A 136,396-nucleotide genomic window follows, 5' to 3' on the forward strand; every position below is an offset into this window, starting at 1 on the left:
GTAATGCTCCTTCAACAACTATATGTAGTCAAACACATAGGACATTTCACCTTGTATTTGCCCCACATCTAGCCTATGCATCGGCCGAATTTGTAATTAGAAAATAAGGTATAGTCGGAGTATCACGGTAACTGTGTAATAAAGGAATTCTAAGAACTTTAATGTTTTGGATCCATTTGGAATTACATTCCAGGCCCTTTAAATTCACACTCAAATTATAATAGCAATCTGGAAGCAAAACCAATCAATAAAAGTACAATATAATAGCAATCTGGAAGCAATACAGCATGCTGTAGCAATGCAACCCAAATTATGCAAATTTAAAAGAATTCCCATTCAACATAACACGAAACCCACCACAAATAAAAGTAAAGTTTACATGACCTGCCAAAGCAACACAAATCATATTGTCTAAGATACATTGCGCAATGGAATATTGTTTTTACAGGTACTTTTATTGTGGCCTGCGGAACCGCACCTTGAGCACTTTCTCCAAATGGTGCCCGCTCCTTGCGAGGGAATTCTTACTGGTAAGTTATAGTCTTTTCACTCCATTGTTTACATGACGATTAAATATTGGCTTTTCGCGCAATAACTTACCGGTAAGTTATTGGCTTTTCGCTCAATCATTTACCTGACGATTAAATATTGGCTTTTCACGCTATAACTTACCGGTAAGTTATAGGCTTTTCACTCCATCACTTACATGATGGTTAAATATTGGCTTTGCATGCTATAACTTACCGGTAAGTTATTGGAGTTTTGCTCTATCACTTACATATTGAGTGTAAAATTATCACACATGCATACGCACTGATTTGATTGAAGTTGCCATTGTTTTCGTTCAATTTTAACATGCAAATATTAGTCATAACTCTAGGGGTTATTTTTTGTTACTTCAATCCCCAGTATGGATATGAATATATTGCATTAACAAAGACATAACTATTTTCGGTAGAAAGGTTAAAGAGCGTGTTGTTGAAATTGCCAAGGCCATAGATGACGAAGATGGGTTGATAGGAGCATTGAATGCCTTTCATAGGCACTTTCCTCACAGTAAATCTGAGGATAAACCCGAGTCATTGCCTGCTAGAAGTGGCTTATTTTCCATCAGTAGGTGTTTTGGCTATTCCCATTTGAGTACACATCCCACGGCCTCTCCTCCACATTTGTAAGTTGGAGCAGTTTCTCTCTGTAATGAGGCTGACTTCAGTACCCTATAACAGTAAGAAAAGAAAAGAATACCCACAGATTCTCTTGTAATGACTGCAAAAAGATTCAGTCTCTAAGCCCCAAGTTGTTAGTGTGTCAACTAGCTGAAAATGCAGTTTTGTTTTAGTACACAAAATTGTTTTTACAGGATCCTTTTGCTCTACCATCCCCAACCAACAAACCACCAGTGATAGTGACATGTACAATTATCTTCAAGTTCTCAATCTTGTTGTTGCTATAACAATAATTGTAATAGACGAAGAATTTGCTAAACAGTTCTTAGTTTGCTAGACCACAGTTTGTCAGAAAGCTGTGCCAAAAAAAAAAAAAAAAAGACTAAGACAAATATAATAAAAGAACAACTAAGGCAGCTTTGACGAGAAAAAAAAAAAAAAATAACCAAAGACTAAGGGCATTTGACTAAAACAACTAAAGGCATTCGAAGGTTGGAAAAATCTAAAAGGAGACAAGTCATTGGAAGAGAGGGACATCACATCTTCAACCACCGTCGGTATTTCATTGCTTAGAGCTCATCGATACGAGTTCATAGACATGTAGTGGGCCCAAATCGGAGTTTTAACGAAGAAGTTACGGTCAACGGATGCGCAGTGGCACAAGTAAAAAATATTTCAATGTGAGAATTTTAAAACCCAGGTCAGATTTTTTTTTTCTCTCTCTCTCTCTCTCTCCATCGCACTCTCTCTCTCTCTCTCTCTCTCCCCGTCACACAACAACATTTTCCGACGCTGAATCCGACGTCGTCCGGCCACCGTTTTCGACGAAACAACTTGCAAACTTTTCCTCTCCTCCTCTACTTGACCCACCCAATTTAAAGAACCCGGGTCTCACCCAGGTGCAACCGCAAGATAAAATATATTTTTGGACTTTAATATGGTCATTGGGATCGAATCCTATTTATTAGATTTGTTAAGTTCGGTTTTGAATTTGTCGATAGCCTGAAGGGATGTGGTTATAATGTGTTTGTGATTGTGTCAGGGCTGAAACCTATTTTAGATTGATGAATGATTGTGGATTGAGTCCTTACAACTACTTATAAATATGCCTGGAGGGTAGACTGTGCATGCTGAAGTGTGGAAATTTTAAACTGTGTTTTTGGCAGGTTGAAATATTTGGTTAAGTCCGTTTTTCAAGGGAGACTCTGCCGAAATTTCAGTAGAAGTCTCGGCCCTCTTTTCCTTTGTTTTAGGGGAAGAGGACATTTGAAATCAGTAAGTCGGCCCGATATCGGTTGGATGTCGAAAATAACACAGGATCCGTCATGGATTTCGAAGGAATTCAGGTCGAGTCTTGTCATTTTATTTGTATTGTTATAGCTCAGTTTTTTCAAGCTTTATCTTTTTATTATTATTTCAAGTTTGAAATCCTAGTTGGGATGCATATGCCAGAGTTTCTTCGATACTGCGTGCTCGTTAGTGGAGGCGCATCAGATTGTCTTAATTTTGATGTTTGGTAAAGTATTGGCTTTTCACTAGATAACGTACTGGTAAGTTATAGTCTTTTCACCATCATTTACATGACGATTAAATATTGGATTTTCGCGCTATAACTTACCGGTAAGTTATAGGCTTTTCGCTCAATCATTTTCCTGACGATTAAATACTGGCTTTTCGCGCAATAACTTACCGGTAAGTTATAGGCTTTTCGCTCAATCATTTTCCTGACGATTAAATATTGGCTTTTCACGCCCTAACTTACCGGTAAGTTATTGGCTTTTTGCTCTATCCCTTACATATTGAGTGTAAAATTATCACACATGCATACGCACTGATTTGATTGAAGTTGCCATTATTTTTCGATCAATTTTAACATGCAAATACTAGTCATAACTCTGGGGGTTATTTTTTGTTATTTCAATCCCTAGTATGGATATGAATATATTACATTAACAAAGACATAACTATTTTCGGTAGAAAGGTTAAATTGCGTGCTGTTGAAATTGCCAAGGCCATAGATGACGAAGATGGGTTGATAGGAGCATTGAATGCCTTTCATAGGCACTTTCCTCACAGTAAATCTGAGGATAAACCCGAGTGATTGCCTGCTAGAAGTGGCTTATTTTGCATCAGTAGGTGTTTTGGCTATTCCCATTTGAGTACACATCCCACGGCCTCTCCTCCACATTTGTAAGTTGGAGCAGTTTCTCTCTGTAATGAGGCTGACTTGAGTACCCTATAACAGTAAGAAAAGAAAAGAATACCCACAGATTCTCTTGTAATGACTGCAAAAAGATTCAGTCTCTAAGCCCCAAGTTGTTAGTGTGTCAACTAGCTGAAAATGCAGTTCTGTTTTAGTACACAAAATTGTATTTACAGGCTCCTTTTGCTCTACCATCCCCAACCAACAAACCACCAGTGATAGTGACATGTACAATTATCTTCAAGTTCTCAATCTTGTTGTTGCTATAACAATAATTGTAATAGACGAAGAATTTGCTCAACAGTTCTGTCTTAGTGTGCTAGACCACAGTTTGTCATAAAACTGTGCCAAAAAAAATATAATAAAAGAACAAGTAAGGCAGCTTTGACAGGAAAAAAAGAAGAAAGGGAAATAGCTTAAAATGCCACCCATTTCATAATTTTAACTAAAAATACCACCCGTTCCTAATTTTTTTACAACTAACACATATAAATACATCTTTATTGTGGACTGATTGCACCCATATCAATTTTTCAGAAATTGGTTTCTCTCTCAACTCTCTTGGCTCTATCTCTTCGGCCCGTCTCTCTCCCTCGTGTACCTCTCTCTCTGTGACGCAATTGTCTTTCTCCCTCATCGGTGGCTGTTCATCCAAGCGTAACTCCACCGTTGACATCCACGAGGTACTGTTCATATACGTTTTCTTTGAAATTTGGGGTTTTTGTGAATTTGGTTTATGGTGTATGGATTTGTAAGAAATTGGTTTAGGGCTTTAGTGTTTAGGGGTTGCTCAAAAATTGGGTTTTGGGTTTATAGGTTTCTATGAACTGGGTAATAACTCATACCCACTCTCACTCGCTCGCAGGCACTGTTCACAGAAATCAAACTCTTCATTTTGTCACAGAACGTTTGGGCTTCGTTCACCTTTGTCTGGGTAAGTCCCAACTATCTATATTGTTTGATGAGATTTTAAGCTCTGGGCTCTGTGATTTCTACAATAATTAAATCCACAATATTATGATTTTACTTGTTCAAATCAAAGCAAAGGAAGGGACGTTGTTTATGGATGGGTAATTGTCAAAAACGACTTCTGGAATCTACATGCTTATAATCAAATTTTGCAGATTGTCAATGGTCCACAGTCCACATTTGAGACCGAGAACGCCTCAGTCACCACTGCCATCACTCTCCATCATTCATTAGCTTGTTTCTTCAGAAGACAAATCATTCTCTCAAGCTCTTTTCAGAATTCGATCATTTGGTCAGTTGATTAAGTTCTCTTATTAAAATTTATTTGAAGTCTTATACATAATTTTTGCTCTAATTTTTCGTTTTGAATTATTCGTTAAAGTTTATTTATTTATTCATTTATAATTTTAGAATTGATGAGATATCTGGTTTGGACTTCAGATTACCCTAATTTATTGTTCTTTATTGTGATTGGGATTTTAGATAAGGATTGGGTGATGTGTTTTTGTTTTGGGTCATTTGATATGGTTTTGAGATTGGTTTCATATCTATGATTTTGGTTAGTGTTAAAGTAAATAAATGGGTATTTCACTCCTGCGGTTTTTCTGGAGGTACACCATTGTATCATGCTTATTTTCTCTTCTGATGATATGGTTCTATAATGTATTTGTTTGGTCAGGCTGGTTTGATGAGTGCATGAGCTGTGCTGAAAAGTGGCAAAAAAAACTTAAAATGCCACAATTTTGCAGATCAAAATGTGTTTTTAGATATAAAAAATGCTCGTTTGAATACAATAGTGGGGTAAAATACTGGGAGACCAAGAGAGTACCACCTCGAAGGTTTTTCGTTTGCACTTCAGGTGAGCAAATTTCCATTCATGTTTAAGTTAAATTTCATTTGTTTACAGTGACTGACGTTTTCTTCCTCAAACCAGATTTGGGCTTATGAGGTATTTCCAGCGTTGGCTGCACTAGATTTGGTGGTGCACAAAGATAATGCTTACATCCCTCGTATGCTACATTGGAGGAGCAATTCTTCGCCTTGTTTTTATGAGCTAATGAGCCAAGTATTCGAGAACCGTGAGGTTAGTTAAGTTTCTAATGATAATGTTAGGCATATGAAAATATAATATAATAAGTTTACTGATATGTATATTGTCTGTGTAAATTGCAGGTTGATGTGCAACTTCTCCGGCCATCTGTAATTGGCAAGCAGCAGCTGTATTGGACTTGGGGTGACAGTGTTGACGACACTGAAGAACTTGTTGAGTTGTTTGGTGATTACGCTGAAAAAAAAACCAGCACTTCTGCCTCTGTAGAAGAAAAAGATGAGGACATTGACGAAACTGCTAGCCTTCCGTCATCTTCTAAGGCAAGCATTACCTTTTTTCCACTGAGTTATGCACTTACATTATAACTGCTGTATTTGGGATATAATCTGGAAATATTGTAACACTTGCATTATAACTAAAAGCAGGGTAAACTCGCGTCCACTGAGTTACGCACTTTGAAGCATGACTTTCAAAGGACAAAGGATGATTTGGCCAAAGTAGCCAGTTCTAATCGAGCACTTCGCAACAGAGTGCGTGAGTTGGAAGAAATAGTACAGAAGGAGTAATTGAAACGTGAAAGAGAGTTTGCAAAAAATAATAAGTGGGTGCAGGATTTCGGCAACACCCTCGCTTCCATGGAACACTATTTTAAGCTGGAGATAGAGCAGCTGAAAAAATGAAATGGTGGGTTGAATGAAGGTGGGGAAGGACATGAGGACCACTGTAGTCCTCATATGAATAAAGGAGGCGACAATGACTTGTCGCCATTACATGACTATGTTAGTCCGCCTACAGAATCGGTAGCAATGGAAACACAAGTCCCCGATGATGGAGTCGAACCCTCTGCAGCCATGGTAGTCGAAGAGGCAGAAATGGCTGCTTCAGTTCCTCACTTACAAGTGCATGAAGCAGCTGAGCAGGCACAATCCGAGAAGCTGCCTACCGCGGAAGATGTGGCCGGGTGTGACGAAATCTGCCAAAGACTGTTGTTTTTGTTAGAAGATTGGAAAATAACTGAGAGTATGCCATCGGGAGGTCCGATGAATCCTCCAAGTATGCCCAAAGTTAGTATGGCTGGTGATGAAGAAGGTAGTTTGAGTGTTGAAAAAAAACGAGTGGAAGGTAAAGGGTGCAGACAGAAGCCCCCGACCCAGACATTGTTGAGTCCATTCACTGATCCTTTGAGGAAGAAGAGGACGATGAGTGTGTCGGATGCGACTGCAACCCCGCCATGTTTTGATCCATCAAAACCCCTGCCCATTGAAGATGTGAAGGCAGTACTAGAGTTTTGCATTGCCTGCAAAAACGATATCAGGTTAGGATTTCTTACCTTCGAAATCCAATCTTCATCCTATTCTAGTATGTAGTCATATAGTAATGAGAAAATGTAGAGTTTGCTTTAATATACATGTGCATATTTGTCATCAACAAACTCAGAATTATGAGAGGAGTACAAAAGTAACCGTTGCAAGTTTGCCTTTTGTAGTGCGGAGGTGTAGGTGGAATCATTTTCAGTGGGCGCTGATTTTTTCTACAAACTGATCGATGAAACGGAATGGATCAGCTCAAGGGTAAGAATACACAAATATCTACTTTATTACGATCATTCAATTGTTTTCTCACCTTTTTTAAGTGTACAGTTGTATGAAATTTTGCTGATATTATATACGTCAACTTTCAGCACCTGGACATGGCAACCTTTCTCATCCGGAAAAGGCAACTCTCTCATCCATTGGTATTTGGAACTCACTGGACAACGTCAGCTTATTGCTTGCAGGTAAACATGTTACCATGTTACATTCACTGCTTCATTTGCTTTCGTTGTCATTCTGTAATATGCCTTCATTTCAATGTGTGGAGCAATTTCTAGAGCCGTTCAAAGCGACTGCCAAGAAACGTGGATCGAAGAAGGCAGCTGCTTCAAACACCATTGACCCTCCGCCCAGCAAGCTGAACAATATACATCACTATGTGCGCGGTACGTGGCAACACGAGTATGGCCAAGCTTGGACAAAAGAGTTCAAATTAGAGATTGAGGAATCGAATAGACATAAAAGATCTGCCAAAACATGAATCAAAAAATTGAACCGATTCAACAACACCCGTCTGTACCGTGAGCTAAGGTGGGCTACATAAAAGGATAGGAGTGTCCAATTTGATTGGAAAAAGTATGAGAGTAAAAATTAGAGATTCAGGATTCGAATGGACACAAAAGATCTGCCAAAACATGAATCAAAAAAACTGAACAAATTCAACAATACCCGTCTGTACCATGAGCTAAAGTTGGCTACATAGAAGGCTAGAAGTGGCCAATTTGATTGGAAAAAGTATGAGAATTAAAATTAGAGATTGAGGATTGGAATGGACACAAAAGATCCGCCAAAACATGAATAAAAAAAATTGAACATATTCAACAACACTCATCTGTATCGTGAGCTAGGGTTGGCTACATAAAAGGATAGTAGTGTCCAATTTGATTGGAAAAAGTATGAGAATTCAAATTAGAGATTCAGGATTCGAATGGACACAAAAGATCTGCCAAAACATGAATAAAAAAAATTGAACAGATTCAACAATACCCGTCTGTATATAATCTTCAAGGGTCCCACTGGGTTGCAATCGAAATTGATTTCGTCAGACATACTGCAACTGTGTATGACTCCTACGTTGGTTTTACCATAACTTCGAAGCTGGTTACACTTCTGCACCCTATTAGCGATACGCTGGCACGAGTGATGTACAATATGCACTTTTATGAAGATTCTGAGGTTGAAGAGGTTAAACAAAAGGGGCTGCAGATGTCGAGGTTTACGCCATTCTCAGTTTGCAGCATTGCAGATGTGCCACAACAACGAGATGGGTAAGTTTTGTGAATTCAGTGCAATTTATCCAAATTTTACATAACTGCAGTTCTAATTTCCCAACTTATAGGCCTCACAGTACGGCTTGCAGAATCATGACCGTAAAATTCATCGAGCATCTCAGTGCTGGGATTTCGTTGGATAAAGTTGACCCTCCGAAGAGCAAATATTACCGACTGAAGCTTGCAATAGAGGGTTTAACGGGGGAGGCATATTTATGAGGTAAACATCTTAATGTCTGTCAATTGAGCTCAGTCTGGACTTATGACTTGGGAATTCACTGTGCTAATTAATTATGTCAGGAACTCCTTTATATGAAGATGCAGACGTAGATGCTTTGCTGGGGGTACTTTATATGGTCATCCTGCCTTTTTGCTAGAGCTAGTTGGTTTAGTTATTATTGTGAGGTGTAATATTGTACAGTCTAGAAGCAGTGGCTAATTGCCTTACATGGCACACACATTGTTTCGATTTTGAAGGTTACCTATTTTGTACACCTCCATATATAAATATAGTTGCTCTTTATGGATGCTTTTGTAGCCATTGTTCACATTTTGTCTCTGTGGTTTTGTTTGCAATTTATGTGATATAGGTATATTTCATTTCCTGCACTGGGAATCTGTTAGTGGACTTACTGAAGCATACAGCTTTCTTAAGATTTCTCAATTTAGTTTTGACTTAGCTCGTTTTAAATAATTTCGGCAGCAATTCTACTTTTCTGCTTAGCATTATGTTGTTATTGGAATTTGGAACCTCATACTGTGTTTGCTGATCTTACCTGGAGCAGGTACCAATCACTCGTCTTTCATCTTGCATACTGGATTAGTTTCCTTGTGTATTTAGCTGTATTCGATCTGAGTGATTGTTCTCTCTGTACAGGGTATACTAGCACCATCCTGCTTAAGAATGGTAAATTATCTGACTTGATCGGTGAACTTCAGGTACTATTTTCATAATTTTTACTCTGCTTTGCTAGTGGAACTCGTAGCAAATTTTTATTTGGTGTTATTTTTGTATGAGTTTTTAATTTTGTAATGCATTTGGTAAACTAAGGTTTTGATCAGTTAGATAGTTTATTTATGTAGGAGCTTGTGTCTTGTTGTTGAAAAAATTGATGGATTTGTGTTTATTTATGTTTTGTTTGCAGTCTTTGTTGAATGGAACCGGAGAACAATCAGAAGGTGACTTTGATGCGATCGCATCACAGGTATTGGAAAAACTGCTATAAATTTTGTGTCGAAGGATGCTTTATCGTGTTGAATTTTTGTTTTTTTCTAAAGGATATCAATTTTCCTGTGTTACTTTCTTTTAGGTGAGCCGATTGGCAGCTGAGGTCCGGCAACTTGGTTGGTCACGACAGATAACCGTCCTGAATGGGAATGACAGCCAAATTGGTATCTTACTTTCTCTTATGTGTTCAAATGAATTCTTAGCATGCTTTCTGCTTTTTCCTCTTGCTTATAACCACTAAATTAATGCATGGTCCTGCCCTTACTTTTTGGTTAAGTTCTAAAACTTCTATTCCTTACACGTATGTATTTCATAATGCAATAGAAACATTTTATAATTGGTTATCTGTTTTCATTGATTTTTTTAATAGGTTTGACATCACTAATAATGCCAGCAGCTACCTTGGGGGCATTGGGTTATGGTTACATGTGGTGGAAGGTATCCAGATGATATATGTATGTTTATATTATTTCATCCATTGGTTCTGTGAGTTGTTGTCTTCTTTAAGCAAATCTAATATTTCCTCTTCACAAATGGTTAGGGTCTAAAATTCTCAGATCTTATGTATGTGACAAAGCGTAGTATGACTGCTGCTATTTTAAACTTGCATACACATCTGGAGAGCGTGACAGAGGCTATTGCTGTAAGTTTCTTTTCGGCTGTCTATGCCAAAAAAAAAATATATATATATATATATATCCTGTTTTGTTTGAGTTTCTGTTTATGGGACCATGTTTGTTCCCAACATCAAATAGATTTACAGCACTCATCAATATTACTTATAGAATTTGTTTAAACAATTGAAATGACCGTATTAAACATTCTTATGCTGGACAGAACACAAAGAAGCACCTGACAAAGAGAGTCCAGAATTTGGACGATAAATTGCTGGAGCAGAAAGAGATCTCAAAGTCGATTCTGGAGAATGTATGTCATTTTCTGCATATTATGAGCTTTTAGTTCTTCATTCATAAATTCAAATTAAAAAACTTCTAGTTTGATGAGGCTTAAGCAAAAACTTCTGACATTATCAATATGGAACTAATAGGATGAATGTCACAGCTGGTTAGGTATCCACTATCCATATGTGATGTGCCATGCCTTTAAATGTATGCAATTTAGTATTTTAAAATCCTGCATTCCAATTGAATGTAAATGGAGTCTTGTAGCATACGAAATATATTTTCGGCATCATCTCTAAATTTTGTTACAAATTGTGAAACAGGTTGGTGATACGAAAGGAAGTATTGAGGAACTTTACGTTACCGTGACTGAGTTGCAAAGTGCGCTTACTGGTTTGGTGAGTTCTGCTTCAACATGTATTGGTGTAGGCCAAATTTGGTATTTTTGGGAATTCCTAGAGTTTTACATTACATGCGCTCTCTCAGTTTTTTACTTTCCCCTTATGTACTAATTTTCCTTTACATCACTCTCTCTGAGACAAATTTTTCTTTGAATTTGTAGCAACTTATCTTACTTTTCCCTTTTGCAAGATTACAAGCTAGGTTCCATTTCAGAAAAGCAGGTAAAACAGCTTTATTTTTGTTCGAATAGAGAAGCCATAATTAATTGATGAGAAAGTGTAGTATTTATTAGAAGCCATAATTAATGTGCATATAACTCTGTTCTTTCACCAGTCTGTAACACTTTTGTAAGTAAAGATATGTCTTTGCTTTGGAGTACTTGCAGTGGCTGTTGCATTTATTTCGATACACACATCACTTTATTTATCTGCTTAAGGTTGTACAGATGGAAATGCCTCGTGCAGGATGTTTCAAATCTTGGTGTTTTCTACCTCGTCAACTTTGTTGAGGGAAAACAAGTTGAAATGCCTCAGCAGGTTTGTACCTGTCAGTGTATGGATTTAAATGTGTTATTGACTCTTCAACTTTCATAATATTTTTATATTGTGAAAAATGAAAAGATTATGTTCATTGTATCAAAGTTACCTGTAAGTAATAAGTGCTAACATATGCAGAACATTATCATGCATATAGATTTAATCAAAACATGTAATGAAACTCAATGAACATGCAGAGAGCTTTAGAATAGGAGGAGATCAGATTTCTGTGTGTGAGAGAGAGAGAGCTTGGAGAAGAATGCTAGCTGTGTATCAGCTCAGCACCAAAAACATGCATATAGTCTCTTGCTGACCAAAACCGTTACAAAGAATATATTCCCTATAACAACACACAATCTAACCAATCAATCATAACCCTATAAGATAATGACAAGTGGCAGAATGCTATTACATTCCTGCTGTACAATTGGACTATGATCCAGGGCAGCCTTTCTAACATAGAACCTTCCTATTCTAATTCCATCACAGCAGCTACACCTATACACCAACACTCCCTTCTAGGTGTTGTGCTGAAATAACACCTAGAGCCTTCCTCAAATACTCAAATCTGTCTCTTGCTAAAGGCTTGGTGAAAATGTCAGCAAGCTGCACTTCTGTTTTGCAATATAGCAAATCAATCTCACCATTTTGTAGAGCATCTCTTATGAAGTGAAACCTGCGGTTGATGTGTCTGGTTTTGTGATGATGAACAGGATTCTTAGATATAGCAATAGCTGAAGTGTTGTCACACAACAACTGAGTTGGTTCTACCTGTTCCTCTCCAAAATCAGATAACACAAACCTCAGCCACATAGCATGTGCAGTAGCTTCTGCTGCACTCATGTACTCAGCCTCTGCTGTTGACAGAGCAACACTACTTTGCTTGATTGAAGCCCAAGAAAATGCACCTGACCCCAAGTTGAAAGCATAGCCTGATGTGCTCCTCATGTCATCTTCACTTCCACTCCAATCACTATCACAATAGCCAATTAACACAGCTCCTTTTCCCTTATCATAGGCAATTCCATAGTTTATGGTGCCTTGAACATATCTTAGCACTCTCTTTGCTGTTCCCATGTGCTTCTTGGTTGGATTATGCATGAATCTAGCCAAGAGGCTTGCTGCAAACATGATGTCTGGTCTGGTTGCAGTCAGATAGAGCAAGCTCCCCACCATTTGCCTATACAATGTCTCATCTGCTAGTTCACTTCCATCCACTTTTGACAACTTTTCATTCACTGCCAGTGGTGTTGCAACAGACTTGCAATCCTTGAGTCCAAATTTGTCAAGTAAGGTCTTTGCATACTTCTTTTGGTGGAGGAAGATGCAAGAATCAGTTTGTAGGACCCCAAGACCAAGGAAATGATGCAACAGCCCTAGGTCAGTCATCTCATATTGTCTCATCATATCATCTTTGAATGCAGCCATCATTTCTTTTGAGCTTCCTGTGTAGATAATATCATCTACATATAGAGACACAATGAGAATACCACTTGTAGACATCTTAGTGTACAAAGTAGCTTCACTTGGACTTCTATAAAAACCAGTCTTGATGAAATAAGAATTTATCTCATCATACCAAGCTCTTGGAGCTTGTTTCAAACCATATAAAGCCTTTTTCAGCTTATACACTTTATCTTCACTTCCTTGCATCACAAAACCAGATGGTTGATCTACATAAACTTCTTCATTTAGCACTCCATTAAGAAATGCAGACTTTACATCCAGTTGAAACAAATTCCAGTTTCTCTGTGCAGCCACAGCCACCAAAGTTCTCACAGTATCAAGGCGAGCCACTGGTGCAAAGGTCTCATTGAAGTCAATTCCAGGCTTTTGAGAATATCCCTTTGCCACCAGCCGAGCCTTATTCTTCTGCACATATCCATCTAGGTTCAGTTTAGTCTTATAGATCCACTTGACTCCAATGATTGGTTTATCAAATGGTCTATTCACAAGCTCCCATGTATTGTTCTTCTCAATCATGGTGATTTCAGCTTCCATTGCTTTCTTCCAAGAGTCATCCTTTGCTGCCTCTTCAAAACTTTCTGGTTCTATAATGCACATGTTGCACTTTTCATAAATTTCTGCAATGCTCTTGTACTTGAGAGGAGTATGATCAACATCCTGTGATACTGCTTCCCTTTCTTGGTCACTGGTTTCAGTGTTTAAGCTAGGCATCTCATTCACTTCCAATTGTTCTTCAAATTCATAAGAACTCCCTTCTGCTCCTTGTTCTTCTTCTCTGATTTCAGTGAGCTGAATGTTCACACTAGTCTCCTTCTTTGTATTCCAATCCCAACACTCATTCTCACTAAATATCACATCTCTTGAAATGATAACCTTTTCAGTTTCAATATTGTACAGCCTGTATCCCTTTTCACAGCTGCCATACCCTAAGAAAATACATCTTTTGCTTGCCAAATCTAGCTTCTGTCTTTGCTGTTTTGGTACATGAGCATAACACAATGAACCAAACACCTTCAGATGCTTAATTCCTGGTTTCCTCCCACCATAAGCCTCAAATGGTGTCCTTTTGCTCAAGGCTTTAGTTGGACATCTATTCAAAATGTACACAGATGTGTTGACTGCCTTTGCCCAGAAATCAAATGGAATTTTCTTTTCCAACATCAAACATTTGGCCATTTCTACTATAGTTCTATTCTTCCTCTCTGCCACACCATTTTGCTGTGGTGTGTATGGGGTTGTGAGCTGCCTTTCAATGCCTGCATTGTCACAGAACCTCTCAAACTCCATTGAAGTGTACTCTCCTCCTCTGTCACTTCTTAATTGTTTGAGTTTGTATCCACTTTACAATTCCACAGTTGCTTTGAACTTCTTAAAAACACAAAGAGCTTCTGACTTGTGCCTTAAGAAATAGACCCAACACATCCTTGTGCAATCATCTATGAAAGTGAGAAAGAACCTATTTCCAGTTTTGGTAACTGTCTGCATAGGACCACAGATGTCACTGTGAATAAGTTCTAGTGGGGTTGATGCTCTAGAGGTTGCTTCTCTTGGGAATGCTTCTCTACTCTGCTTGCCTAGAACACACCCCTCACATACCTGTCTATCTTCTTTAATTTCTGGCAGTCCTACTACCATATCTTGCTCTTTCAATAGTTTTAGACTACTCATATTGAGATGTCCAAACCTTCTATGCCAGAGATCAGTGGAATGGTCTACACTTGCTCTATAAGCAAAGTGCATTTCAGCCTGCAGCTTCAAAGGAAAGCTTCTGTTTCCTTTCATCTGAACCTTTGCCACCAGATTTGTATGAGAGCCGTCATTGTAGATTTCCACCTTGTGATCACCAAATACCAAATAATAGCCATGTTCTATCATCTGTCTTACACTGAGTAAGTTCTCTTTCAGTCCAGGTACAAGCATTATTTCTTTGATATGTCTCTTGCCTGCTTTGGTTTCAACCACAATAGTGCCTTTTCCAGTTACTTCTACAAGCTGTCCAATTCCCATTTCAACCTTGGCAGTCACCTTTCTGTCAATATCCACCAACAAATCTTCTTTTCCTGTCATGTGGTTGCTACACCCACTGTCCAAATACCAGATCTCTTCATCCCTTGTTACACCAGCACCACTTACATTGCTAGCATAGAACATTGTTGGTGCAGCTTCCACTTGAGTAGCATAGTTGACCTGCTGTGGTGTGTTCTTGCTATAGCAGTCTTTTGCAATGTGGCCAAGCTTATCACAGTTATAACACTTTGGCTTGCCCTTGAATCGACATTCACCAAAATGTAGCTTACCACAATGCTTGCAGGGAGTTTTAGTGCCTTCACTTGCCTTGTTATCCCACTTCTTGCCTTTGGATTTCCAATTTTTATTCTGCTTGCTGTTCTGTTCTCCAGTCTTGGTCTGTTTGGCATCTACACTAAGGCTAGCAAATGCCTTCTCTGTTCTGTTTTCAGAGTGCCTATCTAAACGCAACTCAAAGCTCTTTAGTGAGGCAACAACCTCCTGCACCTCAATCTCATTCAGATCTCTAGAATGTTCAATAACTGAACAGATAGAGTCATAGGTAGATGGCAGACTGATAAGCAGTTTTTGAACAATTCTCTCCCTAGGCAATTCCTCCCCATAACTTCTCATTTGATTAATTAAATCAAATAGTTTAGTAACATAGACAGTTAGAGATTCATCATCCTTCATTCTTGTATATTCAAATTCTCTTCTAAGGCCTTGCAATTTAACACTCCTTACCTGCTTATCTCCATGGAATTCTTGCTGCAGAATACTCCATGCACCTTTTGATGTCTCTTCATGAGATATTCGTGGGAATATCTCCTCTGAAACTGCTCCTTGAATCAATCCAAGGGCCTTGGCATCCTTCATGAGTACCTCAGCAACCATGCCTTTCCCACTTGATTCTTCTCTCTCCTTTTTCTGATCATCAGATTCATCTGACTTCTTCATATCCATACCATCAAGTCCTTTGATCACAAAATCCCACAGTCCATGAGATTTGAAGATGGTCTTCATCCTAATGCTCCAGAAATCGTAGTTCTCACCATTGAAGATTGGTGCTCTCAACTCACCACCACTTGATCCAGCCATGTTAGACTTAGATCTGCAGAACTCAAGCTCAGCTGCAGCTTCAATAGCTTAGCACAGAAAACGCCCAGTATTACAAGATCAAACCTGGCTCTGAGGCCATGTTAGCATATGCAGAACATTATCATGCATATAGATTCATTCAAAGCATGTAATCAATCTTAATGAAAATGCAGAGAGCTTTAGAGTAGAGAAAGGTCAGATTTGTGTGTGAGAGAGAGAGCTTGAAGAAGAATGCTAGCTGTCTCAGCTCAGCACCAAAAACATGCATATATTCTCTTGCTGACCAAAACCGTTACAAAGAATATATTCCCTATAACAACACACAATCTAACCAATCAATCATAACCCTATAAGATAATGACAAGTGGCAAATGCTGTTACATTCTCTGCTGTACACTTGGACTATGATCCAAGGCAGCCTTTCTAACAAGAATAGAACCTTCCTATTCTAATTCCATCACAGCAGCTACACCTATACACCAACAGGTACAACCATTCGGGATAAGGTAATAACCAGTGTGATTCGCAGTTTTCCTCGTCTTCTTTTCAAGATTTGGCACTTGAGTTTTTTTGTGAGGTCTATGATTTGCATATTAACCACATACAAAAGCCTTTTATCTGCTCTGGAAACATCTGGGTTCTTTGATCGAGTAAAACAAAGTGATTCTAATTCGATATATATGCCGATGTTGAGATGCATGCCTTTACTTTTTGTTTGTTTGTAAACGTTGTAATATCACTTTGGTACTAAATTTTGCATCTATGATTGTTGTAGGGGGCTCCTCGTAATCGCGAGGAATACGAGGCATCCATCCCTGAGAATCCTGACGACTGGACACAAGGGGTGAGTAAATAATAACCATGTATTTGATAAACGTTATTAGCTTGTTTGTAAATATTGTTGCAATCACCTTCTTTGGGTTCTTGATTGTTGTTCGACGCTTGCGTTGTTTTCGCTGGCAGGGCTCCTTATTAATCATATTATTAGACACACACAACACAATGCAGTCTAGGTCTTGCTCTGGAAATATCAGCTTATGTTGGTCATCTTTAAGAATGTTATTCTAATGTGATATGTGGAGGGATTGTTTATAGTTTGTACTGAAACAGTTTTGTACTGGATTTTTGCAGATGTGGGAGTATATGTACCAAAAGGAACAGGAGGATATGAGGAATTTCGCAGAGCAGGTGAGGAAGTAAAATTTGGTCAGATGTATTTCCCAAAGTGATTCATGTTTGATATATATATATATATATATATATATATATATATAGGTGGATTGATTGTTCCAAGAGTCAGATGAATATGGTGATCTATCTATATATGTAAAATCGAGTTGATATGTCAATGTTTGGGTTGGGATGCAGGCTACAATAGCTTCTTTGGAAATGTTGTAATTCACTTTTCATCTTTGATTGTTGTTGTATGACAGTTGGCTTTGCAGAAGCAGAAGCAGAAGCAGGAGCGGGAGCGATTGGACAGAAAATTTCGAAGAAGACGGAAAATTGCGAAGAAGAGGAGTAAAAGAGAGAGAGAGAGAGCTCAAGTGGCTTGGCTTGAATATGTCTAGTTTTTTTTTATGTTCTAAATTAATTAATTAATGCTTACTCGGATAAAGGAATTGGTTTGTCCTTGTTTTTGCATTTGTGGGTAATATTTGATAATAACCCCGTTTTTCAACACAACAATTTTTAGATGAGATTATCTTCTTGCATGTTCCTACTTTTATGGATTCAACTTTTCTCTCAAGTACTGTACAGGACTGGGGAATCTAAATAACAAAGTTGAAGATGCTTTGAGCATAAGGAATCTGTTGTTAACTAAGATGCGTACTCAAGATATTGTTTTAGAATTTGAACTCTAAAGTTCTACTGGTTGAAAGATGCATCCATTTCGAATGTTTGATTGGTATTTATTTAAAGGCAATTTGTTGTGTATTCCCGAGGGATCAGTACGGGAACAAATTATCAAGGAGCTTCACTATAATAGATTAGGGTTCGGAAGTGTCAAATTTGTCAGTTTGGCAAAGAAAGTCCAAGAAATTAAATCAAATCCTAGTTAAGATAGGAAAATAATTAATTGAATAATTTAGTATAGCTAAAACTTAGCCCTTCTGGCAAGGATGGATGCTCCTGCATCACAAGTGCATCCTGCCTTTTTCAATACACAACATAAAACGATTCATTCATAATTTGTGATGCTAAACTAAATACAATTAAAACCTTAAACATTTGTCCTCCATATTATTCACTACCCAACAAATCATCACTACCCTTTGATTTTTCAATTAGCGAAGGAGACCTCGCATTGTGTTAAGTTTTGGAATGATTTGTTGATGTATAATAACCCAAAATATACATTGGACCAAAAAAATCCTCACCCACGTAGTTTGGCCTCTATTCTTCCAATTTTTGACGTGTCTTCATGTACGATGTGATATTTCCGCTCTTTCCCATTGTGCAGGTATCCCGATTATTTTCTTGGTTTAAGTCGTAACATCTTTGAGAGGTCAGTGAAGAGACATTGCGACACGGACGAGGAACGCCATAGGACTATGAAGTCCATCTCCAGATTTTGTGCACTTGTTGAATCGGTAACTAAGACTTGTCACTTGTCTCTTTAACAAGTCGTGCACTTGTTTAGGTGTTGATTCCCAGTTTTCCTCGTCTTCTTTTCAAGATTTGCCATCTAATAAATCACTTAATATTAATGAAAGTAGATTAAGGTTTATTATTTGCATATTAAGCACATACAAAAGTTTTTTCTCTGCTCCAGAAAAATCTACATCTGGGTTCGTGGTCATCTATGTAATCAAGTAGATGAGCCGGTGTTGAGATGCATGCCTTTACTTCTTGTTTGTTTGTAAACGTTGTAATATCACTTTGGAATTAAATTTTGCATCTATGATTGTTGTAGGAAGCTGCTCGTGATCTTGAGGAATTCGAGGCATCCATCCCTGAGAATCCTCAAGAATGGACACAAGAGGTGAGGAAATAATAACCATGTATTTGGTATACTTTATTAGCTTCTTCTTTGTAAATATTGTTGCAATCACCTTCTTTGGGTTCTTGATTGATGTTGGTTGACTATGATTCTGAGATGGTAACATATTCCCCATTTTGTCTGGTCTTGGTGTGTATATTTAGCACCTTAATTGCATTTCAGAGGTCTATCATTCGTATATTTGTTTGATGAACCGTGTCATGGAAACGTACATGTGGTTTCCCTTGTCATCCAGTAAATATATGTGCTGCCAATGTTAAGAGGCATTAATTCAATATCTTGTTTGCAAATGTAATAAGCAGACTGGAGCTTGCACTATCTGATTGTTGTAGGAGAGCTTTCGACCATTGCATGGGGTCCTTGTTATTCATATTATTAGACAGACCACAAATGATGTGTTAGGCACACACAACACAATGTTGTCTAGGTCTTGCTCTGGAAATATCAAGGCTCTGCTGGTCATCTTTAAGAATGCTATTCTAATGTGATATGTGGAGGATTGTTAATGGAGTCAAAAAATTTGCTGTAGTTTTTGTACTGAAACAGTTTTGTACTGGATTGTTGCAGATGTGGGAGTATATGTACCAAAAGGAACAGAGGAGAGTATGAGGAATTTCACAGAGCAGCAGGTGAGGAAGTAAAATTTGGTAAAATGTATTATCCAAAGTGATTCATGTTTGATATATATATATATATATATATGTGGATTGATTGTTTCCAAGAGTCAATGAATATGGTGATCTATCTCTATATATGTAAAATGAAGTTGATATGTCAATGTTTGGGTTGGGATGCATGCCACAATAGCTTCTTTGGAAATGTTGTAATTCACTTTTCATCTTTGATTGTTGTTGTATGACAGTTGGCTTTGCAGAAGCAGAAGCGGATACAGAAGCGATTGGACAAAAAATTTCAAAGAAGACGGAAAATTGCTAAGAAGACAAGTAAAAGAGAGAGAGAGAGCTCAAGTTCTGAATAAGTAGTAATTAATGCCGACTCGGAGAAAAGAATTGGTTTCCCATTCCATCTATTCTAGATATGTTTTTTGGTTTACTTTAATTGGTAAGGGTTGGTGTGTGTGAAAAGAGGAAAACCCTCTCAACTCCTTTATATGTATCAAGAGAGGAAAACCCTCCCTATTATTCTCTTCTCTCATCTTGCATAAAATCCAACACCACAAAACCAAAGTCAGCATTGGAATTGGCATAAGAATTTTACAAAAAGAGAAACATAAGAGAAAATACTCAAACCTCAGTTTCACATGGATTGACACAAACAGTCGCACTTTGCCTCTAAGCCTTCATTATTTCTTCTCCCGTGGAACTGCAAGGCCGTTCAAAGGATGTGTTTTTGCTCAGAATTGCTCTTCTTTTTTTATTCGTGGGTAATCATTTGTTTATCAATGATTCTTTTGGATGTTATTTGTTTGTTTATCTTAAAATAAAACAAATCAAGACAGGTTTAAATTGTGTTTTTACAATCACTTCAGTTTTAATTCCAAATTCAAATTTTCAATTGAGATTGTTTACAATAAATCTCATAAAAGACCGAAATAATTCTTTCTTACCAGAAAATATCTATATCTATATATATAGAACAAAAGGCAGGAAATGGTGAAACATTCAAAATACTATAAAATACCCTTAGTTAATTCAAACATTAAGAATTGAAATTATTAATTAAATGAGAGAATAATATGGTAAATTCACATTTTTATATATTAAAAAAATTAAAATTAAAAACAAAAATCAGATAATAGGTCTTATTTTTATGGAACATAACTATCCATATTATCTTTTCTGAATTCTAAAAATAAAATAAAAAATATAAAAAATACCAAATGGCACATAAATATGACTAAAGAGTCGCTGCGAGTCTTTATAAAGGCACAGACACAGGCATCAAACCCTGAAAAAGATTTGTCTTCTCTTCTCTCAACCCATCGCTCCCTCGTCCGTTCCAAGGAAGAAACAATGAGTAAAGAGAGCCTCCGAGTCGTTTTAGAGATAATTGAGACTGTGATGAAAAAAAGCGATGCTCTGTCTGGCGCAACTGATACTGTATGCATGCGTTTCTCTCTCTCTCTTTCCTTTTTTCAGTAAGCTTAAAAGTATGATTGTTGTTGGTCTTTTTAATAATAAAAATTCTATCCAATTTGCCATTCAGTTACCTCCCCTTATGTCAAATCTCAAGATAGAGAAGAAAACAGACGACCCTTCTGGACGGCAGCAGGAGGAGATGGAGGAAGAGCAGGATTCGAGCGAGTAAAAATCCTCACTCATTTAGTTTGGCCTCTATTCTTGTAAGTCTTAACGTGTCCTCATGTATGATATGATTTTCCCCTCTTTCCCATTCTGCAGGTACGCCGAGTCTCTTCTTGGTTTTCTCCATGAACCTACTGTAGATTTTGTGAACAAAGCATGCGACACGGAGGAGGAGCGTCATAGGGCTATGAAGTCCATCTGCAGATTGGTTGCAAGTCTTGAATCGGTAAGATCCTGACCTAACTAAACTTGTCACATGTCTCTATACAAGTTGGATATGTCTTTTCCTTTTTTCTGCTCTTTTTATTTATTTATTTATTATGCATCTAGTGTAGATGTTGGTACAACCATTCCTGATAAGGTGATAACCAGTATGATTCCCAGTTTTCATCGTCTTCGTTTCAAGATTTGGCACTTCAGTTGTTTTTGTGAGGTCTATTATTTGCATATTAAGCACATACAAAAGCTTTTTCTCTGCTCTGGAAACATCTGGGTTCGTTGATCGAGTAAAACAAAGTGATTCTAATTCGATGTATAGGGGATTTTTAATTCCAGGAGTCAAAGAATGATGTGGTGGTCATCTATGTAATCAAGTAGATAAGCCGATGTTGAGATGCATGCCTTTACTTCTTGTTTGTTTGTAAACGTTGTAATATCACTTTGGAATTAAATTTTGCATCTCTGATTGTTGTAGGAAGCTGCTCGTGATCTTGAGGAATTCGAGGCATCCATCCCTGAGAATCCTCAAGAATGGACACAAGAGGTGAGGAAATAATAACCATGTATTTGGTATACTTTATTAGCTTCTTCTTTGTAAATATTGTTGCAATCACCTTCTTTGGGTTCTTGATTGATGTTGGTTGACTATGATTCTGAGATGGTAACATATTCCCCATTTTGTCTGGTCTTGGTGTGTATATTTAGCACCTTAATTGCTTTTCAGATGTCTATTATTCGTATATCTGTTTGATGAGCCGTGTCATGGAAACATACATCTAGTTTCACTGGTCATCAATGTCATCCAGTAAATATGCTGCCAACGCTAAGAGGCATTAATTCAATATTTTGTTTGCAAATGTTATAATCAGACCGGAGTTTGAATGTCTGATTGTTGTAGGACAGCTTTCGACGCTTGCATTGTTTTCTCTCGCAGGGCTCCTTATTATTCATATTATTAGACACACACAACACAAGGTCGTCTAGGTCTTGCTCTGGAGATATCAGCTTCTGTTGGTCATCTTTAAGAATGTTATTCTAATGTGGTATGCGGAGGGATTGTTTATGGAGTCAAAAAATTGCTATAGTTTGTACTGAAACAGTTTTGTACTGGATTTTTGCAGATGTGGGAGTACATGTATGAAAAGGAAAAGGAGGAGGTGAGGAATTTCGAAGAGCAGCAGGTGAGAAACTAAAATTTGGTCAAATGTATTATCCAAAGTGATTCATGTTTGATATATATATCAAGTTGATATGTCAATGTTTGGGTTGGGATGCATGCCACAATAGCTTCTTTGGAAATGTTGTAACTCACTTTTCATCTTTGACAGTTGGCTTTGGAGAAGAAGAAGCGGATACAAAAGCGATTGGATAAAACATATCGAAGAAGACGGAAAATTGCGAAGAAGACAAGTAAAAGAGAGAGAGAGTGCTCAAGTGGCTTGGCTTGAATATGTCTACTGTTTTTCATGTTCTTAATTAATTAATTAATGCTGACTCAGAGAAAGGAATTGGTTTCCCATTTCATCTATTCTATGTTTTTTGGTTGCATTTTTAATTAATAATACTCGGTCGTTGTTTTTGCATTTGTGGGTAATTATTTTATTATAGCTCCCTTTTTCAATACAGCAATTTTGAGATGAGATAGCTCACTGTCTTCTAGCATTTGTTTATCAATGATTCTTTTGGATGTTATTTGTTTGTTTATGTTAAAGTGAGTTGTTGTGACGAAAAAAACAGAGAGAAAAAACGCGGAGTGTGAAGAATTGCTATTGCCAGAAGTGTAATTGAGGAGCTGAATGAGTTTGGTGTTGTGCGATACAGTGTGTCAGTGGTATTTTTGGTTAGGAAAAAACTTACTTACAAAGCATGACAAGAGCTTTGTTTTTTGGGTCAATAACTTGACAAGAGCTTATAATAATTCACTATTTTGCTTTTAGTAACGAATAATATCCACTGCCAAATCACCCTTACTAGTGTGGTATCACTCACCTTTGCCTATAACATTACCTTTATATATTTGTAACATTAGTTTTATAATAACCACTACGGTTTATACTGCGCTAATGCATTTTCTGACTTACAACATCACAAAAATCAACAGTGATGATGCTACTTCTAGTTATAGGCATCTGTTGTCCTATGAGCGATGTTGTTTTAACTTTTGAACTTTAGTTGTTTGTGCAAAATTAAGGTTGTTATGAACAATATCATGATGTGTTACCCATTGCACATCAAAAAAACATATATAAATTTAAATATATCTAGCATTACAATTTTTCCAACCCCACATATGGCAACAATTTTTGTAATTTACATATAACAACATATTGCTTCATTTAGCAACCTTGAAATTTGAGTACTAAAGAGAAATATAGTCTAATAAACCAAAGAAATATAAATTAAAATAAGTAACCCTTTATTAAAATTATCATAATAAATTCCAACGAAGTACAAGAGGGTCTGAAAATATTTGGGAGCATGGAAAATATATTTTGGGAATTAGGACTGCAGTAAAGAAACCAGATAGGAATATGAATAATCATTTCATATTGGATAGGTATTGCTATTTTATGACATGAAAAATTGTGAAAGCATGTTGAATTTGTATCATGTGGACACCTGAGAAGCTTTTTGGGAGCTGAAGCTCTTGCCTACCTAGTGCTAGTGCTTACGTTACATACGGTTTTTTTTTTTTTTTTTTGGTTGGAAATTTTTTGGGTAGGTAATTGCCTACCTTGCTCTTGGCGTAGGACTGTCATTGAATAAGGTGTATTTAGTTAATTTTATAATTTGATTTAAATATTATGATATACTTTTTTTTGTCAAAGAAATGTTATGTTGTATTTAGATCATAGAGTGTGTACTCAGTTAATTTTAGAATTCGTTTAATAATACCCTTTTATGTGATATGCAAAAAAGTGCCTTCATTTTAAATCCAATAATAGCCTCTTCGCACGCGCTTCCGCGCTTACGAGAGACTTTTTTCAGAAATTTTTTTCTTTTAATTCCCAAAATAAACCTTGAAATTGGTTGGGGACTCTTCTCCGAAAAATAGTTGGCAATAAAAATAAGATTATTGTAGATTGAATGAAAATAATTGGTTGGGGACTCTTCTTCGAGCATGTGCTCAAAGCACTTCTTTTAAACTACCCGGGCCTCCCATGGATTTGGACCTGCCTTTCCTACAAAATGTGGGAGTCTGAATTCATGAAAACGGGAAACATGTTTTGGGTATCTTGTTCCTCAATAAAAAACGTGGAGCCGTGGGGAATGTCTTTCTAATTATGTCATTAAGGGAAACAAGTTTTAGGTATCTCTATAAAGCCAGAGGCATTTAAGAGAAAAAAACCCAAAGTCCTTCTTCTCGAACCCTAAAAAAAATAGTGTTGCTAAATGAACTCTAAAATTAACTGAGTACATCCTACTACAAAAATATATATTGAATTACTGATTTACCCTAATATAAAATGACCAAAAAAGATATATGAAATTGTGAAACAAATATAATTTTAATAAGTACACCCTACTAACCATAATTTTATTAAGTACACCCTACTAACCATATCCATTTATTTATGCTTGTTGAGAACGTTGCCAACCTTTTGCAATCGTCTGTGCTGTTTCTTTCTTCCTGTTCTTTGTGTTTATGCTCCAACAATCTTTTATCATCCTAATTACCCAATCAACAATAAGAAAAGAAACCGAATCAAAGTCAAAGTCAAAGTTTGTTTATGAATATGAAAATCAATCTGACTTACTTGGACCCTCTTTGAACAACCAAAAGCACGTTTTTTTTTCCTTGGAGCCATGGATAAATCTCCATGCGTTTTGTCTCAACTTCATGCATGGGTAATTATGATGGTTTTTTGCTCATTTGGCTTCTTCCAACACAAAAAATGTTATGAGATAATTTGTGTTTAATTTCCCATTTGTCCTATTGTGTTTTTAACGAAAGAGGTGGTGATTGCAAGGATTTGGAATTGCTAAAAAAGTGTCAACAGTCTTAGTAGAAGCATAAATCCATATGAAAAGTCAAAGGTTTATAAACACTATCAAAAAAATCAAGCTGAAAATCAACTATAAAATAATGCTACAAGTATTAGGGTGTACTAGGGGTATTTTTAGTAGTTCTATAGGGTGTACTTAGTTAATTTTATATTTTAATTAAAATATTAAGATGTACTTGGATCATAGGGTGTAGTCAGTTAATTTTAGGCTTCGTTTAGCAGCACTCAAAAAATATTGTCTTCTCTTCTCACCACCATCGCTCGCGTATCCCTGTTTCTCATTCACCTGCGAACAACTGAGGGACAAGAAACAATGATGAAAAACACGTTCGAACTCTGTTCAGAGGTATTCAAAAGAAATCAATAATTTCAAGCTGGCTATTATAAATTGATTGTTATTTATTTATTTATTTATAATTCTATCCAATTTTCCATTCAGTTACCTCCCCTTATGTCAAATCTCGAGATAGAGAAGAAAACGGAAGAAGCTCCTCGACGGCAGCAGGAGGGAGAGCATGATCCGATCAAGTAAAAATCCTCACTCATTTAGTTTGGCCTCTATTCTTGTAGTTTTTAACGTGTCCTCATGTATGATGTTCATTCTGCAGGCATGCCAATTCTATTCTTGCTTTTTTTCATGATGCTATTGAAGACTTAGTGAAGTTCCATTCTCACACGGGCTTCGATCGTGATCACCTTAATAGACTCGTCTCCCAATCGTTTGCCGATCCTCGATTTGCTGACCTAATGAAAGTTTTCAACGTATGTCTTTTACTTTTTTCCTTTTTCTTCTCCTGCTCTTGTTATTTATTAATAGGTTTTTGTTTTTGTTTTTTTAGTGTCGCAGGACGATGCTGCAAGTTCAGATGTTGGTGTAAACACGAATTTCTTGCGACAAATGAGACAAGAACACGTGTACAAAATAATATTGTATTTATGAAATTTAGAGTTACAATCTCTGTATTGAATCCTCTGATTCGATCTCCAAAGTGTTTAAAGAAAATTTGTGTTTGATACAAGGGTCGTAGAGACTTGATCTTGATCAAACGGGTAGCACGAAGCTTGTTTGGTGTTTGGGATTTTTATGGTGAAGGAACCGGCACGTATTTGTTGTGCTTGGTGGCTCTTCCAAGGTAGGGTGAAGAATGCAGAGAGTTTTCTGTTTCTTCTGAGTGCTAGGTTTTTTTCTCGACCCCTTCTTTCGTCTTGAGGCCTCCTATTTATAGGCTTTTGTCGGATGCTTGACCTAAATAACTTTCCTTGATTTGTGGGATTTGATTTGATTTAAATCAATTCCCATAATCTGGCAATTTAACCAGATTATCTTCAATTGATTAACCTGATTAATATTTGATTTAAATCAAAGTCAATCACAGAAGATTCTTTCCTTTAATTTTGTCTTCATCTTGAACCGTTTGATGCACTCCGTCGGATGTCGCCATTTGTCATTTTTGACAATTAATCCAATTTTGATGAGTCACACGCCACATGGGTGAATTACGGGGCCCACGATTTAATCCACCGAACCCTAAATATTTTCTTGTCAATAGAATTTATTACACCAAAATTTATGTGTCTACAGTTGGTACAACCATTCCTGATAAGGTAAATAACCAGTGTGATTCCCAGTTTTCGTTTCTTTTCAAGATTTGGCACCTTAGTTGTTTTTGTTAGGTATATTATTTGCATATTAAGCACATCTGGGTTTGTTCTAATTCTATATAGTGGGGGGATTAATATTATTCCAGGAGTCAAAAAGCATTACGCAATCAAGTAGATAAGCCGATGTTGAGATGCATGCCTTTACTTGTTTGTTCGTAAATGTCGTAATATCACTTTGGAATTTAATTTTGCATCTATGATTGTTGTAGGTTGCTAGTCGTGAAGATTTCGAGGCATTGATCCCGTGAGGATCCCGACGACTGGACAGAAGAGGTGAGGAAATAATAACCATGTATTTGGTAAACTTTATTAGCTTGTCTTGATTGTTGTTGGTTGACTATGAACCTGATATACGGTAAATAGTAAGTAAATTTCTCGTTTTGACTGGTCTTGCTGTGTATATTTCGCTCCTTAACACAATGTCGTCTAGGTCTTGATCTGGAAATATCAGGTTCTTCTGGTCATCTTTAAGAATGTTATTCTAATGTGATAGGGAGAGGGATGGTTAATGGACTCAAAAAATTGCTATAGTTTTTGTACTGAAACAGTTTTGTTCTGAATTTTTGCAGATGTGGGACTACTGTTACCAACAGGAACAGGAGGAATTTCGCAGAGCAGCAGGTGAGGGAGTAAATTTTGGTAAAGTGTATAATCCAAAGTGATTCTTGTTTGATATATATATATATATATGCAAAAGAGAGAGAGAGAGAGAGAGAGAGAGAGAGAGAGAGTGGTTGGCTTGTCTTGAATATGTCTAATATTTTTCATGTCCTGAATGAATAAATTAATGCTGACTCGGATCGGAAAAGGAATTGGTTTCCCATTCCATCTATTCTAGATATGTTTTATTTTTTATGAAAATAAAGAAAGCAAAGAGCAACATTTTGCCCTTTACACAATGCTTGGATACCCTTCCTTCCTCGTTCTCATACGTAAAGAGTCTTGGTTCACGCTGCAATGGTTTTTTTAAATCATGCTCATGCATGCATGACATATCAGAAGTTATTAATTCATAAATCTTCAGCACACCCACCCACCTGACTGGTTTGCATTGCAATTTGCATACACGTCCTAGTCATCTCATCTGCAGCAAATTTTAGACCACGTGAATCATGTTGATGAAGGCCAGGCCTTCCTTCCTCAGACGCCTTGCTGATATTTCAAAATCAAATCTCAATACAGTTTGTTCTGTTGAGGAAAGGAGTATGCTTCATCATTTGGCTGGGTGTTGGGTAAGAGATTCCGAGGGGTTTGGAACAACTTTTGCCACATAAGCATTTAACATATCTACTAATGGATAGTTCATGTCTGAATTTGAAAACGGATAGTTCATGTATGAATTTGAAAATATGTCTAGTTCAGAACTTTTTAGTTGATTGGTAATTAACAAATCAGAAAACTATATTCTAACCGAAAAATAATTAACTTAAGACGGGGTCACACATGTTTTCGTATTTTGTTGGCTCGAGCATGCGTGAAAAATCTCATAAGCATGACGTAAACTGAATTTGATCAATTGGTTTCTAAGCTACAACAAACAGAAAATAAAATAAAAAGAAATACAGAGTGAACAAATTGTATTTTTGCTGTCATTATTTAATACAGTGAATGGCACATGTATACAGTGAATGAATTTGAGCGTCTTCTGTACAGTATTTTGGTAGAATGACAACAAAGAAGAAGAAGAAAATTACATTACAGCGTTAGTGGTAAATGAATTGATATTTACTCTGGAGTTTTTCTTTATCTTTCAAGACAGAAAAACTTACAGGACGCTCAGTGAGAATTAGTGGCTTCAAAATCAGTGCCTTTCTTCAGGCCTTAGAGCATGAGTTTGCTTTTCAATCAAACCTCAAAGCTCCAGCCTAAATAGCCAACGAAAAAAATACAGGCGCAAAAGGCAGCATCTGTTAAGGACCCATGGGTAGAACTTGCCCCTACTTTCGGCTTCAAATTCAAAATACAATTGGGAACAAGCTCCTAGTCCATCTGACGGATTGGCAAGGTCAGAGAGAGTCGTCCCGGTGTTGAGATACTTCTAACTGGGGAGGCAAGAGGTTCAAAAAGCTCCCTTGCACAGGATGACTGCTTCCGCTGTCAGATATCTCTGATGTCTCCGATGTCTCTGACTCTTCATCTGCTTCAATTGAACACAAAAAGGTGAGAAAAGTAAAAGACATTTGCTCTCAATTTAAATGGATAAAGGTATAAGTTTACCAAATAGTGTTTTTACAGACGGTCTCTTTGGTTTGGTGCTTTTCTTCTTCAACGAGGCTTACGTAGAGACAAGAGACCGAATCAGTTTACAAAGAAAGAAAATGCCACACTAAGAGTACTTGTAATATAAACACTGCAGTATAACCAGCTAAAATAATGTTCTTCCAAAGCCAACATCAGGATGAATGGGTGGCCTTAACCAGACAGGATACTATATATAATCGAAATCCAGCAAGTTAGTACATGCTTCCTCTGTTTCCCAGTTATTTGGGTCACTTGACTGTCATTGATCAATAATTTAACAATAATTTGTGTACGGCATCTCCCATTCGAACAACCATTAACATTATCTAGATTAACCCATGCATTACATGAACCATCAAAATCTATATATCTACACAAACAAATATAACACAAACTGTTAACTTAACCAAAATGTAACAAAAGATAAAGTGTTAAGGCAAGTTTATGGGAGAGCAAGAGATATATATACCCATCCCAGGCACTTGATAATCGTTAACGATTTCGAAGTTTTTATATGTGTAGCCCACAAAATTAATGTCCTTAGAGGAGAGCATCTGCAAAATGGAGAGAAAATAATGGAAAGATTTGGTGGTAGCAAATTGTATATACAAATTAGTGACAAAAGCTAAGAAGAGACAAAACTCAAAAGCTAACCTTTCTCCAGGGACCAGTTTTGGATGAACTCTGAGTTTGGGAGTCAGACTGCAGACCAAAAATTAGTATAAATCAAATTATCAGAAATATGATGTGCTCAAAACAGGTAGCTTCACAACTCCACAAAAATTGAGGCATATCTATACCTCTTCGAACTTTTCAAAATTTTGAGTATCCAAATCATCATTGACCTCAGGAATAAATGCAGCATCCATTTGATAAAGCTTATCCCATTCAGTACCATCGAACCAAGGATGAACCTGAAAAAGGAATCAGCAGCAACGTAATTCCCATTATATGCAACAAGTTCATGAACAAATTGAAGAAATTTAGAACAGGACACACCATACAACACCTTTATTTCATCTGCCCCATTTGTTCCCAACCTTTGGTTAACATTACACAAGAGTTTACTGATAAGATCTTTTGCCTCTGGAGATAGCTTTGCTTCTTCTGGAAACTTCAAATGAGTTCTCCAGTTTACAATCTGCAAGAGACGGGCAAGACAGAAAACATTATTACGCAAATAGTCGGTTGCGGACAAATGTGTTTCGCTACAGTTAAAACACAAGTGGCATCATCAACAGCGTGTCATGTCGAGTCAGGGGAGTCTACAAATGTCCCAAGTCATATAATTAGTTATCAAAAAGAACCATAGTTTATCAACTTCTACCACAGAGGAAGCCATGGAGGTGAGCAGGGCTTATGATATGAATCATTTAAGCTCCAAAATTATGAAAACAATAATTAAAAAGGGAGAAGAGCACGTCAAAGTTTCATTAATGCAACACCAAATGAGAGCAATTAACTACACTTCACCAAAGTGCACAAACAATCCAGGAACCAGTTCGTTATTAAAATCAAACACATGCATTGGAATCTACAAATTGAAGGATGCAGATTGATTAACTAAATTTTCAGAAACACGTAAGCTCTGTAAATGATGAAAAGAGATGTCACAAGCCAAAGAGGCATGCCCTTTGAAATTACGCTTGAGGCTTTTAAAAAGAGATATATTAAAATAAAATGTTCAATATTTCTAAAATTTACCTTCCTGCATGTTGACATCGGATCATCAGAATAGAAGGGTGGGTAACCCACAAGCATTTCATACATAATGGCACCAAGTGACCACCTGCTCATCGACGAAAATCATAACTTTGTCAATCCAGGCATCCAAAAACAAAGTAGCTCTTCAGTTCGTTGTCCATAATAGTGCCATGGTAAGTACCAATTTCCAAAATGGTCCCATTACAATATGAATGGTAGTAAAAATGGTGAATGCTAGGTCGTTGAAAAAAATAACCAATTGCTAAAATGCATAATACTCACCAATCGCATTCCATCCCATAACCTTTTTTCAAAAGAACTTCTGGAGCAATATAGTCAGGTGTACCAACAGTGGAATAAGCCTGCAGTGGCCATATATAAAAAATTAAAGGAATGATACCTTCGCAATGTTCAACCAAAAGGTCATGTATCGCAATGTTATACATCCAAAAAGAAACAGTTCCTCTTTTATCTACGCCACAGTCATTGCACTAGAAAGTGAGGAGGCAGTGGGGAGGTAGGGAGAGATAACAGTTCCTCTTTTATCTACACCACAGTCATTGCACTAGAAAGAGAGGAGGCAGTGGGGGGAGAGGGAGAGATAATGTAATTGCATAATGGTGTATAACTTACAAGCATTCTCCTATTCTTCTGCCAATGTTGCAGTTGCTCTTGTTGTGTTCGTTTTGGAGCTGCAGGGCGTTCATCATTCTGTGGACCACCATTAACATTTGGTGCTATTGAAAAGTCTTCTCGGATTGTACTGCAGTCTAAAGGTTTACACAACCCAAAATCTGACAGTCTTAAGTGTCCATATCTATCAAGTAGTAAATTGTCAGGCTTGATATCCCTGCAATATGCAAAACAGCCTATGTTAACATCCATTTTTGCAGTTCAATAAATTGTATTATTTAATCTGTCAAAAGAGTCAGTGTTGATATTGTACCACAAACCTGTGAATGTAATTGTGTTTATGGATAGACTCAATAGCCAAAACTGTTTCGGCAACATAAAATCTAGCTTCATCTTCAGTCAAAATATCCTTTCTCATAAGCAAAGTCATCATATCTCCTCCAGGTAAGTATTCCATTATAAGATAAAGAAACTCATCATCTTGAAAAGAACAGTACAGCTTCACAATGCAATTGCTGTCCACCTCAGCAAGCAAATTCCTTTCAGCTTTGACATGCTCAACCTAAAAAGAATGTAATATAAGTCAACTGACAGTAAATACAGTTTAAATCACCTCGGTAATTCAAATGGAAGAACAGTTGACTAGATACCTGGCCTCTACGAAGCATCTCTGATTTCTTGAGCTTTTTCATGGCATAAACAGAACCTGTTGTCTTTTCCCTGCAGACACGAACCTGCACCATAAAAGCAACATTTTACTGGTTAAAATCTCATATCAAACTCATGAGACGAAATTCCCACCCTGTGGCTGCTGGGAGGCTGAAAGTGAAAACGAAGATCTGATAAGAAGATATATACCTCACCAAATGCACCCTTGCCAATCATAGTCAACAACTCAAAATCATCAACACCCATTTTATGCCTCTGAAGGCGCATGTATTCAGTTTCTTTCTTCTCCAAGAACTTAAGAAGGTTGTTTTGATCTTCCTCAGAGACATCAGCATCAGCCAACTTTTTTTCTAACATATTTCGCCTGCCCCAGAAAGTGTAATTACCAATTAGAAATCATAAAACCACTAAAACTGGTTAAAATTTTGTTTGCCTATATCACAATAGCCTTATAAGAAAGGATCACAATCTGCATTGTAATTACCAATTAGCAATCATCAAACTTGCAAATCCAGCTCCCAATACTTTTTGGGCGTTACTAATTCTGAAAAATAAATAAAACCAAAAGAAAGAAAAAGGGCAAAGTATCAAATTATTATCTACCTTTCCTTCCTCTCCTGGAGGTTCTTCATCTGCTCCTTGTAATGGTTCTCAATATACTGCTTGGCCGCAGCAGCCTTCTGCTTGGTGACATTGGAAAGCGCTTCTTCATCCGTATTCGAATCCTCCTCGCCTCCACTGCAAGGCTCCTTCTTCCTAGTCGAGCTCCTCAGCTTATCGCGCGGTTGAAGCTTCTGAAGCCAACTTCGTGCCGAATCCATCTCCCTCCTCACAATGCAGAGCCCAATGTGACCAGATAGCACCACACCATGCCAAAAGCCGCAATGTATTTCTTCAATTGCAAGCCATCTGTATTTTAGCTAGCGATTATCACAATTCACAATGAACGCAATACATTGCCTGTAAATCAAGCATTGCAGGAATGAAACATTGGAAGCAAAAAATTTCAAAATCGATCACAATTGACAATGAAAATGGCGAGCGAAAGAAAATGAAGAATGTGGAAAGATTCTTGGAACAAGACAGATGGGGCTGAGAATTCGGGTTACCGCGTAAAATTAGCGACAGGCAGAAAAAGAAAAGAGAAAGTGATCCGCGAAACCCTAAAGATAGTCCGCCATTTTCGCTGAAGCTTTAAATTGCGCTTGGGCATTCGGGTCCGGAGCTTCAGAGAAACTCCGACGACTCTCTTTGCTTTGTTTTGTTATCCACGTAACTCTCTCTCTCTCTCTCTCTCTCTCTCTGTTGTGCACAGCACAGAGAGAGACACCTTCCCTCCATTTTTATATTGATAGATATAGCTTTTCTGTTTTCCTTCGAATTTTGCATTTCCATTTTTAATCAAATAAAATTTTAATATTCGAATTTTTTTTTTTTAATTTTTTTTTTTAAAGGGTGTTAGTTTCAGATTCGTTGGATCTCACGAGAAATTGATCCGCGAAGATTCGCTTGGGCGGCGCTCTTCCACGTTCTATGTATGTACAAGCCTTGCGCGGGATGCGCATCCCCTCTTCTCAAGCCCAATTAGTTTGTCGCCAAAGTTATTTATTTATTTATTTTATTTTATTTTTAATTTTACAAGGCGTATTTGTATCCGTCAATAGGCAACCACAACTAGATAGGCATCCGTATTAGTTAAACCTCACTCTTCTAGAATCAAACCATTAAACCAAATACTAGTTGATATATCTCAATTTAAACTAATTTATAACTCGTGAAAATGTGATACACCAAACACATCAAGTTTTCTATTGTCTTTTTAATTTATGAAAGATGAAAACCAAGTTCTCATAATGCATGTTGTGGAATGTTTGTGGAAATTATATTAGTTGAAAGTGGAGCAACATGAATTACCATACCCATAATCTTAACCATGGAAAATTGATAAAAATAAAATATAAACACACACACACAAAAAAAAAAACCATGTTGAAAAATATCCCCTTTTTTTGTCCAGATAAACCCAACATTCGAAAAGGGCAAGTTGCAGACTTGTAGTCCCTTTAGCAGAAGGTTTCTTGCATTATGGGCCACATGCATGGGACCATCCCCAGTCCCTTTGAGAATAATACATCAACCAGAAAGAAGAGCAGAGTGTAAATTAAGCTCACACAACCAACCACTACAAGTCCAAATCACTTACAAATGTTACTACCATTTACTGGAGAAGCATTGCCCTCAGAAAGTGACTGTAACAAGCAATTGGGCAAAGCAAAAAGCTTCCATGAGTTTCTCCAAACTATTATACTTTGTATTCTTGCACTTAAAAATTGTGTGCCTTAAAAGGCTAACAAGTGTATAATCCTCAATCACCAACATCAAATCAAACTCAAGAAGCTAAAGGGTCTAACCGAGTGGAAAAAAGGCCTTAATTTACAAACAGTAGTCTCATGTTTGAACCCATATTACTTTGATAATATGTGTGTACGAGAAACCCTCCCTCCATTTGTAATATAGACTATTGCTTGTATTATGAAAAAAAATAAAACAAAATAAAACAAAAGCTGTGTAAATCACATGATAGCAACCTTCCCATCAACAAATGACCCTAGCTTATTATGAATCTTATTAGTTCAGATGGCATGGAGATGCGTGAGGTGGTTCAAATATCTTTGTAGAAAAGATCAACCTTGAGCTTTTCAGTTTAGGCATGAAGAGTACATAGCTAATCGCATGAATTTCAACAGTAAACCTTTTCTGCTCATTTTTATGCCAAAGGCAGAAATGATCTTTGAGAACAGATCAAATTGAGACTAACTAAAAGTTGAAGCTGTATATCATTTGAAATATATCTCTATTATAAATATGCCATTGTACATCATGTGTTGAAACACGAGTTTTTCCATCTGTTCACCTTTTGAGACATGCTAAGACCAACAGACTCAATTATTGAAAGTCAACGGTTTCACATACACTAAAAGAATGCTTCATACAATATCCTCAACCAAATCTAATATAGCCCCATCTGGATTCAATAATGTTGATGCTCCTATTATACAGCCCCTCTCATCAGGATTCAGAAGAGACTTCTTTTTCCATTACCGTAAAAAGGCAACGCCACCCCAGGAAATAGATTGCAGACTGATCTTGTAACAACTTTCTTAAATAACCAATGGAGTACAACATATTTGCCAAAGTCAGGCCATTGGGGCTTCACCATGTAGCAACAAACCCAAAAGCTAGAACTGGGGATTCATCTTACTGCCACCCTTATTTCTACAATCTAAAAGGGGAAATCCTCCATAACAGGGTCAACTGAGGAAGTATTAAAAAATTGCTGATGAATGAAATTGCTTTACTCACTTGCATATCTGACTTTGAATTTGGATGTTTATCTAACAGCTTAACTGAAATCAGCGGTAATATGCCATGTGTCTTGAAGACATAAATGGAGAAGTAGCAAAAGGAGAGGTCTTTTGAGTTTGGGCAGGAGGATTTGTGGATCTCTTTTTCTCATGCTTGGTTTCAGCACGAAGCCAGGACTCAACAACAGAGAGCAGATTGGCCGAACTCTTCAACTCATTGACCTCCGATAACTTCTCAGCCCTCTTTAGCTCACCATCTTGGATGTAAGCCAGATGGGTTGCCCATGTCTCCAACCCATCAAAAATATGGGTTGCATAAACAATTGTCGCTCCTCTCTGCAGTCAACACAAAAAGATGAATAAAACTATACCAGAGTAAGCAGGTTTAATAATGCGAGTATAAAAATATTTAAACTACTTAACCAAACAATTAAAAATGGCCTCACCATGATATATGCAGCATGCAAAGGGATGAAAAAATATGCATCATATAATTTGTCCAGATGAAATGATAGATGCAGTTTTTCCCATTTAAAGATCTTCCACATATCAGAACTGGAGTCTGTACATGCAAGTGAATATTATAACAGTAAATAAAGCAAGTCCGTACCTGATCACATTCTTCCTTGAAGAAATCTAATAAGTCCAGTCTCGCAACAACATCCAAGTCGACCGTTACCTCATCAAGCAAGAGAACCTGGGATTTAACAGAATGATTCTAGTTAGAAATAGTTTCAAATGTCAACATCATCTACTAGATTTTTAATCACAGACGGACTTGGAATACGAAATGATACAGCAATTAGGTGGAGATTCCAATGTGCAGGCAATGGTATGAAATATGAAGCACCCTAGAACACAATACAAATACAAAATTGACCATTACGAAACGCTTCAGGGGTAAATTGAATGCAAACTAAGGATCCTCATAAACGTGCACTGAAACAGCCATTTCATTTTGTTGGTACAAACTCATATTCAAGATTTCAAGATACCTTGAAAGGATGAAGAAGCCCCATGCAGATTTGGACTCGACGTCGTTGCCCATCAGATACTTTATGCATTCGCCACTGGAGGTTTATATCAAGCAGCTCAATCAACTTGTCTCTCCTAACTGGATCAGTCCCTTCAACTGCCAAAAATTGGGGGCAAACACAATTTAATTTCAATCGATTGAATTTCACCCTTATATGCGATGAAGAATGATCTACAAGCTCATGAATAGAGAAAATGGAACTAATAAAATTTGACAACGTTAAAAATAATAGATAGACAAAGAACCATTAGGTATCAAACAAGTTACATAACATTATCCAAGAGCTTCACGAAGTTGCATAATAGAAATCATTCACTACACTATGTTTTTTGCTTGACCCTTCTACATTAAGATTATTTTAAAATTTTATATGAAAAGGAGAAAAATGTAGCATGCCAGTCAAAATTACCCACCTCCAAATATCATATGTTCAGCTGAGAAATCTCCCTGCAATGGAAGTTCTCCCTAAAAATTTCCAAAGACAAATTTATTTTCAGTTTCAGTCAAGGAAATGAAAACAAATTGGCTAAAAAGCCTAAAACGCATGGCCATGATACCCAAATAAGCGAAATGCAAGTGCTTTTCAGCCTAAATAAACCATTCAATGATGGCAGAGTATGTATAATAACTCACAGCAGAGCCAACAGATTTACTCCACGAGCCTCCCAAGTAAGCTAAATCGCCGCTGCAAACCAAATGAGTGTCATGAAAAGCCGAACAATTTAAAACCCGCACCACATCTCTCCCTCCCACCATCTGCTTCCCTGCTAGAATCTTCAGCAAAGTGGTCTTGCCTGCAAAACTACCCAATTAGCTTCGAAATACAAATTTAACTGCTTTCCAGGAAACTGAGTTTCCGTGCAACCAAAGAGACCTAAGAAAATGAAAAACCGGTGAAACAAAGTCTGGTTTTCAATTACCAGATCCGTTGGCGCCGACGAGAAGGCATCGCGATCCGGGGGCTATGTTAAGGTTGAAATCGCAGAAAAGCGGGGGTTGTGCATCGTACGAGAATTGCATGCCATGGACTCTAATACCGCTCGACGTCTCTCCTTCTCCTTCCGCTCTCGGATTGGAGGTTTCACTGACCCTGCCCGCCATGGTTGCTCGGCAAATCCGGTAGCACGGAGCTGATTGTGTTTTCTGTGGTGATTTTATGAATACGAGTTGGCCGATACTAATAGGGTGCCGATGGTGGATGTTGGTCCCACTGCTTGTGTACACGTGGCGGATAAATAGATGGCCACGTAACATGCTCTTGGGGAAAGGATAAAATCTGGTGTATAAACGGCCACGAGTTTAGAAGTAATGGGCCAACCAGAGTTGGTCAAGAGCTTGTTGGAAGTTCCCACCCACTTCACTTTTTTCAGACGTGGCCACAAGCTATTGGCTCAACCGAAAATTAAAGTCGTTATTCAGTGTATAGATCTGGATTTGTTTGACAAAACGCTGGGTTTTTATTTTCTTTAAATAAAATAAGAAAGTGGAATTTTAGACTTGTGACCAAGAGTTTAATAGACTCTTTCAATTTTAAAATGAGAAAGAATATAGCCGCGCGGCTATATTCTTGGCCCAGTATGGCCTCGGCTACTCTTTGTATATATTATAATTAAAAAGTATAGCCGCGCGGCTATACGACCCGCCTAGCCTCTGGGCAGCCGTTTATTATTTTTTATTTTTTAAGAGTATAGCCGCGCGGCTATACTTGTAAAATATATTAATATTTAAAGAGGATTAAACCGACATGTCGTATTGTTTATTTTGCATGAAGCGACATGTTTGAGGAAAAACCCGCGGAACCCCATGGCCAAAAAAAAAAAAAACCTGCGGACCCGAGGTCACCTATCCGTCGCTACAACTTGTAGCCTACGAGTGATAAGTCGTGGAAGACACTTTCCTTCTCGGAGACGGAGAAAGGGTGCGCGGGTTAACTAATCGTGTGCCCCTCGCGCGCCATAGAAACAACCTCTTCGCTAAAACATCCCTAGTCTCGTTAGGACTGTCGCTGAAGCAACAGCAACCAATTAAAGCTGCAAAACCCTCACACGGGAGAGAGAGAGGGGTTTCGGTTCTGCGAATCTAGGTTTAAGAAAATTCCGAATAAGTTAATCCGAAACTCCGAGATGTGAATTTGATTCATTTTGACCACTGTAATATCTAAATTCGGTACGTAAGCAATTGAATTTCGGTAATTGTTCGGTCGCAATCCTTGATCGAATTCGGTTTCAGGTTTTGTGTTTGATTTTTATGAATTCAATGCGAATGAATGCCTACTTGCTCTGTCAGATAAAATTGCCCTAATTTACACATATACAATTGCATGGAGGAAGACGAAGACAGGATTTTGTTGGACAGTTTGGGCGTAACGTCGGCAAACCCTGAAGATATCGAGAGAGACATTTTATCAGGGGTATGTAAATGCTAGGTTTCATCTTTTTCATCTTCATTGTTAATTGCATTGTGCCCAGATAATCAAAACCATGTTTTTTGAGCTGCGAAAGTATACCGAGAGTGATTGAATAGTTAATCAAATGCTAGAATTTGACAGTAGGCAGTGTTTGAAGTGCAGGCGCAGAACAATGGCAATGCCAGTGAAGTTGGAGGGAGTACTGAGGAGGAGCCTCTTGAGAGATCAGAAAGTATTGATCCATTGGCGGCCAGCCAGGCCAAACTCTATAACAAATTGAGGGCAGTTGAGTTTGAAATTGATGCCGTTGCCTCCACTGTTGAACCTGAACAAGCGGGGAATGAAGGCGCTGCTTGTGATGGTGATGATGATGGCGTGGAACCTGGGGATAAGGAGGACCTTGATCAGGCTTCTGCTACTGGGTTGAACCTTCAGCATGCCTTAGCTACTGATCGACTGAGAAGTCTAAAGGAAACAAAGGCTAAACTTGAGAAAGAGCTTTCAGATTTGGACAAGCAAAGACCTTCCAAGGGTAAACAGCGTGACAAAGTCTTATCAGATATTGTCAAGGAAAAGCCTGTACCCAAGAGGAAGTTGAAACAAGTTAAGAAATCTGGAAAAAATCTAGAAAAGAGGCTTAAAACAGTCTCATTTGACGAGGATGATGACTTCGATGCTGTGTTGGATGCAGCATCTGCAGGCTTTGTTGAAACAGTGAGTTTAACACTTGAACTTTACCTAGTGGTTCAATCTTTCTCACCTTGTGTTTTGTAAAATTTGGTGTGGATTACCTAATTAATTATGTATAATGTTAGTAAAAGATGTTATAAATGGTTCATTATTAATTAAGTATAAAAAAAGGAAGAGAAACAACAGGGATAACTAAGTTGACGCTTTTGATATTCCAGGAAAGGGATGAATTAGTTCGAAAAGGAATTTTAACTCCTTTCCATAAGCTCAACGGCTTTGAACGCCGCCTTCAAGAACTAGGGCCATCTCAGGGGCGTAACGTTCCTGCAGAAGAACACAGGAGTAATGATTTTGCTTCAGCCAGTGTTGCTAGAGCAGTGCAGTCAATTTCAGAGGCTGCTCAAGCTCGCCCATCCACCAAGCTGCTTGATCCAGAAGCTCTACCAAAGCTTAATCCACCCACTTATCCTTTTAAGAGGCTAAAAAAACCTCTTAAGATTCCTCAATCCCTAGAAAATGATACACACAAGAATAAAAGTTCAAGATTAAGAAGGAAGCGCCCTTTGCCTGATAAAAGATGGAGAAAGCTCAGTAATCTCGAGGAAAAGCATGTGCATGAAAATGGTATGTTCAATGTTGTCCTTGATAGTGGTGTTAAGTAGTTGCATGGCATAGTTAAATGTTTTGTACAACAGAAAGTTGTTTTAATTGTTTTATCTATTTTTCTACCAAATCTTAGCAAGTATGTTGTTTCATTTTTGTTCTACTTGTTTTTTCTTGCAGAAGACACTCCCAGTTGCGAAGAAGAAAACCAAGAGGATGTTGGAGATGTAGATGATAATGAGTATACTTATGTTACCTTGGAAGGGGGGCTGAAAATCCCAGAGCACATTTTTAACCAACTTTTTGACTATCAAAAGGTAGGTGTCCAGTGGCTATGGGAACTGCATTGCCAAAAAGCAGGCGGAATTATTGGAGATGAGATGGGTCTTGGTAAAACCATCCAGGTCTTGTCCTTCCTTGGTGCATTGCATTTCAGTGGCATGTATAAACCAAGCATAGTTGTCTGCCCAGTTACACTTTTGTGCCAATGGAAAAGGGAGGCTCAAAAATGGTACCCAAGCTTTCATGTGGAGTTGCTTCACGATTCTGCTCAGGATCCTGCCGGTAGGAAAAAACGATCCAAATCTAATGAAAGTGATTCTGATAGTGATGGTTCACTGGACAGTGATTATGAGAAACCAGCATTATCCAAAAGCACTAAGAAATGGGATTCCTTGATTAACCGTGTTTTGAGGTCAGAATCTGGGTTGCTAATTACAACTTATGAGCAACTCCGTATTGTAGGGGAAAGTTTGCTTGACATTGATTGGGGTTATGCAGTTTTGGATGAAGGACACCGAATTCGGAACCCAAACGCAGAAATTACTCTAGTTTGTAAACAGTTACAAACAGTACATCGTATAATAATGACGGGTGCACCAATTCAGAACAAGCTGACTGAACTGTGGTCCTTGTTTGATTTTGTTTTCCCTGGAAAGTTGGGGGTCCTGCCCATATTTGAGGCTGAGTTTTCAGTTCCCATATCTGTTGGTGGTTATGCGAATGCCTCACCATTACAAGTATCCACAGCATACAGGTTTAGATAGATATATTTCAAATTTACAATCTGATATTTAAATTTTCAGCGTTCAGTAGACTGGATTATTACTTCTATCTAAATACTCTTACAGAGTACTTATCAATCTATTTTTGTTAACTTTTGAATTTTGGAAATTCCTAAACTATCTGAGTGTTTATAGGTTTACCACCCTTAAGAAAGAAAACCCATAAGATAAAGTCATTCATGAAAGATGAAACGTCTGGTATTTTTTCCAAATTGTTCCCAGGGTTGTATATATATACACTTTTCAGTCTAAACCTTTCGCTGTGCAGGTGTGCTGTGGTTTTGCGAGATTTGATCATGCCGTATCTCCTCCGGCGCATGAAGGCAGATGTGAATGCCCAGCTTCCTAAGAAGACTGAACATGTCATATTTTGCAGCCTCACTGCTGAGCAGCGTTCTGCATATAGAGCATTTCTGGCTAGTTCTGATGTGGAACAGATTATGGATGGTAATAGGAATTCGCTTTATGGAATTGATGTCATGCGTAAGATTTGCAACCACCCTGATCTGCTTGAGAGGGAACACTCTGGCCAGAATCCAGATTATGGTAATCTCGAACGCAGTGGAAAATTGAAAGTTGTTTCGCAAGTCCTTAAAGTTTGGAAGGATCAAGGTCATCGTGTTCTTCTTTTTACGCAAACTCAACAAATGCTTGACATTATTGAAAGTTTTCTGGTTTCTGGTGGTTATAGCTACCGGAGGATGGATGGTCTTACTCCCATCAGACAGAGAATGGCCTTAATAGATGAATTTAACAACTCAAGTGATGTGTTTGTTTTCATTCTGACAACTAAGGTTGGTGGTTTAGGGACAAATCTGACAGGAGCAAATAGGGTGATCATCTTTGATCCTGACTGGAACCCTTCCACTGACATGCAGGTACATTTTGGACTTCACTATTCTTTTAATTTGCAATTTGATGCAAATGTTTGAACTTGGAAACTAGTCGTCTGAACTGTAAAGGTTACTATATATATGGTCTGTCTTGTGAAATTGTCAACATTCAGGAGTAAGGATCCTTCTAGTGTCTTTCTGATGGAAGTAATACATACAAGTTTTTTGTTGACCCTTGTTTGAAAATTTTGAATTTTTTTTGGTACTTTGGAATAACATTTTTGTAATCTGAATGCCTTTAACAGGCAAGAGAGCGTGCTTGGCGTATTGGTCAGAAGCGGGATGTAACTGTATATAGATTGATCACCCGTGGAACCATAGAGGAGAAGGTGTATCATAGACAGATTTACAAGCATTTTCTCACCAATAAGATATTAAAAAACCCACAGCAAAAAAGGTTCTTTAAAGCTCGAGATATGAAGGATCTCTTCACTCTGAATGATGAGGGTGAGAGTGGGGCGACTGAAACAGCTAATCTGTTCGGTCAGTTATCTGAAGCTGCCAATGTTGTTGGTACACAGAATGACAAGCACAATAAGCAAGAATCTCAGAAAGTCTCTGTACCGCTTGCCAATGGTGCTGGGGCTGACAAGGGGAAGAACTCAGAGGTTGGACCGTCCAGGAGGAATGGGAAAGAAAAAGCTGACCACAGCAATGATGAAGTAGATGAAGAAACAAATATTCTGAGGTGCCTATTTGACGCCCAAGGGATACATGTAAGTTTCTTCAGTTTGTGTGCCACGTACACATTTTTCTTCATTGGTAGTATTGCACCTGTGTCTGTTAGGATTCTTTTATAGCTGTGGAACTTAACCTGAGATAAAATGTTATAACTTTGGTCTAATCAAGTTGTTTGGTTGTCTTCCCCAAAATAATTGCAAGCATTTTCTGTTGATTGGAGTTTTGGATTAAATCTTATTTGTCACTGTTGGAGAGTCTTGTACGATGGAGGAAAATTATATGTAATGTAATATATATTTCAAATTATTTAGTAGTATTTTACTATGTATTCATGTAAAGCGCATATAATAAGAATGCATTGATTGTAGCATGAGACTGACATTGTTAATGCTCAATTCAGTCTCCATCTCCCTGCAGTCTGTTTACGTTTTTCTTTTAACGTGGTGTCCAATTTCCACTGCAGAGTGCTATGAATCATGATATGATCATGAATGCGCATGATGAAGAGAAGATGAAGCTTGATGAACAAGCTTCCCGAGTTGCACAAAGAGCAGCAGAAGCACTGCGCCAGTCACGGATGCTTCGAAGCCGTGATAGTGTGTCTGTCCCCACATGGACTGGGAAATCAGGAATGGCTGGCGCACCATCATCTGTCCGTGGGAAATTTGGTTCAACTGTGAATTCCCAGTTGATCAATAATACCAAACGCTCAGATGAAGTTTCCAACAATGGAACAAATGGTGTTGCAGGGGCATCTGCTGGGAAGGCATTATCTTCTGCTGAATTACTGGCAAGAATTAGAGGAAAGGAGGAAAAGGCTGTTGAAGCTGGAATTGAGCATCAGTTTGGGTTGGCTTCTGGTTCTAACAGAGCAAAATCTTTGGATGTTGGACCTTCTAGGTCGTCTCACAATTTAGGTGGAGTGCAACCTGAAGTACTGATTCGTCAGATCTGTACATTTATCCAACAAAGCGGAGGAAGTACAAGTTCTTCAAGCATAGTGCAGCATTTTAAGGATAGAATACCCTCAAAGGATCTTCCCTTGTTTAAGAATCTTCTGAAGGAAATAGCCAAACTAGAGAAAACCCCAAACGGATCAGTTTGGGTTCTAAAGCCAGAGTTTCACCAGCAGTGATCTCAATCTCAACCTCCGATTCATTGCCTGAGATGAGAGTGCTGATTTTTTGTGGATAGTTGTGGGTTCTCCAAATATCCGGAGTTTATTTGGAGCAATGTTCATCTGTGATCCCTGAAATCTTCCTAGTGGGTCACTTTTTTTTTTCTCACAGTTTCCTCCATTCTCACTGTTGTTAATATCTTCACTAGGGTAAAGGTGACAAGAAATTTCATAGTTTTTTTTGGGTACGTCCTCGAAACATTTTAATCAAAACCACACAGAATAGAGACATTTTCTCTGTACAGTAATTTATAGAGTTCCGAGAATTTCCTCTTTCCATGTTTTGGAGTCAATTGAACAATGTTGCCCGATAGAGTACTTTTGGCTTCTTAGGTGTAGATGAAAGACAATATAGAGAGTTATTTTCCCCTCTTTGAAAATGGGCCTCAGAGAAACATTTGAGAACCAGATTTCGTCGTTTTGAGTGTTTGTGATTGTACATATCAGACTTCCAAGCACTCTGTTCCGCCGGCCAGTTCAAATCTTCTGCTCTAGCCGTCTTGTGTAATGCCAAAGTGGCCCATCGCGTACTTGTATAGACTTGCCTGCCTTTTATGTTATTATACTCACAGGTGAACCAATATTTGGTTGCCGCTAGTTTTCTTCAAATTAGGCGTCGACCCACTCAGGTTATGTTACCCATTTTACTGCTATAACTTATGATTTTGATCCATGTAGGATCAGTTATTACTATTTAATCTTTGCAGTTTTAGTAAGTGTTACAATTCAAGGACAACATGGTAATTTCATCAAGTTTTCCTACCGAATTAGCAGGCGAGTGGCATATGCGAGGGTAAATGATTCCTAACAAATAAAAACTACAGGGATGATGGAGTACAATGACAACCAAATGACTTTGATTCTAGGAGAAACCTGAAAAGCACTCAAGAACCATTCCAGTCCACAACAAAAACCACAAATAAGTTAAGAAGGCAGAAAGTAGACAATAAGACAATTACTTTAGGCTTTTGGCAAAGATTTGGTTAATCGAAAACGATAAAGGAATCCTACGATCCACACGGCAAGTTTCCATTAGTCCAGAAGCGTGCCCATTTTATCAGGATGGCAACCTTCGTTTTCAGGATTACAAAATTATAACAAATATGATGTATGCAAAATGACAGTATATTAGTCCACCAGAAGCTGTCAAATTGCAAAGTTTGTCATCCAAATAAAAACAAAAAGGAAAGAAAAAAAGGAGCAAATAGCAAATGGAATAGACAAGGCACATTTCTCTATTATATAGAAGTGAAAGCTTGAAATTTTAAGTTAACAACTAGCCGGCACAAAGAACATAGATGTCAGGACAAGAGAAGCTTCAAAATATATTGCAGGGAAATATTATTTCCATAAATGGAAGTATTTGGTACCTTGTGTGCTTTCTTTCTTTTCTCACATATTCCTTCCTCACTTTTCTCTTAAAAAAGATATAAAAAAAATAAAAATAAATGAAGACCTCGATCATAATTAACAAAATGCTCACACACAATTAGAAAGCCGCCCATCCTCCAGCGGTTGTCTTTGTTGAACCTGATCCAGTCGCTGAAGGAAGATTCCTCTGGAAATGATCATGAGAATACCATAAATCACAATCATAAACAAACAAGGCAATAAGCAAAATATCCATAAATCACACTCATATTTGAACTGGAAGAGGTAATCTTTTTTTCCTTTATGTGTGTGGAAGAAGTGTATCTATCAACCAAATGCACAGAAATTCCCTGCGGCATAAAAGTCGCTCAAACAAACAGAAAAACAATACTGATTCTGCAAGAACTAAGCTTGCAGATTGAAATCAGTTCCTACATGGTTTGAACTTGGACAGAAACTAATGTGGGTTGTAGCTACTCATTCTCAGCTTGCCTTTCTAAGAATGGGATTAAGCTCGTCCCAAAAAAAAAAAAAAACAGAACGGGATTACGAACCAACTTTCCCAGTAAATCAGGAATTAAAGTGCTGGCAGAGACACCATCAAATGTTGGGATTTTGATGACAAGCATAAGCCATGAACGGGTAAAATCAGTAACACGACACACGACATGTATAGACAACAGAAATTTGAAAATTGCTGCGTCCAAGTATCTTAGTCAGCTAATTTTGATGACAAATTACCTAATGATTACCAAAACTCAAACACATTCATTCCATGTTGATTTTGAACAATTTACTCTTACTATATCATTTCTCTGAGTTCCAAATTCCAACAAGATGAACAACAATTCAGCTAAACCAAGCAATGTAATGCCAAAGCAACACTGAGTTACATTTCCTACCTCAATCTGAGAAAGATCGGATAACGGGTCGGAGCTCCGCCTTGGGTTATCAGGGGGTGACTTGAGGCCACCACCAGAGCTGATTCTAGCAGCAACAGGGTCATTAGGAGGTGGCGGCAGAGCCGACCTCACCTTCCCGGACCCGGGCGGCGGAGCCAGGCCCAAACTAATCGGTTTGGGCTTCACCGTCCCGGATAGCCCAGCCGCTGACAACATCCCAGTCCCACTCGTCGGCTTCGGCTTCACATTTATCCTTATCGTCTCACCTTCCTTCAGATCCCAAACAAATACACAAATCAATGAAATTTTTCATTGAAAATGAGAAATTAAAGAAAAATCTTAAATCTTTTATACTTTCAATCTGTGATTAACGGCGGGGTGAATATCGATATGGCCATCGTCGCTGGTCTCGCCGCCGTTGCTCTCCTTCTCGTGCTCTCTCTTGACGTACTTCTCGTGGTCCGATAAAGCCACGTTGAAATCAAACGCTTCGTTTCGCTCTGCAAACCCCAGCCCAATGAACGCGTGCTTTCCGGTGCCGTCCTCGATCTTGAGCACGAAGTATCGCGACGAGTCGAGCACGGTCTCTACGGAGGTCTCGCGCTGGCCCGGGTGGACGAAGCAGGCGGCGAAGAGCTCGCTGGAGTTCGGATCCTCCAGTCGGATCTCGCACCGGTCCTTGCACGACACGACCCGGAGCCGACCCGACCAGATCTTATCGGACTGGAGCCACTCGCCGCACTTGTACCCGCCGGATGTGCTCCGCGGCGGGATTTTGTAGACGGCGACCTCGCGGACCACGAGCAGCGTGTGCTCGAACGCCTCCTCCTCGTCCTCGAACGACATCGTTTCGGGATCGAATTGGGGGCAGGCAAAACTTCGAGCTATGACGGATTCTTATGAGCAATGCGGGTGATAATTGGGATTTTTATTTATTTTTATTTTTTTGGTTGGGGAATTTCAAACTATGGTGAGAGAGTTGGGGGATTGAATTTGAGGTGAATTTGGGACGAATTTGACGTGAATTTGAAGAAATGGTGATGTGGGAATGAAGGTGGGGGGAAGGTTTCAAATGAGAGTATGCAGAAACGTGGGTTCGAAGGAGAGTGCTTGAAAGGTCAACTGGATTGTCTAATGGAGACGGCCATATATTACCATTTTGCCCTTATCCCTTACCCTTTTGGGCTGGCCAAGGCCTAAGCTTGGCTTGTAGATAAACTGAAATCAACAGTTATTTGTTGGTGGTTTCCATTTTCAATATCCCAAAAAGTCGAAACAATAAACATTCTCCACAGAAGCCCAACCAATATCTGCAAAGCACATCTGTTACAAAAATTTACCTCTACGAATCCCTCTTTTTTTCTCTATAAAAGAAAAGTATGGTTAGTTATATCAGTTGAATAAGGTAGTATCAACCTCTTTGCACTCGAGTATCAACCGCTTTGCACTCAAGTTCAACCTCTCTTTTCGTACATTAGAGTAGTTTAAAATATCGCTATTGTCATCAACAAACAAAACTCGATAATAGAAAGAAGCTTACCTCACTTTAACTTTTTATTTATTTATTTGAATCTCCTGGCCAAAGCCTAAGCCCTGGTTTTCAACTGCAACAACAGAGAAACCTAGGTTCCTATATTTTTGTTAAACCAACCTCTAAAACTTGATCTTATATAAATTATGACCATTTTTCAACAAACAATGATAACAGAGAAATTAATTTTGTTGAACAAACCTCCAAAGCTTGATCCCTGTCTACTAGCCTAGATTAGTTGCAATTTCCACATTGCCAGTCACAATTACTATTCTCTAATGGCTACAAGCTTATCATCTAGCAGGCCTCCCTTCCTTGTCTTTGGTGTGGCCTTATTTGCATTAAACTTGACTTTGAGAGGTTAGGCTGTGTGGCCCCAATAAGGAAAAGCAAAAATTAATTCCAAAGCACTTTGGTGCTCAAGCTAACAATTCTTACAACTTTTGAAAGAATTGTTTCTCATAGTTGAAAAATAGCCATTCTTCCCTTCTTAGAGTCAAATTACTGTTGACATATATGCATAAAAAAATTTATTTAATATTTTTAGGGAGATTCACTATTATACCCAATATGGGGGCCCAAATTATAAAAATACCCTATATAAAATGGACTTTAGAAACACACCCAAAGCCCATTTACAACATAACAAAAAAGCTTTTAACTTCTTATAAATTACAAAACTNNGCCATCAATTTCTTAAAACAAGCCCAACCCCAAAATCTCATAAAAATACCCAAAGCACTCAATAGGGCATCAAAGTAATTTAATAATCAATATTAAATTCAATAAGGCTAGCTATCATTTTTTAAGTTTTTTTTGGGTTTGTTTATAGGAATTCAATTGTGTAGGATTTATTTATAATATTAGTGCTAGAAATGGGTATATCACTAAATATCTCATATTTTTATGGGTCATTTTTTATATTCGTAAGATTACGATTTGCAGGTGAGGATGAATGACGCATTCCTCGTAATTTGATTTACTATTTCACTGGACTTATTGGGGCTTCGAATTTTAAAAAATTACCACGTCTGAGGTTCATATTGGCCCAAGCCCAACATCTCAACAAAAGCAAAGGGTTTTTGGAAAATCAGCAACCATTGAGGGGCATTTTTGGAAAATCAGCCCAGCATATATCTTCTGGAAAACCCTATCTTCGCCAGTCTTAAACCCTAGCACGAACAAATAACCAGAGCACTTTCTCCTCCGCCTACACTTTGAGCAGGTACGAATTTAACGTATTTTACAATTACAAATTATTATCTTTCCCTGCGAATTTATAACTTTCTTGTGTCAAAACCTCTAAGTTCAAGATCGCCAAACTCTTTTTTAATAAAATCGAAAATTTTATCAGCATAAATAACTGTTGTGAAATATTCAGTGTCTTAAGTTCTATATGAGAATTTGTGTCGGAGTTTCATGCATCATTGCTTTGATCTTCGGCAGGTTGAAGAAGAAGCAGCCAACATGTATCTCCAATACTACATAAACGAGAATGGCGACAAAGTCTACACCACTAAGGTTTGTGACGATGATTTGCAATTTAGCTCCTTGTTTAGAGCACATTAGCTAACAAATTCGACAAACCCACTTGTCAATATTTGAATTTGATGTGTTTTACTTGCCCTTCTGTATGCAGAAAGAATCACCACTGGGGCTTCCCACTCAATCTGCCCATCCGGGTAAGAACAAAATCAGTATTTTGAAGTTGGCTGCAACCTAATTGCAGCTTTGTTGATTTTCTGAATATGATTTCATAATGGTTGTTATGTTGTTAGGATATCATGTCCTGTTGTTCCGTTGTCGTGCTGTCATGTAAAGATGTTAGTGTTGTTAAGTTGTTGATAAACTAATGCCATTTGGGCTTCTTGAATGTTTGCTGCTTGCTAACATGACGGTAAGAAACAGCTGAAATGAACATTAGTCCTTAGTTCTTTGCAGGTCGTTTTCTATGAATCTATCAGAAAGTTATAGATTGCTTGAGATTGTAATCTTCCAAGGGACATGTTTAGTATCGTTGCTATAATGAATGCAAAATATAAGATTGCAAGGAACTTAGGTCTTCTCTGTTGGGTTCCAAATTAAGTTCCAAGAAAATCAATGTTTTGCTCCGGAGGAAAATGCTTTCGTGATGAGTTTTGATGTTGATGATTTAGTTGACTTTTATTTACTCAACTCTGTGAAATTTGGCACCAGATTGTTCCAGAATACGGGTGTTTTCTAATTTTAACTGGAATGATTTGGAAGTGTTTGAGATGATATAGAAAGTATACTAAAGAATCGGTTCTATTAGTTAGCGCACTAGTTGAAGGAGAGAGTTCTTTATTGATCTGTGGCTACCAGTCTTCTGCATAATCTTCCTTGGAAAAGGTTCCCAGTTTTTTGGTTGTTACTAATCTGTTCCTTTGTCTTTGTTCATCATCAACTGCAGCCCGCTTCTCCCCTGACGACATGTATTCAAGGCAAAGATTTCTCCTGAAGAAACGCTTTGGGTTGTTGCCGATCCAGCAGTCACCTCTGAAGTATTAAATACTTATAAAGGTTCAGCTGCTTTCAAGGGCTTCGTTTGAAGTGTCTCGGACTTTAGGGTTTTACTAGGAGTGCTATCTTGTTGGACCTTTCTATTGGGGACTGTAACTGGATACGTCTACCGCTAGTATGCAAGCAGCACAAATGGTTGTAGACTGGTTATGTGTTTAAGTTTTTGAAAATGTAGTAGATTTCTATGAATATGCTTTGCAAATTTAGTTTCAACCTTCATATCTACTAAAGTTTGTGCCTAAAGCTCCCATATCTACCCAAATATATCCATCCACTTAATTATATTGGGTTGCCGCACCCTTCACGATTTTCTCCTCTTCCTCTCTCTGTAATTTTTTTTCCTTTTGATTTCACATTTTTTCATATGAAAACTAATTTCAAACCTGCTGGGTTGGAAGATGTTTCAAGTTTGAACAATGATGGACAAATTGACAACAACAAAAAAAGGTGAGAATAACTTCACATGCGAACAAATTAAACAAAACTATATTAGTTTTTTTTTTTCTTTGGTTATTAGTTGGATGTTAAATTAGAGGACTTTTTTGTGCCAGAATACTAAAGAAGAAAAAAAGCAGTTGCTCAAAATACGATGACATGCCCCAACCAATCAGAAGATCGGATTGTTAATTTATATGCAAGAGAGTAAAAAATAAATTAAAAAAGAAAATAATTATATGCATGGGCCTCCATTTCCTGATGGAGCGAAGTCAAAAGTCAACAGAGCCCAAAACACAATCGGCCGTTACCAACCAAACCCACTAAAACGGCCTCGTTCTCTATCTTCAGCCTCCCACTCCTCTCTCAGTCACTCACTACGCAGCAGTCGTCGCGCCCAGAGACTCCCCACACTGACCAACTTTCCAACGCTTTCAGTACGTTCTTCCTCTCGATCTGAAACCTTAGCGTCCTCCAGATCGCGTACTTGCATACATACATAAATGTAGGCCTCATTATATGTATCTGAAGCTGTTGACTTTGCTGCTGTTTCAGGTATGGCTACCAGAAACCTCGGGGGATTTCTGGTACTGATTTTGGCGATTGCGATCTGCGAAGCTGCTTCCGTCTTCCAGCCGATCTCTGACTCTCACCGATCCGCGGCCTCTGAGCTCTTCACAGCCAACGATGGTTCCTTCGGGAGGTGAATTAAACCCTTGAAGAAATCATTTCTCTGTTTGTTTTCGTATTTTCTGTTTGGTTCCTGTGAATATGAAACGATGTGGATATGATCATTTATATGATCCAATTGAATTAAAACGGATTTATTTCATTTTTTATCTGTCGTCACCCCATACAATTCTGAGATTTGAAGTTCATGACTTGGTAATTTTCCTACATTTTAGTCGAAATACGTCATTAAGTTTTGATTTTGGTTGAATTCGATTTCATTTGCACGATTAGATTAATTTGGATTGTAACTATATTTAATTCTATTTGTTTTGACCTTGCAAGCAAGTCCAATAATTTAATCTGAAAGAAATCTAACTATTTGATTTCGTAAATTTTTGACAGTTTAGAAGAGGCATATGAAGCTCTAAGATCGTTTGAGATTCTTGGGATTGATAAAAAGTCTGATATACGCACTGCTATTTGTCAGTCCGTTGTGGACAAACTTGGGTCATCGTCTTCTGCCCCAAAGGATTTGTTTTATGCCTTAAAGGTTAACAGCATTTTGAAATGCAAGGTTAACGATAAGATATTTGAGGTATGGTTGAGTCTTTAGCGCTCTTTCTTTGTTCTCAGTATGAAAGCCATTGCTTATGAAGCATGTGGCAAAATACTGCAGTTAGTCCTTAATTCTATTCTCCATGTCTAGGGCATTGCTGCAAGACTTAAAGCTATTGCCAATACTGCAAGTTCATTGCTTGACTTCTACCACTCAATCGGAAGCTTGGTACTTATTAAGGTAAATTATTGAACTACCTCTTGGCTGCACTGTCCAACTCAGGTTTTATTTTCTTTTTGGTTTGAAATCTTAAGTTTGGCTGAAGATTCAACATATAGCAGTGGCGATTAAGGAAAAAACATTCAACCCTGTGCAGGGCAAATATGATATTTTTAATAATGTCACTATTTTAATTGTTACAACTTTTGTGCAAGGGTCTCATTTTTGTGTTTCTTAGAGGGCTTATATCTTTGAATTATTAATTCTTTCCTTTTTCTTTTTTTTCTTTTTTCTTGCTTTAGGATCAAAGTTCTGAAGTTGATGTACTTCTTGCTGATGCTGGTGGAATTTTCCATTCTATCAAGGTTGGTTCCAGCAGCCACTAATGGTATTTCTTAGTTGAAAAAGGTTCAGTTTTGACTATCTCCAGGTCCCGGCAGAACTTGCTATATGTCAGATAAGGCTTATCATCTGGTGGCACTTATTTTTCCTTATAATGTTGATGCGGAATTCTGACTCCGACCTCTCAATTATTTTCTTTTGCTTTGCAATTTTTTTCTTCTTCATCCTTTTGGATGTCCTAGCAAGAAAAATTGCTTTGTTGAATGTCTGAGTAATGGTGAAATATTATTGCAGTCTCTGAGCCAGAGTGATGGAAGGTGGCGTTTTAGTTCTGATAATCCCGAGTCTAGTACCTATGCTGCTGGTAATGAGTTTCTATAAATCATTTGAAAGTTATGCTGTTTCTTTTCTCATGGCTGATTTTTTTCTTATTAAGTGGTAATTATTGGATAAAAGAAGCGGGGGGCACACCTAAATTCCTTCCCTCCCGTGAGTTGAATCTGAGATCTTTATTCAACTAGAGAGGGATTAGTAGCACTTGGTTACGATGACTAATATTTGTTTTACCATCAAATTTAAATCTTTGCTAAACATGGTATTGATTATTAGTAGGTATGTGGCTTATATTCACTACTTGAGCTTGGCATCCCTCTTGCAGGATTAGCACTTGAAGCACTTTCGGGGGTTGTCTCATTAGCATCTTCCGAAATTGATCAGTCCAAGGTACATTCGTTAGCTTGCTTAAATAAGCACTAAACATAAGCTTCATATGTTTTTAAATCTAAAATTGAACTTGTTTGGGCCATTCATATACTTGAAGAAATTTCCATACTGATTTGCACGCTGAATTATGAGATTTTGGTCCTAATTGGGATACTTTCACACACTGACCAAATCATTACCAATATCTGTGGACCTATTTTTCCGTTCTATTTATCTTTTATTTTACTTTTTACATAGCTGCGTAGTAAGGCTCTATAGATCTTATTAGTATACTGTAATTCTGCTGTGTTATTGTACACACACACACACACACACACACACACACACACACACATATATATTTGTGTTCCCTGTTTTTGTAATATTGTTGTTTCAACTTCATTTTGTTAATATTCAATAATGTTGTCTTTGGGCAGATTGGTACATTGAAAAGTGATATTTTGAAGCTTTTTGACAGTGTTGAGAAATATGGTATGTGGTTTTTTCCCAACATTAGATGTCTTGTTATACGCTTCTTTCTTTTTTTAATATATTTTTCATCTCATGCTTTATAAGTTGTAAATAGTTTTCAGACCCACATATGTAATCTAAATTTGCATAATATATTGCAATCCATGGTTCATGACCTTCTTCTTTGAAGTTTTAAATCAACACATTTTACCAGGGCTGTGGTGCAAAAACGTTGGTGATGATGGGTCATAATTTGGGTCAAGTGGCTTTAATAGCATCTCTTGTCGTGATGGGATCATGGAACTTTATGTTTTTGTAGTATACCCAAGCAAGTTTGGCATGATAAGGATGGGTTTGTTAGCCTGCATGCATTTTGATGTGTATGTGTGTTTGTGCATTTCTGTGAAACATGGTTTGTCGTTGAAGTTTGAATGCACAACACAACCTTGCCTAAGTTTAAAACATGTTGATTAATATTCTTCCGGCCCTCTTTCAGTTTGGTTTTGTCATTTCATTTTCTGGTTAGCTGTTATTTTAATAAAATATATAACTACATTCTCTAGATGATGGGGCCATGTACTTTGATGAAAAAGTTGTTGATCTGCGTGAGCGTCAGAGTCCTCTTTCAACTACTGCGTCAGTTGTTCGAGGACTGACAGCATTTGCAGCTGTGACATCTGGAAACATAAAGGTGACTGGAAGCATACTCAATGTTGCATTCTTTCCTGCTCTTCCGTTACAAATGCATTTTATTTTGGGAGTTGGGGAGCGGTTGGAGTGCATACTAATGCTTTAGATTTGAGTTTGCAGGTTCCAGGGGACAAAATATTGGGTCTGGCAAAATTCTTCCTTGGAATTGGCATTCCCGGCAATGCTAAAGACTTCTTCAACCAAGTGGACTCATTAGCTTCTTTGGAAAGCAATAAGTAAGTTCTATTTCTTCTTCTTTGACTGAATTACATCTCCAATTATATTGCATTTTGTTACTGTGTACTGCAGCTTTTTAAATTCTACTTTTAATTTATTGTCTACTAAATTTTGGTTGTTACTTTTCTGGTGCAGGGTTGCTATCCCACTGATTTTATCACTTCCAGCTACAGTGCTTTCATTGACCAAAAAAGACCGGCTCCAGGTTTGTCAATTATCAACACAGTATTTCTTATTTGTAGATGATTTTTGAATCATCAATTATTCCTCCTTTCTTTTCCTTCTTCTTGTGAGGTAGATATTTGAATTGAGCAAAAGTTGTATTATTTTCTAACTTTATGCATAGCTATGTCTATATATATTAGTAGTCTTGTGAAATCTGCACTGTTTTCTTTTTCCTCAAGCTGACTATCTTTGTTTTCTTTTTAAAACGCCAAGCTCTTCAGTTATGATTGTATTATTTTCTAACGTTTTGATCTGCACATATTCAGAATTGCATCAGCCTGCTGTGGATTAATTATTTTATTGAGGAAAATATAGAGTTAACAAGTAATGTTGTTTATGCCAAATTGCATACTTTGGTTAATTTAAGCGTGTTGGTTTGTACTTTCGAAATTTTAATCAGGTTAAAGTGAGTACTGTGCTTGGTTCAAGTGCACCTCCTCTGACAGTTAAGTTGGTGCGAGCATTGAGTTCTGGTTCGAAAGTTGCAACCACAATTGAAAGCCAGGTAATAACTTCTTTTTCTTGTTGTATCTAGTTTATCTGCAGTTCAATAGTTACAGATATCCTTCCTCTGAAAAGATTAGTTTTATTTATCCTCTTCCGACAAATTGATTGCATGAATGGCCTCTGGTTCAATGCCTTATAATGTGTGTGATGTAGGAACTCAAGTTTGACAGAGAAAGTGAATCCCATTTCTTGGATGTGCCAAAAAGTGTCGATGTTGGAAATTACATATTTGTCTTTGAGGTACTTATAATTTCTTTGGTTAATTTTACATTTAGACTAGCTTCCATTTGGCTCTCAATTTGTAAGAGCATGTCCAGCGCATGCCACCAACCTGGGCAAAAGGCCCCCTGCCAGCCCAAAAGACCCTCCAGCGCACGACATGCAGCCCGGGCAAGCCCTGGGTCCCACCAACCTGGGCAAGCCCACGGGCAAGATCTGCCTGGGCTCAAGCCCGAAGGCGTTGACGTCATGCTGATGTCAGTGAGCGAAAAAAAAAATCAAAACAATTGGAAAAAAATTCAATTTTTAAAATATAAAAAAAAAAAACCAAAAAATTATGGATGTTTTCCCTATAAATACATAACAATTTTATTCACTTTCCACACTAAATCCTCATACAAACTCTTCTCCTTCCAATATTTGTAAATTGTAATTTTTTTTTCTTGCATTTGTAAATTGTTTATATTTTCTTTCATATTTATATTTTTCTTGCATAATCATTTTATTTCTTGCATTTCTAAATTGTTTATATTTTGTTGCATAATATCTTCTTTTTTTTCTTGGCCTTGCCCTAACCTAATGAGTTAACAAAACTTTTTGTAGGTTGTTCTGCATGATTCTGAAGATGAAAAAGTTTATGCAACTGGAGGCTCTACTCAAGTGCAGATATTTGTCACAGGAGTTATCAAAATTGAAAATGCAGAGATTGTTGTACTGGATAGTGATGTCGGGAGCATAGAAACCCAGAAAAAGTACGTGCTTGAAATTTTTTATGGTTCATGTTTCCAGCTTTAGTTTATGTTCTTCCTTTGGAAGTTGGATGCTTGTAATCACAAACTCGTGTTTCATTATTGTTACATGTCCACAATTGTGCCTATTCCATTCTAACACGTTCTAAAGCATATAAATCTTTTGTTACTTCTACATCATTCATTTACCAGACTAGATTTAGCTGGAGAAAATTCGCTCGCACTATCGGCAAACCACCTCCAAAAGCTGCGCCTATCCTTTCAATTGACCACTCCTTTTGGAAATGCTTTTAAGCCACATCAGGTTTGTAGTTGTCCATGCCTGCTTCTTGAGTTAACTTCTCTCTGTTCAGTTCATTTAGAAGTTTATTGGGCTGCAGGTATTTTTGAAGTTGAGACATGAGACCAAGGTTGAGCATATCTTTGTGGTGGGGAAATCCGGCAAAAAGTTTGAGATAATACTGGTAAGTGCTCCCTTGGAAACCTAGAGTTTTAATTCATCTATTTAGCTGATACTCCTCATAAGCCCATGATTAATGTCTGAATACTTGAATAAAATGAATACTCAGTTTTCACCATCTTGGATGGATTACCCATTTTAATTCCTTTGTTTTGCTAATTTTTGGTTTTTTTTTTTTTTTCAGGATTTTCTTGGATTGGTTGAGAAGTTTTACTATCTTTCAGGTAGTTATGACATTCAATTAACTGTTGGCGATGCTGTAATGGTAAGCATTACTTTAGCTCAAATTTTTCAAAATGTATATAATTTCTACCTCTGATTATCTGAGGAATTTTTGTCTTCTCTTCCAGGAAAACTCTTTCTTCCGGGCTATTGGCTACATTGATTTGGATCTACCAGAAGCACCTGAAAAGGCATCCCGCCCTCCTACACCGGCCATTGATCCTTACTCAAAATATGGCCCCAAAGCAGAGATAAGCCATATCTTTAGGGTTCCAGAAAAGCGTCCTTCTCAAGAGCTCTCTCTTATTTTCTTGGGTCTTGTGTTTTTGCCACTGATTGGATTTTTGGTTGGGGTGAGTATTTAGCGAATCCATATTACATTGTCATTTGGCTTAGAAATTTTTAACATTTTATGCTCTGATATCTCCCTTGGAAAATCTAAAGAGTTTAACTAGATTATGTTGTTTATAAACAGACATTCTCTAGTGTACAAAAAGACCAAAAGAGATATGGGGGGATGTCAACATTTTAAAATGTTTGCCTATTTTGTACTTTGATAGTGGGAAATCTTTGTTAACCTTATTTTATGTATTAAACAGCTATTACGCTTAGGGGTGAATCTGAAGAACTTCCCTACTTCAGCATTACCAGCCACCTTTGGTATCCTATTCCATGTCGGCATTGCAGCAGTTCTTTTGCTCTATGTGCTTTTCTGGTTGAAGGTATGCCATTGATTTGTCTTTACTGTAACTTTTCGGAAGGTTCCTATCTACATCACATTCCCAATGATCTGGACAATCCCGTTTTTAAGCATTACAGGGTCACCTGTTCTAGAACGGGAAAATTACATTAGCATATATAGTATTGACAATAGTGAGATTTCGAAGTAATTATGTTATACACTTGCTGAAGAAGATTTTGGCTTTTCAATGCATTTTAAAGTTAATAGCATTTTTTTAATTACTTGCACATTGATTAAGCTTTTCAAACGGCTGGTCTGCTTACTAGTTTGTTCCCATGTGCAGCTGGATCTATTTACGACACTGAAATGGGTTGGACTGTTGGGAGTTTTCTTGCTGTTTGTGGGACACAGGATTCTTTCCCATCAGGCCTCAACATCAGCCAAATTGAAATCTGCTTGAAAGAAGACGAAAAGAACTTGAAGAAGTCTCCCGTTTAGAGAGATCAAAAGTGGGCCTGAAGAGATACCAGAAAGATGAGGAGATTTTCCTTTGGAGAGAGAAACAGAGGGTGGCACTTTTTAGAACAATTTTGTAGGACTCCTTGTTATGTTATACCTGTACCTCTTACTTTAAAATTTTTATTACTCATAACATAAAATCATATATTTATTGCAAAATGAAGAAGTATCCACGGGCTTGATATTTCCCATCCTTGGTATTACTTTTGACATATCAAAGGTTCATGGCTTGCAAGGAACTGTATCAAGTTACATCTCTTTTAATAATCATTTTTCTTTTGCAGTCTCTTTTTATAATCTGCCTATAAAATGGGGATAAATTGGCTAAATCTTAACGGGTATGATTTATTCTGCCAGACTTGAGATCCGGCTTGATGAAAATATTTGGTTTAGTTCTCTAATTACGTTCAAGTTAATCAACATGTCGATCCAATGGCATAAATTGACCAAATTCTGAGAATTTGGATTCACCAAAACCTGTTGATAGCATTATTATTGGCCCCTACATTTCTCCAATTAACGGCATAAAGTGTATCTTACAATTTCCGAATGAATTATAAAATAGAATGAAAAACATATCGGTGACCTTTCTGTGTGCCAATTAGGGAACAAAGAAAATTGTAAAAAAATAAAAACTGATCGAAAATGAGCAAATGCAACAAAATTATAAATAAAACCAGCACCACCGAAGGGCCAGTGAAATGCCGGGATCATATTGTGCTCAGGCTATTCTACATTCCTAAAGCTCTCGCTTGTACGCCAAATCTTTTTCTGGACGATAAACACTACGTCATCATCTTGCTCAGAGCCTCCCTCGGCATCAGCAGTGGCCACTGCTTCCCAGTGTAATGCCTTCATATATTTGTTTATGAACTCCACCACCTTCCGCTTGTCACGGAAAATGACGAAACCTTTGGGCCGGAGGATGCGATCCATCTCAATCAACAAATCTACACCACTGCATCCTTTCCTTTCAATGTCAGAGAAGACAGTCCATGCATGAAGCAGATCATAGGTTCGTGGGTAGGTTGAGAAAGCTTCACACCTGACACAAATTTGCAACCAATGAAGATATATCAATTTTTTTGATGCAATGCTACAATGTCAAAGAAAGTTGATATCATGTCTATATGTAAGCCTGAGAACATCTCTAAAAACATTTTAAGGTAAAGAAAAAAAAACTGTATGTGGCGCAATGGCAGCATAACTATATAGGTGGGAATTTCTGCAATGCCTTCGAAACACCAACGACCACCAATGGTTTAAAAATCAAATATGTTTCTGATCAAACTTTTCATTAACTTATCAAAATTGTTAAACGTACCAACTGTGTACTGTGCCTATCAGCCCTCTGTCGTATATTATTTTAAGTGTGTTGGGTCCGTCTTCTGGCACCACATTCATAACCCAAACATCTTTGTTCTTCAAAGCAGCTGCAAATGAACCCAAGTTTGCCTTCATGTCCATCACATTCCTCAGTGTGTCAGAATTGATCTTTGGGCTCAAAAGATTCCAGTAACTGTCAACTCTTTGCTGCCAAACTTCCTGCATCACATCAATCCTGTCATATACCAAGTATTTGTATGTCTGTATTTTTGCAAGCTCAGATATTACCCAGGCAGAGCAGACATGAGTTATGCACAGAAAAAAAGAATGTGAAGATTACCATGTCCTTTTCAAATATATCATTAGAATAGCCGAAATCACCAAGACGGGGAGGCGGTGAAGTCAATCGAGCAGGCCAAGGAGCCAAACCACTTCCTCTTGCTCTATGGCTTTCTGAAAAGAAAACACCAGCCAAATATATTTCAACTAATTAACTGATGTTATTACCACAGATGATAATGCAACACAACAAGAGGACGCATATTAAAGTAAAAGCCAGTAGTGCTTGAATATTAAAGATATCTTTCTCTTGCCAAAATAGCCATACACAGAAAAGCTCTTGGTGCATGAAACATGATAATGTCTTTAGTAAAACACTTTTATTTGACATTATAACAGTCCGAAATCTTATGAGAGATGAGTGTTGGGTTGAGGGGAGTTGGGTTATGGTGCTTTCAAGTTGAAGACGGGCTAAAATGATACAAATTTTGAAAGAAAATACATGATAAAAAAACCGACTATTTCAGTTCAGTTCACAAGGTGCAACTTTATACTGAAAAAAAAGAAAGAAAAGAAAATCGATATTAAATCACAAGATACTGCAAATATTATCAATCTACAGTTCCAGGTGAGTCTGTTTTCTAAATTAGTAGTTCTCAATTCAATTAACTAACATGTGATTGACTTGAAGAAAGTTCTGGCATGTTGCTTTGAGATTCCCCAAAACCACTAACAAAGCACAGAGATTATGGCAATAATTTAGAAAATGGAAGAAATAGTACTCACGGTCAGAGTATGGTGTGATACAAGCCTCCATTTTCACATTCCAGACAGCATCTGGATCATCATCTGATCTGCAGAGGGGTGGTTGAGTACCAGGCGCTCTTTCCATGTAACAGTCATTAGTCAATGGCTTGACCCAAATAACAGTTTGGTTCCTTTTAGCAGCTATTTTCCAACACATCCGTTCTACAAGCTCACTCATCGCTTTCCATATTCTCAGGTCCTCTTCATCCTGTGCATAGGCTTCAGGAGACGAGTAGGCAAAATAACCTCCTGGTCTCAGTACCCTATCCAACTCAAGGAGAAGTATCCCATCCCTTTGAAGCCAATCAATCCTACAGCGAGAACAATGTGCCAGTTCAAAAGATCTACTAGGATAAGGGAGTCTCTTGGTCCCTAAAACACCAAGGTATGCGGGAATCCCTCTCTCCAATGCAAACTGGATTTGATTTTGATGAACATCATTAGGTGCCAAGGACATTGCAATAATATCAGAAGAAAGCAGGTATCCCCCGAAACTAGCAACGCCACAGCCAACATCAAGGACTGTCCTGACCTTTCCTCCATTATTTAAAATGTTCTTAGGAAAGTTGAGCATCTGCCAATCCAAACCAAAAGTAATCATTTTTTTATCATGAAAGAAAAAACAACAAACCTACACGATCTCTAATGACTAGTTACTTTTTCCCCCAATATGAAGGGCCACTGACTTACATTAGCCATTGATGCGATGTACTTGTCAGCTCCATAATGGAAGTGAGTACCTCCTCCAGGAAATCCAATCTTTTCACCTTTGACAACCATCCACTTTTGGTCAGACTTCTCAGTTGCAAGATGCGTGTGAGGTATATTTGCTTTCCACACCTCGTCTCTGCTTTTAGGCCACTTGATTGGGATCTATTTCCATAAAAACAGATGAACAAATTCAGACTATAATTCAAGTCAAAGTTATGGTACAAAGTTTCCTCACTCAAAATTCCATTCGATATAAAAACTTAAGCAGGACCTCACCTTATATCCAGGTGGAGGTGGAATCAAACAATTATATCGCCTTTCAGGCAGTGGACAGTGTCTCTCGTAATGCTCCATCACAGACAGATCCAACTTCAATCTTGTTTCGTAAATAAGGTTTCTGTCTAAGCAAGGAATGAGTTCTGAATGTCTATCATCACAAACCTGCAACATCAAAAACAGTCAGATTAAGACTTGGATTAGTTTAATATGTACATACACATATAAGAGAACTCAGACAAATTATTCATTAGTATAAAGTGAAATGACAGAGGAAAAGTGAGCCAGGACAACTGACCGGTATGCTCTTCAATATAATACCATCCTCTTCATCTTCACCAAGGCTGGAAGGCGACTCCTCAACATCTTCATCCACGCCCAAGTAAGTAGAGCCGAATTTTCTTATTTTACTGCCATACTCCAGCGCAGAGGAACCATTTCTTTTAGAATACAAATACAGGAGACCACAAATGGCCACCAAAACTAGAACTGAGGTGATCAAACGCTTCTTTGGGCTCCCATCAGCTCTTCCCCGCGACATTGTTGTAACCAATACGACAATTACCCCTCTACTTTGACTTCAACATGCAGAGTTCAATATCAAGCTACAAGATGCCAGGTCCAGTTTCACTGCAGGGGGATGATCAGCCAACGTACTTTAGATGCAGCTTCAATCACAAAAAGAAAGCTTCAACTTGTTAGTTCCAACTTAATGAACTAGGTACCCCTTAGATTACAGATGCAATGCCGGAACAGAAAGAAAATTATCCACGATGCAGCAATAATTCAAACCTCTAAACATTAACAAATAAGATTAAGACCATTCGATTCATCACTTCAAGTAAACCCCACAGAAGTTCTATTTGGCTTTACTTTATTTTCCTAATAGGAAGGAAGACAACCCCATAACTCAATTTAGTAAAACCGCAAGATTTGCAACAAAGAATCTATCATATTATAGGAAAAGAAAAAAGGTATTAACTGGTGATCTAAGATATTCTTTATTTCATTAATAAAAAAGAAAACCAGAAAATAACAATTAGAAGGTAGTGGTTGATACTCACAATCCGGCACCAGCCAAAAACCAAGTGAAACAAGTACAATAACAACTAAAACTCAATCACAGCACACTAGAAATGAATTCAAATCTGACCCAGTTCATTCAAAGAGGAGCAAATCTGGAAAAAGTACCGGTACCTGATTTACATACATAGAATAAATGTCCGAAATATAAATGGTATATAACCCAATGGCACCAAACAAAGCATAAGAGTGGAGAAGAAGGAGGGTAAAAGCGGGAAAATAAAAATGTAAACATCATCATAGGCTAAAGCACACCGACAGTTGACAGTTGCCAGCTATAAATGTGACACCTTGAACGTCAACAAACAAGAATTGACAGAGATTGATAAGACCCAGCTCGTGAAATCACAAAAAGGGTCGGCAATATTAACTCACACAGCTGAAAATGGACGATTTGAATCTTATGCCGACATGAGAATTCTTACACATATAAGGAAAGATGGAGTTTTGGGCACACCAAAATCAGATCTTTATTCAAGAAACACAAACAGAACGAAAGTTGAAGATAAATAAAATTGGACAAAACAAAGACTCAAAATTTTCAATATGGGCATTGCAGAAACAGAGCAAGTGAGATTGCACACTGTTAATGGATCTGAAGCGTACATGGGCCTCAATGTTCAATGAGGATTGTACAAAGGACGTACCTGCTTCAAAGATTGGGCTCACAGAGAGAGAGAGAGAGAGAGAGAGAGAGAATCTGAGATTGAGAGATGGGTCCTTACTGCTTATGAGTGAGCAGCATAAATACGGATATAAAGAATATTAATAACAATATGGGATTGAGAATTTGACTGGGAGTGAGATCTATTCGAGTAATAAAAAAAGAGTGAGATCTAAAGACACTAACAGAGAGAGTGAGATCTAAAGACACTAACAGAGAGAGAGAGAGAGAGAGAGAGAGAGAGAGAGAGATAGAGAATCAGAGAAGAGAGAACGCGGGTGACACGGTGACGGTGTGTAGAACACGACAGATACAGGTTGTCGTTTGGAGGCGATGAGTGAGAGTGGAATTGCATACGCGCTTTCCACACCTCACATGGGAAATTTTGGCGCATGAAAATGAAAGGCTTTGCCTTTTTTACTTTTTTTTTTGGGAATAAATCATTGATGGCAAGTTGCAAGTGGCAGCTCTGGCCAAGAATGAAGATGGCAAGAAGAGCCCACAATCTTAATAGAGAGGTTGATATTCCATTACCATGAAGTGGGTTGGCAATTTACCAAAAAGAATTAAAGTAGGTAAAGTAATTTTAATATACCAACAAAAATTCAGTGGGCAAGCCTTCACCAAACCCTTCTTATTTCATAATCATATCATATATGACAAGATTATGGAATTAGGTTTTTGGCACTTCTTCACTATATCTTAATACCACCACTTGACAATTGAGTAGTTTGATGTTTTTTGTCAATGCATGACATTGAATTGGGAATTTTTGTAATATTTTCTTACATAATCGTCTAGTGTTTTAAATTATCGATCTCAACTGTTTAGTTTTGAGTTTATATATGATTGTTTTCGCCATTTTTTGACATCTCTCAGTTGAAGTTCATGACATTCTGGCTATAAATGCAAATGGCATGCAGTGCCCCTAGGGGACCAAAAACGAATATAAACGAAACCACTTTATGTGGATTTTTGGTTCAATTATGGATCATCTTTTATAAAATCATTTTCAATAAAGCCTTTCCCATTCAAACGGGATGTCGTTTTTGGTCAATTAAACAGTTATTTGTCGCGCGGTGAAAACGGTCAAAAACCAAACTTCACGAGCTCCTTCAACCGACATCTGCAAAGCTTCAAACTTTACGCAACCCCCAACCAGAATCAGACAATTCATTTTAGGGTTTTTATTATTTTCCCCAAAATCCCAAATCGAATCGAATCGAATCTCCCACTCATTAACCATGGCCAAGAATATTTCAGAATCTTTGAAAGGTAAAAAGCGCGCGCGAGAGACAGATACCGAAGCCGAAGCCAGCGATTTCGATCAGATTTTATCGCTAGGTATATTCTCACTATTTCCACTATAAAGAAATTTACTATGCTTTACACTTCAATTGATCAGTTTTCAGTGATTGAAGATTATGAAAATAACTTCTTTATATTTGGTTAGTAAAAATAGTAATCAGAAAGTTAATATCTTTTGGCAAATGCAGAGGAAAATCTTACATTTAGTGACACATTGGTGGCGCTTCGCATAATGAGAGCTCAGTTTCCACAGAGTGACAAGGTTAGGATTTTAACGTTTTAATTTTGGTGTGATTGTTTTAGCTATCTTTCTACTTTGCTCTAAAGCTGAATCACAAGCAGCTCAGCTCATTGAATAGTTGTGCATTGTATGTCTATCTTTTTGTGGTTTACCAAGTATTTCATACTGCTCAAAGTAGTGGTTAATCAGTTGTATTAGTTGTTGTCCTTTTATTTTTTGTTTTTCTGAATATGGTTATTTGACTGATGCCTTCTTTTCAGGTATCAGTTCAGCCTTTCATTTTGCGGTCACAGTTGTATAGCAGTGTAGAGGATAGAACCCAAGTGGATAGGGATCTAGAGGTATGTGAAACTTGAAAGAACATAACAGAAATTTGTTTGAGTGCATTTTTTATCGGCTTTATAAGAGAGTAATAATGGTGTTGTGAATCCCTTTGGCTTAAGATTTGAATCAATCATCTCAGTTACTGATCATAAGATACAGAACTTATTCTGAGACTTGTACAAATTTTGTATACTCAAGAAATTACATGATTCCCAAGTTCAAATTAGAGACCTTTGTTTCTTTGGAGCCACTGTGGGATTTGATTCCAGGTGCTTGGGACAGTGTCACTTTACCAACTAAGCTAGATGGCACCTCTTGTCTTCAGGAATCTCATGTGATTGACCTAGGCTACTTTTTTTTTTCTCTGTGCAGAATCTAAGAAGGGAGAAAATCCTGCGCATTTTCAAGTTAAATACTGGGCAAGATGATCATGCAATAATGTTTTTTGATGACTATCTATGCCAGGTTGCTTACATGGTTTTCTCGATGTTTTTGGTGTGTGTTTCATCTAATTTTGATCCTTATCAAAACCTTGTAATACAGTGCATTGATGAACTTTTTTTGCTCTGTATACATGCGTGTAGATGGAACGAGTTGTAAAAAGATTGGAAGAAAAGAAGGACAGTGATATTCTTGAAGTTTTTAAGTGGTTTAAATCACACGTCCTTGATAACAAGCTCGAACCTAGTATTGAACATCAAGAACTTGTGAGTGATTGGAATATCAGTCTACTTGGAATGTTTATTTATTTTTCTACTCTCTTTATTACATTTTCTACCCATCATAAAGTGCTGTATATATCTACTTGGAGATGAAGGGTTTAAGGCAGTTTAATGTTTTAATGGAATAATGCTTGAACAAGTCACTCTGTAGATACTATGCAATTGCAGTCTGACTGAAAAATGTTTTGCCACAGTGTACACTATTAGCTCTTGGAGGAAAGGTGAAGGATGAACACATCTCCCTTTTAATCAATTCTGGCCTCCTTGTAAGTGAAGTTACTCCTTAATCTATTATGTTGCTGCTGTTTGAATTTCATGATTCATTATGGTGCATTTGGTGCCTATGTTGTTTTGTCTGCGGTGTTTGAAACTAACACCAGTACTGAATTGGTTTAGAAGATTCTTCTCTTTTATCTGTTCTTAGAGAATGAAATAACATACTTTATTACAGTTAAACTAGTAAAATAGCTTAAACTAAACAGTATTTGATTTATATATTTTCCCCTTAAGATTCCTTTCACAAACTCTTTTTCTTAATAGGGATTGTTTCCCCTTATTTCTGTTTGTTGGGTTTCTTTTGAAATTTTTTTATGGTGTCCAGCTTTCTAACTATGGCATCTACTTCTAGACTCGGCAACTTATTGACTCAAACATTTATTGGTTCGCAATTCCAAATATCGGTTCAGTACTTAAAGGCCTCTCTCAGGTAATGATCAGTTTGTCACTATATATTTTTAAACCAAATTCACATGGAATTCCTTATGCACCTTTTTCATTCTATACCTTATGTAAATAGGCTTTCATCAGACTGGAAGTTTTCACCTTTGATACGGGGTCAACTTTGTAAACTCTTAGGCTCCTAGATTAGAGACATAGCTTTTGGCATTCAACACAACATGAGTGTGGGATGTTAGCTTTGTGATTTTGAAATCCTGTGTATATATATTTGTAAGTCTTGAACAATTAAATTGTCTAAATTTAGAATAATTGTTTCCTCTTTGTTCAGGGAAGAAAGGAAGTTCTTTCTCTTCTAAACCGCAGGAGATACAAAGAAATGATGCTAGCACCTCTAGAGAAGAAGCTTCTTCGATATTCCCCACTTGATATGAGATTTCATCTTCGTGATCTGATAGGCTCAGGTAATCTCAAAACTGCCAAGACACCAACAGGCTTAGTTGTTCGAGTCTCAAAAGATTGAAACCGAGAAGAGTATTTGCTCCCCATCGATTGATGGAAAGATTGCATTTCTGCTCTTGGCTGTCAAAATAGGTACACTGACTTATGCTTTGAGGTCATCATTGGCTTATTACGCTACATATAAATTCTCCTAGATACATGACCAGAACTTTTGCAGGCTGTCCAAAGTGGACAAGCAAAGATATCATATCAGCAAACCGGCCCAACCCAAAGCCTAAGCAGAATGGATAAAACATAACGTATCTTCTCAGCTAGGTCTTGTATAATTCATTTTTATCTACTGTTTGGCATCCATATGAATTCATTCTTAATTCAATTCTTCTGATTGGATTATCCACTTACTTATTTTTAATACGTTGTACATCATCACCATTGGACTCATGTAAACTCAGTAGGATAATGCATTACAATACATTACATTAGCATTGGGTGCTCCTTTTTCTACACATCTTCAGCCTGGGTTTATTCCATAATACTAATAGTTCTGTTATATCAAAGCTTTGGAGCCAAATCTTCACCAAGCCATAACCTCTTCTAATTGGTTTCTACCTGATTTTTCTTTTGGGATAGGACTGGGTGGGTCAGAAGATTTGTTTTAGGAAACAGGCTTTGTCAAATGATTGCTAATTTGGAACAGTTAGGTGTCTTTTGTACTTATTAACGACATATGTTTGGTGGTCAGACATAAATGATTCATGGAAACAGAAAAAACCAAGTTAGCATTTTAGTTGGTTCTTGCTAACTTGGAGAGCATTTTCGTGCTTTTGTTGGTTAAAGCAAAATGTTTGTGTCCTGATTTTGACATGAAATGAACAAGCCACAATTAACTAAACCTTTATCGTATGTTAACATTTGTTGCTATTCTTGATGTGTGGATAGGGTCAATTCCCTAATCTTGGTCGTTAATTGTGCTTAACACTTGAAATACACGTGTTAACTCGCTATACCCTGCCCGTTCCAATGGATTCCACTGAAAATCCCCATGCTAGTTGAAGCCAAAAAAAAATTAGATACACGGGACGTACTGCGTTGGATGCTAATAAAATTGTGGAATAACTTCTAAAGTAGGAACAATCTTCATGAACCACACAAGAACTATAAGTGGTAAGCATAATTTTCCATGGACGATTGTGTGGAGAGGATTAATTTGCTTGCTTGGGTCAAGTTTAGCTTCTCCTACTCTGAACTCCCAAAAGAATAAAATTGTTTAGATTCTTCTGTTCATGTATTTGCTTTTAGCACTGAGAAAACAAATTGGGTAAGAATTGTCAAATTGAGATTATTTGTGGAGGGGTGCAATGTTTAAATAATTAAGTAAATTGCAGTCACGAGCAGAATTTTGGTTTTCTTGTTGCTAGGTATTTCTGTCTTTGTCAATACTCGGTTTGTAACAATTTATGTTTGGATTTTGGGCCATTAATTTGGACCTAATCTGCCAGAACTGATGACATGGGGAAGTTCTTTTGGAGAGATTTGGTGGTAATCTTGGACACCACTCTATCATTGTCTTCTTGTCATCTTATTTGTTCCCTTCTGTTATGAAACTAACGTCCAAGTTGAATTGCTTTGGACCACAGGTCCAAAAATCATTTACCTTTTCTCCTTGTCGACATGAGAGAGAGAGACTCGAAACTCTTAACTGTGGTTACGAAAGATAAGCGCTTTACTACTAAAGCGGACAAGAAAACTCATAGAATGACACGTAGCGGAATGAATTATTTGAATAAACAGGTATAGCCAAGGGAATATACCATTTTAAAGGATCGAACAACTTATTTTAGCTTAAAAAAACCTTGACATCAATTAATAAATCATTTCAGAACCTTCCCAGTTAACAACTTCAGGGTCTTCAATTTGGAGTTGGGGAATGATTAATCTGGCAAGCTTCCTCTTGGGGGCGTGTCTATAGTTTATATAAGCACCTACGATTAATTTGCTAATTAGTTTATTCAACTGCAAAACTAGTCATACAATTAAACTAATAACGTCTGTTTTATTAATCAGATTATCTAATCCGATATTTTATCTTATAATAGATATTTAAATGTCTTTGCCGAGATTAAAATTTTTTTTTGGGTAGAAATAATTGATTGTTTTGGAGATTCTAGTGCATGCATTATGTTTATGTACTGTAGTAGTCTGTATCAAGGTAGGTTTGGAAACCTAGTTTGATTGAGATATTTTGGTAGATTTAGAAATAAGTCCAAAAGTGATTATATACACAGCTCCGAAAAAGAAAAAAAAAGAAGTTTAATGGTTGTGTTGGTCAACACGAATTTGACCAAAAACTAATGGGAAGAGAATATATGTACTTACGTAGCTAAAATCTTGATTTGCATTAATTGGTAGGCAGACACTTTTTGACTCGGTTATATGTAGAGATTAGTTATAAACCTTTTCGTGAAAGTTAAGTATTACTAATAATTTACTTAGTTAATCCCTTTTGCAGATAACCAACATTGTTTAAGCTTTGTTCTAGAATGCTTAATTACCTTTGATTATTTTTGTTAATTACGTTCATCATTTCCTTTATCATGATGGAAACCCAAACACGTTTTCAACATTGTCCTCTCTTCAACATTGTCTTGACCTGTAGGGCTAGATTTCACTTTAATCTTGGTCCTCTCATTTTTATTATTATTATTATTTTTTTCTATCCTTTGATGCTCTCTGCCTCCAATTGAATTAATTATGTAGCTAATTTCCCTCACCAATTTTTTTTTAATTTTAAAATTGAAAATTGGTGTTGCCAAAAATTACAGAGGCAAACTGATGTGAAGGGACTGTGCTAAAAATAGAGATGAAACATACAGCTGGAGTTTATACGTATGTACTTTTAAGTGTATATATTGAGCCAAGCAAAATGCAACATGCATGTGACATCTGGATTTTGGTCTGCTGTCACTATTTTAGCAAAGGAACTTGTATCGAAACGGGATAGCACTATTTTGCTATTTTCAACCAGTCATAGATTGTCACAAGAAAAAATTATCACGTTTGTCATGTCGTGACTGGTCCGAAATAGCAAATTATCACCTAATATTAACCCAAGAAAATACATATATATAACATTGATATGACACAACACTCTCTATATATCTTTCCATGAAAAATCGCATGGGCAATAATTGAGTAGCTAGCTAGCAAAGAGACACCTGGAAGTTAGCTTATAATTACCTTTAACATATATTTAGTCACATACTCATTTTTAGCACTAATAATATAGATAAACTCTACACAATTTAATTTTTATAAACAAACCCAAAAAATGACAGTTAGCCCTATTGAATTTAATTTTGATTATTAAATTACTTTGATACCCTATTGAGCGTTTTGGGTTTTTTTAATTAGATTTTAGGGTTGGGTTTGTTTTAAGAAATCAATGGCAGTTTTGTAATTTAAAAGAAGTTAAAAGCCTTTTTGTTATGTTGTAAATGGACTTTGAGTGTGTTTCTAAAGTCCATTTCATATATGGTTTTTTATAATTTCAGCTCCAATATTGGGTATAATAGTGAATCTCCCTACTTTTTATTCCCTTGGATCATTCTTTTTCGCTTTTCAGGTATTTCATTTGAAAAAAAGACCAAGCTGATTGCACTATATAGCTGGAGAGATTTTTTTATGACCCGATATAAAAACGTGTAGAATCGCTAATACTAGTCCTAAATTCTACCGACACATTATAATAATTTGAGTGAATTCGTAACGTTAGTATGTATACGATTATATACAACTGGCTGAAAATAGAAAGTTTCCGTTTTCAACGTTTCATATATGAAACCAAAGAAATACCTAACACGACAATAATGAATAGTAGATTTATTTATTATACCATTACCATCATCAATTGGCATGAAGTCGAATATACCATCCAATCTCCAACAAGACGATCAGTTTGGAATCCAAAGCGCGTATAGCTAACCTAGACACATTGAAGTTCATGTTGTTACTTTCACGTACTAGATTGGATTTGATAGCGATGCAACTATACTCTGCCTCAGTTATCTATCCATACATATATGCACACCCAGGGACGGACCCAGGGATTTTGTGTCGTGGGGTCATAGTGTAAAAGTTCAATTTTTGTTGGGGCTTCAAGGCTTGGTGGAGAAGAGGGTTAAAGGTTTGTGGGGGGTGGAGATTGGGGATTTGGGTATGAGGGTTTAGAAAATATGTGTTTTGGGAAGAAAATTCGGGAGGAAGAAGAAGAGAAACTGAGCTGTGTCTTTTTTTTATAACACCTGGGCCAAAACGACGTCGTTTTGGCCAGGTCTTTTAAAAAAAAATTTCGCTGGTCCAAAACGGCGTCGTTTTGGCCAGCGAGTTTTAAAAAAAAATTCGCGCGTTCTGGTCCAAAACGACGCCGTTTTGGCCAGGCTGTTTTAAAAAAAAAAATTATAAGCTGGGCCAAAACGACGCCGTTTTGGCCAGCTCCTTTGAAACAGAACACAGCCCCTGTTCATCTTCTTCTTCCTCTTGTCTGCAGATCCCATCTCTCATGGGGTCATACCCCATTTCATAGTTACCTTGTAGCTTGCTTCCATGGACTCCTTGGGGTCGTTTGACCCCATTGACCCCACTGTGGGTCCGTCCTTGTGCACACCAAGTGCCCACCACAAAAACTGGCTTTGGAAACATTCTCAGCAAATTATTGATTGGATTTAATCAAAGCCACGGCCATGGCTATAGCAAGGCATGAGAAGGCATATATGATATGTGGCTCCCCAGCAAACGTGCCGTCTCCAAAACCCAATCAAAACTGCGAGAGTCTGTTTGGTTAATCATGCGATCCAACAGTTCGATTGGCATGCAGTGCAGCTCTAGAACTTGAAGGCATACAAATCATTAATTATTTGCAAATGATGGCGACCAGGGTGTAGCCCACCAAACTTATATAGAATCTCAGAATATTGATAGAGAACATGATTGATAATTAATATATATTTATGGTAGTAAGGCCAAGTTGTTATAATATAAGTGAATATTTATTGAAATATCAATCCAGTCGTCTACCCAGTATAATACGTGTACAAGTTACAGCATGTGTCCGTATTTTATACTATTCTATAATTTCTTGTGATTTGCTAATGACACCGGAGATTGATGGGCACGTGTCTCTTTGTCTCACAACAGGTAAAGTATAATTAAGATGGAATATATTGTCCCTCTCTAAAATTTGAAAACAAGTTAAAACGGTCATCTTAATTTCATATAGGTGCTAAGTTTTTTACTTGCTTGCTCCAAAATAGTATTGGAGCTGACATGTTATGGGATCTCTAAGACGTCTAATGTCTGCCTTTAACTTAAAGATCACGGACTCTAGGGATCAGTATCACGGTGACAGCAACTGCTTTTGCTTTCTCTCTATTATTGGAAGGTGAAAGGGGGAAAATGGGAAACAAACAATAAGTAATTAGTAAGGCCAAGTTCAAGATTGAGATGTCGATGAATTTCAAAGATTGATTTTTTTATAAACAGTGAAAAGAAGGTTTAGTTAAACTAGAGCTTTCAACCACTAGTTACTCTCAAGCACACACACTATGCCTTGCAGATCATGGTCTAGGGTTTAAAGAGAGGGACCGCCCGGGCTTCAAAAAAATCCGGATTTCCAAGGAAATAATGCATGGAGCAATCAGCATCCACGTACTCAAATGACAAGCTGTGTGGTTTGGGTTATGTGATGTGTGTATCATTGAGATGATGATCGATGTGTGAATAATTAAGAAAAGAATGACTGGTACGTACTGGATACGAATTCACAATACTATTTATATCGTCGATACTTAATTGATATTTGGATAAAATATCGACCACCAAATATTGATAATGTACCAAATATTATAGATTCGTATGGAGTATCGGTCAATCATTGCCCTAAATAATTTTGTATATATTGCCTCATGTGATAATTGTGCATGGCTCTTTTTTTCTCTTCCAATTGCCTCTATGCAGGCAGAGTGTGGGATCACTCGTCCTTGGCGGCGCTAATCAATAACAGGCATGCATATATGATGAATATGATTTGAATTATGCATATTTGGAATCTAACACTTCAATTTCAACCCTCCTCTCACACGCTTTCTGCCTTCTTTCTCTCTCTCTCTCTCTCTCTAGAAATCAGAAGTCTCTGCTGCCACCTGTTGCCATAAGATACGAGCTGAGTCACATCCAAAGAAGCACAATTATTTTCTGTGTCCGAGTGTCTCCGAAGTTTAGCCCACAATAAATAAATAAAGATTAATTGCTAATAATAATAAGTTAATAGCACCAACAAATATTTGTTTCGTGTTGTTGTTGTCATCTTCCTCACCGACGTAGTTGGCGCACTGCTTAATATTGCGAAACTCACGACCGTTAAGCTTCATGGAAGAGAAGCCATCAAAACCAACTCGACCATGGATTCTATAGAAACAGAAGCCATCACTGGCAAGGACGGAAGCAGAAATTTTTATAGGGGTGGGCTATTATTTCTTATATGGGTAAATATCTAAATAAAATTTTATTTATTTTCTCATAGGAGAAAACTTGAAGCTAACTGAAGACGTGCTAATTTTTGCTTGGATAAATTGGGTTAATTTTTGTAAAATGAGTTGTAGTGCCTAAAAATTAGCATTAAATTTCTTTTTTCCCAAACTTTGCACTAGGCTAGAGCCCACTTCCTTGATCACTAGCTAGTAAGTTTTAAGAGACTTTATTGAATATATTTCGACGTATAATTCAGATTCGAACTAGCATATATATTTGATAAGAGAACATTTTTCATCATACGAATATAAACTCGAAACTTTAACCTAACACAAACACCATGAGGATGGAGGATGATATATCAATCTTTACATTTACAATAGTCATAAATTAACTGTGCTCCATCGATCTACAATTAATTTCTTTAAATATATATGATTAACTCCCAATCACATCGACCTATGCGTGTTCAACGATGCTTATACTTGTAGAAAACAATTTCCCGCGTTTTCAAGCTATCAGCAGAATCTTTCTGATTTTGTTACATTTTTTTTAATACAAATTTTCTAAAGTTTGTATGATAAAGACATAAAGTTTTATAATTGTGCATGTTACACTCTAATCACATAAACCTTTGAAAATCCCATTTTATTTCAAAACAGAATCAAATACACTGTATGGCCATGTATATTTTTCTCTTTTTGACAGAAGAGAGATAATATATTATTATGGAAGAAAGCAAAAGGTACAACTAAAGTTTTATACCAAAATCAAGAGGAATAGACGAGCATCTATGCACATAAGCACTCGGCCATATATTTTTTGACAAAGAGGAATCTAAATCAGGTTAATTATCATCACGCTGCCTAATTAGGATTAATCTTGTAGCTGAAGCTTGTGTTAAATCATGTTACTTAATGATATATATACAGATTAACATGCAATTCTACACGAAAGCTCTGTATATATATATATATATATATAAAGGGTAAAGCCATCTTGAAATTATTCATAATTTATATAGTATACTTTTGATCATATATGTATATAGAAATTACACCACTCAAATTATGATTGTAACATCCACAATTCCAATCATGTACGTGAGGACAATCTGCATGACCCTAGGGCCTTTTCATTATTAATTAGAGAAGCCAACCTTCTGATATTCTTAATTACCCACAAGTATTTATATAAAAACCCTTCATAATTTACAAAACTACAACCGAAATAACTGCAGCCGTTGGTTTCAAAATGACTCGTTGGAGTTGTCACTTTCTTGAGATGCAAATCGATGCATACACAGTACAGAGATTTTCTTCCAAAAGCAAAATTTTACGTGATAAAGTTTAGCAGTAGCACAATCAGGTCTCATCCTAGACTGCAAATTTTTCTAAAGTGTATAAATAAAGCGAAGGCTAGGAGGAAAACTTATCTTTCTAAAAGGTGGTTCTGGAATCTAAGAACAAAAGTTTGGCCAATTTTATTAAAGGTAAAAGTTGTCGAAGAACCCAATTTTCTAGTTTGGGCACGACTTTGGATTGGCGATCTGGCCATAGACAACGACTTCTCTGCTACAACTACGGACGCAGCCACGCGATGCATATCTCTCCCTCACTATAGATTTAAAATTCTCTTATGTAATACGTAACGGGGATGCACAAGATCGTTTATCGTTCGATATGATATACTCTCAATATTATTAAACCGAATGAGTGATTGTATAATAATATGCTTAAAATAGTAAAAAGTTATTTTCAGCGAAAACTATGCAATTCTTAGGATAATCATTGAAATGATATATTTTGAAATATTCAAATATTGAATTTGTAGGGCAATGAAATGATGTCGATCACTGATTAATAGTATATATCCAATTATACATCACACACAAAGGAGAAAAGTTGTCAAAGAAAACAAGAGACTGCCATGTATGCATCAACTCAATACACATTTGACACTGATTCAGAAAGGATGTGATTGGAAGATATAGACTGGATCTAAGCGTTGCATTAAAACTAGGGCTAGGCCCCACTTAGTTATGAATTTACGAGCAATTAAGGTTCCTATATATTTTAATCACATTAGTTAGTTGATTATACCATGGTTGATGTGTATTTCTTACATCAATTATTTTGTTGTTACTTTACATAAGGAATATGCCATGAAAATTCTACTCATTTTCATAAATTTTTTCCCTAATTGGTATTGTTGAACCCGCATAGAATCCACTCTATACGCAAAGGTTGAGAAAAATATTTAAATAACTTGATTATATTAATATTTTTCTCTAATTCTATACCATTACTTGATTATATTGATACATCAACGTCACATAATCTCATCAGCTAATGCGATCTTTTCTTTTTCGATAAGAAACCAACATCGTAAACAAAAAGTGGTATATTCAAACATTATTATCTTTTCATGCATCCTCTTATAAAGAACAAAAAACAATATTGTAAAATATGCGTAAATGCATATCTATCCCATAAAGAGCCCATAACTTATGGAAGTGAATTTGAGTAAAAAGACACTATATATGAAAGGAGGGAGGAGGGGGCCAAGAAAGAAAGCATTGGAGGAAGATCAAGCCGTCACTCATTCTCCAACATCATCCTCACCTAACAAAATTCCCTCCTTGGAAATAAACCCTAACTCTAGCATTCACAATCATTTGCATTATCTTTCCTTGGTTTTTTTTTTTTTTTTTTTTGTTTTTGGATGGATATTCATCATATGATTTTGAAAATAATAATCTTACACGTCACCCTCTTCGTGACGTGTCCCTTTAGTATGTGATTTCACATGTCTCCCGGTTACTCCCGTTAATTTAGGTTTCTGGTGTCCATTATTACAAGCTAATTGGCCTACTTTGAACACTAGCTAGCTCTATGATCTTTTTTGGCACTCAATTTTAGGATTTTGATTAATTAATTTGGTCTACGTTTTGAGCAAGAAATGTCAGGGACCCACCTTGACCCATCACTGTCTCTTTTTTTTCGTTTTAGAATATTGATTCAATTTTCATATATAATATATGGTTGTTTTTCCATTAATAACCCTTCTTTGGTGGCTAATTAAATATAAATACACTAAAACAAGAAAATCTTCACGGATTATGTTTTAACTTTTTCTTTTTTGTCCAAAGTCAGAAAGACAAGAGAGAAAACTCACACACATAGGTACCATGAGACTTGAATTTAGGACCATTCGGAAGCACACCAAAAGCCGAACTAATCCAACTACGTACACACCATTGTTATTTTTAAACTTTATTGAATTTGGGTTAATTAATCACTGTTTTCCCCGACAGGATCATAAATTAAACCACCATTTTGGTGACTGTCAGCATCGTTCTCTTGTTTTTTTTCATGCCACATATATAGGTAGAATATGACATATCATCCGAAGAGGTCCCGATTTCACAAGTAATCCTACAATGGGAATTTAAAGGGCATAATTGTCCTTTTATTAACATATTTATCCTAGGGTTTGAAGTCACACTCACACACGTACTGAAATTTTGAGCTCCATTATTATTTTTTTCTTCTATGGATGTGTTTGTGCTGGCAAAACCATGCTGAGCTGGACCCCAGTCCAGTCATCATCTACAATATTATTAGCATACCAATTATAATTAGAATGATACATGTTGTGACAAATGCACTTTTGTCCACATTTTTCATCATTATTATTGGCTTTTACAAAAATACAAACCTAAAAACAAAAATAACAAATCAAATTAATTAATTTAGATAAGCATACAGTGTGTATGATGGGCCTGATGTCGTTCGTAGATCATTAGTGGGACCCAGTTTTCAAAGACAAAAGCCCGTGAGCCCCACAATCACATTCACATCCATCCAAAATATTCTTATGTGATCGAAATTTGTACAGATGGGACTCTTCCAAGTTCATACCAGTTTTCATTTTCTTCCAGCAATTGGTGAATTAAATTATTATTTTTCTCTATTGAGCTGTCCATTTTCGATCCCAAATGAATGAAATTCTTCACGTGCCTTTGGTAATTTGATTGGGCTTTAGCTAATTTTATAATATACATAGCGTTGAGTTGAGAGATGAGGGATATTCTTGTAGGATTTAGTCCGCATTGTATTTCACTAATCTAAACTGTTTATTTTGTATATATTCATTTAAAGACCATTTCTATAAAAAAAACTCACTCATATTATTTTTTTCTTGAAGCCATGGCCGGAACAATTAATTATTCATAATTATTACCATTTTTAACAAATCATGTTATGCACGAACGTCATTAGCATAAGACAATGCGGAAAAGCTTCTTTATGGGAGTCTTAACAAGGCATGCAGCCACTAAAAGCTCTTCAAATTCAATAGCATATATATATATATATAAAATAATACGTAATGAAAAAGATTAAATTCACTAATACGATACATCAGTAAATATGATAAAAATAGTTTTAACGTAAATTTGTATATAAGAACAATGTTCATTTTCATGATAAAATTGAGAAAGTAGCCAATTTTTATAATGTAAATAAAAAGGGGTATTTTGGAGGGTTTCCAATAAAATTATTTGGCTCCTTGTCCATACATTGGTGTAGTATAGCCTTGAGGCATGACCCCCACCATAACTAGATTTCTTGTAACTTTGGTTTTTCTTGAAACTTCCTACTATAACTAACTAGTTACACAAGCATGACCTGCTGCTTAGAAAGAATAATAATATTTTAAGAAATTCTTAACTGGCCATCCTAGCCTAGGGAAAGGACATTATATATATCATCCCTTTGCCCGTATAAATATAATCCCCAACCCTCCTTTGGCCCTCTAGAAATCAAAACCCTCTTTTTTAAATCAGCTACTACATTCCATCTCTCTCCCACCATATATACATAACCTAAATTTGCTTCCCAACTTCCCAAAACTACTAGTTTCCAATCTCCATCTTTCTATTAGCTTTCTGAGATTAGTTTCCTTAATTAAAACAAAATCAACTTGATTAAGTGGTAATTATGGGGCTTAGAGACATTGGAGCTACACTGCCCCCTGGGTTTCGGTTCTATCCCAGCGACGAGGAGCTGGTCTGCCACTATCTGTTCAAGAAGATCACGAATGAGGAAGCTTTGAAGGGGACTTTGGTTGAAATTGACTTGCATATCTGCGAGCCATGGCAGCTTCCTGGTACGTATGTAGGTTAAGGTTAATTAATTTCCATAATCACGTTTTTTGAATTAATTTCCACGCGCTTTCGTCTTTATTCTTCTTCTTCTTCTTCTTCTTTTTCTTGAATCTTTTTGCTCCTCCCCCACCACCTCTCTCATCTTTTTCATATCATCAAGTTGGTCGAGATGCCCATGGTTTTTACTACTTTTCAATAAAGTAAACTGCTCCGTTTTAAAGATCATTCTCTGAAACAAATCATCTCCAAAGACAAATATATTTTTTTGGGGGAGGGGTGGTCGGAAAGACAAATATTTTTTTTATGTTGTTGGTGCTTTTGTCGTGGTGGATGTACGTATAAACAGAAGGTGTTTGAGTTTTCAGGACTAGCTAGGCAGAACACAGAGGGGGAGAGAGAGAGAAGAGAAAATGGCAATTTCTTGCTATATTTTTGTTTTATTTTCCCCAATTCTTTTTACCGACTTAGTTCTTCAATCATTTGCCTTTAAATTCGTTATGGAACTAGCAAGAAATATTAGGAGAATTCAAGCACTTTGAAGTCCAAAGTTCACACATAATGTTCAAACTCAACGTATATATTAAGAATTATAATTCTCACTTAAGGCATTTACATTTACACACACAATGGGTAGGTAGTCATGGTAATTGCAATTTAATTTATTAGAACATATATCGTAATAAGAAGCGTAAGATCGGAGATATACACCGTGATATTTATGAGTTTTTCTTGTTCAATCGTCGATGTAACTTCTAATGGAAGAATATTCATATCAACCGTAGGAATTTCTAGTACTTTGTCATCCAAGGGACCCAAAAGCAATTGCGTTTATTTCATCTCTTGGGTTTGCCACAAACAGCAAGCACTAGGCATGCTTATGAAGGTTGTTTAGTTACCACAATACAAGTTTTTATTGCAAATATAGGAGAGATAGTGTTCATATACGTAAGTATTCTTATATCCTTAATTTCAAAACAGCCCCTCTCTCTCTCTCTCTCTCTCTCTCTCTCTCTCTCTCTCTCTCATGCAAATCATGTGGCTATGATTTGATCATTTGCTGCCAGCGGTCATGTGCAAAATTCGTCTTTAGTCTCCCACACACACATCGCAACCGTCCATTTGAAGTGGGACCTTGCTTGAGTTATGAACGGCCCAGATGTGGACCACAACTTCCAGTTCATACGATACCTTAGCTAGATGTAGATGTGATCCATCTTCTGTTCATAATTTCTAGCTAATTATAATTATCCGGATCCTTATCCTTGTTATTTCAATTAGGATTAATCATCTACCTACCATCCGTACGTTAATTATATATGTATAGTTGCCTTGCCCTGATCTGACAGGATCTTTAAATAAATTATACCTTAATTGTGTTCATACCTTAATTATTATGGGGCAAGTTTCGGATAAGGAAGAATTAATTAGTATACAAAATTGGGTAAATGGTTAATTTTTTCCCCTTTTTTTTTTTTTGGGGGATAAATGAAGTAAATTGTTACACGTAATTTTCCCTTGTAGTGAAAATATGACCATTCTTTTTCAAGGCATGCATATCACTTCACACACACACACTAGCTACTAGCTAGGTAGGAATGTTTAGCAAAATCATGGAAATTTCCTAGTTCAGAGAATCAGAATGAATTTTGCTTTTCAACCCTAATTGTCTTTAATTAGAGCATCCTGTTTCCTTAAATGTTGTGGTGCCTACCACTTTGTTTGGCTACTTTCCGTAGACACAACTCATAGCTCGAGTGATGATCTTGACTTGCCAACACATTTGGTAATTCACAAGAAGGAAAAGCCGACCATAAAAAAATAAAAAAGAATTATTTTATTTTATTTATTATGTGAAAACTAAGATTCATTGAAAGCAATATATATTACATAGCAAATGTCACTTCACTTGCTTTTGACAAATTTTCAGGTAACCGATCGTTATTCATTTGATAGGATAGGACCTTGCTCATAACTTTTTTTTTGCCATAAGTTGGTATTAATCACAAGAATGATAATGCTATATACCTAATTACTAATTAGCAACATGCATGCATGTATAATTGCCTTGGCTTAGTATGCTAATATATACCCTAATATCGAAATTAATTTTATTGAAGAAGTGGCAAAGCTGAATGCCAATGAGTGGTACTTCTTCAGCTTCCGTGACCGCAAGTATGCCACGGGGTTTCGAACCAATCGGGCGACGACATCTGGGTACTGGAAGGCAACAGGGAAAGATCGGATGGTGATGGAGCCAGGAACAGGGGAGATTGTAGGGATGAGAAAGACTTTGGTGTTCTATCGGAACAGAGCTCCTAATGGAATCAAAACTGGTTGGATTATGCATGAGTTTCGGCTGGAGACCCCACACATGCCTCCTAAGGTAATTTCATTTACATTCCTAGCTTCATATTCTTTATACATCTAATTTCCTTATAATACTATTGAATTATTCCACATGCACACGCCACAAATACTCTTATAACATAAGATAATAGAGTTTCATATTCGGTCACGTGATGTTCAAATACATGCACGTGCTGCTACCCCCATCATTTTGTTCCACCATGTTGCCAGTTGCGACTGGAAGGGAAGGAAGTATGGGCTTCATGCATATCATGCATGGAAAATTTAGATATAGTCCAAAATTTGGAAGGAAGGGTATGAGTTGGTGTATTATTTATCTAGAACTCATAGTAACATTCACATGATATACGAGAACTCATTTTATCGTATGTATATAATACATTACGTATGTGTCATACTGATGTGGTGTATCGAAAGCACGATTTTAACCATGTTTTCACCTTTATTTTGCCTTTTGTTTTCACAGGAAGACTGGGTTTTGTGCAGAGTTTTCCACAAAGGCAAGGGAGAAGAGAACACCAAACTCAGCCCCCATGATTTTATGTTGGAGACCACATCCTGCACTGTTCCTTTGAGCATGGAAAAATACTCATCTCCTCCAACTCAAGACCAAACCATGCCTCGTGGGTACAACCAGATCCCCTCATTTTCCACACCACCACCCCGCCACAGCCACAACCAAAGCAACTCTTTGCTGAATCTCCTCCAGTTTCCTCAGGAAAAATACCGCAACAACTCCTTTCCCGAATTAGGCACTAAAAACGACGACGACTATGGGTTTTTATGGGACATGAGCTTGGAAGAAACTAGCTTCGAAAATGGGGTGGCCCCAGATATGGACGAAATGAGATTTGAGATGGATCACAACAGCATGGTTTTGCTCTAAATGAAGAAACACATATATGCTACGGTCCATATTAGACACATACCCGATTTGTTGATTTGTAACATATATTTATATTTATATATGTGGTATATATTTGGCTTGATTGGGAATGCAATTAGAAGTTTGTGCATGCAACTAGTCTGGTTAGGTTTTTTTTAATATATTTTTTATATTTCTCTCTTGTATACAGTATTGGCATTTGTATAAATATTATGAATAATATAAATTCTTTAATATTAGCTAGTGCTTTTTCTCCAAGTAACAAGTTCTGTGATATTATTCACGCGTGCCATCTTCATCAGTCGACAGTTCAGGACTTGCTGTTTGCAGGAGTATTATTCTGAATGTCTGGCACAAACGGACCATGGCTCTCTTTGTTTGTTTATAATTATTGCTTGAAAACTTAAAAACAATTGTTTCTGTTGATTTTGACAATTCAAAGCATTATACGAAAAATATACAAACAGGATAATTGGTAGGAATAAATTTGATTCAAAAAATCTTCTATTTTCATCTTCTTCTTAGCTTTGATAGCAATTAATACTGAATATTGTTCATGACAGATTCTAAGAGACAAACTCCGAGATATGACAAAGGGAGATTAACGTATATAATTATCTTTCAAAAGTATAATTATGAATTTGGAAATCCCACAAGAGAGTTCAAACTAACATATGTATATATTCAACACACGTTCAACAAATAATTAATGATAGAGCATCTTCTTTATCCCCTTAATTATCAACTCAACTACCATTCTTGCATATAAGTATTATTGAGTTTTGGATGCTCCTACTTCTTCTTCTTTTTTTGGTCGAAATCTGATGTCATTGAACAACCCAAACGATAAGGAGCAATACAGAAACAAAAGCGAGCAATACAAATAGAGTGGGATCAAGAAACAGCTAGAACTCAAAGCAAGTCTAGAACACAGCTTCTAACCCAAACAAAATTGAACTGATTAGTAGGGGGGCATGGGAGCCCATCAGAGACGGAGGTGGTCGATTGACACTACTTCATTTCCTCTTTTGTTGTCACCTCCATATTTTACATAGCAACACAATTTTCCTTGAAAAACTCAAATTGATTATAACCACTGAAAAAAGAACTCAAATTATTTATATCAAGAGGTCCCGCCACGATTAGTTGTCTAATCGAGCTTGGGTAATTCATGATCATAAATGCATATAGATCCCACAAAAAACCATCATGCACCAACGAAATAAGTCATGTATTTTGTTAATTTCAAAAATTATTGTATCAAAATTTATGCTGTATATGTGGGTTAGGCCAATTGATCAGAGTAATGAGTCCGCTCCCTTACACCTAAATTTAAGTACCGCTTTTATAAATTAGATTAATTTAGACTATTGCTTGTGAATAAAATGAACATTTTAATAAGCAAAAGTTTCCACACAAAAAAATAGAGAGAGAGAGATTAATTTAGACTATTGCTTGTGAATAAAATGAACATTTTGATAAGCAAAAGTTTCCACACAAAAAAATATAGAGGAAGAGAACAAGCTGCACAGGCCGATCCACGTCAGTAAACAAACGAGAAGCCCACCATCGCCCAAACCCAAACCAATCTTGTGGGTCTATTGAAACCGCATTTGGTGACCCAATGAAATATCTGCGAACCCATTCGGGTATCTATGCCCTTCTAAATTTGTAATCGCTGAGCCCTGAACATTTTTCTTCATTTTCCATATTCGTCTTCCTTTTATGTTCGTTTGCCCGACCCTGGAAATTTTGGCTTTCAAGTGAAGCGCAGACCAATCCCAGCATTTTCAGCCTCTGGGTAAGCATGAATTTGATTCCCTGAAAAATATAGGAGTGTCGTTTTTTTTTTGGGGGTGTATTCTGTGGCTGGTTGTGATGCAGAATTGTTGCGTGGGTAAGTGATTTGTTAAACTTCTGGGTTTCTATTTTAATCAAATGGGAACATGGGCGGCGAAGTTTTGTTTGCATGGGATGGATGGAAATGATGATTTTGAATTTGTTTTATTTTCACTTAAGTACAGTTGGTTGTGCTCTGAAGAAGGCAACAGGTTTTATTGCACAAATATAATCACAGGTTGTGACTGTGAACCTCAATTTCACTATTGGTATGTTTGGAATCATTGTGGGATTTCAATTTACCTCATTGTGTTTCTTCTATCTCAATCTTTCTAGCTTACATGTTCGCTTTCCTTGTTGGTGTGTTAAAGATAATTTATTCTTGTTAGCCATTAGAAACAGGTGCAGTGCAGCTTTTATGAACTGTTGAACAGCTTCGATGTTTTCTCATTATGCTAATTTTAGATTGTTCATAAATGTATCCACAAATCATTTTTATGGGTGTGCTTTTTTCTTTTGTTCTAATGCTTCAGTTTTCACTTTTCCTTTTTGCAGTACCGTTGGTTGCAGAACCCATCAAGGGCTTATCTCCATTGTGAGAATATGGCTTTTAATTCAGTTCCACCTGGTTTTGCGTCTCGTACATCCTTCGTGCTGAAGAGGATGGAAAAAGTTGAAGAAACTAATGGTGTCAATGTTTCTAAACAAGACCCAATCCAGATGGACTCCACATCTGACCTGACTGACATGGATAAACTGAAAAGATCTCTTCAACATAGGCCATGGATACTTTTCGACCAAAGTGATTACAACTCAGAGGAACCTGAATCTGAACAGTTTGATATGGTCTATTCTTCTCTTCTTCCCTTTTTGCCTGTCTGGGTGTGAATGCATATTTGCTGCTGTCAAACATAAAACTAGCTTGCACTTAAATCTGAACTTGCGTTATGCATGCTGCAAATAAGCTGCTGATGAGGAGCTTGTTTATATGTTTATAGAGGAATAATTTCTTGTTGCATGATTCGTCACCAGCTGAATCTGGTTAGAAGTTGTTATAATTATATCCCTTTTTTTTCCAGGATCCCCCTGCAAAAACTTGCCTCCCTAAAGGTGTTACTCATGGATGTCCAGATTGCAGTGATTGTCTGAAGGTTGATTTTCATTCACTAAGTTGATTCTCTTCCCTTTGAATTGTATAGTTATTAGGTACTAGTTTCAACCTTTCCATTTGCCTTTGATTTTCTAAAATCGTTACCATGTCTGGTTCCCTATTTCACTTAATGTTTGTGATTATTGATTGAATTCTTGGAATAGGTAACAGGAAGGTGGCGTCCTGAAGATGCAAGAATAGATGTCCTTGAAGAAGCACCTGTTTTCCACCCAACAGAAGAGGTTAACCTTTTTCTGATTTCTGTGACACTGCATTATTTCATGAGTCATAGATGTTGTCTGGATCTTTTGTTTGAATGCTCACTTTTTTGCTTATAAAATATCAGTCTGAAGGAGTTTGAGTTTTTCCTGCAGGAATTTAAAGACGTGCTTAAATATATTGCAACTATACGTGCAAGAGCAGAGCAATATGGTATTTGTCGTATTGTTCCTCCTCCTTCCTGGAAACCTTCATTTCTTACTAAGGAATACACCATATGGAAAAGATCTACATTTTCTACCCATATTCAGCGGATTGATGGGCTACGAAATCAGAGTTCACCGAGTAATATGGTTGGCTTTTATGAAAGCACAAAAAAGAAGAGGAGAAGAATCTTGGGAGTGGGTTTGGACAGTGGATCTACCTCAAGTCCAGGTGAAACAGGACATTCATATGTCAAAGGCTTTGAACCAGAACCTGGTCGAGAATTCACTCTTGAGAATTTTAAGAGATATGCAGCTGATTTCAAGAGTCAATATTTCCGTATAAGTGAAGTCAGAGGCAGACAAGAGAAGTGGGTTCCATCACTGGAGAATATTGAAGCTGAATATAAACGTATTACTGAGAACCCAACTGAAGAGATTGAGGTACACCCAGAAATTGGGATGATCATTTTTTAATTTTTTCTTTATTTTATTCTTTTCTATTGAGGCCGTTTGTGCTGTTAATTGTCATCTTGGTGTACTGTGAAGGTGCTTTGTGGTGATAATTTGGAAACTAAAGCTCTTGGCAGTGGATTTCCAACAGTATCCAAAGATTCCAATCCTTTGGCAACGTCAGATCACCCTGAATTTTTAGCATCAGGCTGGAACTTAAATAATCTACCCAGACTGCCTGGTTCTCTTCTTTCTTTTGAAAGCCATGACACTTGTCATATTTTGGTACCTCAGGCTCGTGTGGGAATGTGCTTTTCATCTTTTCATTGGGTAAGATTTGATATGGCTCTCATGTTGCATCTTTTGCAGAAAACGTTACATATGTTTTAGAAAGTTGGATAATGTATTCTTTGAAACTTTTAAATGTGGTAATCAATGGCTCTCAAACTTGTATTCTTTTGAGACGCATTTTTAAGTATCTTTACTTTTCTATGGATAATGTCTGTGATTGGCTTGTCTTATTTTAGTTTGTTGATCATGCTTTGATTTTTTGAGTCCTTTTAAACAGAAAGTTGAAGAGCACCATTTATACTCATTGTCTTACACACATCTCGGTGCTCCGAAATTATGGTATGGTGTCCCTGGGAAATATAGTGTTAATTTTGAGGCAGCCATGAGGAGCTCCTTTTCAGAATCATCATCAGAACAGCCTGAATTGCGAAATAGGCTGGTGAGCTGACAAACTTATGATTCCCCCCTTCCCCTTTGTGTTAAAGTTAAAACTTTATTTTTAGTAAAATATTTTTCAAGAGATGTTAACTTCTCTGTTCTCTTTTGTTAGTAGAGACTTTTTATATCATATATTTTTTTGGTACAGGTTAAACAATTACCGCCCTCCACACTGAAATCACAGGGCATACCAGTCTTTCGTTGCATTCAGTCTCCTGGGGAGTTTGTTCTTGTCCTTCCAGGGGCTTATCATTCGGGATTTGATTGTGGCTTTAATTTTTCTGAGACAGCATGTGTTGCTCCCCTAGACTGGTTGCCTCATGGACAGGAGGCTGTTGAACTTTACTGTGAACAGGGGAGGAAAACATCTATATCCCATGATAAGCTGCTGCTTGGAGCAGCTAGGGAAGCTGTGAGGGCACAGTGGGATTCACTGTTTAGGAAGAACACCTCAGATCATTTCCTCTGGAAAGATGCCTTTGGAAAGGATGGGATCTTAACACATGTATTCAAGGTAATTCCTCAGATATAGTCCCGCCATATTACTGTCAACTGCAGATCCTGCTTGTATCCTACATGGTTTTGAACAATGGTGGACTGACATTATTGATTCATATAGCAGTTGTATTTTTTTAATTAAAGGGATTGTACTTTTAAGTTTGGTTTTTTCCCCTGCTTTCTCTGGTTTATGTTTTGCACTTAGTGAGATAATTTAAACATCTTCAAACTTAGTTAAAGTCGATGGCCTGATTGTTTTTCTTTTAAAAACTCTTTTCCACCTTTCTTTTTAATGCAGTCACGTCTCAGTTCTGAAGCCATTTGCCGGAAATATCTTTGCAAGTCTAAACAGTCACGGAGGATGAAATCAAATTTTGATGCTACAAGCAAAAAGGAGTGCAGCATTTGTCTCCGTGATCTGCATTTTTCTGCGGCAGCTTGTCCTTGTTCTGCAGACAGATATTCATGTCTGTTACACGCAAAGCAACTGTGTTCTTGTGCTTGGAGTGACAAGGTTTTCCTCTACCGTCACCAGATCGATCATTTATATCTACTTCTTGAAGCTTTGGAAGGAAAGTTAGATGCAGTCTTCAAATGGGGCAAAGATGATCTTGGATTGGCTCTGCACGTGCATCATCCAAAGGATATTGGGCATGTAGATGGTCCAACCACTAATGCTGAGAAAACTAAACAGAAAGAGTCCATCATGTCTCAAGATGCATTCAGGGCAGAATTGAAGGCACGTATGCTGCAATCAACAATTTTGAATGAACAGAAAGCAAAGGAGATCATCACAAGCACAACAGGAAATAATGCTCCTCCTCTACTGACAGAGGCGATGAAGGGGACGAACAATACTCCGTTTCCACCGATAGAGGCAATAGAGGAGACATCCGATGTTTCATCTGTAAGTACAAGTGAAACAAGTTCCTCAGACTCTCAGGATTTAATCCCAGATCTTGACTTTCTTTTCCGTGGAAAAGAACAAGCAGCCTGTCCTCTCGAGAAAGGCAGTGTTCCTGGGAAGCTATCGAAAGGTGGTCATCCAGCCGACAATGGGGCATCTTCGAACCTTTTGGTTTCAGAGAATCAAACTTCAAGAAAAGCAGGCTCTCAGAGTGGAATTGTTCTTCTTAGTGATGACAGTGATGGTTAGTTGTTATGTGAACCCAATATAACGTTGATGGTGAAACATGAGATTTAGAAATATTCAAATTCTCCATGATATAACGGTAAACAATAGTAGTACAAATTACCCAAAAGGGGTTTGCTTCAATATTTTTAGTTACAAAGAATTATCTAATCATGCATATTAATGAATAAAATGCTAAACACATTTAAACAAAAATTGAAAAAATAACAAATGAAAAATAAGAAAGCACATAGACAAGAACATCTACTTCATTTATCTGTCAGAGACCAGCTGAGACCAGTCCATGCAAAGTGACAATCCCAATCACTTGATTCTGGCCATTGATAACGGGCAAGAACTGGACCGGGGACGGAGGAGCTTCCATCTTCTGCATGGCGTCGACGGCCATGGCTTCTGGACCGATGGTTCTAGGGTTTCTGTTGCACATTTCCCCAACCGTGAGCTTGAAGATGGCTTCCCCGCTCGCCTTCAGAGTTCGACGCAGATCGCCGTCAGTGAATGTGCCGATCAGGTGATGGTCGTCGTCGATCACAAGCAGGCACCCGCAGCCTTTGCTCGTCAGCTCCACCAGCTGCTCCATTATCATATCTCCTTCCTTGCAAACCGGAAGCTCATCTTCTTTCTTCATCACATCTTTCACCTGCAACTCCAGAGAATTAGGAGAAAAGAAAAAGAAAACCTAGAATTGGAGGAGAGATTGAAATTGGTGCCAGAGCAAGATCGGACCTTGAAGATGAGATGCTTGCCGATCCGACCGGCGGGGTGATTGGCGGCGTACTGTTCCTTGGTGAGATTTTTGGCGCCCATGAGCGCGATCGCAACGGTGTCGCCGAAGACCATCTGAATGGCGGTGGAGGTGACCGGAGCCAAATCGAAGGGGCAGAGCTCTCTCTCCAAGGGTAAATACACGTTCATGTCGCAGACGGCGGCGAGGGCATTGCCGTCGACGGAGGTGACGGAGATGAGGAAGGCGCCCTTGGCTTTGGCGCAGGGGACGAGGCGGAGGAGCTCCTCGGTGGTACCGGACTTGCTGAAGAGGACCAATACGTCGCTTTTAGAGAGGGCGCCAATGTCGCCGTGGAGGGCGTCGAGTGGGGAGAGGAAGCCGGAGCGGATGCCGAGGGAGACAAGGGTCTGGGAGATCTTGTGGGCAACGAAGCCGGACTTGCCGACACCGGAGAAGAAAACGGTGGCGCCAGCGGAGGACTGGAGGAGGAGGGTGCGGGTGAAAGATAGGGTTTGGGAGAGGTCAAGGTGCTGGAAGAAGAAGTTGAGGTGGCTCTGTTGGGATTTGAAGAGGTTGAGGAGGGTAGTTTCGTCAACGCAGGAAGAGGAAGAAGATTGGGTTGCTGTTGTTGTTTTGCGATTGGATAGAGAATGTGGGTTGATGAAGTCTGAGGAAAAAGGTGGGAGAGAACCCATGATTTCTGCTCTGCTTCCACAAACACAGAGAGAGAAGAGAGAGAAGGAGATCTGCAGATACTGAGGGAGGGAGGGGGGCGCCTATGTCGGTGGCGCTGAAATCCGAATCAATCAATCATTTTCAGTTCATTTCGTCCTTTCCTTGTGTAATCTTTTTTTCTTTTGTGTGGAAGTATCTACTTCATTTCATTGGATGTCAAATTTTGGACTATTTTTTCGTGTTGAACTTTTTTATCATAGTCTGGGTCGGTCCATTATAAACCCAATTAAAAGTGTCAACCAGGCCTTTTATTTTTTAAAAAAATTGGCCTAATTGCATTGAAGGTCCAATATTGGATGATCCCATTTAGATTCTTCGGCCCATTACATCCAAGTCCGAGGGTCATCCTCTATTTAGATCTGCTTGCATGCATGATCTTCAAAACAACAACGGAGCTTCTATAACGAGGAGTCATTTTATGGTGAGGGTGCTATATATGGACTTTCATATTAGTAACATGTTTTATCTGAATTGTAACTTCACTTGAGTTTAATGAAATGATCTTGTGACCAATGGCGGACCCAGGAATTTTAATAGAACTAGGCTATTTTTATATTATTATTTTTTACAAGAGATATATTATAAGCCTTTTTTTTTTCTTTCTTCATGAAACAAAAATGTGAATAAAATGTTATAAATCAAACAAGGCCACATTACGAGCAAATATAACACAAAGAAGTACAAAATATAAATAAATACCAAATAAAAAACATTGTTCAACTACTTGAGATCCGAGTTGAGAAAATTCCTCAGGAATTCAAGTATCAACATTATATGCAGAAGGTGTATGTGTATCCTTGTTATCGTTACCCTTTTTTCTGAAGAATAGTTTTTCCTCTCTTTGTTGGTCTATTATCATCATGTGACATGATATCCTAACAAAAAATACTAGACACGAAAAATCATATATACTAATTAATAATTTAAGTTGCAAAAATAAAACATATATAACAGTCCCCAAAAGTTTTCACCCGAACCCTAAATCATAAAAACTTAACAACAACAATTAAAATTGGAAATTGAGTATATAAAAAAAAAAAAAAAAAAAAAACTTACCAAGATTGATGAACCCACTGAAGATGGGTTTGTACAATTTTTTAGAGGGGGGAGAGCTATTTATTCTAGCTCTGAAGGTTTAAATATGGCATTTTGTGTGGCTAGAAAAAAATTTCTGATGTTTGCTTCTAATCGAATTTATATAGGTTATGGATTGCATGTTTACTATTTCCTATATGCTTCAAGAGTGGGCTTATTTCTACATAGAGAGTTGGGCTTATTTTAAATAGAGGGCTAAACTATTATTTACTTTAGCTATATTTGGTTTAAACCACTAAAACTACACACACAGAGAAAAAATTTTAATATAAGAAAATAAAAAATTCAACACTGGGCTGGATTCGCCCTTGCTTATGACTAATATGAAGATCCACATAAGTGGTCCATATATAGCACCTTCACTATAGAATTTCACCTATAACGAGACAATGTGTTAAGGGGTTCAATCTAGTCGTCCAATAATAATTATATAATTGATCGAATGGCTATTAAGGAGTTTATTATAACCCCTCACTACAGTCTCCCTGTTAAAACACACAGATCAAAATGAAAAATTGAAAGGTGCGTTTAGATTAGAATCCCCAACACAGACAAGGCGTCAATGTAACACCCCGAATCTAAATTAAATTTCTTAATTTAATTAATTTTGAATTTACGGATTTAACATTGGGGTAGGGGTATTTTGGTCATTTTATTATCCGGACAGAGTTTGGGGCAGTGACTGGTATTTTTGGGTAGATCGTATTGAGTTGAGTCCGTAGACACGTAGCGGGCTTGATTCGGAGTTGTAACGAAGAAGTTACGATCAAAACATCAACAACAGGAAAATCGTAAATATTTCAAAGTTGGTTTTTAAAAACCAGATTTTTCCTCTCTCTCTCTCTCTCTCTCTCTCTCTCTCTCTCTCTCTCTCCCCTGCGAACAGAACCCCTCCCCCATTTTTTTCTTCTCTCACGACAGCACCTTCACGACGTCACCATCTCCACCACACACCTCCAAACTGAGCGGCACCAGTTCCGTTCGAACCACCACACTTCCTTCTTTCTGTTCCAACCCACTGCCACCTCGATCCGCAGCTGCCGTCGCCGGAAACAGCCACGAAACGAAGCTGTTTTGACAGTTTTTCAACAAACTTTCGGCCTCTCGTTCTCTCTCATTTCTCCACCAAATTTGACGAGTAAGGTATGGTTTTCTACCTATTTTCCATCTCTAGCTGATGGTTGGATAGGATTTCGTCAATTTTGAGCTTAGGTCAGTTGAATTTCAACTTAGGGTTCGGCCGATTTTGGATTTCCGATTCCAGCCACTTCCGGTCACTTTCTGGGGTAGGCCCAAGAACAAAAGTTACTCGAAATAAGGTGTTGTACCTAGGGTAGGAGTCTTGAGCCGAGGTGTTGAGTTTTTCCGACGAAGTGTTATCGCTTTGGACACCCACGCGTTGTCAGCGCGTGTGGCGGCCCATGGGCACTGTAGCAAACGTGCATTTTTATCCCAATGTGTTCTTCTGGTCTGCACGAGAGCTTAGGTACCTTCGGATTCCTTTTTGGTTGACGTTTGAAACCCCGAACGAATTTCACATATTAGGAGTTATCCGGGTTCGCCATGTTCGGACCATTGGATCGACTCCATTCCAATATATGTTACTCTAGACTTTCCTAGGAACGTGTAGGAATTCGCGGATCATGAATCGGAGCCCCGGATGTTCCGATTCAATAATTTAGAGTTTGAAGATTTTTCGATAACCGTTCGATCGTGAGCGATCTAACCGTCCTTTTCGGACCAAACTTACGGGACATGTGTCTTAAACCTTGTGGAACTCTTAGGAACTTCCAGTTTGTTCCGTTCCTCGTACACTCGCTAGAAACCCGGGAAATTAGGATTTTAATTCAAGTTCTCGTTCGAAACACTTTGTATTAATCTCGTATTCGTATTCTGAAATAGGTACTCCGACCACGCATACGCAGCAGGCGGGACCCTCTCAAGGTCAGGCAGTGTGGGACTACTTGTGAGTGGACTTTGTTTTCAACTTATAAGTATGGTTTTATAATGAGAATTTTATGCATATGAATTAAATAGTTATTGAAATGCATGTTATATTTAATAGTTGAATTCTTTATTTTCATAAAGTATTGGTAATATATTTTGGGTTTTGACATATTTGAGTATCTTGAGTATGTATATATGGATTTTGAGAATTTATATATATGTTTGGCTATGTGTGGGGTACTTGGGTTGTTGAGATGAGATTTTGGAAAGTGATGAGTATAGAATGTCAGTTTGGAGTGCTATAAGCACTACCCTATGTACCTCCCTGGATTTGGAACTTGGATACGGAAACTTGAGATACTTGGAAATGTCGGAACCCGGGGCATCCTTGACGGGATGTTGCTGTAGACCCTTGATTGGGTAGTCCGCGCGCGTAGGACTGGTCACAGACGTACGAGTTTTGAGGGTATCGACTGTACGTGCTGGCTGAGAGTTAGTCCCCCAGTTGGACGGCTCGTTCCCTAGTTACATGGTGAATTGAGGACTCTTCATGAGGACTCTGCCATGGTGACTAGTCAAACAATCCCCCGGTTGGATTGTTTCCCCGGTACAACTAGGTGTTGGTCATATTTATATTATTATTATATATGTATATATATATATTTACATATGTATATAACTATTCATTCATTCTTGTTTTTCGGTGAGGATACTTCCTTGCCGGTCGTGCCAATGGGTACGCTTTCGAGAGTTTGGTTTGGGACTTATAATATTTAATTGGTGGGTTTGTTTAGTGTTCTGTTTGGATTTCGAACTTGGCATCCGGTATTGGTTTGGTTTTGACATATACATATATTTATTTGATTATGATGGTTTGGGATGCATTTGGATTTCTTGCATGGTTTATTAAACAGTGGGGTTATATTATGTTGGTTTACGCTGAACTGAACTTTATTTTTGTTCACTCACATTTTTCTGTTTTGCGCCTCCCAGCCAGTAGTTGACTGAGCTCCGCAGCTGAGTCGGATCTTGTGCTTACGAGCCTTGAGCCTTCGAAGGACTCCTTCATTCTTTTTCCCTTGAACTTTGTTTTTGTTGTAATTGAATTCCTTAGATATGCTCTGTTATCGCCCTTGCTAGGGTTTGATTTTTGAGGCCGAAGGCCTTTGTTGTAAACTCAATTCGCTTCCCGTTTTCTAGGAATTGAGTATATGGTCCCGGCTGGTCAAGATTTCCATTGAGTGAATTCCTGGTTGGTTAGGTCAACCCTAGCCGAGCAGGTCAAGCCTCCCTACACAGACAGCAGATTGAAATCATGCTCAGCTTTATCAAATCAATCGAGACAAACAGTTAAAAGTACTTACCAACACTAAATCTATTTCAAAGCCCTAAAACAGTATAGAGATAAGATATATATATATATATATATATATATATATATATATATATATATGCCTTCCTCCCGCCAGCCACAGATGTTTGAAAAGGACATGACCGTGCGTTAATATATTTACAAATCCTGAAATGCAGAACCAAGAAGATTGTGGCTATGGGGTCATAATTTCTAGGGCATCTTTATACAATCTAAACTCACATGCAGCGAGAGAGTTGTACACTACACATACAGACACTCATTTATTGCATAACCTATAAAGCGCTCTATATAGAAATCAAATGAAACCTCATTTTGTTTTTAGCTTCTGTTCTCTTCTTTACTTTGAGATAAAACCCTACTGTAGATCGCAAGCCAGAAAGGCGAGAAGAAAGAGCCTCATCTTCCAACGTGATATTTATTCATTTCTTTCTCATCAGTCTATTATTTCTGGCTTCCTTACGTACGTACGTGTACTCTCTCTCTCTGTGAAAAAAGCCAGCTATAATATATATCATCTACCATGCATGGTGTCCTTTCGCCAAAATCTCTGCATGCATCACTGTGCATATAAATATATATGCAGGGAGGCACTAGGCACAAGCAGGCTAGACGATCGCCTAGGGCCCCTAAATTGCAGTGGCGAATGCTAGAATCTAAATATCAGGGTGGCCAATAGTTGAAAAGATGTGAAATTACATACCGATTTTCAAGTTTTATATAAAAACTTTAATGGAATTCATGAGAAATAAGGGGGCCACAACCACCTCTGGCCTGTGTGTGGCTCCGCCCCTGGCAAATTGGAAGGGCCCCCAATTTGTATAAACCCTTATATGTAATTACCTATGTTATTTAAAAATATATATTATGCATGTATTATGTAAAGTTAATTGATACTTTTGCATCGAAAAATGTAAGACGAATGATATTTAAGTGATGTTTTAATGTCTTTTATAAAGTTGTTGTGTAAATTACATATTGTTTGTTTCTCAGACGTTACAATTGTGAATTTAAGTTCATATACTGTTTTTTTTATATTTTAAATTTAGCGAAAGAAAATCACATAAATATACGTATAAATTTGAAACCCTCATTTAAGTTGTTGGCTTAAGGCCTCCAAAACGTACAACCGCCACTGCATATATGTACAATATATGATCTGAAGACTAAATTAATAGTTAGGTAGGAGAAGAGATCGATCAGGCATATATGGTGGTCCAGGAAACCCTGTTCGTTTTCGTTGGATAATTGGTCAGCCAAAATAATATAGTACGTAGTTTTAATAGTCAAAACCTAAAAGGACGTAAAGAATTTATGCCAACTCATAGTTGTACTACCACTTGTTGTGTCTACATATTATACAGTTAAACAAAAATTCGAAAGCTAGGGTTTTTTTTTCTTCCAAACTTTTAAGACATGTTTGCTAATTAAGAATCGGAATAATCATAGATTGTGTTAAGGAGGAATCGGAGTCATGCATTCCATTTAAGTTGATGGAGTAATTTGACCCAAAAAAAGGCTACACAAAGCTAAATTTGCAACAGGGAATCAATTTGAGCCTTTTTTTTTTTTTTTTATTTGTTGTTTTTATTCAAAAACATATATGTTGTTTTTTAAAGACAAACTATTTTTTTGTAGTAATTAATCACACATATATAGAATAAAGAAGACAAAACGAAAGTACCATCTCACAGAATGTATGTGATGTGGCCCCGCGCTATATGTGACGCGGCATTGTCAACATACGAAACTATCAAGGCCCCTCCTAATACTTCTTCCTTCCTCTCACTTCTGAGTTAGAGAAGAACCAATATTACTTGACCAAGTCAATATCAATCTTCATAAAAGCCATGTCAACCTGTCGTAATTTATGGCAGATACTTAGGCTTTCGAGTTGTGCTTCATGTTGTACGACTCGATGGCGAAATGAATTATCATTCCATGTTCTTTAACTTTCCGATGTGAAACAATACTCATAAATATTCTCAATAAATCCCTTTACGTGTAACGTCACTCAAGTTTATACTATATATGAAGGACTTCGTTCCACCCAAAAATACACTCCGAACAGTAATCAAAGCTCTTTTTTCTCTGTTCAAATAGTACGTGTTTATTATCGGTTGTTTTGAAATGGTATTAGGTTTTTGTCATTTGGGTACATGTTTCATGTTTTTTGATCCACAGTACAATCAAATAAAATTACATGGCAGAATATCCTGTTTTCATTACTTACTTCAATACGACATGACATGTCCTCATGTTGTTTGACCTAAATAAGAAATAAATAAATAAATTACAACAAAACAAGAAAAAAAACAGAGAGCAAGAAATTTCCCCTCTCGGATCAAAATCCCATATGAGTGTGCGTACGGTGAGAAAGTCCAATACAACACCGCTAAAAAGAGGGAGGCTCTAGGACCCACACATCGCCCTTAACATTTTGACTCATTGGGGCCCATTTGAATGGAGACGAGATAAAAATTTGAAATTAAACAAGTGATGGGGACGCGACAACAATCTCGTACGGCTCACGGCAACCGAAGCCAAAGCAAAGAAGCGCCGAGATGGTGCCACGTAATGGTATTGGGGATGGGGTTAGCGGTGGAGATCTAGTGTTGGAACGAGGCGAAAAGCAAAGGAGCATAAATGTTACTATAACCGACATTAGAGACAGTTGTACACGTGAGTTTGCACGGTTGGAAGGTCCTGATTGGGTCCTACTTTGTCCGTCGTGTTCAAGGTCCAGTCGGATTGACCGTAGAATGCGGGATTCTCGTACCGGAACGATAGAGGAGCACTCTGAGAATTTTATTTACTTCACATTTTCACCTAGTTGATGATAAAGTCCATCAATTGAACTCAAATGGTTTGAAGGGATATATATCACACATTGTTCATGGTTAAAAAAATATATTATCGAGAGAGCAAGATGAAGCTCACACGCCACTTGAATAGTTGCTCGTAGCTTTTTTACTGATTCGAATGTAAAACATCTTTCAACATTAATATAACAAGAAGTAATAGTTACAAGTATTTTATGTTGTTGGTCAATTAAATTATATATGAATGACACGTGATATGCATTTACAGTTTTAAAGATTGTCTCTTTAATAGATTCGGAAAAATGTTAACCTAAAACTTCACATGAGCGGATGACTATGATGAGATCGAAGGGTACTTTCTAATTACCAAAACTAATGATAATGTAATTAATCCTTAATTACTAACTGCATACCATTTTGTTCCCCAAACGAATCTGTATCTCAGTCATGACGATGATCACAAAATTCATAGTATTTGGTACCCAAAAGTGAACAAAATGTAATAAATTCAGTAATAATTCTAGCTAGATATAAAGGCAGGTGGTGGCCAAGCATATATTTGGAGGTGAGAATTTAATTTCTGGTAGCTGCAAGAAAGAATTATTACATGAATTGATTGTTGGGCTAGCTTTTGTAGACAACACGTGTGGGGTAGGGTTAATAATTAGTTGGAGTGCCGCGCAAGCTTAAGTCATGTGGCCGGAGGCTGGGTGTGTTTGTGTTATTAATTAATTTGGGGCATGGCTCAGCTAAGCTACATCCAAGAGCAGAAAAGGGCGAGAAGTCCTTTCTCCTTTGGAGGTTTCAAGAGCATAAAAATTTGTGTGAAACGAAAAAGAATTTATCATATGTAATATATCGAACGGTTAATCGAAAATTGCAAAAAAGTATTACTCTCGTTTCACACAACTTTTTTCTCGTTTTATTGAGAAAGAGAGAGAGAGAGAGATTGAAATGGACCAATCCGTCACAGACTCACAGGCTTAAATCATGCATGCGATATAGCACATCAAGTCATAGGGAAGGTAAATTTTATGGCAGCCTTAATTACTGCCAGTTTAAGTTGGCCTCTATTGCCCGATTTGTTCTGCTGCATGCCCCTGCCCAATTGTACAGTTACAGTACTGCTGCTGCACAGTAAATCAATTAAAACCCAAAATTTTTGTTTTTTGTTTTTTGTTTTCCCAATTTTACACATGATTTGATCACGCAGACATCTCTTTCTCTGATATAAAAGAATTATTTGATAATTTGTACCAATAAATAGCACAATTCATTGATAGATTGATACATATATAATGGAAAATTAGGGTGGTAGATTTCAATTGGTTGCAGAGAGAGAAGTAATTAATGAACAAATAGTTACTTTTATTTTGCCTCAAGGTAGTTGGATTACTACTGGTTAGAAGTCCGGATGCAGCTGACACATTATTTATTCAATCATGGCAAAATAATTTAACTGCAGGCACATAATTTAGTCAGAGCCAAAAAAAGGAATTCGAACACGAGACCTCGACTACATAGGTAACTGCACTTAATCGCTTAAATACATTCCACTCAAAATTACTTGTGACTAATATTATTTGTGGTGTCCTAACACTTTTGACCCATCTTTTATTTGAAGCAGCACACAGCAGGTTCTGATAGTGATAGTCCCCTAACTTATTGGTGGACACGCAGTCGGCTTCACTAATTTAGGACAATTATTTCATCCATGACGGAGTGGCATATTTGGTCATTTTGACTAGAAAATCAATAATATCCAGTCACTGAGAGAGATTCTTTAGGATACTGCCTTCACTACCATTGAAAAAGCTAGGTCCATCTAGAAGTTCTTGTCGGTTGACCTTCCATAAATTACATGCACGATAATATGGTAATGGTAAGAGTAATAATAATAATAATTAAGAGTAACATTTTTGAGAAATAAATCACAAATTTATTTTTTCGACCCCAAAAAAAAAAAATCACAAGAAAAGAATTCGAATAAGAAGATCCTGGTATAGCATGCATGCTTCATTTAATGCGATTGAGGAATTAATTAGCACCATATCAAGTGCTAATCATCTACCTTAACACGAGATCGATCGACACATAGGAAGATTACTCAATCGATCAAGTGGAATCACTTGTACTGTACTAACTCGTGCATGATGAATCGCTTAGACAAACTCGATTTGTAGTGTCTATACGGTTGTGAAGAAATTTTTTGGTATGACAATCATGTTGTCGTCAATTCATTAATGTTATAACACTTATATCTAGTAATTAATAATATATATATATATATCCTCGTTTAAGAAATATCAACTTTGTTAGTCATCCATTAATAACATCACGCGTATGTATGCAAATCCTAATTAATGCGGTCTGAATGAGAAACAAAATAAGTACTAGTGCATATGAGAAAGTACAACAGTCAATAAGAAACAAAATAATTATATGTTTTCACCCTGCCCCCAACAAACCAGAAGCAGAAACCAGAGAAATGAAAAAAGTTAAACACACGGGTAAAATGGTTGTATGTTTCGAGCTAATGTGGTCATAATAAGATGAAGGCACACCTTTGCATATTTCTGCTTCGCAAACATACCAGAGACCTAGCATGCATGCTCAAGTTAACAAAATCATGAAAGCCTCTTACACATGAAAATGTTTTCCAATGAAGAACACGGAAAAAAAAAACGATATCAGGAAATGCAAAACCATCAAAAAAACAAGGTCGGATCTGAATGAGAGACAATGAAGATATATATAGGAGTATATTATCTCTATGAATTAAGAAGGATATAATATCCCGCAGAGGTCTCCTGTTTTGACTGAAGTGATTGTATTATATATACATGAGGAAAAAAAGAACAAAAAGAAGAAACGCTTGCTAATTAGCACAACATACACTCATGAAGATGAAGTATATCAAAGTCATATTGGGGGTGGGTGCTGCTATATATGTGTAGAAGTACTCCATTTCACCTTTAATTTTAGCACACATGGAGATGATTGGATTATTGAATACATATCTTATATGTACATAAATTCAAAAAATTCGGATCCTCTGCTTTGTTTTTTCTTGACCTTTAATCTTAAACGTATTTTAGAAATTCAAGAGTGTGCAGTCACGTAGATATATAATGTATAGCTATATTTAAAACAAGCAAAAACAAGATGAAAAGAAATAGACAGTCCAAATCAAGCATTACAAGGCATACACCAAAAGCTTAAGTTTGTCAATGAATACATACTATGTTACATAATCGAGACCTATAATACTTATTATGTCAGATAATCACTAAATCGAACCTAAAAACTTAAGCGATCAGAAAATAAATCACCAATCTAGTAATGTATATCAAGCTATACTTTTTGAAGAAAGGGCGCAGTTCCTGAGAGGAGGTGTTTCAGAAAAAGTAATTAATGGACCTTATAAGTAGTAGTGAAAATTCGTTATCAAACCTTAATAAAATAATTGATCTTGTCAAATGAGAGAGAGAGAGAGAGAGAGAGAGAGAGAGAGAGAGAGTTGATGGTAGCTTTTGATCCATATTTTAGTAATAAACTGGTATGTTGATGGAATCTAAAACATACCATAGAAAATAATCCTATGTTGGACCGAAATGATTAGAAGTATGAATAGATCCTCTAAGAGTTAAAGTGCTCCTTGATGCCCCACTACTTAAACTCAAGCGGGAAAATAATGTTTTTTTTCTTTCTCTAGCTACCACCACCTATCCTACGTAACCATTTGTTGAATAATTCTAAGCTAATTTCTTCACCTAAATAATGAGCACCTTAATTATAGAAATTAAATTATTAGGAATTTTGACACAGCCTTGTCCAATCACAGACAAGCTGTCGGCCAGATTGAATAATTTAAAACACTATTTCCCTCAATTTCCTATAGCTCGACTTGTACTTTTGAACCAACTATAACTAGCAAGCAGCAGCAGACATATATTTCTTGCCTGATTAGCTATAGCATCAAAATATGGCAAAGTATTGGATGCAAAGCTTTGCCTTCTTTAGTAGATTAATGCTTATTTTATTAACCAGGTTTCACGAAATTGGAATTCTCTCTCTCTCTCTCTCTCTCTCTCTCTCTCTCTCTCTGTGTGTTGCAGACTTTGCAGTATTCCACTATTTCTGTTTGGTTCAGTAACATCTGACTATCTGAGACTGATATGACAAATAAGGAAAGTCGCATATGACAAATAAGGGTTCATGACACGCATGCTTCACCCATAATATATCACAAAAGTAATTAATTGGATGAAATATATAGCTCTTCATTATCAATCTCTCTAATTACAATTAGCTCATAATCTGACAAGACCAGATTAGACAGACAAAAACCAAACTTGAATCAAATTACCTCGTTGTACATGTGAGCTACTGATGCCTAAAAGTTTTGTTTAAGTTTTGCACACAAGAAGAAGGAGAAGGCAAGGCATGTATGAATCAACCTATTCCTAAGACAGTAAAGTAGGAAAAGGTAGGAACATGGACAAGAGGGAAGCTAAGGGAAGTCAGAGATAAAGAGAGACTTGTCTGACAAAATGTACCAATCTGCAATACACAAAAGCATTCAAAAGAAAAGTATATATATTATATATAGTGCTGCAAAGACATATCTGACAACATATATATATGATCCTTGTGTAAAGTCCTTTCATACTTTAGCAAGTATGAAGAAAAAAAAAAAACTGAGTTATTAACTTGGAGTTTCCAGCACCAGCTTTCGAGAAATTTTTAGTATGTTTTACCCAAGGCTGCAAATCTGTGGGTTTATAGGGATGCATGAAAAAAGAAACAAAAGAAGATAAAAAATGCATAAAAACCAAAACAAAATTATTAGAAAAATACTTTTCAAATGAATTATATTTTTCTTTTTATGTTTTTGATATGAATTATTTTTATAACGAATTATGATGTGTCAAACCGTGATTTCCAAAAAAGGATGCAAGCAGTAACCAAATTATTATGCTAAGTCTGATACGGACTAACCATGGAAACAGAAGCAAGAAGTACAAAGTATTAATACTAACAAACAGTGGTGTACTGTGTGCACATCGAGAAGAGGCTCAATCTTAATATCCAACAGAATATGGATCTAATTAAGTAAAGGTTTGCTTTTAGTGAAAGCAAAGCAGACAGATTATAGAAACACAGAATTAATTGATGAAAAACGCAGGTCTGTCTCTAGCTAAGCTTAGCAGTGGCTACCAACAACCACTTGATATCATAAAATTAACTAAAACCCTAATTAACAATAACATCCAAATACCACCACACAAGTCTTAAAAAGCGTAATTTAAATATATAAAGACGGTACCCTCATATCTTCATTGGTCGTAACAGTAGCTTGCTTTGACTTTTTATTGACCTGGATGGTGATGAACTGTCGGCGGCAGTGGGGGAGGCGGCAGCTGCTGCGGCAACGGTGGCCTCTTCCGCTTCTTCTTCTCGTAGCTGATGCCTCTTGCTTTCGACTGCAAATCACGAACCTCGCGAAGGTAAAGTCGAACGGCTCGAGCCCCAAACGGGTTGGCTTCGGGCTTGCCTCCGTTTTCTTCAAAGGCGGCTCGAAGGCGCCCGATGAGGGCGTCGAGGCTGCCCCATGCCTGGCGGAGTGGGCAGGGGCAAGGAGCCGGAGGGTTCGGGTGGCCGTAGAAGGGGCAGATGGGGGTGTGGACCTTGGTCTTGCCGAACTGATCGAGGTAGCGGAGGAATTCGAGGACGTGGGCCCCGCTGCACCGGGAGAGAGAGAGCGGGGGGCGGTGGTTCTTGAGGTATTGGCCGAAGGTGTTCCAGTCGCGCCGCTTTTGGTTCTCGTAGCGGCTGCTGGAAGCAGGAGATGAAGAAGAAGAAGAAGATGAGGTTCCAGCTACTCCTGCTGCTGAGGCTAGAGTAGTAGCAGGGTTCATTGAGCTTGTGTTGATAATTAGGTTATTGCTTGATGCCATGTTCATCTCATGGTGATGAGAGTTGGAACCTCCATCCATGTCTTGGATTGAATCCATGGAATTAAGTTGTTTTTTGCTTTGTTTTTGTTTGAAGAACTCTTGATTTCTTGTTCTAGGGTTTCTTCACCACAGAGAGAGAGAGAGAGAGAGAGAGAGAGTTCTAATAATTTGTGAAGCTAGCAGTAGTGAGATGAGTCTATGTTGGCTATGGTTTTATAATTATGAAAACAAGTAAGCCAAGCACACTGATGAAGAAAGAGATCGAAAGAAGACAAAAGTTCTGATTAATTGATTGATATTACAGGATTTCCATTTTCTGAAAAGAGGTAGAGGGAGGGAGGAAGAGAGAGAAGGAAAGGAACTGGAAATGGTGAAGCAAAAGAAGATTTTGATGTTGGTGAAGAGAGTTGATGAGATTGATGGGAGAGTACAAGCTGATAGAGGGCCACTGTTGCTCTTGACTACTCTCTCTTTCTTGTGGGTGTTTTGTTTGGTTTGATTGAGCAATATTACTATACAGAGATTTGGGAGGCTCTGGTTTTCTGATGGATAATTGTGTGCAGCTTTGGTTTCTTAAAATGTTAAGGGGCTGGTTTTCCCTAAAAAGGGCGGAGAAAACTCAACTGTTAGTAAGGGATGATTACAATTATTCTTCTTCTCCTTCTTGTGTGTGTGTGTGTGTGAGAGAGAGAGAGAGAGAGAGAGAGAGAAAAAAAAAAATTTGTGTTTTAGGGCTTTTTTGTGAAAATGGAAAGGGAGTTTGGACAGTAGGTTGAAATGGAGACAGGAAAAAGTTTGAAGGGGGTAAAATTAAGGGAATAACATGATTTTGTTTCTTGACCCTTGTTGTATAATGAATTGAATGACAGTTCCTTTTCTAAAATGACAAGAATGCCCTTGTCAAAATTTAATTTCTCTCCCACTTTTCTTCTCCTAAATTCAAACTTTAACTTCTGACACATGAATTCGGTCCCATCTCGCCTTTAAAACACTTGAACTAGTGACCTATGTATGGAATCCCCGTGGGTTCTGATTTTTTGCACAACACCCTACTGTGAGTCACTATTTGGAAACTAGGACATGAACTGTGCCCATATTTGAATAGTTTTACACTCACATCTCTGATGATTAAACACAAAATAAGAGATGAAGTTTTGAGCAAATGTAAGATCATCTTATTTATCCCATCTCTCTCTCTCTCTCTCTCTCTCTCTCTCTCTCTCTCTCATGCATGTACATTACCAAATGTAAAATGTGCAATCCAAGGATTTAAATTTTTCTTACTTAGGGTGTCTTATGTAATCAAATGTGGCAATACTTAATAAATTATTATAAGAGAGAGTATTCTACATCTAATGATGAAAATTTTGTTTTAGATCTTAGGTTTCTCTATCAGTAAGTAACTATTACGGTATCTGAGCACGTAACAAAATTATTGACTCTAATTAAGGAGATAAATTTGATTGATGTTAATCGTCAATATGATTATTAATGAAAGTGATGGTTATTATCTCACACATTAGCGTGATATCTACACCTCTCTTAAATATGTGGAAAGCATATACATACAATTTTCAATGAGAACTTATTTTTCCATTTTAATTTTCTCCACTTACACTCCCTTTTATTTTTAAATATTTTTTAATTAATGTTTTCTTTTTTGTTCTTTATCTTTCCTATTCTACCCTTGCTATACATTAATTTATTTTTACTTTTATATTATTTCTTTGGCTAAAATGTCAAAATGGTCCTTGTGTTTTATAACGTTGGCCAATTTAGTCCATTTGTTTTTTTTGGGTAAAAAGTCCATGTGTTTTCAATTTGGCCATTTGATTCATGTTTTTAAGACTGTTAGTCAATTTGGTCAATTTCGTTAAGTTGTTGCTAAATGAACATGATAATATTTTTTTCATTTTATTTTGAAAACCTATAAAACTTTTTGAAGTTGATAAAAAGTTGAATTAATTTAAAAAGAAAAGAAGGGCGTAGTCTAGTTAGGAAGAGGGGAGCTACTCAGCTGCTGGAGAAGTGGGAAGGACCATTGCGGAGTGGTAAGGCTGTAGAGGGCTTTTATTATATATATATATATATATATATATATTATAGGTGGGTGGATTGGAGTTAGGGAGGTAAGTGTGACTTGAAGAGTTGGAGCCTTTGGGTGTCGATGGGGAAAATGGCTGGAGGTAGAGATTGACAAGGTTGTTGGGTTGTTCCAATTCTACAATCGTTGTGCAGCTCCTCCCCTCCTCGACTACACCCTTCTTTTTTATCTTTTCTAATGTTTAATTCAACATTTTATTAACTTCATATAGGTTTTCTAAATAAAAGTGTATATATTATGTTCATTTGACGGCATAAAGAAAAAACAAATAATATAAAAGTGTAAAGAAAAAGAAAATGGAGTGTAAGTTGAGAAATTAAGTATAAAGAAAAAGAAATAATATAAAAGTGAAGTAAAAAAATAATCATCTATATCTATATATATATATATATATATATAAAGCAAAAAATAGAGAATTGTGAAACATTCAAAATATCAGAAAATGCCCTTGGTTAATTCAAAATTTAAGAAATTAAATTATTAATTAAATAAGGATAATATGGTAAATTCACATTTTTTTTCATATTAAAAAAATTAAAAGAAAAATAAAAATTAGATAATGGATCCTATTTTTATGGAACATAACTACCCATTATCTTTTTTAATTCTAAACTAAATTTAAAATTTTTTTTAAAGCCTCTCGCATGGGCGGAAGCGCGTGCAGAGATGTTAGTATATATAAAGCAAAAGGGTTTAGGAAATGTCCTTTTATCTTTCTCATTCATGTGATCATTATATAGGGACGTCAAAATATAATCAGGACTTAAAGACAATTTTATTTGAAGACATTTTTTATTGAGATGAGCGATAGCATATTAAACTCATACATGAATGTTAGAACTCGAATCTAGAACATTTCTTAAAAGATCAATTGCTCCAAACCACTACGTATACTAGTGGTTTTAATTAGCAATGTTCGATTCATTAGAAGTAAATAATGCTCTCATTACATTTGTGCTTGGAGAGTAATAAAAATAATTTTATTACCATAAATAAATAAAAAATAGTAATAACAACAATAAAAATTAGAGGTATTTGTGTGGGCTTCAAGTGTCTTTACAGCTGTAAATTATGGAATTTTACCCATTAGAATCACAAGTATGTGGTAATTATATCAAATATCCTTTACCGTCCTACAAAAGAGACTGGTCCATGATCTCAAATATTTTTCTTTTAGGTTAGTCATAAGTTCTGACATGACCTTAGTTTTCGTGACCCAAGTCAAAAAGTTTTTATAGTGTTCTCCGATCATTCTTTTTATTCTAGGGGTGCGAGTCCTGTGACGGCTACAGTAGAATGTTGATCAAAATTATTATTGTAACACATAATTAAATTATTATTAATCCATGTGATGACAACATATTTCATAGTAGATTTGTAGACTTAAGTATACTTTTCAAGCAAATGAGAGTCAATAATCACTAGTCATATACTTCTACCTCGTCACTTAAGAAATTAATGATAAACAAAATGCATCTTTTAGATCTTTGGGCACTTTACTTGTGATAGTGAAACATTTTACCTCCATTCATTTCCTGAATCTAGACTACTCTCCTTCCGCACTCCCGTGTCTATTTTTTTACTTTTTGACAATTTGACAAATGAATATTCTAAACTATTTTAATGTATAAGAAGAGGAATCGAACTCGAGTGCAAGAGTGAACGTATTGTCTTAATTAACTGACCTAACTCACATATGCTATTCTAATCTGATTTAAATCAGACTTATGGGTAGGATTTGCGTGAAATTCATAATGCCAGTCAACGAACAAACATACACTTGGGATTACAATCAAAATTTTCAGACCCTTGAAATCATAAGCTAGCATTGATTTGATAGAGTTAGGGTTCTGTATACATCCTTTTAGATCTAAGCCTAATTTCTAGTAGGTCTGCATGAATGGTTTATATATTATAATAATGGTAATAATAATTACAACAAATTATAATGGTTTCTCACGACCCTCGAAAAAAACTGGTGCCATAGATTAGTTAATTTTCAAACCCCATGAAAAATCATCTTCATTTACTGTATAACCTCTGCCCTTGTCCCGCCTGCTTGGATATGAAGTTCCACTCTTGTTTCCTCTTACAGTGCAAATATGGAGAGATGACTCGTGTTTTTATTGATAAATGGTTAATCATTTTATTAGTTCTTAAATTAGATTCGTTTGCATTTGAGTATTTTAATTTTCAAAATGGCTCTCGTGGTCCTTTAATTTTAGTTTCGTTATGACAAATGGTTCTGCCGTCAATTTTGTTAACTTTTCTGTTAAATGCATGACCAAAATAGTATTTTTGTATCAAAATTGATAAAAATATGAATAAAAATTAAATTCTCTCTCCACCTCTATCCCGATTTCTACTCTTCCAAACTTGATTTTTCTTTTCTTTTTTGTTGATTTTTTATTTGATTTTCTTTTATTGTTATTTTAAAGAGATGATTTTTTATTCATGTTTTTGGTTTTAATATAAAAATATCATTTTGTCCCTACATTTAACAGAAAAAGTTAACAAAATTGATAGCAGGATCATATGTCCAAACAAAACTAAAGTTAAAGGACTACGGGAACCATTTTGAAAATTGAGGTACTTAAATGCAAATCGGGTCAAAATTCAGGGACTAATAAAACGATTAACCCTATTAATAAAAAATTATAATAATCAACAAACTAATCCATTATTGTTAATGACTTTCTTAATCGAGATGCTCAATCATATATTATGACAAGCATCATCGTACCTCTTTTTAGGTGACGTGTACCACCATTCGACTAATAGCTACAAGAGTCGGGATAGTGAATATAATTATAAATTAAACTAGTTTCATTAGACACGTTAGCTATTGATTGGTTTAAAATTTATCGTGAAACTGACATTAATCAACGACTATTGATCATTCACGCAAATAGAAAATCATCGCGATAGCATACATATACAAGTAAGTGTTTCATTATTATTCAGATTAGAATACCTCGAGAAGTAACACCTAATTGAGCATGAAACCTGCATGTAATCGGGGATCCAAACACACACCAAAACCGAGTCTGTATATCTATCTGGCACAGCTTCAACAAACTCTTCTTATTTATTTATTTTGATTTTTGGGAAAATTTTGGGGAAAATCCTAAAATTAGAGTGGGGAAACCCTATACATGCTTTTAAAATAAATTAATATATTAGTAATCCTGAACAGTAATTATTTTATTATGATGACTAAGACTAAAATACACCAGAAGAATCTTTCATTTTATTTTATTATATCAAGCACGAAGTGAAAAAAAAAACAGCATTTATAGTAAAATAATATGAGACCAGCCGGGGTAAAATGTAATCGGCCAATCAACGGTACATAGGGCACGTGCAAGGTGGGTCCACCCATAAACGAACGGTTGAGAATGAGCGTGACATAACCTCAGTATCATTTCAATATTGCACATCGTGTCAATCGCGACTAAACCACGACACAATTGACATACCTCAAATAATTTATTAATATTCATCGCATTTTTTGCATATGGATATCAATATCATTCTCTATCTATCAACTGTCTCCCTTTTCAAGGAGTAGGCATTCGATCTGCTTTGTGTTTAGGTGGAGGTTTGTTGATTGAGGCTTGTTATTTCAATTTGGTGGGGCCAAAATTCGATTCATGTGTACATGGTTTGGTTAATTATGATCGATAATAATCTTGAACAAGGAATGGAAATTAATTTTTGGAATTAAGCTAGGTTAAGTGTCTGATTCTATACGGAGAGGATGATCAAACTCGAGTGCAAGACAACGGACACATTGCTTTGACCAACTAACCTAATTCACGTTTTGCAGAGTGAATTATTATTTACAACTCCACAATTTTCCAAATCAATCATTAGTTTAATTGCAGCATGAATGGGCCAGATTGTCATTTTAAGCTGATTAACAGAGAAGCTAATCCTTGTTCAATGAATCAATGACATCCATAATCAAGGTCCGGGTAGAGCGGGCAGAGGTGGGGAACTGCCCGCATTTTTTTCTTTTCTCTTTTCCTTGAGAAAAAGCAAAGCATAATGCATATTAGAGATATCTTTGTCTCAAGCTTTTCAACTGAGAGATTTGCTTAATTAGCAAGCCTTTGCTAAATATTCATTCTATGAATCAGGAAAGGCACCCACCGCAAATAGCAAAGCATGGATTTTATATTTTCCTGATTTGTGGCAGTAGCTTTTTTAGGCCTAATCTGAAATCTGATATCTGAAATCTGATATCTGAAATCTAAATTTGGTTTCAGCAAGCAAATATAAGGCATCAGATTGATTTTGTTATCAAGTCCCCTTTAATGAAAAGCAGAGACATAATTTATGCTGCTAAAAGTAAAGAATGTATCATTGTTTATGTGTTTTTCAAACCATTATTAGCGCTCTAAAATAGTCGTCGCCGTGCCGGTGCATTTTATTCTAATTTAAGAAAGTGTAATGGAACGAGAAATAAATATAATGGGCTTTTCTGAAACATAGCCAGCCCATTGTCAGCCTAACTTAAGGCATCAGTAGAGAAAGGTTCAAATGGAGCATAAATTTCTGCCAACAAAACTGAGATTAAGAAACAAGAACAAATGGGCATCAAATAGCACATAAATAGAAATAGTGTGATCATATTGCAAATTGCCCGAGTCTATAGCATTATGTACAAGTATATGTACAACATTGATTGAGAACCAAATCAATCGAAAACATAAAAAAACTTGAGTCACTGCACGCTTCTAAAACTCAACCAAGCTATGTTTTCAGGGAAACTAAGAGCAAAGTAGCCTACCCAGCACATAAACTCCTTTTTCCCAAGCTCTACAGGAGGGAGAACAAAGTAAAAAAGAATACTCACGGAAAGAAAAGTTTAGACATCCTAGGCTTCTGATTCAGTCCCATTTCGTGTACTTCGCAATGTTTCCATGATCACCCATCAAAAAAAGGGAAAAAAAAATATTTAGACTTCTCTGAAGCTAGAATAAATTAAAGAATATTTAAAAAAAAGAGACCTAATGGAATATCTTGAAGGGGAGAAAATATCACGGAGGAGAATCTCAAATGCAAAATCAGCAACAGATCAACAAAATTGTGTTTATTTTCCCTTCCCCATTGCCCCTTCTCGCTGATTCCGGAAGTGGCTGAGAAGCTGCTGTGCCTGCATCATATAATGTAAAACAAACATAATATTATCTTCTCTGTTCACAAAACCATACAATACTTGGCATAACTTCAGTTTTATGCTGACTGAACTGGGATATCATTAATAGCAACGGCCATGGCATGGTTCCAGATTAGCCTGAAGAAACCACGACTTATTTTGTGCCTGTAAGATGCTTTCTCGCAAACTTCCAACAATATGGATGGATGTGCCCATTAAGGGTAAATTATTGGGTTATAGCTGCACAAGGGCAAAGAGGTAAAGCTTCTTTGTAGATTGCTAATAAGTAATAAAAATAGTTGATGAACTGATGGGAAGGAAGACCACTGTTTTCACCAAAAGAGATGGAAATCATCATATTATTCAACAATCAATTTATTTTTGCCATTTTTGTAGAGTTTTAGAAATTGCATGTGCCCTTACTGGAAAGCCTTCACTACAATTTGCATACTGACTAGCAAGCAGATAACAGAGAGCTAAATAAATGGGCAAGAAAACGCTTAAGCTGCATACCTTTTCTTTTGCTCTTGGCGTGCCAGACTGAGATAAGGCAACCAGGGGAGGGACAGCTCCTTCCTGAAGAACCAGGGTACAAAACTTTGGACTATGAAGGCACAATTGTAACAGTATGGAGGCGGCATTTTCCTTTCCCCTCTGGGAACCTGTTTCAACAATCTCAACTAGTAACGGAATACCCCCTTCGCGTGCAATTGCCACGCGCCCCTCTCCAATGGTGGACAAGTTTGCCAGAAGAGCAACGGCCTTGTCAACCATCCCAGTATCAGGGTCTATCAACTCAATAAGATATTTCACAGCCCCAGCTTGAACTAGGCGAGCCTTATTTTCGTGATAAATTGATAGATTAAACAATGCAGTAGCAGCATCTTTCTTCCCTCTAAGAGTCCCTGAGCCTAGAAGATCAACCAAGGCCTTAACAGCACCAGAACGACCAATTTTTGCCTTGTATTCATCCAATACAGAGAGGCTGAATAAAGCTGCAGCAGAATTTTCTTTGGCTCCGTCATTTCCCGTTTTCAGAACATGGATTAGGGGATCGATTGCCCCTGCTTCTGCAATCATTGCCTTATTGTCTTCATTAATTGATAAATTCAAAAGAGCTGTCACAGCATGCTCTTGTGTTAGCATCACTCCTGAATATAGCAGTGAAACTAATGGTGTGATAGCACCGCATTGGCCTATAATAGTTCGATTATTCATATTGTGCTTTGCAAGAAGCCGCAACTCTTCTGCAGCCAATGTTTGCACTTCATTGGATTGGCTCTTGAGGTCTTCAATTAATTTCGTGACATGGGATGATGTCGTCAACTCGTCTGATCCTGAACTAGAAAATGGAAGCAGTTGGTGTCTGTTGGGAAAAATAGGGCTGTCAGTCCATGTCCCTTCTGCTTTTATTTTGGAAATGAGAGAATGTTTTCCTGATAATCTGGACGGCATTGCTGATTCTTTATTTGGAGTAGAAGCAACTGGATGCTCAGATGTGATTTCTCCAGACAACTCATTGACATTTTCATGCTTATTAGATATCCCCGACACTTTAATGAATGCAGGAGGCGCATAATCATTACTGGAGACAGCACTTGTGGCTGATTCGCTCCTGCTATGAGTACATGACTGTTTTGGTGATGAGTGGTCTTTCTCGCTGCTATGGCATCCATTGGACTTTTCTCCACTTAATTTAGTAGAGACATCTTTCATTTGCTTCTCAAATACACTTCCAACTTCAAGGGATGACCTTGATGTCGAATAGCTATCTGTGTGAATTGAACCTTCAGGAGATACTCGATCTGATGGAGACGGGACTGAGATAGTATTAGAGCCGTCAGAGTTTGTTGGAAGTTTTATATCATTTTCCTGACACCAACTTTCTATCATAGCTTTGACAGTATAATTGGTAATGAGATTTATATGAGACAGCCTATGCCGGGTCTTCGGGCAAATAGTGAGCCCATGATCCAGCCACTTTTGGATGGAAGATCTCTCAAAGGTTTGACCTGAAGCTACAATTACAGGGTCCAACATTAGTTCTGAAGACAGAGGGCAGCGGAAGTATGAAGGGATTGGGATGCCGGATGCGGTTTCAAGGTGCTCAATTTTGACCATGAATTCACGAATGTGGGAGACAAGCATCACAATTTGGTTGATTTGATCTAGTTCCCCTCTAACATCACTGACTTCGACATTCATTCTTTCCTTTTCTACAGCAATGCTTTCTTTCAGCAGTTCTTGGTTTGAAGACAAACTAAGCAATTCAATAATTTTCATAAGATGTTTGGTGGAAGGCATGGTATCTTTTCTTTGACTTTTCAGAGCCTCTTCTAAGTATTCTGTTACTCTTTCCTGCTTCAAACATCGAATTTCCTGCATACAATGGTGAAACAATTTACCACAGATTAGAGTTGTACTTGTCTCTTGATGAACCAAACAACAAGAAGATAAAAGCGAAGTAGACTAAACAACAATTTTAAAGTATAAGGTGCGTTTCAAAATAGGATGAGGAATATATAGCTTCGAAGAAATAGGGTAATATATAAAAGATAATGAATAGTAGAACGTTTGTGAAATCATTCCTCTTTTTCTTTTTTTCTTATAAGAAAAGGATACATGCAGAACTGTTTGAACTTAGCAAATACCTGAAGACCAATTAAACTTGAACCAGACGAAGATGACTGCAGCAATCTACTTAATATGCTGCAAATCTTGAGTGAAGAGCTTTGGATTGTTATCAACAATGGCTCACCCCGCCAAGCCTGAGGAGACAATGTAAATAGAACTATTATCAAACATGTAAACAAACACACACACCAATAGTCTTTCAAATTCGAGGTATCTTATGTACAATGCTTCGTTCAATTTCCAAGGGTACAAAGGGCAATACAGAAGTTTGCAATCTCCTAACATACTGGCATTGTGATTATTGTTGTAGGATTCCTATTTCTTGCACAACTTGGCCGTTTTCCTTGCATTTGTCTTTCCAAATGAAAGAGATCATGACAGATATTCATTGATGACAATCCTCAAGCACGGATTAGAGACACACACCCTACCCAGGAAGGGAAATTATGTGAATTTAGTTTTAAAATAAGTTGCACTTACACTTAAAATCTTGCTCAACTTTGGAGACCAGTTTTCCATGAATTCCCTGGCTCCATTGACAGCCATATCCAATTCTTCACACTCTTTATATAGAATTTCATCGGAAGGTATTTTGTAGTCAACTACTTCATCAAGCAATGGCTTCAAAAGCTTCAGTACATCAACTATGGTTCTGTAGTCCTTTTGAATAGGCATAGGTTTTGATCTCTGGCTTGAAACTAGATGAACAAATCGAGATATGCTGTTGATCAGACATTTTATAGATGCCACGTCCATCTCACCTGTTTGAGAAAAGAAATCACAAATAAATACTATAAACAGAGACATCTTATGAAATGAAATATTTGCTAAAATATTCTACCAAACTAGTTTAGTTTGCAATTTGAACAGTGCCCTTAGCAGTCACCAGATTATTAGTATAACAATAATTTTCTGGTTCTGAAAGCTCCCACAGAGCCTAAGGATTTAACAGCTAAATACCAATTGGTCCTATTTATCTTCATAACCACTTAGAAGAACTGTTCACGCATTCTGAAGCAACCATCAAGTATTGTATTTGACACTCATGTTCGTAACAATGCATCTGACAAAACATTGAAATAGCTATTTCCAAAGACCAGAATCTTTAGACCCATTGTCTCAAAAGATAGAACTTTCCTTCTAAAAGCGTTTGAAATTTAAGTTGCCAAATCAATCCCATTTTACATTCAGCAAAATAGAAAACAGGAACAAGGGAAGAAAAAAAAAACATAATTGAAATCTAAACTCTTTCCTTTTTCACAGTTTGACACCAGAGTGCACGAGAAACTGAGCTCAACTTGGTTGAACATCAAATTTTTATTGCTCATTATTTCGGAAAAACGAAACAAAATGAGATTCGAAAACTATTTTTCCTCCCCTCTCCTAAGTCTTCTTAGCAAACAACCAGAGGCATGTTAATTCACTCCACTAAAACAGTTTCATTCCCTCCAACTATCAAAATTACAATACCATAAATAAACCATTTTCCCCCTGAAAGCCAACTGAACAAATATGTTAGAGACTATGAAACTCACAAATTTCACAAACCCAGAAAAATTGGCACAAAACCCAGAAGAGCACATAGCTGAAATCCAAACTAAACAAATAACACCAACCCATTTCATCTCCCACCCATTTACAATCAAGAAAAAGCACCAGCATATGAATGGAGAAAAAAAAAAATCAACATGGCATAAAAGAAAACTATACCTCTGAATCAAACTGTACCTCTATTCATGTTGTTTATGCTGGTGGGTTGAGTCATAAACAGATCTTGATAAACCCAAAGCTAAAAACTTTACATGAAATTTTGATGGGTTTGATAATAAAGATCAATCTTCAAGAATCAATCTAACCCTCATGCACTGCTTTCATTACAAAGCTGCATGAGAGAGAGAGAGAGAGAGAGAGAGAGAGAGTGTGTGTGCGCGCTAGGAATGAATAAAATTGAGGAAATTAAAAAAGAAAATTGGTGGGGCCTATGTGGTTGCAGATTTGTTGGGTGAGGAAAATTTAATTAAGAGGTTAATGAACAGTGTAAGAAGAGAGAGATGGTAAAATGTGAAGGAAAAGGAGACTTTGTCACTTTGGGATCTAATCATCATTAGAGAGGAATTCTAAGAGAGGTCAAGCCTTTTTTAATTAAAGGATTAAGGGGTGCATTGGAACAATGATATCCAGCAAAAGATTCCACAGAGAAGTACCATGATTGTTTGTCTCTAATTATCTTTTAAGTTACTAATGTGTCCTTGACATCTTCACAAATTTACCATGCATGCATAGTATTTAATTTCCCAATCTCAAAATTTTTTTTTCTGAGAAATATTAGAAACTTTATTTCCCAACCCATGTAACAGAATTGATCAATTTTGGCAACCTCAACTAATTGGTTAGTTGTTTCTAACATCATTAAAAAAATATATATATAAAAAAGGGAGAGAATTTCTAGATATAATTCACTTTGTGAGCAACACATAATGCTAAAAAAAGGGGTGATCAGAAAAAGCACACTCATGGAAACTAGAGGACCTCAAATTACTAAGGATTCAAGCAAGGTTCTAGAATTTGGCATCAGGCTTACTGAACTTAACCACATGATCACATTTAACAATCATCACCACTCCAACAAAAATTCATGATGTTTATCTGCAGATTCTGGATCGTGTAAAGAAATGATACCTTATTTTACAGCTGCTACCTACTCCAAACTCTGATAAAATGATTATTAATGATATATTTATTATTATGATTATAATTAAAGTGATATATATGTTTTTTTTTATACAAGTGATATTCTACTTTAATATAATCTAAATTACATAAAAGAAAATTTGAACTTGAGTGCCGAATAAAGAGTATATCTAGCCAACTTGGTTAAAACATGTCTGCCTCGACCTACTAATCTAGAGCAATATAATTTTTTATTTCAGCTTTTATGTGTTGTTGTCCTACTCCACTTACCTCCTAGCTAGAAAACAGAGAACAAGTTGGACTAATACCTAACCAGAGCCAAAATAAATCCAAATTTTTTGTTTTTGTTTTGCCTCAAGTTTAGCCATAAGCTGATTAGTTTTAAGACAAAACCAACAGCTTGTAAATGGATTTAAAGCCTCACAATGCATATGCTGTTTGAAAAAGATAAGGCATGGAAAAAATAGCCCAGTCGTTTGCCCCAACTTTTTGCAGGTACCGATTTTGCTAATTAAAGCATGAGAATTTTTATGTATATCAGATCCATGTCAAACAATGCCATACAACAAGTTGTGTTGGGTCATTGGTCTAACTTTGTTGCTTCATACATGGAAAATCTTGCTGCTTTAGGCGCGTGTGGACTGTTGAATCTAAGCTCATGAACTGTCCCTCGGGGGCTTCTATGAAGAAAAAATTGATGCACATATCAGTTGAACCTTTGAGAACATTTAGTCTCATGAGTTTTCTTAAAGCACTGAGGCATGGAAATTGGAAAATGTGTGACTGCCCTCTTTCAATGACCTTATAAAGTGGTTCTCATAATATATCAACCACTGATAACTACTCACGCATGCATGAATAGCTCGCTATAGGTACCTTTGAAAAAAAGCTAACTGGGTCAGTGTCAGATTGTAGCCCCTGATGATGTGCATGATGAAATGCACTGCTCAGTTCCCCGATTGCATTATTGTACAACACTTCGGTCACATTTACATTTAAGATTTGACAGTGGTGAGTCTATGTCATGACAAGCTGTGAATCTCAAGCTAGGACTCAGGAGTCTTTTCCCTTTTTCTTTCCAAAACTTTGCTGTTCTTCAAGTTAGGGAGCACATCAAAACAAACAATTGTCCTTTCTGCATAGGTTTAGATGAGCTGGTTTAACTTAAACCCCAATTAATTGGCTTGAACAAGAACATTGTTTTTTAACACCATTTTCATTGGCCTGTAAATAATTTTCCTGTCATTTTCTATTTCCAATTATTATATATAGGAAACATAACCCTTACTAATAAAGACAAAGATTTACACCCACATCTTATAATAGTTGGCATCTTTACACCTTAATTTGGATCCTCTCTCTACTTACCATCCTCACTGTGTGTATATATATACAGATATAGACATCGCTATAGCTGTAGGGGTGATATAGATTGATGGTAAATATATATACATATATGAACATAAAAAGCTTTGTAAAATTGGAAAACAAACAAAGCCATTCTTTTTGTCAATATTTTCCAACTTACTGCATTATCAGAGAACAATACATATCTTAGAGCAAGAAGATGCTTGCCTGCCAGCAATTAGAACCTGACAGATGATTTTATTCACTTTGATCAGTACTGCATTTCTCAGTAAGATTGAGACAGAACATTGCTTAACAATTCACAAATCACAGGCTAATTAAGCTGAACATGTGAGGCCCTGTCCTATAAGTAAAGAGTGCCTTTTTCCATAATCTCGAACTGATTTTTAAATTGCAGAACTGCATTTGCCGTACACGCTATGTTGGCATGTTGCTACTTTCAAAGGACAAAATAATTAAAGATTGGTTCCCCATATGGCCATATGGGCAATGGACATGATGAAACTTTAGGGAAAAGCTAAAAATGACTTTAACAGGACTTGTGTTTAGGTTGTGACTTTTGTTCTTGTGGGTCGTCTGAGATTCCAAGTTTACTCTCTCCTCTTTCTCCCAACAATATAATAGATTACTTTAAATCTATTTTTGTAATCAAAATAAGACTTCAAGTATAATCAAACTATTAATGAAGCATGGAGAATTCGAACTTAGATTCTCGGGAAGAAAAATATCACTAAATTAAGAGCTAATTGGTATAAACGACCGTGTTTTAGCTCAATTCAAAAAGATGCATGCTTGATACGGCTCTGTACAGTCAAAACAAGTTGAAGGAGATCTGTCTTTTGTGAAGAGTTGTACTTGGCAAGCCATGTGCATCTGTTTTCACATAGATGGAAGGTAGGGTAGGGTCATTGATGTTGGAGCTGCTGGTTCTCATGCCATTAGAACGCACGAACAGAGATTTGGAGGCACCTTCAAGTCTTGCTAATAAAAGTCGCATCACAATACAAAAATAAACACATTTGACCCTTTATTTCCAACATAAACAATAAACAACATTTGACATTGCCATTACTTCATTTGCCCTCCATATTCGATATATACACATCCCCATCTTCTAGTGTCAACTCCAGACCTTTCAGTGCAAAAATCATTAAGGCAACAAATTGCTATTACTACAATGGTTATTTTACAAAATCTGTAGGTGCAATAACATTTTAAGGAAAAAGAAAGTACAATTAATCCTCAATAAATAGTCACTGCCCTTCCTACTTTGTACAACTGAAAACGGTGTCACTTTCTGTTGGAGTTTGCCAATATATTATTATACAGAAGGAAGAATCACCTCCATCTTTCATATCATTGGATACAGAAGCTCCATCATTTTATGGATAAACACAAAAGGCTACCAGACTGAGAGATGTGTGGATAAATGATTGGCCCTTGCCAAAACCTCCTCCCAAATAGGTGCAGCAGAAGGAGCTGATGAAACATATGTGATGTTGCTACTGTTTGGGCATGTCTGGCTGAATTGTTAACTGGCATAGAATCACACAGACTCCATCCTCTGTAGTCCCCTTTCCCTGGTTCATTCATGCATCCACTGCTTGTAGCTTCTGGATGTGTTGTTCCAACAACCAGGCCAACAACTAGTCCCCACCCATTATAATAGCTGGTATTATTATCAGCAGAGCTTCCCCAACCATTTGTTAATTGATTCATAGATCCGGTCAGAATTAGGAAGTAATTGCATATCCACTGCAGTGGACTCCATGGAAGTACTTAATGCCATTACTAATTTCACATATTCTGGAACAGCTTCTACAGAAGTTTGGGTGTAATAAGGGAAGGCATAACCTGAAAGCGTGAAGAACAGGTTGTATCTTTCAGCAATTACCCCGACCAGCAAATTTGAAATATCTACATGTGAATTATTTATGACATGAAAACTCAATCAAAATGCATCCAGATAAAAAATATAACTAAAATCTATATGCACTCTTTAACAGGGAACCTAAGGGATTTCTCTGCATGCAACTGCATAACTAATTAAGTTTATGTTTGTCACCCACATTACCCTGCAAGCTTGGGTTCTGAACTGATAAAACATAAAGTTTTGGAAACATCAATCAGTTGGAGATATAACCCAGGTCAGAACTTTCTTAACATAAGCAAACAGAATGACGCAATCTTACAGTTTAGCAACCTAATTATCAACCAAGAACAATGAAATCCACCCCACATTATATTTTTTATGAGAAAAGGAACTCAATTTAGCAATAGAAAGAATCAAACGATTAAACAAAGGCAGGATTGTACTCAGCTACTAATGGTATCATAGATTGGTTGACATGTGAGGGAGAAGTTCTTTACCAAAACCTCCTCAAATTATAAAAACCTTCAAGCTAGCATGTTCCTAACCCATCAAGATTATAAGAAAAAGATATACAAAGAATAACACCAACGAGGTTGAGAAGGAGCTGTGTTAGTATTACCAGTTTATTACCTTGAGGCTTGCACCTTCTCTGCAAAGAGCTTTAATAGCTTCCGCATTGCTGTTGTTGACAATCTCATACAGTAGCAAGTGTTGGAATATTGTTGGCTCATTGAATCAAGATTTTGGCCCATCAACTTACAATTTCAAGAGACCTCACAAATTTCAAGCCAAAAGGAAAAAAGAAGAAGAGCCCAAGAAAACAAAAAATATTTGAAGCTTGGGTTGAGGTTCTCAAGCAAAGGCGGCGAGATTAGATTCACATTACCAATAGCCAAGCTCAAATATTTCAGAATGAATCATTGCAGACTCATTCATTGTATTCTCACTGATCATTATCATACACCACATATAAAAGATAAGGTTTTCATCCAGATGGTACCACTTGAGAAGGTAGCAGGTAGTTTCCAATATAGTACTCATTTTTTGTTTACTTTTTATGACTTAAATTTTTAGCCTTTAATAAGGAGCAACTGCAGTTAAGGAAATATGCAAAATCACAGTTCTTATCTTAAAAAATTGTCATGACTAGTAGGCTTACTTCACAGTATGCTCTCTTTCCAAGCCACTCCAGTCATCACACAAATGACAAGAAGACAGTTCTCCATATTCTCAAAGCAGTTTATCACCCAATCCATTCGTCGCTACCAGGCCTCAACACTAATTTGCTAGCCAGGAAGCAGGAGGGAAGAAAAAGGGGAGATAACAAACTCGAGGAAAAGAAGGGTCTCCCAAGCTAAGATGGGGAGGTAACTAGAGGGAAGCTATAAGTTCAAGCTGATAAGTAGTTTTCATCCCTTCCATCTATTTCTCCTTCCGAACTACATCCTTCTATCCAACCAAATGGAGTTCTAACGTTGACTACACTGGTAGGGGAAACTTTGCTATCTCATCTATTATTAAAACTACAATTGAAGTTAAAAGAATTCAACTGTAAATTTCATGAGCCCATGATATCAAGTATCAACCTTGCTGTTGTATCTGAGTAATACAGTTGCAAAAACTAATCTTTAGGCATTGAGCGTTCTTAATATAAGTAAACAGCAACAATGCACATACATTGTGCACAGATAGCCATCAAATTCAAGATCAATGCTTACTAAAGCTCCAATTGTACACAAATCTACAACTCATTATTCCTTGAATGTCAACAAACATAAAAACGCATTGTACTACAACAACACAAGAACACCAAAAAAACAACAGGTGGGTCTTCAAGACACACTTACTACTTCTCCACTATCATATCACTATTGCCCACCACCGCTCTCCTCCTCCAATTTCTGCACATAAGCCTTCAAAAGCATGACCAACTCCCTCGCCGGCGCCTGTATTGTCCCGACCAAGCTCGACGCCGGACTATTCAACGTCCCGAGCAACTTAGCATAAATCTCAGCCCTCGTTGGCATTGTCTCGAGCTGCTTAAAATCCCCAGGCGCATAAAACTTGCCTTCAAACACAGCACCGGTGAAGTCATTGCTGTCGAGCTTCTTCTCCTTCTGAAAGTCCCTGTAAGGCTTAATGGCAGGTGGGATTTCTTCGCTGTGGACAAAGAGCCAAGCGTTCATGCCGGTCATGCAGGGCTTGAGAGCTTCCCATGGAGTTCCCTCTATGGCTTTGTAGACCAGAGTGTTCTTGGCCACAATAAGCTTTGTGGTCTCGGGTAGGACTTTGCGGAGGTCTTGAAATTGCTTCACGGTGAGGCCTTTGTATTTGATGCCTGCCAAGAGATGGCAGTTCTCGAGATTCTCTTTGATGGTTTCGACGGTCTGTTCTTTCTTGGTGCGCGAGATGGCGGATCGGATTGTGGGCAGGCGGTGGTGGTGGCGGGTGGGTCGGGGGGTGAGGGAGAGAAATGGGTTGGTGGGTCGGGTCAGAAGGGTTTTGGACTGGGTTTGGGTTAGGGAAGGTGATGGGGGTTTGGAGGAAGGGAAGCTGAAGAGAGTGGCTTCCATTGCTGAAGAGAATGAGAGAGAGAGGAGGAAGCGTCTGTCTTTTGGGCTCACCTTATCTTATCTCTGTGTAATTTTTGAGAATGGGTAGGGTGGGAAAATTGTGGGATAAGTGGGAAATTTCAGAAAGCCCCCTCAGGTTCAGATAATTTCACTTGAACACCAATAGGTATGAACAACTATTTTGTGAGTCCTTTTCTTTCTTTTCATATCTGGTGATTGCTATATATTTCAATATGCAGGCATGCTGTTGAAGGGAGAAAAGTGAAACAAAATTCTTGAAAGTAAAACAAACAAGGAAAAATATGACAAAAAATTTCCGGTATAAACTTTCTTTTGGTGACCAAAAGAGACCAACAAGGTATAGTTTGAGTAGAATACAATGCCAATTCGATACTTGAACTAGTTCACCAGTTTTAGAGCATCCGTTAGGCTACAAGCAAACTGAATCTAAACCACGTTTGATCTAAACGAAAATTTTCCACGACAAAAAGATGATGAATCCCATTGTAGTGAGACCCGCCTTTGATCCAAAAAGACCCCAAAAACTGGAAAAAAACAAAAAACAAAAAACACCAAAATCTCGCAAGTTCGCAACTACGTTAAAATGTCAGTTTGCATCCCGTGCATTATGAGTCAAACTGAGCTCCCACTTAGCAACTCCACAAGCTCGCCCTTCTTCATCTTTGAAAACCCTTTTACACCTTGAGACTTTGCAAGTGCTCGTAATTCTGGTAGCTTCAATGCACTCAAATCCTTATGTTCGATAAGTTGCTGTTTCTCACCCTTTTCATCATCGAAATTAAGAGTTTCTTCAGGACCTGAAGTCTCTTCCTCTAACAACTGAACAAGCTCTGGCTCGGGCTCGGGTTCAGGCTCGAATTCAAACTCAGCATCGACAACAGGCTCATGCTCAAGTTCTGACTCCAACTCAAGCTCAGGCTCTTGCTTTGGTTCTGGCTCTGGCTCTGGTTTAGGAACCCTCTCAAAATGATTCTTCTTTCTCTTCCCAATTGAATTCACATGTGGCACCGAATTGCCTATGTGGTCATCCTCTGAATAAATGGGCTGGTACGTCAACCGAGGGATGGGAGACTTGCGTTGAAAATTCGATGCAGGCCTGCTAAAAGAGGCATTAGGTTCTTCAACCTCATCCTTCAAACTGTTATTTGAATCAAAAGAAGTTGTGCTTTTCCTTTCACTATATCGGGAATTCTTTTCTGGCTGGTCCAACATGAAGTCCTTGTTGCTGCCACTGTTGTTGGTTCTTTTAGCTTGCTCAACCGAGTGTTTCCTTAATAGCTTAAGGAGAGAATCCACAGTTTCATTCTCTTTTCCTTGCCCTTGCAAGGCTTCAGCCTTCTTTTCTTCTTTAGCTGCACTTCTCTCCCGAAGTTGAGCCTGGACCTTCCTGAACAGCTCAACAATCTCTTTTTCTCTAGGTCCAGGGGCTGCAGTAGCCCCGAACTTTGTGCCACTGGAGAGGGAGACCAATGGCCCATTTTTAGAAGACAGCAGATCAGATTCTTCAAGGTTTTCAAATCCATCTCTATCGTCATTTTTCCTATTTCTGCCCCGGGAGTACCCATGTCTGTTTTGCCTTGGGAAGTCTGGATTTCTATTACGTCCACTAGAACTTGCTCTGCATGTAAAAGATACCCCCTTGTAAGCACCTTTCAGTGATCCAATCCTGACCTGTGACTTCAATCTATGGTTGAAACGAGAAGAACAAGGATATGCAGGGGCTACTCTTCCAGAAATTCCCGAACACGGAAGGCATTTTCCATCTGATCGTCCATAACCATGAAGAAAACCATCATTATCCAAAAATTACAATGCAAAAAGCATAATCATGAAAATGAAAGCTCAGAGCAATATGCGCAACCCCCATTAACAGAGTCATACTTCGAAACATTTTCACAGGAAACCAATCTTATGCCACATAGACAAACATCCCCCACGCACCATACTGATCTTATGCTCCTCGTTCAAAACAAACTGATATAAAGATTTACTATTTAGAGAACCATAGTTGCAAAGTTAAATGAAATGAAACCTAACAAAGGAAATGGAAACCCAAACCTTACAACTAAGTTCTTCCTTAGCACTCAAATTCAGCTAGAAGTAATCAGTAAAACTGAACAGCATACAAATCACAAAAAATGTGGCAAGGCAACAGACAAGCAACAAACGCAGCTCCCAGGAAGCAAAATACAAAGATCAAACCAAGTACCAGAATTAAATTTAAAAGTCAAGCCAGCTACTCTCTCTCTCTCTCTCTCTCTCTCTCTCGTTATATGCAGGTTCTATTTATATTAAATCATTTCAGCAAACACATGGTGGGGAACTCTTAAATTTGAAAAAAAAAAAAAAACTTGAATACTTCAATTTCTACACAAAATACGGACGAAATCAATCTCAATTCCAATGACCCATATCTCAGAAAACAGAGGAGAAATGAAAAGAGCCTCGAATTTTCACGGAAACGCGAGGCAATTTTATATAGAAGGAGTGAGAAAATTCAAAAATGGGAACCGAAAACTACGAATTCGAACACTGAGGCACAAAATTTTCCATACCCTTTCGTTTTATAAGAAACTTACCGATTATATGGACGCCTTGTAACATTGCTACGTAGGTAAATGACTGAGAAGGAGTGTGCTCAGCTCAGTCGTCAATGGTGGTTTTGCATTTTCTCTTGTGCTTGCTTTGCTGAGTGTCAGTTTGCTTGCTAAACCCTATAAGCTATAGCCATTGATAAGGGACTCGTTGGGTATTTTGATTCTGAGGTTTTGAGGGCGGTTTAGTCTTTTGGATCGGACTCGGGTTATATGACCCGATTCTTTCTCTCTTCGGCCCATATTGGAAAAGTGATTGTTGAGGACAGTTGGGTTACCCGGCCCAGTTATGTAATTTGATGAAGTTTTCTTTTTCTTTCTTGCTGAAGGAGTAAAATTTAATTAATTACTAAACTTGTAAGAGAAATGTAATTAAATTATAAATAAAAAAGCTGTAGTTTATCTTCTTTGTTTTTGGGGTCAAAGAAGAAAGAGGCATTGGCCAACAATGATCATCAACAGCACAAAAAAGTTCCAGTAAATTATCATATTACGATTTTTCACCTTGCCTTACATGACATGGTTTCTTTTACATGAAATCAAGCTACTGATGCAAAGAACATGTTGCATCAAAGACGACCGTTTAGCACGGTGAAGGTATACGAAGCTCATTTTTATGAGAAGTAAATTGGAAGTTGGAAGCATCATGCTAAAATACAAGGCAACAGAGCAGGTTTGCAATTGCATGACATCTCCCAACCTCAAATACCTGACATAAAAATTTGGTCTGTGTACCGTGACAGTTTCTTTCAATTCGCTGTATGTTAGTTGCAGCGAAAATAGAGCATGAATGGCATTTTTAGAAACATTAGGGTCAAGCAACTTCATACAAAGCATGAAACTAAAGACATGCCGAGGATTCAAATATAAGTCCAAAAACTTGACAACATCTGGATTTCTTCTTTTCTTGGATAGTTTTTTGGAGTACAGTGCTCTTCTAAACAAAAATACCGTCCTGAACTCAAGTTCCTTACAGGTCGCTTCATATTCTTCAGCAAAAACAGAAGGCACCATTACTGAAGTATGAGTACCTGAACAGCCACCATAAACGTACAACCATCCCATGACTCAAGAACTTGAAATTCCATCTTTATTTTTCTTCTTGTACTTGAAACAGGGAGAAGAAAAGAAAGAAAAAAATTTGAGAAATTGGGAGGAACATAGTTACAACCAAATGAGTCATTGCTTTATAAGGGCATACTTCAGTCAGGCTTTGTGATTTTTTGCCATCTCATCGACATCCAATTCAACTTGCAGCACTGGTGTATCCTTTCGCATGCTGGAATGACTGGACAAAGAACATAAGAAACACAAATATTAATCACCACAGAACTTCTCCTCATATAACAAAGATGAGTTAAGCAGTTTCAGGTTGAGTAACTCGCCTGTTCTGCACAGGGCCATGATCCACAGCTGTTCGTAGGCAATATATGACTCTGCCAACTATGTCTGTCATGGAAACCGGCCCAAATTTCCGACTGTCATTGGCTTCCTGCCAGAAATAAGAATGAAGGTTTATCCATTTGTGCCCAAATATTCAAGTGATGCAATATGGAAAATGCCATTGTTGATCGTAGCCATTGCGTGCATATCTCAAAGTTAAAATATATCAAACAATGAATGGTAAGTTACTCCAAATTCTAGACAAGAGATTATGGAACTATAAGGCATATAAACAAGAGATTATGGAACTATAACTGATTATTTGATGTATGTCTCGCATGTTTATGACTCTAGGTAATTGTGATATATCCATCTTTAATTAGTACAACATATTCAAGTAATCATTGGATACGTTTATTTTTACCCATGCATAAATACTGTCTTTTATTTCCAGTAGTTTCCTATATCCTGATACTATTTCGCCATTTCCATAATATTGCTTAAAGCTTTCTAATTTGTATTGCTTAACTATAGCTCATGACAGAGTATTATTAAGGATTTGATAGATGTTACAACCCACTAGACTGCAATAAAAAATTCCCCGCAACCTACTGAGCATTACATATTAATGTAAAGATGGCAGTACACTCGGCTGCTGTGCTATGGCCAATTCCAAATAATAAAACATAAAAAGAAAATGCGGATAGACTCATAAAGTAACTGTGTAATAACCCAGCAAATATATTTGATACATTTGTCTGAACATAATTATCAAATTTCCAAATATTGCATGTACCTTGGGCTTCAAACTTTCATTATCAGCCAACACCCAGCATTCATCCTGTTCAAGAACAAAAGGCTCATCCTTTTCATCAGTAGACAACATTTCATACCCTTCAATTGCAGCCAATCTTCTCACCAGATAATTATCTGCCTTCTCAGGGTCCTTCAAGACCACTACATCCCCAACAAAAACACGCCTGTCAGATAAATATGAGGATGTCAATTGAGCTGTTAGGGAACCATAACATCACATAAATCAATATGAAAAGGAATATGAAAATGTTTCTCATAGAGGTATCAATATCTGTAAATAAATAACAAAGGTAACGATTAAACTGGAAGGAGCTCTGCTCAGTGTCTTTGAGAGTACACAACATGATTAAGCACCATAAAGCTTATCACCAAAACCATTTGAGAATTTAAAGCACATGTTGAACAAAAGATTTTGAGATAATACAGGCACATGGGTCTGCTTTTTAACAATATATAGAGAGACTCAATGAGAGCAAACAAGCCATGATCATACATATTCATATGCATCAAGTTCAATTTTGTGTATCCCTGGAAAAAGACGACACTGCCAACCCAAAATGGTTCACAAAGCGGTTTATGACCAACTGAAGTCAAAGTGGACAGTCATTTTCCTAAACTGCACCTAAATTGAAAAGGTTATAAATCTTAAAGAAAAATGCCCTAACTGCTCAAGTAATCCATACTATCCCCAAGTTTCTTAAGGCATTTTTGAAATCACATGTCCACATATTAAACCCACTACCATTTGCAGTCCCTCATAAGAAGCTAAGCTTGGGTCAACAACTCAACAACACTTTTGTTATTTAAGATGCACAATGAAACATCTAAGATCATTATAAGAAAATGCTAAACTGGTCCTGAGAGTAACTTTTGGAAGAATAATATTAACACTCGAGAACAAAAACTCACAGAAAGAGGAAATCTAACTCGCAAAAAGAAGAGAGGACGTATAAAATGATAACTACCTTGGGTCTGCAGCTGGTATCTTCCGGACAAGAAGAGTACCCCCTTGCGCACCTATACTAGGGGCCATCTCCTCTCCTTTATTCCAATGCAAGTACGTTAACTTTCCCTGAAATAGATTTTTCCAAACGGCATCACCTAGTTCTCTGTCCGTGATTTGACCTCTTTGATAGTTCTGCATCACATGTAAATTTCTGCCATAAAAACTTAAGGAACAAGAAAAAAAAAAAAAAAAAAAAATCATTTATACAGTTTTCACTGACTTAACCAGAACCTGGGTGAATGGAAAGCACAAAGAGTACCATTACGACTGCAGGAGAACTGGAAGGAAACTAAATGTTATTTGACCATATAAGCCATCAGATGTGCTAGCCAATTCTGCTACTAAATAGTAACACCGACTAACGAAAGGATTGCTTATATTACATATCTGGCTCGCAACAAGTTACACATGAAAAACTTTGAGGGAGACAAATGGATCCCCAGTTTCACCTTGAGCTTTAACTTTCAAGAGAGACACAACAAAAGTGCAGTGTACTACCACGTATCTCATGTTTTGAGTACTAATTGTTAGCATATAGTGTTCCTAATTGTTAGCATATAGTGTTCCTAATTGTTAGCATAGCTACAAAACTAACTTTAGCTTCGCCTATTTTGATAAATCAGTAAACAAAAGTAGTGAAAATTACTGATTATCTCCTGGTGATCTTTCTCCAGCTTTTTGAACGCCTTAAGAAATGCCAAACGTAGCAATTTTCAAGCTGAACTAAGCATGTCAAAAAATGCATTTTCGAAACTACCACTAATCCAACACACACTCTCTGACCCTTATAGCAATATAACACGAGAAATATTTATACAACACCAATTCCTAAGGAAACAACATTGAAACTGAGAAAAAATATATAACAACGGCATCACCCATGAAATTAATAAGAAAATGAAACAACCAAACCCTTATCTATGGCAACATTTCAACACAAAGAAAACACCATCAAATCACATAATATGATTCTCAAAAATCCCATGAGGCCCATTATTTCCCAAAACACAAAATCCCCAATACCAAAGCTCACAGCTTTAACCTCTTCATCGCAGCAATCTAAAAACCCAAACCCATGAGCGGAAAAATCAAAGCAAAAATGACAATATCGGCAAATGGGTAAGAGTGATAATGGAGCTGAGAAAAGTGAAGGACCTTCCAGCTGATAGTGGCCGAGTATTCGAGCTTGTGGGCTATGTACCGGAACCAGGTTGGGAGGGAAACCATCGCGAAAGAGACCACCTGCAGGCTGCAGCTTAACTTCTTGTCGTCGTTGTTGTGGTACGATATATGTGTCAAGCTGCAATTTTGGGCATTTCCCTTTGCTTTTCTTAACCCCCTAAAAATTTCTCCTTTATTATTTTGCTCTCGTGGGATTTCGCAAATCGCAAATCGCAAATCGCAAATTTTAACGATGATGTAGTGATACATTGGTGTTGAATGTTTAATAACAATGTTCTGATGATATTGTAGCGATACGAAACGACATGTAGTTTCCACACCGATAAATTGCACGACATGCCGTTCACAAATCCTGGAGAGACAATTATCACAAGGTGCAATTTTGATGGGTTAATGATTTATAAAGCATGACTTGAAAAATTACTAACCAAAATAAATTTGAATTAAGCTCTAATTGATGGTCCTTGTCACTTGAGAAATCTTCATCCAATCTCAAACCTGGACACTTTGAATTTTAATCACTGGTTGAGATTAAAAACTAAACCATAGTTACATCAAAATAATGTGTACTGCTCTTAACCTAAATATTACTTATATATAAATAAGTTAGGTCTTGGAAAATAATATTTTATTTTACATACAAACAATATTCTATTTTAATCTAATCTAAAATATGAGGAGGGGGATTCGAACTTGGGTGCACAGTGAGGAGCACATCTGCTTTAGCCAATTTTGCTAAATTATGAGGGAAAAAAAACTTAAGTTATGTTTTTTTTTTTTTTTTGGGTGTTCTAAGGGAGCCGAAGCTCAATGACAAAACTACATAAACAAACTTTTGGGTCTATCAACCTCACTCAAATCTTCCAATGGATAATGTCCAACCCTTCAGGCAGAGGCGGACCTACAGAGGCGCAAGGAGGTGCATATGCACCTTCTCTCGCCGGAAAGAGCTCTGGAGGTTGTGGAATTTGCCCCTCAGCTCTGCCATGGAAGTGCCCACAATCTGCTTGAAGAAATGCCTCTGCGAAATTGCTTTTTGTTTGCTGTGGTGTTGCGTTGTTGGGCTGTTGCACGCAGCACAACCGCATGCATTTTTTTTTAAAAAGTCCTTGGCCAAAACGACTCGTTTTGGACCAAGGCAATAAAAAAAATGGGAATAAAGCCTTCTATTTCGCAGATAGGAACCCATTGCCGAAGTACAACTAATATTATTAATAATTTAATATAAAGAGAGTCCTAAATTGAATTGAAGAAGCCAATAGACCCAAATCTCAAGGTCTGTGTTTAATTTGTCCCCTTTTGGTCTTTTTTCCTTCTGCTTTTTTATTTTTATTTTTTTTATAATATGTTTTTTTATAATAATAAATTTTTTTATGTGGCTCTCTCTGTATTTTTTAATTATAAAGTTATGAAACATTGCTAGTAATCTTCAATCAAATATTGCCCCTTCTCTGAAAAATTCTTGGGTCCGCCACTGCCTTCAGGCACACCTTCCCAAAATCTACACCCCAAATATAATTTTTAGCTCATAAGTGTCAATTTATCCACAAATCAATTTTCTTCTCTATATTTATGAGAAATATTGCAGTCTTTGGACCTAAGCATCTTCTGGCAGCTAGTCACCAAACTATAGGATGGATGCTCTTATTCCAACTATGAAGAAAGCATTTGCATAGCAATTTGAGAATCATATTCAATATCAAGTGGGAACCATTCCCTGTGGCATGCCAAAACAATTTCATGGTAAATAGCCCATAATTCAGTTTGCAGAACTTGCCTAAAGCCCATGTTTGCAAATAAGTCACCAAGCTAGGCACTAGAGTAATCTCTGACAACTCTCCCAGCTCCAATGGCACCATCCTCAGATCTACAATCATTAGTGTTTATTTTGTATCGACCCTCCACAGAAGGTTGCCATCTCACCAAGATATGTTGCTTGCTAGGCTTAAAAGCCTTCACCTTAATTGTATCTTTACACTCTGTCAGATCTTTAAGTTATGTAATTTGGTTAAACTTGTGGGTTGAGTTTATTTTTTTATTTTTTGTTTTTTGTCGATAATGGGTTGAGTTCATGCACACCACTAATTGAACCTACATTTTGAGTTCAATCCAATTATTTTGCATAACTGAGAAAGGTCAAACCTTATCATTGGTTCGAACAATCATTTGCGGATTAAGTTTGTTTTGGTTGATCATGTATTCAAAAGTTGAAATTTGATTGAACATATATAATAGTCTCGGTTCACATCTTTTAGAGCATCTAGCTTATTCAATAACTTTAGGATGCTCAAATAGGTGAGTTACATCATAAAAAGTCTATTCAACAGTCTTATCAAACTTAATAATCAAAGTTGCAACCTCTTCCTCTCTCTTCAAAATTAGTAAGTTGACATTGTCTCTTCAAAACATATAATTTTACTTTGGAAAAACAAAACCTACTTGAAAATGTTAAAAACATGCATTTTAATATTTTCATATAATAAATACGTAGACATTTTTCACATGTTTTCATATATTTCATTATTTTTCATGATACTTCATTAGAATTGAAAAATCTATTAGAGCAAAAATAATTAAAGTAATAAATAGATTTTTTAAAATTACTATATAAGTTAATAAATTTTAATTTGAATAATTTAATTTATTACTACTATTAAAAATACTCTTAACCTATTAAATTGCTCGACTTATATCTTTCACTTGATGAGAGAGACATATAAACAAAATTGCATACAACTAATTGCAATTTGCATGCAACAAAAATTCGTTGAGAGGAGCAAGTCATCTCTAATGCGATTCATGCAAAGATACATCCAAATTTTTTATTTTTATTTTGTTCTTCTTGGGGGTCAAAGCTTATATCCACAATCCAAGTTCTAACTGCCTTGACACCAAAAACAAAAGCCACGTGGCAAAATAACCCACCAAAATCCACGAGGCCGCGAACCGAAAGGAGTGACAAAATCCCTGTTTTGATTATTCTATTTGCGCCACGCATTATCTTTGTTTTCAGTTTTGACCATCCCCATCTCTCTCTCTCTCTCTCTCTCTCTCTGAAAGGTCAGAGCTTTAAGCTCAAGGCCAATTCACCTCAAAAAGCCTCCGATTCTCTTTCTCGAAGCCTCACGCTCTACGCAGACCCTGCAACTTCTACAGTTTCATTCTCCACCAGCCCCAACTTTACAACAGGTTTGCCAGATTTTTCAGCTGCTCATCAATTTCACTGATCTGTTTTGTTTTCGCGTTTATTATGGATCAATCAGCAGCCAAACACATCTGTTTTGGAATTTGATATATATTTTTATATGCAGATACAATTTATTCCATTTTACTGTTCAATTGCTTCAATTATGAGTTCTAATGAGACTGAAAATACTGTACTGTTTTATGTATTTATTTGTTGAAATTAGGTGTGTAAATTTGTATTTATCCAAACTTGAAGAGACTGATAAGCATAATGGACAAGTTGAATCTAGCTCAATTGGGTGAGAGGTTAAAGATAGGTGGAGCTCAAATGGGTCGAATGGTTAGTGGCAAAGTGAAGGAAATTCTGCAAACCCCGACCCCTGAATCGAAGATGATCGATGAAGCCACATTGGAGACCTTGGAGGAGCCAAATTGGGGTATGAATTTGAGGATATGTGCAATGATCAATAGTGAAGAGTTTAGTGGGTCCGAAGTCGTTAGGGCCATAAAGAAGAAGATTTCGGGCAAGAATGTGGTGAGCCAGAGGTTGAGTCTTGACTTGTTGGAGACTTGTGCTATGAATTGCGAGAAGGTGTTCTCTGAGGTTGCGTCGGAGAAGGTGTTGGATGAGATGCTTAGAATGATTGAGAATCCACAAACAGATGCCGAAAATAGACAAAGGGCTATGCAATTGATTAGGGCTTGGGGAGAGTCTGAGGAGCTTGCATATCTACCTGTATTTCGTCAAACTTACATGGTGAGCCCTCTTTATATCCGATATAAAGCATTTAATCATGTGTTTGTGTCATTTTAATCATGAGTTTCGAACTTGCATCTGTTTGAGCATTTGATCTATCTAACTGTTTTTACTGAAAAAAAGGAAGAGAGTTTTTCTTAAGCTTTGTTTGGCCCTTGAGTATTCTACAGTAATCCTTAAGGTTTTAAACCAGAAACTGTTGTGTAGTCCAGTTACAAATTTTCCAGTCATGTTCAAGTTCAACTGCCTTGCCCATTCAGCTGTTAATTTTGGCCTGCCCGGATGTGTTGACTGGGGTACCTTGTTTTGTGTTTTTAGCAATGCTGGTTTTCATGCATTTAAGAGACTCTGATATCCAACTTCTTTTCTGGGTGTTATGCAGAGCTTGAGAGAAAGAAGCACCAATCCTTTAGCACCAGAAGGGACTTCACCCTCGATGCAGTCTACCTTGGAATCATATGTTCACGAGCCGCTGTCTCCCCCTGAAAGATACCCTGTACCTGACACAGGATTGCATGGAGGAAATCATAATGATTTCGCCTTTAATTATCAAAGCCTAGCAGTTGAAGAAAAAAAGGAGTTTCTTGTTGTAGCTCGCAATAGCCTTGAACTGCTGTCTAGTATTTTAAATACTGAAACGGATCCAAAACCTTTGAAGGTATGTTTCTTACTTCTTAGCAGAGAGCAATACTATATCTGAATTTTATAATTTTTGTCCAAAACTCTTGAAGTTGAGCATATTCCTGTTGATTTATTAATCTTTCTGGAATAAATTCTGCCTCAATTTACAAGTACAACTAAGTGCATCAATTCCTTAACAGATGCCATATTTCTATTCTTAAGCATCCACGTATCACCTTGTATTCACTCTGTAATACTTTGATACAATTATTTGATGAACGACAATATGCATATGTATTATAAACGAACAACTAACCTCTTTCTAGTATATAAAGAATATAGAAATGTTTTGGGACCTAGGGGACAGAATTTTCCATGTTCCATGACTCACGACTGTGGGTGTGTTGGTGCGCGAGTGTACAAGTACATGGCTGTTTGGGCATCTTCCTTTCCTTTATGATTATATATATGTGCAATGATAGTCATCTAGGAAGCATTTGACTTTTTACTATAACTTTAGTTCTTTCACTTTTTACCTAATCCCAAGGTCAGCTTGTAGGCAGAAGACATTTAAGCTAATGGAGTTTGATTGCAGGAAGAACTAACCCTGAACATGCTGGACAAGTGCAAGGAGTCTCAGCCTGTTGTTAAGAGGATTATAGAAACCACTACTGATGACGAAGGGATGCTCTTTGAGGCTCTATTTCTTCACGAAGAACTTCAACAAGTCATTTCCAGGTATGAAGACTTGGAAGGTTCTCAAAAGTCTGGAGTCCAACAGCTTGAAAACCCTGAAACCACCAACCATGACGGGGTGAAAGCTGTTCAAAATCCCGGAGAACTGCCTGGAAACTCTAACACCACTGCTCGTGAGGATTCAGAAGACACCCAAAAACCTGGTGGAAAACTGCCCGAAAATTCCATTGCTTCTGAAGGCAGTTCATCTGCTCCTGTAGGAACCAATACTGAAACCAAAATAGTGGATTCTCCAAAGGAAGACCCCAAGATCAGCAGTGAAAAAGTCGGTGAATGAAGGAAAAGTGGTGGTGTATCCAATCGAGCTCGATACATTTGGCAGTATGCCTGCTTTGTCGATGTCTGTGTTGTCATGGCTGCGCTGCATTCATGCTGATGACTTTTTATTAGCAAACTAATACTAGTTGGTTAGGAGTGTTTTCCTTTTCCCTTCATTATGGTTGACGTAATTAATCGTTTCTGTAAACATGCTAGTATCTTTGTTAAGCATAGATTGCGGACTTTCGATGGGGACATAGTTGTTTTGGGAAGCTGTCTCCAAACTCGATGCCCCTAAACCAGTCCATTATATCTCTATGTGCTCATCCATGCAAAGCCTTTTTCTTGTTTGATGAACTGCTTATTTGCCGCTCTTGTCAATTCTCCTAGCACGTTCAATGGCTTGATATCAATGTGTTCTTGTTGTGGCGCCTATGTCAGTGAAAGAAATGGATCTAGTTATTTTTCTCTTCACAATGTTAAAAATGTATCAAATGCAAGAACGTTTTTGGTGGGGCGGTCTGACCACATCATCAGTCTTACAATTCCTTTTCATAAATAGTATGAACCCTTAAATTAGGTTCCTTTCATAAATAGCACGAACCCTTAAATTAGGATTAAGATGGGTGTGGAATGGGACCCCAAGGATGACTTCATCTTGGGTGAGGCGGTCGGACCACATCAATCTTACAATTCCGCTTATAAATAGTGGGTGTGAAATGAGACCCAGGGATGACTTTGGGTGATGTGGTCCGACTGCATCACCCACTTCCGCCCCAAATTTTAATTTCCCTTTACCACTGATTAAAAAGATGGAGAAATTTGATGCAAGAAAGTCAGCAGAAGGGGCGAAAATGTAGTGAAAATGGATGCTAGAGTCTTCGCATTATAAATACCAAAAAAGTAGTGAAAATGGATGCAAATACGCAACGCAGTGTCCATAAGCGTTTAATGAAGCGAAGTGAAAATGTTAATGTGCAGTAGGACTTGGTGCTCTTCGGGTATGGTCATTGGTTGGTAACACACTAATTCTGCAAATTCTCCCTCTCCCGCCAATTCCCTAAAATCCCCAAAACCTCCTTTTTCCCCCTTCAATTTCCCTCAACTTTCCCGGAAAATCGACCTTCCATTTTTCGTGGAAATCTCACTCAGCTTCTGCATCTCTACTCTCTACTCGTTTCCCCTTCAACCCTAGCTTCAATTTTCATAATCAAGCCCTAATTTTCCACATTTTTGAAGTAAGCCCTAATTTTCCACATTTTTGAAGTAAACCCTAATTTAGTTCGACCAGCCATGCCGTCCCTGGTCTCTCAGGGAAAAATCCTCCGGTTGGAGCTCGAGAACTTCAAGTCCTACAAGGGCTTCCAAACAATCGGCCCCTTCTATGACTTCACGGCAATCATTGGGCCCAACGGAGCCGGTAAATCCAACCTCATGGACGCTATAAGCTTCGTGCTCGGCGTACGGACGGGCCACCTCCGTGGGGCCCAGTTGAAGGACCTGATCTATGCCTTCGACGACAAGGAGAAGGACCAGAAGGGCCGCAGGGCCTATGTTCGCTTGGTTTACCAGCTGGCAAATGGGTTGGAGCTTCAGTTCACGCGGGCCATTACCGGCTCCGCCGGCAGCGAGTATCGTGTTGATGGGGCGTCTGTGTCGTGGGAAGAATACAATGCTAAGCTCAGGTCCCTTGGAATTCTTGTCAAGGCCCGCAATTTCCTCGTCTTTCAGGTCAATTTCAAAGACCAGATGCATTTGAATTTCAGTGTCTGATATGTAATGTGAGCTTAGGGTATTTATTTTGTCTGTTCAATCTAATTTGGTTTTTCTTTCTTCTATTTTCTGTTGGCTATTTTTTTGGGGGTTGTTTTGAAAGCTGAGAATTTGGAGGAAAATAAGGAGAGACGGGAAAAATCAATACCATTTATTTGCAACGCCCTTCGTTAGTTGAGAAATGGAAACTAATGTTTTAAAAAATTATTCAAATGTATGAGACTCCATGTAGACTTCATTTTTAAAATTAAAGAAGTTATTGGACATTGCCTAACGGGTAGCTAACTGTGAAAGGAAGTTTTTAAGCGTGTTCCGCTATTTTTCATTAAGGTTTCAAATATTCTAAGACTATTTCAGCTTGCACGGCGGCTTTGATATTTGCAAAGCATGGAAGTTAGGGGTGACTTCTAACAACCAATTATCTTTCTCGTTTAGGGTGATGTGG

The 136,396-nt window shown here is 37.2% G+C and overlaps 21 protein-coding genes and 1 long non-coding RNA gene across 35 annotated transcripts in view; 12 read left to right on the plus strand and 10 right to left on the minus strand.

Annotated features, from left to right (window-relative positions):
- The first annotated feature begins 9,020 nt into the window (after nt 1–9,020).
- Nucleotides 9,021–9,460, plus strand: LOC117637982. The gene is made up of 3 exons (XR_004587248.1): nt 9,021–9,037; nt 9,130–9,191; nt 9,398–9,460. It is a non-coding gene; the product is annotated as an uncharacterized LOC117637982 (long non-coding RNA).
- A 106-nt stretch (nt 9,461–9,566) lies between these two features.
- Nucleotides 9,567–11,401, plus strand: LOC117637981. Its single transcript, XM_034373054.1, has 7 exons — nt 9,567–9,644; nt 9,851–9,918; nt 10,022–10,123; nt 10,318–10,407; nt 10,706–10,780; nt 10,973–11,005; nt 11,249–11,401. Exons 2-7 carry the CDS (start codon nt 9,868–9,870, stop codon nt 11,375–11,377), a joined length of 480 nt encoding a protein of 159 aa, XP_034228945.1. The 5' UTR covers nt 9,567–9,644; nt 9,851–9,867; the 3' UTR covers nt 11,378–11,401.
- Nucleotides 11,402–20,801: 9,400 nt separating this feature from the next.
- On the plus strand, nt 20,802–22,962 carry LOC117638072. The gene is made up of 6 exons (XM_034373162.1): nt 20,802–20,956; nt 21,063–21,160; nt 21,257–21,386; nt 21,855–21,923; nt 22,501–22,560; nt 22,708–22,962. Exons 1-6 carry the CDS (start codon nt 20,870–20,872, stop codon nt 22,825–22,827), a joined length of 564 nt encoding a protein of 187 aa, XP_034229053.1. The 5' UTR covers nt 20,802–20,869; the 3' UTR covers nt 22,828–22,962.
- Nucleotides 22,963–25,691: 2,729 nt separating this feature from the next.
- LOC117638652 lies at nt 25,692–26,264 on the plus strand. Its single transcript, XM_034373748.1, has 4 exons — nt 25,692–25,732; nt 25,826–25,914; nt 25,995–26,148; nt 26,226–26,264. Exons 1-4 carry the CDS (start codon nt 25,700–25,702, stop codon nt 26,262–26,264), a joined length of 315 nt encoding a protein of 104 aa, XP_034229639.1. The 5' UTR covers nt 25,692–25,699.
- Nucleotides 26,265–28,615: 2,351 nt separating this feature from the next.
- LOC117637655 (serine/threonine-protein kinase 38-like) lies at nt 28,616–33,593 on the minus strand. Of its 3 annotated transcripts, none has more exons than XM_034372598.1 (14): nt 33,405–33,593; nt 32,899–33,204; nt 32,485–32,659; nt 32,277–32,360; nt 31,947–32,188; nt 31,627–31,843; nt 31,276–31,355; nt 30,994–31,078; nt 30,299–30,430; nt 30,090–30,203; nt 29,944–29,991; nt 29,759–29,843; nt 29,266–29,322; nt 28,616–29,185 (listed from the first exon to the last, which is right to left on the minus strand). In XM_034372598.1, the coding sequence occupies exons 1-14, from the start codon at nt 33,506–33,508 to the stop codon at nt 29,055–29,057; spliced, it is 1,860 nt and encodes a 619-aa protein (XP_034228489.1). In that variant the 5' UTR covers nt 33,509–33,593; the 3' UTR covers nt 28,616–29,054. The 3 variants fall into 3 exon arrangements, with proteins under 3 accessions (XP_034228489.1, XP_034228490.1, XP_034228491.1); XM_034372599.1 differs by having other exon boundaries at nt 32,899–33,255; nt 33,405–33,519; XM_034372600.1 differs by having other exon boundaries at nt 32,899–33,187; nt 33,405–33,479.
- Nucleotides 33,594–35,132: 1,539 nt separating this feature from the next.
- LOC117638744 (ABC transporter I family member 21) lies at nt 35,133–37,840 on the minus strand. Its single transcript, XM_034373850.1, has 6 exons — nt 37,617–37,840; nt 37,330–37,490; nt 37,110–37,161; nt 36,656–36,792; nt 36,271–36,357; nt 35,133–35,996 (listed from the first exon to the last, which is right to left on the minus strand). Exons 1-6 carry the CDS (start codon nt 37,795–37,797, stop codon nt 35,709–35,711), a joined length of 906 nt encoding a protein of 301 aa, XP_034229741.1. The 5' UTR covers nt 37,798–37,840; the 3' UTR covers nt 35,133–35,708.
- A 652-nt stretch (nt 37,841–38,492) lies between these two features.
- On the plus strand, nt 38,493–44,628 carry LOC117638743 (protein CHROMATIN REMODELING 8). Of its 2 annotated transcripts, XM_034373848.1 has the most exons (8): nt 38,493–38,862; nt 38,983–39,106; nt 39,266–39,817; nt 40,012–40,417; nt 40,577–41,432; nt 41,729–42,338; nt 42,599–43,069; nt 43,498–44,628. In XM_034373848.1, exons 2-8 carry the CDS (start codon nt 39,017–39,019, stop codon nt 44,167–44,169), a joined length of 3,657 nt encoding a protein of 1,218 aa, XP_034229739.1. In that variant the 5' UTR covers nt 38,493–38,862; nt 38,983–39,016; the 3' UTR covers nt 44,170–44,628. The 2 variants fall into 2 exon arrangements, with proteins under 2 accessions (XP_034229739.1, XP_034229740.1); XM_034373849.1 differs by having other exon boundaries at nt 38,506–39,106.
- Nucleotides 44,629–45,423: 795 nt separating this feature from the next.
- LOC117638745 (uncharacterized protein At1g03900) lies at nt 45,424–47,700 on the minus strand. The gene is made up of 3 exons (XM_034373851.1): nt 46,839–47,700; nt 46,485–46,754; nt 45,424–45,769 (listed from the first exon to the last, which is right to left on the minus strand). Exons 1-3 carry the CDS (start codon nt 47,328–47,330, stop codon nt 45,701–45,703), a joined length of 831 nt encoding a protein of 276 aa, XP_034229742.1. The 5' UTR covers nt 47,331–47,700; the 3' UTR covers nt 45,424–45,700.
- A 1,425-nt stretch (nt 47,701–49,125) lies between these two features.
- Nucleotides 49,126–50,799, plus strand: LOC117636725 (H/ACA ribonucleoprotein complex subunit 3-like protein). The gene is made up of 4 exons (XM_034371377.1): nt 49,126–49,240; nt 49,462–49,536; nt 49,655–49,697; nt 50,447–50,799. Exons 2-4 carry the CDS (start codon nt 49,483–49,485, stop codon nt 50,542–50,544), a joined length of 195 nt encoding a protein of 64 aa, XP_034227268.1. The 5' UTR covers nt 49,126–49,240; nt 49,462–49,482; the 3' UTR covers nt 50,545–50,799.
- Nucleotides 50,800–51,240: 441 nt separating this feature from the next.
- LOC117636724 (dolichyl-diphosphooligosaccharide--protein glycosyltransferase subunit 2) lies at nt 51,241–58,702 on the plus strand. 2 transcript variants are annotated; one of them, XM_034371374.1, is made up of 20 exons: nt 51,244–51,428; nt 51,547–51,694; nt 52,066–52,258; nt 52,370–52,459; nt 52,741–52,803; nt 53,075–53,144; nt 53,439–53,503; nt 53,920–53,974; nt 54,517–54,644; nt 54,764–54,879; nt 55,016–55,085; nt 55,506–55,610; nt 55,766–55,852; nt 56,435–56,583; nt 56,773–56,884; nt 56,961–57,044; nt 57,225–57,305; nt 57,391–57,615; nt 57,862–57,984; nt 58,288–58,702. In XM_034371374.1, the coding sequence occupies exons 2-20, from the start codon at nt 51,549–51,551 to the stop codon at nt 58,402–58,404; spliced, it is 2,079 nt and encodes a 692-aa protein (XP_034227265.1). In that variant the 5' UTR covers nt 51,244–51,428; nt 51,547–51,548; the 3' UTR covers nt 58,405–58,702. The 2 variants fall into 2 exon arrangements, with proteins under 2 accessions (XP_034227266.1, XP_034227265.1); XM_034371375.1 differs by lacking the exon at nt 55,766–55,852 and having other exon boundaries at nt 51,241–51,428.
- Nucleotides 58,703–58,929: 227 nt separating this feature from the next.
- Nucleotides 58,930–63,795, minus strand: LOC117636676 (probable methyltransferase PMT3). Of its 4 annotated transcripts, none has more exons than XM_034371304.1 (8): nt 63,593–63,795; nt 62,161–62,492; nt 61,863–62,027; nt 61,566–61,748; nt 60,855–61,449; nt 60,130–60,242; nt 59,788–60,008; nt 58,930–59,508 (listed from the first exon to the last, which is right to left on the minus strand). In XM_034371304.1, the coding sequence occupies exons 2-8, from the start codon at nt 62,401–62,403 to the stop codon at nt 59,190–59,192; spliced, it is 1,839 nt and encodes a 612-aa protein (XP_034227195.1). In that variant the 5' UTR covers nt 62,404–62,492; nt 63,593–63,795; the 3' UTR covers nt 58,930–59,189. The 4 variants fall into 4 exon arrangements, with proteins under 4 accessions (XP_034227195.1, XP_034227192.1, XP_034227193.1 ...); XM_034371301.1 differs by having other exon boundaries at nt 62,161–62,530; XM_034371302.1 differs by lacking the exon at nt 63,593–63,795 and adding an exon at nt 63,060–63,285 and having other exon boundaries at nt 62,161–62,530.
- Nucleotides 63,796–64,738: 943 nt separating this feature from the next.
- Nucleotides 64,739–67,897, plus strand: LOC117637487 (serine/threonine-protein kinase 19). 4 transcript variants are annotated; one of them, XR_004587185.1, is made up of 9 exons: nt 64,739–64,953; nt 65,106–65,179; nt 65,419–65,499; nt 65,855–65,977; nt 66,067–66,189; nt 66,399–66,470; nt 66,833–66,910; nt 67,211–67,473; nt 67,559–67,823. XR_004587185.1 is itself a non-coding variant. In XM_034372383.1 (8 exons), exons 1-8 carry the CDS (start codon nt 64,854–64,856, stop codon nt 67,400–67,402), a joined length of 843 nt encoding a protein of 280 aa, XP_034228274.1. In that variant the 5' UTR covers nt 64,739–64,853; the 3' UTR covers nt 67,403–67,897. The 4 variants fall into 4 exon arrangements, 3 of the variants coding, with proteins under 3 accessions (XP_034228274.1, XP_034228275.1, XP_034228276.1); XM_034372383.1 differs by having other exon boundaries at nt 67,211–67,897; XM_034372384.1 differs by having other exon boundaries at nt 65,855–65,947; nt 67,211–67,897.
- Nucleotides 67,898–78,584: 10,687 nt separating this feature from the next.
- On the plus strand, nt 78,585–82,528 carry LOC117612156 (protein CUP-SHAPED COTYLEDON 3-like). Its single transcript, XM_034340908.1, has 3 exons — nt 78,585–79,038; nt 81,154–81,419; nt 81,870–82,528. Exons 1-3 carry the CDS (start codon nt 78,870–78,872, stop codon nt 82,287–82,289), a joined length of 855 nt encoding a protein of 284 aa, XP_034196799.1. The 5' UTR covers nt 78,585–78,869; the 3' UTR covers nt 82,290–82,528.
- A 1,420-nt stretch (nt 82,529–83,948) lies between these two features.
- On the plus strand, nt 83,949–88,605 carry LOC117636770 (putative lysine-specific demethylase JMJ16). The gene is made up of 9 exons (XM_034371434.1): nt 83,949–84,090; nt 84,684–84,974; nt 85,208–85,279; nt 85,443–85,520; nt 85,653–86,144; nt 86,250–86,483; nt 86,722–86,883; nt 87,031–87,396; nt 87,679–88,605. Exons 2-9 carry the CDS (start codon nt 84,732–84,734, stop codon nt 88,534–88,536), a joined length of 2,505 nt encoding a protein of 834 aa, XP_034227325.1. The 5' UTR covers nt 83,949–84,090; nt 84,684–84,731; the 3' UTR covers nt 88,537–88,605.
- LOC117636771 (probable arabinose 5-phosphate isomerase) lies at nt 88,580–90,157 on the minus strand. The gene is made up of 2 exons (XM_034371436.1): nt 89,260–90,157; nt 88,580–89,173 (listed from the first exon to the last, which is right to left on the minus strand). The coding sequence occupies exons 1-2, from the start codon at nt 89,953–89,955 to the stop codon at nt 88,793–88,795; spliced, it is 1,077 nt and encodes a 358-aa protein (XP_034227327.1). The 5' UTR covers nt 89,956–90,157; the 3' UTR covers nt 88,580–88,792.
- Nucleotides 90,158–102,297: 12,140 nt separating this feature from the next.
- Nucleotides 102,298–103,308, minus strand: LOC117637834 (protein LIGHT-DEPENDENT SHORT HYPOCOTYLS 4-like). Its single transcript, XM_034372871.1, has one exon. It carries the CDS (start codon nt 103,246–103,248, stop codon nt 102,604–102,606), a length of 645 nt encoding a protein of 214 aa, XP_034228762.1. The 5' UTR covers nt 103,249–103,308; the 3' UTR covers nt 102,298–102,603.
- Nucleotides 103,309–109,902: 6,594 nt separating this feature from the next.
- On the minus strand, nt 109,903–115,006 carry LOC117638716 (U-box domain-containing protein 3). Of its 3 annotated transcripts, none has more exons than XM_034373809.1 (5): nt 114,822–115,006; nt 113,574–113,854; nt 113,111–113,227; nt 110,973–112,850; nt 109,903–110,456 (listed from the first exon to the last, which is right to left on the minus strand). In XM_034373809.1, exons 1-5 carry the CDS (start codon nt 114,856–114,858, stop codon nt 110,394–110,396), a joined length of 2,376 nt encoding a protein of 791 aa, XP_034229700.1. In that variant the 5' UTR covers nt 114,859–115,006; the 3' UTR covers nt 109,903–110,393. The 3 variants fall into 3 exon arrangements, with proteins under 3 accessions (XP_034229700.1, XP_034229701.1, XP_034229702.1); XM_034373810.1 differs by having other exon boundaries at nt 114,804–115,006; XM_034373811.1 differs by lacking the exon at nt 113,111–113,227.
- Nucleotides 115,007–120,599: 5,593 nt separating this feature from the next.
- Nucleotides 120,600–121,696, minus strand: LOC117636946 (50S ribosomal protein L10, chloroplastic). Its single transcript, XM_034371674.1, has one exon. The coding sequence runs from the start codon at nt 121,596–121,598 to the stop codon at nt 120,894–120,896; it is 705 nt and encodes a 234-aa protein (XP_034227565.1). The 5' UTR covers nt 121,599–121,696; the 3' UTR covers nt 120,600–120,893.
- Nucleotides 121,697–121,899: 203 nt separating this feature from the next.
- Nucleotides 121,900–124,351, minus strand: LOC117636945 (rho-N domain-containing protein 1, chloroplastic). Its single transcript, XM_034371673.1, has 2 exons — nt 124,199–124,351; nt 121,900–123,382 (listed from the first exon to the last, which is right to left on the minus strand). Exons 1-2 carry the CDS (start codon nt 124,221–124,223, stop codon nt 122,232–122,234), a joined length of 1,176 nt encoding a protein of 391 aa, XP_034227564.1. The 5' UTR covers nt 124,224–124,351; the 3' UTR covers nt 121,900–122,231.
- Nucleotides 124,352–125,072: 721 nt separating this feature from the next.
- Nucleotides 125,073–128,854, minus strand: LOC117637989. 2 transcript variants are annotated; one of them, XM_034373069.1, is made up of 6 exons: nt 128,574–128,840; nt 127,378–127,550; nt 126,393–126,576; nt 125,599–125,705; nt 125,415–125,501; nt 125,073–125,320 (listed from the first exon to the last, which is right to left on the minus strand). In XM_034373069.1, the coding sequence occupies exons 1-5, from the start codon at nt 128,643–128,645 to the stop codon at nt 125,420–125,422; spliced, it is 618 nt and encodes a 205-aa protein (XP_034228960.1). In that variant the 5' UTR covers nt 128,646–128,840; the 3' UTR covers nt 125,073–125,320; nt 125,415–125,419. The 2 variants fall into 2 exon arrangements, with proteins under 2 accessions (XP_034228960.1, XP_034228959.1); XM_034373068.1 differs by having other exon boundaries at nt 125,073–125,501; nt 128,574–128,854.
- A 2,724-nt stretch (nt 128,855–131,578) lies between these two features.
- LOC117637918 (TOM1-like protein 2) lies at nt 131,579–134,559 on the plus strand. Its single transcript, XM_034372971.1, has 4 exons — nt 131,579–131,789; nt 132,011–132,543; nt 132,926–133,201; nt 133,760–134,559. The coding sequence occupies exons 2-4, from the start codon at nt 132,058–132,060 to the stop codon at nt 134,195–134,197; spliced, it is 1,200 nt and encodes a 399-aa protein (XP_034228862.1). The 5' UTR covers nt 131,579–131,789; nt 132,011–132,057; the 3' UTR covers nt 134,198–134,559.
- Nucleotides 134,560–134,790: 231 nt separating this feature from the next.
- Nucleotides 134,791–136,396, plus strand: part of LOC117637916 (structural maintenance of chromosomes protein 1) — a 9,060-nt gene continuing 7,454 nt past the window's right edge. The window contains exons 1-2 of the mRNA XM_034372968.1: nt 134,791–135,909; nt 136,387–136,396. The exon at nt 136,387–136,396 is cut by the window's right edge and continues 227 nt beyond it. Coding sequence (XP_034228859.1) covers nt 135,472–135,909; nt 136,387–136,396 — 448 coding nt within the window. The 5' untranslated portion in view covers nt 134,791–135,471. The remainder of the gene's footprint in view (nt 135,910–136,386) is intronic.

Source organism: Prunus dulcis, chromosome 8, assembly GCF_902201215.1.
Source record: "Prunus dulcis chromosome 8, ALMONDv2, whole genome shotgun sequence".
NCBI lineage: Eukaryota > Viridiplantae > Streptophyta > Magnoliopsida > Rosales > Rosaceae > Prunus > Prunus dulcis.

Excerpts from the sequence above, each read along its gene's own strand:
- LOC117637981 (XM_034373054.1), top strand. The coding sequence starts at position 9,868 with ATGCCAGCAGCTACCTTGGGGGCATTGGGTTATGGTTACATGTGGTGG. Across the intron at positions 9,919-10,021 it reads ATGGTTACATGTGGTGGAAG|GGTCTAAAATTCTCAGATCT; the intron begins GTATCCAGATGA and ends ACAAATGGTTAG. Across the intron at positions 10,408-10,705 it reads CAAAGTCGATTCTGGAGAAT|GTTGGTGATACGAAAGGAAG; the intron begins GTATGTCATTTT and ends ATTGTGAAACAG.
- LOC117638072 (XM_034373162.1), top strand. The coding sequence starts at position 20,870 with ATGAGTAAAGAGAGCCTCCGAGTCGTTTTAGAGATAATTGAGACTGTG. Across the intron at positions 21,161-21,256 it reads GAAGAGCAGGATTCGAGCGA|GTACGCCGAGTCTCTTCTTG; the intron begins GTAAAAATCCTC and ends CCCATTCTGCAG. Across the intron at positions 21,387-21,854 it reads TGGTTGCAAGTCTTGAATCG|GAAGCTGCTCGTGATCTTGA; the intron begins GTAAGATCCTGA and ends TGATTGTTGTAG.
- LOC117638652 (XM_034373748.1), top strand. The coding sequence starts at position 25,700 with ATGATGAAAAACACGTTCGAACTCTGTTCAGAG. Across the intron at positions 25,733-25,825 it reads CGTTCGAACTCTGTTCAGAG|TTACCTCCCCTTATGTCAAA; the intron begins GTATTCAAAAGA and ends TTTTCCATTCAG. Across the intron at positions 25,915-25,994 it reads GGAGAGCATGATCCGATCAA|GCATGCCAATTCTATTCTTG; the intron begins GTAAAAATCCTC and ends TTCATTCTGCAG.
- LOC117637655 (XM_034372598.1), bottom strand. The coding sequence starts at position 33,508 with ATGCCCAAGCGCAATTTAAAGCTTCAGCGAAAATGGCGGACTATCTTT. Across the intron at positions 32,660-32,898 it reads CTCCAGGAGAGGAAGGAAAG|GCGAAATATGTTAGAAAAAA; the intron begins GTAGATAATAAT and ends TTTCTGGGGCAG. Across the intron at positions 31,079-31,275 it reads TATGGGATGGAATGCGATTG|GTGGTCACTTGGTGCCATTA; the intron begins GTGAGTATTATG and ends GTCGATGAGCAG.
- LOC117638744 (XM_034373850.1), bottom strand. The coding sequence starts at position 37,797 with ATGGCGGGCAGGGTCAGTGAAACCTCCAATCCGAGAGCGGAAGGAGAA. Across the intron at positions 37,491-37,616 it reads CGTCGGCGCCAACGGATCTG|GCAAGACCACTTTGCTGAAG; the intron begins GTAATTGAAAAC and ends GTAGTTTTGCAG. Across the intron at positions 36,358-36,655 it reads GGCTTCTTCATCCTTTCAAG|GTTCTCTTGCTTGATGAGGT; the intron begins GTATCTTGAAAT and ends GTTAAATCCCAG.
- LOC117638743 (XM_034373848.1), top strand. The coding sequence starts at position 39,017 with ATGGAGGAAGACGAAGACAGGATTTTGTTGGACAGTTTGGGCGTAACG. Across the intron at positions 39,107-39,265 it reads AGAGAGACATTTTATCAGGG|GCGCAGAACAATGGCAATGC; the intron begins GTATGTAAATGC and ends TTTGAAGTGCAG. Across the intron at positions 39,818-40,011 it reads CTGCAGGCTTTGTTGAAACA|GAAAGGGATGAATTAGTTCG; the intron begins GTGAGTTTAACA and ends TTGATATTCCAG.
- LOC117638745 (XM_034373851.1), bottom strand. The coding sequence starts at position 47,330 with ATGTCGTTCGAGGACGAGGAGGAGGCGTTCGAGCACACGCTGCTCGTG. Across the intron at positions 46,755-46,838 it reads CCGTTAATCACAGATTGAAA|GAAGGTGAGACGATAAGGAT; the intron begins GTATAAAAGATT and ends TGGGATCTGAAG. Across the intron at positions 45,770-46,484 it reads CCGATCTTTCTCAGATTGAG|AGGAATCTTCCTTCAGCGAC; the intron begins GTAGGAAATGTA and ends GATCATTTCCAG.
- LOC117636725 (XM_034371377.1), top strand. The coding sequence starts at position 49,483 with ATGTATCTCCAATACTACATAAACGAGAATGGCGACAAAGTCTACACC. Across the intron at positions 49,537-49,654 it reads ACAAAGTCTACACCACTAAG|AAAGAATCACCACTGGGGCT; the intron begins GTTTGTGACGAT and ends TTCTGTATGCAG. Across the intron at positions 49,698-50,446 it reads CACTCAATCTGCCCATCCGG|CCCGCTTCTCCCCTGACGAC; the intron begins GTAAGAACAAAA and ends CATCAACTGCAG.
- LOC117636724 (XM_034371374.1), top strand. The coding sequence starts at position 51,549 with ATGGCTACCAGAAACCTCGGGGGATTTCTGGTACTGATTTTGGCGATT. Across the intron at positions 52,460-52,740 it reads GAAGCTTGGTACTTATTAAG|GATCAAAGTTCTGAAGTTGA; the intron begins GTAAATTATTGA and ends TTCTTGCTTTAG. Across the intron at positions 56,584-56,772 it reads AGCATAGAAACCCAGAAAAA|ACTAGATTTAGCTGGAGAAA; the intron begins GTACGTGCTTGA and ends TTCATTTACCAG.
- LOC117636676 (XM_034371304.1), bottom strand. The coding sequence starts at position 62,403 with ATGTCGCGGGGAAGAGCTGATGGGAGCCCAAAGAAGCGTTTGATCACC. Across the intron at positions 61,749-61,862 it reads CACCTCCACCTGGATATAAG|ATCCCAATCAAGTGGCCTAA; the intron begins GTGAGGTCCTGC and ends TTATGGAAATAG. Across the intron at positions 60,243-60,854 it reads TATCACACCATACTCTGACC|AAAGCCATAGAGCAAGAGGA; the intron begins GTGAGTACTATT and ends TTTTCTTTTCAG.
- LOC117637487 (XM_034372383.1), top strand. The coding sequence starts at position 64,854 with ATGGCCAAGAATATTTCAGAATCTTTGAAAGGTAAAAAGCGCGCGCGA. Across the intron at positions 65,180-65,418 it reads AGTTTCCACAGAGTGACAAG|GTATCAGTTCAGCCTTTCAT; the intron begins GTTAGGATTTTA and ends CCTTCTTTTCAG. Across the intron at positions 65,500-65,854 it reads AAGTGGATAGGGATCTAGAG|AATCTAAGAAGGGAGAAAAT; the intron begins GTATGTGAAACT and ends TTCTCTGTGCAG.
- LOC117612156 (XM_034340908.1), top strand. The coding sequence starts at position 78,870 with ATGGGGCTTAGAGACATTGGAGCTACACTGCCCCCTGGGTTTCGGTTC. Across the intron at positions 79,039-81,153 it reads CGAGCCATGGCAGCTTCCTG|AAGTGGCAAAGCTGAATGCC; the intron begins GTACGTATGTAG and ends ATTTTATTGAAG. Across the intron at positions 81,420-81,869 it reads CCCCACACATGCCTCCTAAG|GAAGACTGGGTTTTGTGCAG; the intron begins GTAATTTCATTT and ends TTGTTTTCACAG.
- LOC117636770 (XM_034371434.1), top strand. The coding sequence starts at position 84,732 with ATGGCTTTTAATTCAGTTCCACCTGGTTTTGCGTCTCGTACATCCTTC. Across the intron at positions 85,280-85,442 it reads ATTGCAGTGATTGTCTGAAG|GTAACAGGAAGGTGGCGTCC; the intron begins GTTGATTTTCAT and ends TTCTTGGAATAG. Across the intron at positions 86,884-87,030 it reads CTGAATTGCGAAATAGGCTG|GTTAAACAATTACCGCCCTC; the intron begins GTGAGCTGACAA and ends TTTTTGGTACAG.
- LOC117636771 (XM_034371436.1), bottom strand. The coding sequence starts at position 89,955 with ATGGGTTCTCTCCCACCTTTTTCCTCAGACTTCATCAACCCACATTCT. Across the intron at positions 89,174-89,259 it reads GCAAGCATCTCATCTTCAAG|GTGAAAGATGTGATGAAGAA; the intron begins GTCCGATCTTGC and ends CTGGAGTTGCAG.
- LOC117637834 (XM_034372871.1), bottom strand. The coding sequence starts at position 103,248 with ATGGATTCAATCCAAGACATGGATGGAGGTTCCAACTCTCATCACCAT.
- LOC117638716 (XM_034373809.1), bottom strand. The coding sequence starts at position 114,858 with ATGACTCAACCCACCAGCATAAACAACATGAATAGAG. Across the intron at positions 113,855-114,821 it reads CATAAACAACATGAATAGAG|GTGAGATGGACGTGGCATCT; the intron begins GTACAGTTTGAT and ends TTTCTCAAACAG. Across the intron at positions 112,851-113,110 it reads CAAGTTTAATTGGTCTTCAG|CATTGTATGCAGGAAATTCG; the intron begins GTATTTGCTAAG and ends AAATTGTTTCAC.
- LOC117636946 (XM_034371674.1), bottom strand. The coding sequence starts at position 121,598 with ATGGAAGCCACTCTCTTCAGCTTCCCTTCCTCCAAACCCCCATCACCT.
- LOC117636945 (XM_034371673.1), bottom strand. The coding sequence starts at position 124,223 with ATGTTACAAGGCGTCCATATAATCG. Across the intron at positions 123,383-124,198 it reads ACAAGGCGTCCATATAATCG|ATGGAAAATGCCTTCCGTGT; the intron begins GTAAGTTTCTTA and ends ATGGACGATCAG.
- LOC117637989 (XM_034373068.1), bottom strand. The coding sequence starts at position 128,849 with ATGTATCACTACATCATCGTTAAAATTTGCGATTTGCGATTTGCGATT. Across the intron at positions 126,577-127,377 it reads ATACCAGCTGCAGACCCAAG|GCGTGTTTTTGTTGGGGATG; the intron begins GTAGTTATCATT and ends TTTATCTGACAG. Across the intron at positions 125,706-126,392 it reads ATGAAAGTTTGAAGCCCAAG|GAAGCCAATGACAGTCGGAA; the intron begins GTACATGCAATA and ends TATTTCTGGCAG.
- LOC117637918 (XM_034372971.1), top strand. The coding sequence starts at position 132,058 with ATGGACAAGTTGAATCTAGCTCAATTGGGTGAGAGGTTAAAGATAGGT. Across the intron at positions 132,544-132,925 it reads TATTTCGTCAAACTTACATG|AGCTTGAGAGAAAGAAGCAC; the intron begins GTGAGCCCTCTT and ends GGTGTTATGCAG. Across the intron at positions 133,202-133,759 it reads CGGATCCAAAACCTTTGAAG|GAAGAACTAACCCTGAACAT; the intron begins GTATGTTTCTTA and ends GTTTGATTGCAG.